The following is a 144,179-nucleotide window of genomic DNA, read 5'->3' as shown; positions in this document are numbered from 1 at the left end:
TCAGGAGACCATCCGCCACCTCATCAGGAGCATGCCCAGGCGTTGTAGGGAGGTCATACAGGCACGTGGAGGCCACACACACTACTGAGCCTCATTTTGACTTGTTTTAAGGACATTACATCAAAGTTGGATCAGCCTGTAGTGTGGTTTTCCACTTTAATTTTGAGTGTGACTCCAAATCCAGACCTCCATGGGTTGATAAATTGGATTTCCATTGATTATTTTTGTGTGATTTTGTTGTCAGCACATTCAACTATGTAAAGAAAAAAGTATTTAATAAGATAATTTCTTTCATTCAGATCTAGGATGTGTTGTTTAAGTGTTCCCTTTATTTTTTTGAGCAGTGTATGTATGTATGTATGTATGTATGTATGTATGTATGTATGTATGTATGTATGTATGTATGTATGTATGTATGTATGTATGTATGTGTGTATATATATATATTACGAACAACATCCTAACGACCAAACAATCGCTTAGTCGACTAATTGAGGTCAGCCCTAGTGCACGTGCTAGGACTCAGAAAGCCTAAGTGAAGATGACAGGCAATGCCTCAGCATTATGCAAATGAAGCAACTCTGTGGCTGTCTCCTTGGCACTGCAGAACATGCTGAGTATGTCACTCCTGCCTTCATCTTATTGTATAATGATGAGAATAGAAAAATCAGCATGAATGGCCTTGTAATTTAGTTTATGTATATGTGCTATGTGGATGGGCTAAATTCACGACAGCAGCTGAAGATACAGAAGTTATCCAAATGGGAGAGTTAGTTGTCTTGCTGAGTGTGTGTGTGTGTGTGTCAGAGGGATGTAGCAGAATTCAACTCAGTGTTACTAAAGTAAACGCACAACCCAAGACTATATGTACACGGTTCACTCTTGCTATATGTTTTCTGATCCATGAAACATTGTGTATGTGTGGACCCTTGTACACTAAAGCCAAATGAGGTGAAATATAAAGACAGTTGTTCATCTGATTTACTGAACCTGGTATGAAAACACCGAACACCTGTTACTGTCACCTGTTTGGCCCTGTCCGGGGGTATCGTTGGAAGGGGCCACAGTGTCTCCCGACCCCTCCTGTCTCAGCCTCCAGTATTTAAGCTGCAATCGTTTGTGTCAGGGGGCTAAGGTCAGTCTGTTATATCTAGAGTATTTCTCCTTATCCGGTGTCCTGTGTGAATTTAAGTATGCTCCCTCTAATTCTCTCTCTTTCTCCTTCTCTCTCTCTTTCTCTCGGAGGACCTAAGCCCTAGGACCATGCCTCAGGACTACCTGGCCTGATGTCCTCAGTCCACCTGGTCGTGCTGCTGCTCCAGTTTCAACTGTTCTGCCTGCGGCTATGGAACCCTGACCTGTTCACCGGACGTGCTACCCTGTCCCGGACCTGCTGTTTTGGACTCTCTCTCTACCGCACCTGCTGTCTCTAACTCTAAATGATCAGCTATGAAAAACCAACTGACATTTACTCCTGAGGTGCTGACCTGTTGCACCCTCTACAACCCTGTGATTATTATTATCTGACCCTGCTGGTCATCTATGAACGTTTGAACATCTTGGCCATGTTCTGTTATAATCTCCACCCGGCACAGCCAGAAGAGGACTGGCCACCCCTCAGAGCCTGGTTCCTCTCTAGGTTTCTTCCTAGGTTCCGGCCTTTCTAGGGAGTTTATCCTTGCCACCGTGCTTCTACATCTGCATTGCTTGCTGTTTGGGGTTTTAGGCTGGGTTTCTGTACAGCACTTTGAGACATCAGCTGATGTAAAAAGGGATTTATAAATACATTTGATTGATTGACTATCACTGTAGCTATAAACAAGTAACAAGTAATATTTGAGACAAGCTTTCTAAATAGTTATTAATGGGAACATTTTACAACCAAAAAAATACAAGTGCCCCGAACAGGCTTTGCTTCTCTCCACGCTGCAGCCCTCTCTGTAATGTGATATGGCCTTACTGGTACTACACAGTCTGTAGCTAGTGAATGGGTGTCTGGCACAGCAAAGCAGATTACAAAATAAAGAGAGCGAGAGAGAAAGAGAGTCCTACAGTGCAATATCCCCTCTCTTCTCCTCCTCTCCTCCTCCTCTTCATTTTTCTATCCCATATATTCTACAGAAATACTTTCCATTCTCTCAGCTTACACCTCTATTCCCTTCCCTTCCCGTCCCTTCCCTTCCCTTCCCTTCCCTATCCTACTCTCTCTTTCGTCACTGTGACATCCTCCTCTTCTCTCATCCTCTGTTCCTTCCCTGTCCACCACCATGGGAACTTCAAGGGGGAGGGGAGGGGGGCTGGTGGACTGGAGGAGCTGTGGGATTGGCTGAGAGGCGGGGACCTCTCTCAGCTCCTTGGCTTAAAGCCTGAGAACTCTTGAGTTAAGTTCCATCCTTGTCCCAGGGAGCATCAGCAGTGTGGGACTGCTCTGGATAACAGATGCACAGAGAGCGGATACTTTTCTGTTTGTTTTGGGTTTTTAGATTGGCAATTTCACAGTGAGGAAAAAAACACTGTGCTGCAGAGTGACTCGCTCTATCGCTCCCTCTCTCTCTTCCTCTCCAAAGGAAAAAAGTAAGTTGCTATTTTGCCTTTTTACTTTCCTATTCCTCCTCCCCACAAAGACGCTGGATGTGTGTAAAGTTACATGTGGCACATGCTGTGAGGGAGAGCTAGTGATTTGGAAACCCTACACAATCATGTGCACTTCCTATCAATATTGATGTTGCATCTGTGATTGTGTTTGAGGTTGTATGTGTATGTGTTTGCACATGCATGTGTAGGCGTGTAGAGAGGACATATAGAATGCATTTATGAGGGAAAGGTGCAATGCGACTTTACAATGACCAAGCTCATCAGCGAACTTGTCACTGCATCAAATCTCATTGACGGAGTAGCTCAAGGTCTCCCTCACAAAATCTCCTGGTGTGACTTTCAGGCTGCAGGGTGGCAGACGCTATTAATAGGGAGGAGAAAGAAAACGCACACCTTTTTAACTGAGGCGATGGCTAGTGAAGTAGAACACTCGAAAAAGAAAAGGAGGGCCTCACACTCTAGGAGCTCAGATACAATAATTGTATTACCAATGTTTCGACAGACAAGCTGTCTTCATCAGGGTATTAATAGGCTACTAATAGGTACAGGGTATTAATAGGCTACTAATAGGTACAGGGTATTAATAGGCTACTAATAGGCCTGCTCCAAGTGTGCTGCAGTCATACTTTTATCCCCAAAACACTGATCTCTTCCAGAGATGGAATTTCTTTAAAGCAAACATTACCACCATTTACAGTACGTTAAAAATAAATATAGCTTTTGGTCTGACTTTGGTTTTCATTCCTGTGTTAACTTCAGGTCACAGACTTATAGGGGTTTTAGGAAAGAGCTGGTGTGTTGTAATGTTGCCTCAGTGTGTGTTTGTGTGTGTGTGTGTCAGAGTTTCCCATATTAAACTCAGCAATGTGGAAAAGAGCAATGCCCAGAACCCACCCTCCCTCCATCGCAGGGACAACAGCTCTGTAGCTCTGTTCTGGAATTACTCCCTGGATTTCCATAGTCATGCTTAAAGAATTGATTATGATTATGTAATCAATCATTGCCTTGCTTGTCTTGCACTGGTTTTATTGTTGGTCAGAGCAGTTTGTTAACATGGAAAAACATTGTATGCTTTAGAAGTCATATTATCCAAAAAGAACAGAAAGAGGCTTTGTATGAATTGGCAGTCAATCTATAGATGTAGAATCCATGGAGGAGTTTTCTACTCTGCAGTCACTTCAGTGATGGAATGATTCCATGTTTCCTTCAGACGTTATCCTGTCCCTTCCTTTCAATTTTTTCTCTATTTTTGTGCTCAGAAAATAAAATATAGATCGACCCTTGTCACACAGACGGGGTTAGGTGACACATCCAGCAGATTTTACAGTTGCGCGGTCTATAAAATAGTATATCAACTGACAAAGACCCACAGCGGTGAAGATATTACTGCACAAGCCATCGGAAAGTCTGAAGAATGTGGACCCGTCTGTGGTTCTCTCCCCTCTCTGTCCCTCTCTACCCCCTCGGTCCCTCTGTCGATTGGGTTGTCTGGGCATATGGGCCACAGAACAGATTATGACTCCAATTGAAGGGTTGAATTCAGTAGGTTAGAGATGAGAGGATTTTCCATACGTGTACCTCTTCAATATGATTGATTGTACTGGAGATTGTGTATCATCGTTCATGTCCTGGATTCTAGCAAGTCCAGGTCTAATGACATCGACCATGGATTGAATCAATCCTGGCCCGGTATCATTTTTAATATCCACCTGTCATACGCTCTCAGATCCCATTGTTGTGTGGAACACAGGCAGCGTTGTGTGGCACTGACCTCTAGCATGCAAATGTCCCCCAGCCTTCTAGAACCCACTCAGATTACACACGCGGCAGGTGAGAACACACAGAGTTTGTCTCACCGGAGAGGACCAACTCACAGGGTCGACAGAGAATCAAGGCTTACCCATTACTCCATATATCACGTTTTGTCCTTTTCCCTTGAATAGGGATGTCCTTTCTCCCCTGTTTTACACTGGTTATCACATCTTATGACGCACGGGTAGTATTTTTAATACACACTGAAACATAATGCTCTGACAGCAAAGCAAGCCAGATAGCATACATAATGAATGTCTGTGTTGACTATTTTCACAAATATGTGGTACATTTTCACAACTCTCCCTACAGAACTCCAAACTGGTCAGACTTGTAATGCAGACAGTTTTTTTTAATTTAAAAACCTGTCAATGTGCAATCAATCAATCAATCAATCAATCAACATGTATTTATAAAGCCCTTTTTACATCAGCCGATGTCACAAAGTGCTATACAAAGTGCTATGCATTCATTTGGATTGTAAACGTCTCTCACCACACAACCATTGATTCAACATATACAGTACTAGTCTAAAGTTTGGACACACCTACTCATTCCAGGATTTCTTTACTATTATTCTACATTGTAGAAAATAGAAAAAATAAAGACATCCCAAATATGAAATAACACATATGGAATCATGTGTTAAACAAATCAAAATATATGTTGCATTTGAAATTCCTCAAAGTAGTCACCCTTTGCCTTGATGACAGCTTTGCACACTCTTGACATTCTCTCAACCAGCTTCATGAGCTGGAATGCATTTCAATTAACAGGTGTGCCTTGTTAAAAGTTAATTTGTGGAATTTCTTTCCTTCTTAATGCGTTTGAGCCAATCAGTTTTGTTGTGACAAGGGGTGGTATATAGAAGATAGCCCTATTTGGTAAAGACCAAGTCCATATTATGGCAAGAACAGCTCAAATAAGCAAAGAGGAACGACAGTCCATAATTACTTTAAGACAGTCAATCTGGAAAACTTCAAGAACTTCTTAGGCATGGAGGTAAAACCCTGTTATTCTCCTAGGTGTAGTGTATTATTTAACTAGTATTAATCTCTCAGTGTAGCCTTTCTCAGCTGATGTTTTATCAGTCTGTTAATTGGACAAATACAGATCCACCGGGAGGATTAATAACACTAGAGCTCAGAGGGAAAGAGCAGAGGGTGACTTAGCTACAGCTATAACAAAAGGAACGAATCATTAAACATTGGTTGTTGACTTACTGATAAGTTACTATCGTTGTAGCAGGTTTAGTCTGAGCAGGTAGGGTTACTAAAAAGCCTTGTCAACCAGCACTGGTTGACGTAAGGGTTGTCATTTCTGAGGGTGTTATGCAATTCACACATAAGGCCCTTTGTAGGAAGTGTCCCACCCTGAAGAACTTAGCTTTCCTGTTGGAGATGATGAGACAGATGTGACTTCTGAAGCTGCATGGGGACCTATTTGTCTTCCGGCATCCATAAAAGGCTGTTGTTGAGGAGCACTTCCCCTAAAGGGTAAACTATCCCATGATGACACATAACAACATCCACAAACACACACATACAGCAGGCCGGATGCAGTGGAAATGCACAGGACTTCAAAGACCTGTTCTGTGCTGAGAAGAACATTCCTTAAATTCTTGTTAATATGACTGCACTGTCCAATTTACAGTAGATATTATAGTGAAAGAATACCATGCTATTGTTTGAGGGGAGTGCAGAGTTTTGAACATGAAATGTTATTAATAAACAAATTAGGCACATTTGGGCAGTCTTGATACAACATTTTGAACAGAAATGCAATGGTTCATTGGATCAGACTAAAAATATCCACATACACTGCTGCCATCTAGTGGCCAATATCTAAATTCCACCTGGGCTGGAATAATACATTATGGCCTTTCTCTTGCATTTCAAAGATGATGGGACAAAAAATACAAAAAAATGGTCGTTTTTTTCTTTGTATTATCTTTTACCAGATCTAATGTGTTGTATTCTCCTACATTCCTTTCACATTTTCACAAACCTCAGTGTTTCCTTTCAAATGGTACCAAGGAAATGCATATCCTTGCTTCAGGGCCTGAGCTACAGGCAGTTAGTTTTGGGTATGTCATTTTAGGCGAAAATTGAAAAAAAGGGGCCGATCCTTAAGAGGTTTTAACACACTGTGACCTTCAGCACAGATTAACACTATCATGGGGACAACAACTTCTTACATATTATTACAATAAAGCAACATGGATGCTATTGACTACACCTTTAATTGTTTAGTATGAAGAAATAAACTGGGATGTTATGCTTTACTGATTCCGGTTGAAATTGATAACATATTGGTTGTTGATAGTCAATTGGTTAAAGGAGCATCTGTGTATAGCCAGAGAAGTCCTTACATGACAAGTCACAGTTCACAGATATTTCAAGTTCATTTTTGATCAGCTCTGTGCTGCATCTGTTTCTTGAGTCGAACTATTTAATGGTCATCAGAGAAAATTTGCTCTACAAAGGCATTTTAGCCTGGCACACTGAGGACAAATGAGACAATCCTGAACATGTTGATCAAGTCGGCTTTACCTAGGTTTTGGAAAACTGCCACCCACTTCTCACTCGTGGATTTTGTGGTGTCCTGTCTGGCTTTGTGTATTTCCTCCCGGCTAGCACAAAACTCTTCATAGTGTTGGTCCATACTGACTGTCTCTGTCATTATGAGGGCAACTACCACCTGCTCCAGGTCAGTGAAGGAGAGCTCCACATAGAAGCCGATCGGTTTCAGTTTCACCATTACATTTTCTGGTGAGAAATCACACCACTTGTCAAGGTATGCAATGACAGTGTCATAGAACTTCACAAAGTCCTGTTGCTGCTTGGACCTTTGTGCTGACAATTGTTTGTCCAGCAGCTGCTTGGTCTGGTATCCAAAAAAGCTGTCCTGTTTCCGCTGAAGCATCTTCCTTTTGAACTTTAGGACTTCCTCCAAAGTTGACATTGGCATTATCTGCTGCATAGGCTGTGATGTGTCTAATGTCCAGTTCATGCTTTTCCAGAGTTCATCAGAGCTTGATGTATGCAATTTGCAGTTTCATCACTGTCTTCATAAAAGTCAAGTCACTTGCACTGCACTCCATCAGACACAGAGATGTCTCACGCACACTGGAAACATTTTTCTATTTCTCTTGTTTGAGGTATCAATGAGAAATACACAGGTTCACCTTCGGTCGGAGACAGATCATCCAAAATATCCCGCACAGTCTTTGATCTAAAACATTCATTGTCATCATCTCAGCTTTTGTTCTTCCCAAGTGCATCTTCTTCACAACATTTGAGTCATGAAACAAAGCACCGTTGAGCTTAACAAGACAGTTGGTGCTGTTGTAGCTGAGTCTGTGTTTAACCGTATGGTACACATACAAGGCTTCACTTGCCACGATTTTTGTCATTTTCCTCAGTAGACGTCACGAAGAATGCAAAGATATTGCTAGCACCTTTAGCTACTGTGGCTGTCTTGTGCATTTCTGTGGATGCATGCTGAGTTAGGTCATTCTCCCCTCCATGGCCAATTGAGAATTCCCGACGACATAAAGTACAGAAAGCTTTCATCGAGTCACCACTGACGGGCTTAACCCACATCTTTTTTGCTTCCCATTGTTTGTTGTAGCTGCACAGTATTTTCTTTTTTGCAGGTTTATCCATATTTCCTTGATATGCCAAACTGACCAAACAACAACAGAAATTACTTTGCAGGAATTGGCCTGTTTACGCTATACTGTGATTGGATGAATATACGGGACAAGGGAGGTCCCGTATGGGACAAAGCAAATTAGCCCAATATAAGGGACCCGGCTAATATGGGACAGTTGGCAACCCTAAATGCTTCTGACACAAAAGATTGAAACTACAACAGCATCCCCCAAGAGACTTCAACCTCAAAGATCTCTACAACAAGCAATGGAAACAAGTCCAGAGCCTTGCGGACACATTCTGGAAAAGCACGAGACAAGAATACCTGGTGACACTCCAGTCATGCAGAAAATGGTAAGTTGACAAACCTAACCTGCAAGTTGGAGATGTCATCTTATTAAAACACACAGAAACGATTGGCCTCTTGGATTCGTCGTGAAAACTGTACCAAGCGGTGACAACAAAGTCAGAAAAGTGGAAGTTTTTTTATTTTATTTATTTCACCTTCATTTAACCAGGTAGGCAAGTTGAGAACAAGTTCTCATTTACAATTGCGACCTGGCCAAGATAAAGCAAAGCAGTTCGACACATACAACAACACAGAGTTACACATGGAGTAAAACAAACATACAGTCAATAATACAGTAGAAAAATAAGTGTATATACAATGTGAGCAAATGAGGTGAGATAAGGGAGGTAAAGGCAAAATAGGCCATGGTGGCAAAGTAAATACAATATAGCAAGTAAAACACTGGAATGGTAGATTTGTAGTGGAAGAAAGTGCAAAGTAGAAATAGAAATAATGGGGTGCAAAGGAGCAAAATAAATAAATAAATAAACAGTAGGGGAAGAGGTAGTTGTTTGGGCTAAATTATAGATGGGCTATGTACAGGTGCAGTGATCTGTGAGCTGCTCTGACAGCTGGTGCTTAAAGCTAGTGAGGGAGATAAGTTTCAGAGATTTTTGTAGTTCGTTCCAGTCATTGGCAGCAGAGAACTGGAAGGAGAGACGGCCAAGGAGGAATTGGCTTTGGGGGTGACCAGAGAGATATACCTGCTGGAGCGTGTGCTACAGGTGGGTGCTGCTATGGTGACCAGTGAGCTGAGTTAAAGGGGGACTTTACCTAGCAGGGTCTTGTAGATGACCTGGAGCCAGTGGGTTTGGCGATGAGTATGAAGCGAGGGCCAACCAACGAGAGCCTACAGGTCGCAGTGGTGGGTAGTACAGTGGGGGAAAAAAGTATTTCATCCCCTGCTGATTTTGTATGTTTGCCCACTGATAAAGAAAGGATCAGTCTATAATTTTAATGGTAGGTTTATTTGAACAGTGAGAGACTGTCTTGGCCATGGTGGAGAGTTTGGAATCTGATTGATTGCTTCTGTGGACAGGTGTCTTTTTTACAGGTAACAACAAGCTGTGGTTAGGAGCACTCCCTTTAAGAGTGTGCTCCTAATCTCAGCTCGTTACCTGTATAAAAGACACCTGGGAGCCAGAAATCTTTCTGATTGAGAGGGGGTCAAATACTTATTTCCCTCATTAAAATGAAAATAATTGTATAACATTTTTGACATGCGTTTTTCTGGATTTTTTTGTTGTTATTCTGTCTCTCACTGTTCAAATAAACCTACCATTAAAATTATAGACTGATCATTTCTTTGTAAGTGGGCAAACGTACAAAATCAGCAGGGGATCAAATACTTTTCCCCCCACTGTATATGGGGCTTTATTGAAAAAACGGATGGCACTGTGATAGACTGCATCCAGTTTATTGAGTAGGGTATTGGAGGCTATTTTGTAAATAACATCGCCGAAGTCGAGGATCGGTAGGATGGTTAGTTTTATGAGGGTATGTTTGGCAGCATGAGTGAAGGATGCTTTGTTGCGAAATAGGAAGCCAATTCTAGATGTAACTTTGGATTGGAGATGTTTGATGAGAGTCTGGAAGGAGAGCTTACAGTCTCACCAGACACCTAGGTATTTGTAGTTGTCCACATATTCTAAGTCAGAACCGTCCAGAGTAGTGATGCTGGATGGGCGGGCAGGTGCGGGCACCGATCGGTTGAAGAGCATGCATTTAGTTTTACTTGTATTTAAGAGCAGTTGGAGGCCATGGAAGGAGAGTTGTATGGCATTGAAGCTAGTCTGGAGGGTTGTTAACACAGTGTACAAAGAAGGGCCAGAAGTATACAGAATGGTGTCGTCTGCGTAGAGGTGGATCAGAGACTCACCAGCAGCAAGAGCGACATCATTGATGTATACAGAGAAAAGAGTTGGCCCAAGAATTGAACCCTGTGGCACCCCATAGAGACTACGAGAGGCCCGGACAACAGGCCATCCAATTTGACACATTGAACTCTATCAGAGAAGTAGTTGGTGAACCAGGCGAGGCAATCATTTGAGAAGCCAAGGCTATTGAGTCTGCCGATGAGGATGTGGTGGTTGACAGAGTCGAAAGCCATGGCCAGGTCAATGAATACGGCAGCGCAGTATTGTTTCTTATCGATGGCAGCTACGATATCGTTTAGGACTTTGAGCGTGGCTGAGGTGCACCCATGACCAGCTCTGAAACCAGATTGCATAGCGGAGAAGGTGCGGTGGGATTCGAAATGGTCGGTAATCTGTTTGTTAACTTGGCTTTCGAAGACCTTAGAAAGGCAGGGTAGGATAGATATGGGTCTGTAGCAGTTTGGGTCAAGAGTGTCCCCTCCTTTGAAGAGGGGGATGACAGCAGCTGCTTTCCAATCTTTTGGGATCTCAGACGACACGAAAGAGAGGCTGAACAGGCTAGTAATAGGGGTTGCAAAAATTTCGGCAGATAATTTTAGAAAGAAAGGGTCCAGATTGTCTAGCCGGCTGATTTGTAGGGGTCCAGATTTTGCAGCTCTTTCAGAACATCTTCAGACTGGATTTGGGAGAAGGAGAATTGGGGAAGGCTTGGGCGAGTAGCTGTGGGGGGTGCAGTGCTGTTGACCGTGGTAGGGGTAGCCAGGTGGAAAGCATGGCCAGCCGTAGAAAAATGCTTATTGAAATTCTCAATTATAGTGGATTTATCGGAGGTGACAGAGTTTCCTATCCTCAGTGCAGTGGGCAGCTGGGAGGAGGTGTTCGTATTCTCCATAGACTTTACAGTGTCCCAGAACTTTTTTGAGTATGTGTTGCAGGAAGCACATTTCTGCTTGAAAAAGCTAGCCTTGGCTTTTCTAACTGCCTGTGTATATTGGTTTCTAACTTCCCTAAAAAGTTGCATATCACGGGGGCTGTTCGATGCTAATGCAGAAATCTACAGGATGTTTTTGTGTTGGTTAAGGGCAGTCAGGTCTGGAGAGAACCAAGGGCTATATCTGTTCCTGGTTCTAAATTTCTTGAATGGGGCATGCTTATTTAAGATGGTGAGGAAGGCATTTAAAAAAAAAATAACCAGGCATCCTCTACTGATGGGATGAGGTCAATATCCTTCCAGGATACCCGGGCCAGGTCGATTAGAAAGGCTTGCTCGCTGAAATGTTTCAGGGAGCGTTTGACAGTGATGAGTGAAGGTTGTTTGACCGCTGACCCGTTACGGATGAAGGCAATGAGGCAGTGATCACTGAGATCTTGGTTGAAAACAGCAGAGGTGTATTTAGAGGGCAAGTTGGTTAGGATGATATCTATGAGGGTGCCCGTGTTTACGGCTTTGGGGTGGTACCTGGTAGGTTCATTGATAATTTGTGTGAGATTGAGGGCATCAAGCTTAGATTGTAGGATGGCTGGGGTGTTAAGCATGTCCTAGTTTAGGTCACCTAGCAGCACGAGCTCTGAAGATAGATGGGGGGCAATCAGTTCACATATGGTGTCCAGAGCACAGCTGGGGGCAGAGGGTGGTCTATAGCAGGCGACAACGGTGAGAGACTTGTTTGTAGAGAGATGGATTTTTAAAAGTAGAAGTTCAAATTGTTTGGGTACAGACCTGGATAGTAGGACAGAACAGATGTGAAGGTCATGAGACAGGGCACGCCTAAGGTGTTCTTCAGACCTGTCTCTGACATCGTCCTACTCCTCCAAAAGTAAACATAGTGACATAAAAGGACATTATGCCAGGCGGGGAGGGTTCTGATAGCTGTACTTCTGTAGAAAGTATTATATTGCCCTATGTTGTCATCTAGTGGCACATTTGGGTACTGTAGTTTTTAATTTGCTAACTTTCGGTTCAGAGCTATTTCCTGTCATAACAATCCAACAGACAAACCCTACTTTTCCGTCTTACTAGGCCCTGGTTAAAGATAAGTCTGTAAGTAGTTTAGAGTTATTAGAACATGCTTTTGCCAATTCAAATTGTGTTCCTCGAATATTTAAATTTTTACATGGTTATTCTAGTTTTGATGATGCTAAGCTAATTGCGCTAACTATTGCCCAGTCACTTAACATTGTATGTTAGCATGCTAGCTATCGTTTCGTGATGGAATTTAGCTTATTTGGTATTTGAATGTATCTAGCTATTTTAAGTGCTCGAGCTAAAGCATAGTTATTAAGCTATATGGACACTTAGATTGTGTAAATATATATAGTGACTTTTTCTCATACATTTCCTCCTTTGTATATCTGTTACAGTTTAACAAACAAAATATATTCTACTAAAGATTCTACTAAAGTTACCAATGCCTCCTGATTCTTTATTGAAAGAGTGTAGGCTGTCTGCCAGGCTTTGTAGCTTACACATTGTGAGGGCTGAACACTAATGCTTCAAGCCAACTCTTGAATAGTCCAACAAGTGGCCACTCTCTGGGAAGACTATCTCTATGCAATTCTCATTTGAATAATTTTACTACAAGTCAAAACTTTGATGACCAATGGGCTAGGGACTAAAATGTGACAACCCTAATAAAATAATTAATTGCATGGCAGTCTTATATTTTTCAATGAAATGATCAGGAAACAGTATTGTATGTATTGTGATTAGTGACATTTACCAATAAACCCAATGCAACCTAATTCGATTACAATTGCAAAACCCTATACAGTGTGTGTTTGGGACTTGTACTATTGAAAACCATTACAGACCATTGAAACCATTAGATCTGCTGTAGCCTAATAGTTCACTTGTTACCAGGAATGGTCTAACGGGGTGGCAGGTAGCCTAGCGGTTAAGAGCATTAGGCCAGTAACCGAAAGGTCGCTGGTTGGATTCGCCAAGCTAACTAGGTGAAAAATCTGTCGATGTGCCCTTGAGCAAGGCACTTAACCCTAATTGTTCCTATAAGTCTCTCTGGATAAGAACGTCTGCTAAATTACAACAACAAAAAAATAGTACTAATCCAAACCTTTTTTGAAGGGAATAAACCATACAGGGGGGCCTTTTCCTGGGCCAAGATTAAGTGTAAAAGAAGGACAAACAGATTTGCTTTTGTGGAGGACTGGCTTGAATTGTGAAGATGACAATTTATCTTCATTATGAACCAAATCTATTGGTTTTCAGTTGTGATCTATTTAATAAACACAAGAAACACAAGAAACCAGCAAAATCGATAAAAGTGTGACGGTATAGCATAAACAGCGGCATTTAGTGGTCACTTTCACACTACTTTATGCTAAATAATGCAAGGGACTTCAATGACTAATTTCTCTGCACAGGGGGGAAAAAACATCACCAGATTCACAGGGAATACATTACATAGTATTGAGAAGCAATACTCCAAGCCACAGCTTCATACTACTTGTCAAACACAGAGAACTGATACTGTATACTGGTTGCTGGGGTGGGATTGACATGGGGTGTTGGGGGTCCGTGGGTGGCTTTTGTAAATCTTTTGGGATTCCTCATGTCTTACTCATTGGTAGGAAGAGGTTTGGTTCAAATCGGATGTTGGGTACTATCACTGGTGTAATGCAATTTCTCTGGGGCCCCGCAAGGTCACCTGAATGTGTTAGCCACTCACAAAGTAGACTACCGATCGCTGTCCATGGTGCTGAAATTGCAACATGTCTATGCGGCTGCATGCCTATCGAATCGATGATGGGCTTTCTATGGTGCCGGCGCATAGCTTTGCATTAGCTAATGGTTACATGTTTATCGGTAGGCCTATTTGGTCGTCATTTTCTCAGGTTAAGCCTAACATTTCAAAAAGATATGCACGGTGTCACAATGCTGTCATTTTGCTGGTTGGTGGCAATAATATAATTACTTTTTCAGTAATTAAAGTAGGAAATTCAAATTAGGGCTCTCCCTGACTAAAGAAATCTTAGTCGACCGAGAGTCGACTGTTAATATTGGTTGAAAGACTAAAATTGTGATTTTTCCCTATATAGACACACCTTATGTGTTTTAACAAAATCAACTAGCCTATATGTAGGCTAATAAGCTTGTCTTATGCTTTAAGTACACTCTGATTAAATAATTAAGACACACAAATGACTCGAGGGAGCCAGAGATCAAAATAGCCTAACCAGAAGAAAAAAATTGATTCCCGATCCTCCTCCTCCCCCTTGCCGCTGGCTTTTGCAGATTCTGCCGTTATGCTCCTGAAGTTGCCGGCAATAAGCTACACCACATTTCGGCAACCTTTTCCATTTGGAGGGCCAATTTATCTTACTTTTTCTGCTGATCTGCGTGGCAGTTATGATTTTCATATGTACATTTAATTTATAATAATCTTCGTATCTCAAAATCAGTATCATGTGGTTAATCAAAATTCTAAAAGTAAGTTATATTGCCATTGCCAACTATGTAGGCAAAAAAATTACCTAAAAATAAAAACATAGCAGCCTGCAATTAGAAAATATCTTGATAAAAATAAATATCCTATAAATCACATTGGCTACACATGGCCTGTCTGCAAGGAACTTGAAACATTGTATCAACTTGGTCTGGTCTGAAGCTCAAGCTGGCAAACTTGCAACATTGTATAAAATATTCTGATCCCTCAGTTTCCCACACCAGTGAGCTCCAGACAGACACAGCTGTAGACTATTTGTGCAATGGATAAGTAGTATCCAGGTAGACCTATTTAAAAAACAATCCACCGGATCAGAGCATTACATTTTTTTCTCCTTTCACGGGGGTGGTTATCGAAAGACAGCTGGAAAGATTTTTCAAGTAGGCTAAGTTGAGAACTATTGCCATTCTCAATGGATGTAAAAACAGACTTTGTTTACTTGCTGTTTGAGGTGAAGAATACATTTATTTGGAAGCTCCACAGTGGCAGTGAGTTAAGACTATCAGAAATACTATCAGATCCCCAAATGGGCACATTTATAGGCCTACATTTGCACTGAGGGCAGGTAGCCTAGGCCTACTTCTATGCATAATCAGGTATGCGTCCTTAATCAACGTTGACAGGAGCGCAACAAACAAAAGACAACTCATAAATTGAATGAAATAAACCAAAACTTGTTCCTCACAAGCGTAGCCTGGGTTGTGCGGTCCGCAACAACGTGTCCACTCTGACAATGAAAATGGTAAAAGACCGTAATAATAATATATTGACTGCATTAACAGAAATTACCTTAGCCAAACAAACATTGTAGATTTAGAACAGTACATGTACTACTGGTGATACTGGTGTACCATTGTAAGGGCTGTCGTCATGGAGAGAAGAAGACCAAGGGGCAGCGGAGTTAGTGTTCATGATTTAATTAAAAAAGAACACTTGAACACTAAAAAACACTGACAGCTCAACAGCACTGACAGCTGAAACACAACTGAACAGAAACAATTGAACAGAAACAATCAACACACCTGCCTTCAATTGGGAGTCCAACAACCAACTCACACGTAACACAAATATCTCTGCCACGTCCTGACCAAAACTAATACAATTGCTCCCTCTGCTGGTCAGGATGTGACAGTACCCCCCCCCCCCCCCCCCCTCAAGGTGCAGACCCCGGAATGCACCTTAAAAAAGAAAACACAAAAAATCCCCAATACCCCAACAAAACCAATAAACAATACCCCCTAAACAATAAGGGAGGGAAGGGAGGGTGGCTGCTGTCAGCGACGGCACTGTGCTACACCCTCCCTCCCCAACCCACCTATCCTGGAGGTGGCTCAGGTGCGGGACGTGAACCTCGCTCCACCTTCGGTGTCGCCCACTTCGGTGGCGCCGATAGCTGCGCCGGACAGACGGGCCACTCAGGCTGACCCTGGCAGCCAGACCCCTCTGGCTGGGCCGGAGGACAGGCTGGCCACTCTGGCTGGGCCGGAGGACAGGCGGGCCACTCGGGCTGGGCCGGAGGACAGGCGGGCCACTCGGGCTGGGACGGAGGACAGGCGGGCCACTCGGGCTGGGCCGGAGGACAGGCGGGCCACTCGGGCTGGGCCGGAGGACAGGCGGGCCACTCCGGCAGATCCGGCACGGCGGGCCACTCCGGCAGATCCGGCACGGCGGGCCAGATCCGGCACGGCGGGCCACTCCGGCAGATCCGGCACGGCGGGCCACTCTGGCAGATCCGGCACGGCGGGCCACTCTGGCAGATCCGGCTCAGGATTCACCAGGCTGGGGAGACATGAAGGAGGCCTGGCTCTGGGCGCAGGCCCTGGACTCACCAGGCTGGGGAGACCCGCTGGAGGCCTGGTTTGAGGAGGTGGCACAGGAGAGACCAGGGTGGAGGGATCCACCGGAGGACTGGTCCTTGGAGGAGGCACAGGCTTGACCAGGATGAGGAGACCCACTGGAGGACTGGTCCGTGGAGGAGGCACGGGCTTGACCAGGATAGGGAGACCCTCTGGAGGACTTGGCCGGGGAGGAGGCACGGGTTTGACCAGGTTGGGAAGACATGCAGGAGGCCTGGTTCTGGGCATAGGCACAGGACGTGCAGGGCTGGGAAGACATGCAGGAGGCCTGTTTCTGGGCGCAGGCACAGTCTTCACCAGACAACCAGCACGCACCTCAGGACGAGTATGGAGAGCTGCCTCAGGTGACATCATTTCATCGACACGCTCCGTAGGGCGAATGCCGTGCCTTATGCACCAAACTAGCAGCTCTCTCATCTCTCTCTCCTTTAATCTTCCCATTAATTCCTTCACAGTCTCTGCCTCATACCCCTCGCTCACCTCCAATGTCAGCCCGACTGGCTCTGGTTCCGCCCTCGGCTCCGCCGACTGTCCCGTGTGCCCTCCCCAAAAAAATTATTGGGGCTGCCTCTTGTGCTCGTTGCGCTCTCTCTCCTCATAGTATCGCCTCTCTGCTCTCGCCGCTTCAATCTCCCACTGCGGGAGGCGATAATCCCCAGCCTGAGTCCATGGTCCCTCTCCGTCCAGGATTTGTTCTCATGTCCACGAGTCCATAACGCTGTACTCCGGTTTGGTGGGTAATTCTGTAAGGGCTGTCGTCATGGAGAGAAGAAGACCAAGGGGCAGCGGAGTTAGTGTTCATGATTTAATTAAAAAAGAACACTTGAACACTAAAAAACACTGACAGCTCAACAGCACTGACAGCTGAAACACAACTGAACAGAAACAATTGAACAGAAACAATCAACACACCTGCCTTCAATTGGGAGTCCAACAACCAACTCACACGTAACACAAATATCTCTGCCACGTCCTGACCAAAACTAATACAATTGCTCCCTCTGCTGGTCAGGATGTGACAGTACCCCCCCCCCCCCCCCCCCTCAAGGTGCAGACCCCGGAATGCACCTTAAAAAAGAAAACACAAAAAATCCCCAATACCCCAACAAAACCAATAAACAATACCCCCTAAACAATAAGGGAGGGAAGGGAGGGTGGCTGCTGTCAGCGACGGCACTGTGCTACACCCTCCCTCCCCAACCCACCTATCCTGGAGGTGGCTCAGGTGCGGGACGTGAACCTCGCTCCACCTTCGGTGTCGCCCACTTCGGTGGCGCCGATAGCTGCGCCGGACAGACGGGCCACTCAGGCTGACCCTGGCAGCCAGACCACTCTGGCTGGGCCGGAGGACAGGCTGGCCACTCTGGCTGGGCCGGAGGACAGGCGGGCCACTCGGGCTGGGCCGGAGGACAGGCGGGCCACTCGGGCTGGGACGGAGGACAGGCGGGCCACTCGGGCTGGGCCGGAGGACAGGCGGGCCACTCGGGCTGGGCCGGAGGACAGGCGGGCCACTCCGGCAGATCCGGCACGGCGGGCCACTCCGGCAGATCCGGCACGGCGGGCCAGATCCGGCACGGCGGGCCACTCCGGCAGATCCGGCACGGCGGGCCACTCTGGCAGATCCGGCACGGCGGGCCACTCTGGCAGATCCGGCTCAGGATTCACCAGGCTGGGGAGACATGAAGGAGGCCTGGCTCTGGGCGCAGGCCCTGGACTCACCAGGCTGGGGAGACCCGCTGGAGGCCTGGTTTGAGGAGGTGGCACAGGAGAGACCAGGGTGGAGGGATCCACCGGAGGACTGGTCCTTGGAGGAGGCACAGGCTTGACCAGGATGAGGAGACCCACTGGAGGACTGGTCCGTGGAGGAGGCACGGGCTTGACCAGGATAGGGAGACCCTCTGGAGGACTTGGCCGGGGAGGAGGCACGGGTTTGACCAGGTTGGGAAGACATGCAGGAGGCCTGGTTCTGGGCATAGGCACAGGACGTGCAGGGCTGGGAAGACATGCAGGAGGCCTGTTTCTGGGCGCAGGCACAGTCTTCACCAGACAACCAGCACGCACCTCAGGACGAGTATGGAGAGCTGCCTCAGGTGACATCATTTCATCGACACGCTCCGTAGGGCGAATGCCGTGCCTTATGCACCAAACTAGCAGCTCTCTCATCTCTCTCTCCTTTAATCTTCCCATTAATTCCTTCACAGTCTCTGCCTCATACCCCTCGCTCACCTCCAATGTCAGCCCGACTGGCTCTGGTTCCGCCCTCGGCTCCGCCGACTGTCCCGTGTGCCCTCCCCCCAAAAATTATTGGGGCTGCCTCTTGTGCTCGTTGCGCTCTCTCTCCTCATAGTATCGCCTCTCTGCTCTCGCCGCTTCAATCTCCCACTGCGGGAGGCGATAATCCCCAGCCTGAGTCCATGGTCCCTCTCCGTCCAGGATTTGTTCTCATGTCCACGAGTCCATAACGCTGTACTCCGGTTTGGTGGGTAATTCTGTAAGGGCTGTCGTCATGGAGAGAAGAAGACCAAGGTACAGCGGAGTTAGTGTTCATGATTTAATTAAAAAAGAACACTGGAACACCGACAGCTCAGGAACACCGACAGCTCAACAACACCGACAGCTCAACAGCACTGACAGCTGAAACACAACTGAACAGAAACAATTACCCACAACCACAAGGACAAACACACACTACTATATAGGACTCCCAATCAAAGGCAACTCAACACACCTGCCTTCAATTGGGAGTCCAACAACCAACTCACACGTAACACAAATATCTCTGCCACGTCCTGACCAAAACTAATACAATTGCTCCCTCTGCTGGTCAGGATGTGACAACCATCCCCACGGCCTCCACAATGACTTAGTCCACTGAGACGGGCGTGAATTAGACGGGTGTCTCGTATGCCATACATTTTTATATATATATTTGCTCGACTAAAAATATCTTGGTCGACCAAACAATCGACCAGTTGACTAAATGGGGTCCGGCCTAATTCAAATATTGCAGATTGTCAAATACATTTTCGATACAGCAGAATACTACCAATTGATTTACAGCTGTCCTGCAGAGGCTGCCTGAAACTGCATGACATGAGCCGTCCTTACACTCTCTCCCAGCTTGGATAGAAAGTTGTTGTGAGTAAAATCAGTCTATTAATGGCAAATAATACAATCAGTCCACCCTCAAAACATTAGCTTACTAGGGATTATTTCATTATGCTGTGTACTATCTATAGCTATATATCGTCTTTAGCTGCGATTTAGGTGCTATTTATAAACTTTTAATAAGAATGTACGCATCAAATAGACTAACAATGAGAAAAAGTAGTCTGCTTGAGGATAAACTCAGACACTTTAATTTAGGCCTAATTTAATTTACCTAGAATATTGCAGCCCATTTGTGTAGGCTATTAGCCAGAAAAACTTGCTGAGTTCAACTGTTCAAACCCTCAAGAACTGTTTTCCTCCAAATATGATAATCTGTTTGCATCTGCCAATTTATTGGCTGTCCAGTATCCAGATGACCTGTTCCCAGAGCTACCTATACTATTCATCTGTTTCCGTAACGGTTGCAGTACTGCTGTATTTGAATCACTCCTCCCTTCTGCCCAGTTTCTCTGATGTTGCTATGGCAATAAAGCTGTTTTTACCATCCCTGTAACTGTCGCTTCTGCGGAAACTAAAACTCATAAAGAACTACATAAGAAGCACTAGGCTCTCGGTCTGATATGAGCTATTGATCACCTGAGTAAGCTCCACTCACTGCACTGGCGCAGTCGTAGCCTTGACCACGGCATTTGTTCGCCGATATCCCCCTTATTCTTTCAATCATTAAAATGTGTTCTTTTTCAGTCACATTCTTGAAGCCCAAGAAACAAACACTTTGCTTCCTAGTACATATGGAAATGAGAACGGTTTATGAATTAATTACTTTTTGGAGCTCTGGCGGCTCTGGACCGCCAGAGCTCATTGGCCCCCCGCCTTGCGGGGCTGTCCGGTACACCAGTGGGTACTATATTTATTGAATATTATCCAATATGGGTGCAATCAGTTAGCTTCATTTCTCAGATATCGAATTAAATGTCAATGAAATATTGTTGCAGCAATGGCAATCTTACCTGTTTCTACCTACAGGAACTTCAGAACAACTTGAGATGGTGGGTGTCATGGCTTGCTGAAATGACATGGAACGAATCCTCTGAGTTATTTCTCTGTTAGGCTACTCTATTGTATATGCAAATCGCCCATTGGACAATGGTATATAATTAGCTGAAAAGACATGAGCAGACACGACTGGCAATCAAACAATAATTGATTATTAGGCCTAGCAATTAAACAGTAGTCCAGTAATTGAGATGGCAGTCATGATCCGTATAACCCGTTGAATATTAGAGAGGGGGATTACGCTAGAAGGGGGTTCATGACCTTGACATTAAGTTGTGATGATGTGGTGGTAGCTCCAGTCATTAGACTCAATGTTTAATGATGTTTGATCTTCACAATGACAGAGAGATGATGCTTGTGCTGCTTGCTGTACAGTGACTGTTCCCAATGACTCTCTGCCTAGCCTGGAGTCAGTTTGTGTGTGTGTGTGTGTGTGTGTGTGTGTGTGTGTGTGTGTGTGTGTGTGTGTGTGTGTGTGTGTGTGTGTGTGTGTGTGTGTGTGTGTGTGTGTGTGTGTGTGTGTGTGTGTGTGTGTGTGTGTGTGTGTGTGTGTGTGTGTGAACGACCAAGACAATTTCAGCAGAGGAGTTGGCAGGCAAATAGACACAGTATGGAGTGCAGAAATGCGTTTTTGATTTGTCTAAAGAAAAGAGGTAACAGTCTCACTGCAGGCCTAGTGTCTTTCCTGGACTCAGTCGTGTGCCATCATGTGTTTGTGAAGGGCAAAGTAGACATTCTGCTGTAATGTCTACATATCAAATGGCACCCTATTTCCTACATAGTGAACTACTTTTGACATAGTGCACTACTTTTGACCAGAGCCCTATGTAGGAAATTGGTTACCATTTGGGATTGGGACACATGTACTGTAAGCCCATGTGTCCTAATTTCACCATCTTCATTTGTCTATGATCTTCCATGTACTTTTCATGCACTGCATGCCTCGGACTTGTGAGGGGATCCTATAGGACTGTAAGTATAAGCTCATAGGGGCTAGGGCTCCATTGTGATTGCGTGGTAGTATGGCGTCAGAGGAGTAGCAGTGAAATCCATTGATGTTTTACTGAAGCTCAGTGATGACATCTACTGTCAGTCTGAAGTAGTGGAGCTCAGACTGGGCCCACACACGTTTCACTGCTTAAAATGACCTAGCCACTCACCCTGAGCTACTGATTATGCTATTGCTAGAGGTTTTAGATGGATGTAAGGGTATGTTGTCCCGCTTATGATCTACTGTACTTTATTCTATGGTAGAAAGGACATGTCAGGTTCTGCTTTGTCTATTCTCCCTGTAGTTTGTTGTTGTGTGGTTGTAGGCATTGGTGGCAGGGCTATTTTCCCCTGACCTGGGCTCAATGTACCTGCAATGTTGTTCAAATCCCCATTGAAGTTGCTGTTACATTTAATATATCAAATTTCCCTGCATGGAAAGCAAACATTGCATTTGAGACTCATGTTTAGGTTAGTAGACCTGCTCAATATGAGAAGAAAGGACTGCAGGTGACGGTGCCAGCTAATTTCCATATCAACTAATATTTTCGTATGCACGTCTCAGTTAGCTGTGGAACAGTTTCTATGGAATTGTCTTCAAATAGCCCATCTCTGTCTGAAGTGTTATAAAAGCACAATTTCTCTCCCCTCTTTCTCCCCCCCCCCCCCCCCCGTATGTGTGCGTGTCCTTAGAGAGGTTCAGATTGATTCATTTAATCCAAAAATGGGTGAGTGTGTCTAGAGACCCCTGTTCTCAGATATCCTGTTACACTGAATGTCACCTCTGGTCTGCTGTGATTTGACCTGATTTAAATAAATGCACAAGGCACAGAAATGGACACCCCACTGATGGTGTGGCAGCAGGGAGAGACACAGTGCAGACTGTTCCATTAGGCAGGACCAGTGCAGAATAGAGAACCTATTCAGGAATACCATCCTTTACTCATGAAGCCTAAGGAGGATACTGTTTGAAATGAACGTTTGCTGGTAATTTATCTCCTTCAATCAAATTAACAATTAGATGTAATAACAACAATTGCACCTGTAGGAGGTGTTTTGGCCTACTTAATTTGTACACTAGAAGGCATTGTATATTTAAGTGATAATGCCCGAGAAGCCGGTGTTTGGAGGTTATTGGCATGGGTGTTGTTAGGACCGAGACGAAGTTGAGGGCCGGCAAACCGTGCCAATATATCCTCCAAACACTGGCTTCGAGGGCCTTTTATACAATGGGTTACCAACATATTCAAATAATAATTGACATATTTTCATTAAAAACGTTATTTTGATTCATTGTATTTTATCCTTCCACAAGATATAGTCCCGACACAAATCTAGGGTTGCTACCCAAGCCGGCTGGTCGTTTGTTTTATTGGTCCGGTTGCCAGAGACGCGACCCAGTCGTTCAGTCTTTTTGTTCTGTGTCTATGGACGTAACCCAGTCGTTTGTTCTATATGTTCCATTGCCATACTGGCTAGCAACATTCTTATCCCTTGCTTGCTAGCTAGCCAACTACGGCTAACTTACTGTCACGTCAAACAGTGCAGCCAGAATAACAACAGTAGCTGCATTTGCATTTGTTTAAATCAAATCAAACTTTATTTGCCACGTGAGCCGAATACAACAGTTGTAGACCTTACAGGGAAATGCTTACTTACATTCTCTAACCAACAGTTCAATAAAAAAAAATATATATTGTTGAACAAAAGGTAAGTAAAGAAATAAAAACAACAGTAAAAAGACAGTGAAAAATAACAGTAGCGAGACTATATACAGTAGCGAGGCCATAACAATAGCGGGGCTATATACAGGCACCGGTTAGTCGGGCTGATTTGAGGTAGTATGTACATGTAGATATAGTTAAAGTGACTATGCATATATGATAAACAGAGAGTAGCAGTAGCGTAAAAGAGGGAATGGCGGGTGGTGGGTGGCGGGACACAATGCAGATAGCTCGGTTAGCCAATGTGCTGGTTGGTCGTGCTAATTGAGGTAGTATGTACATGAATGTATAGTTAACGTGACTATGCATATATGATAAACAGAGAGTAGCAGCAGCATAAAAGAGGGGTTGGGGGGCACACAATGCAAATAGTCCGGGTAGCCATTTGATTACCTGTTCAGGAGTCTTATGGCTTGGGAGTAAAAACTGTTGCGAAGCCTTTTGGTCCTGAACTTGGTGCTCCGGTATTGTTTGCCATGCGGTAGTAGAGAGAACAGTCTATGACTGGGATGGCTGGGGTCTTTGACAATTTTTAGGGCCCTCCTCTGACACCGCCTGGTATAGAGGTCCTGGATGGCAGGCAGCGTAGCCCCAGTGATGTACTGGGCCGTACGCACTACCCTCTGTAGTGCCTGGTCGGAGGCCGACCAGTTGCCGCACCAGGCAGTGATGCAACCAGTCAGGATGCTCTCGACGTTGCAGCTGTAGAACCTTTTGAGGATCTGAGGACCCATGCCAAATCTTTTTAGTTTCCTGAGGGGGAATAGGCTTTGTCGTGCCCTCTTCACGACTGTCTAGGTGTGTTTGGTTCATTCTAGTTTGTTGGTGATGTGGACACCAAGCTGTTTTCTAGTGACATTTATTTGGATACATCCATAACAACAAGCCAATGAAGCGTGATTAGCCTGGCATAGAAAATGTGCTCTCTCGTCAGGACACTGTTGTTCAGAGGAGCTAGCCAACAACACAGCTAACAAAATCACTTCAAACTGAAGCTGGAAAGACTGTAAACTAGCTGCAATTTGTTTCGTTTGACCTTTTTTCAATTGACATTTCATTTGTATATATCCATAAAAATTATGCCAGCTGATTCAGGATTTCGACTGGCTGAGAAACACTGCCTGCCTGTCTGTCTGTCTCTTTCTGACTCCCAACACATTCATTACTATAGGACAGCTGGAGATCAAATTTGAATATTGAAAAAATGTTGCAAATGTCGGAGAGACAGACAGCAAAGTTTATACACATCTTCTGCTGTTGAAAACTAAATGTTAGTCTGAAGGAAATGTGAGATAATGTCAAAATGTTTTTTTATAGTGGAGATCAAGTTTATAAATTGCTTGTCTGTGCTGATGAGACAGGGGATAGCGTAGTCAGATGGAACAGAGTGAATAGGCATTTTAACGCCATAGATTTAGCCAGTGGTAACTTGTGGAATAGACACCGACTGGAATGCGGTTGTAACCAATCAGCATTCAGGATTAGACCCAACCGTTGTATAATGGTTAACACCTTGGAACTAATTTAAAATAGAGTTGAAGTCGGAAGTTTACATACACTTAGGTTGGAGTCATTAAAACTTGTTTTTCAACCACTCCACACATTTCTTGTTAACAAACTATAGTTTTGGCAAGTTGTTAGGACATCTACTTTGTGCATGACACAAGTAATTTTCCAACAATTGTTTACAGACAGATTATTTCACTTATAATTCACTGTATCACAATTCCAGTGGATCAGAAGTTTACATACACTAAGTTGACTGTGCCTTTAAACAGCTTGGGAAATTCCAGAAAATGGTGTAATGGCTTTAGACGCTTCTGATGGGCTAATTGACATCATTTGAGTCAATTGGAGGTGTACTTGTGGATGTATTTCAAGGCCTGCCTTCAAACTCAGTGCCTCTTTGCTTGACTTCATGGTAAAATCAAAAGAAATCAGCCAAAACCTCAGAAAAAAATGGTGGACCTCCACAAGTCTGGTTCATCCTTAGGAGCAATTTCCAAATGCCTGAAGGTACCACGTTCATCTGTACATATAACAGTACACAAGTATAAACACAATGGGACCACGCAGCCGTCATACTGCTCAGGAAGGAGACGCATTCTGTCTCCTAGAGATGAAAGTACTTTGGTGCGAAAAGTGCAAATCAATCCCAGAACAACAGCAAAGGACCTTGTGAAGATGCTGGGGGAATCAGGTACAAAAGTATCTATATCCACAGTAAAACGAGTCCGATGTCGAGATATCCTGAAAGGCCGCTCAGCAAGGAAGAAGCCACTGCTCCAAAACCGCCATAAAAAAGCCAGACTACGGTTTGCAACTGCACATGCTGACAAAGATCATACTTTTTGGAGAAATGTCCTCTGGTCTGAAGAAACAAAAATAGAACTGTTTGGCTATAATGACCACCGATATGTTTGGAGGTGCTTTGCTGCAGGAGGGACTGGTGCACTTCACAATATAGATGACATCATGAGGATGGACAATTATGTGGATATATTGAAGCAACATCTCAAGACATCAGTCAGGAAGTTAAAGCTTGGACGCAAATGGGTCTTCCAAATGGACAATGACCCCAAGCATACTTCCAAAGTTGTGGCAAAATAGACAACACAGTCAAGGTATTGGAGTGGCCATCACAAAGCCCTGACCTCAATCCTATAGAAAATTTGTGAGCAGAACTAAAAAAGCATGTGAGAGCAAGGAGGCCTACAAACCTGACTCAGTTCCACCAGCTCTGTCAGGATGAATTGGCCAAAATTCACCCAACTTTCTGTGGGAAGCTTGTCGAAGGCTATCCGAAACGTTTGACCCAAGTTAAACAATTTAAAGGCAATGCTACCAAATACTAATTGAGTGTATGTAAACTTCTGACCCACTGGGAATGTTATGAAAGAAAGTGAAAGCTACTATAATTCTGACATTTCACATTCTTAAAAATAAAGTGGTGATCCTAACTGACCTAAGACAGGGAATTTTTACTAGGATTAAACGTCAGGAATTGTGAAAAACTGAGTTGAAATATATTTGGCTAAGGTGTATGTATGTGTAAACTTCCGACTTCAACTGTATGTACTTATGGTAATTACATCTGCCTGTATGAAATTCTTACTATGTTTTTATCTTGAAAATAAAGAACATTTGCGTTCCCACATGTGATAGAGGGGCTATCAGGTACTTTTGATTAGGTTAGCCACTACAGCACCTTTCTCTTTTATCTGTCTAACAAACGAAATAAGCAAGCATGAAACCAGCAAGCCTTACTTCTTACCTGCCTTATTGCCTATGCGCTTACTTTATTCTATTTTCAGACTTTGAAACAATTACATTTTTCTCAAGTACCTCAGCCCTTCCACCCTCCCCAATCTCATTGGTTGCCTGACTGTTTACAGGCCAACGGCTGTTTTAACATCCATGAGACACTGACATAATCGGTTGATGTTATCTCACATTACAGTAACATGACAGCATCACAGGCTGAGGACATACGCACCCCACAGCAGTGCTTCTGTTCTGTTTAGTCATGAGATGCTGTAGAATCCGCCTTGTGTTACTGTAAGCTCTGTGAGATAGTTATACAGTACAGAAAATATACAGTATGAAGGCTAGCACACTCCACTCTATTGAAGGGCTTGGGTTCAACTCATTTGGGCTGAAACAATAACTACAATAAGAGGATGAGATGGTCATGAGGAATGATTTAATAAAAGGGGCAGAGTGAGTTCAACAATTTAAGAGGAGTCATAGATGTCTGTCTTCTAGTAGCTGTGTGATGTGATGCATATTACACATCCTCTATAACCTTTAGCAGTGGAGCGCCATATCTCAGCTCATTTATGTCCACACATTTAATGTGATGCTACAGAAACTCCCACCCCTCTCTCTTCCCTCTCCAAAAGATGACAGAATGTTAATTGAAAAACGTAACAGAGAACGTATCAAAAGGACAGCCAGAGAAATGGTGGGATGCGGGCATACGGTAAGTTAAGCTCCCTTCCCTCGTGTCCTTAGTCAAAGGCCTGTAGATCCCAATCTCTTTCCGTTTCAGACACAGTAGGATATGACTGGTGAGTCACTCAGAACTGATGCTAGACCTAAAGAACCAACCCCCCGTTGTTCCCCACGTAAAGTTTCCCCCACCCACACACACACACACACACACACACACACACACACACACACACACACACACACACACACACACACACACACACACACACACACACAAGACCCCTGCCAGTGGTTTTGCATCAGTGGGATAGATATGTGTGTCCACCCTGCTGTGAGTCTCAGCTCTAGTGGAGATGGCTCATTATAGAACGGCAGCTCTTGGCAGCGAGACCAGATATTAGTGGAGTTGACGAGGCAGACGTTGTGACGTCACAAGGACTGAGACGTCAGTGTGCCACATGATCACTGGAGACAGCTCACATGTTTACTGTGTTGTGTGTTTGTGTGTGCACGCATGCTTGTATGTGTTTAGTCTAGATGATGCCCGGGAGTACAGGTAGCCTAGTGGTTAGTGTTGGACTAGTAACCGAATGGTTGCTGGATCGAATCCCTAAGCTGACAAGGTAAAAATCTGTCATTCTGCCCCTGAACAAGGCCGTTAACCCACTGTTCCCCGGTAGGCTGTCATTGTAAATAAGAATTTGTACTTAACTGACTTGCCTAGTTAAAAAAAGGTGAAATATATATATATATTTTTTTTTTTAAGTATCGGCATGCTGTCACACAGTTTGTGATGTGGCAGCATGGTGCCCTTGGTGCAGGAAATCAAGTTGTCATCCCCAGTTGCTGTTAGGGACACTTTCCCTGATCCTTGTTCACAGTACACTGGGTTCCACCCTGGGTGCTAGGATTCTCAAAGCGTTTGGCATGATGACATACTAGTATTATGCCTAAAGAGTGTCCGTTGCCAGACACTTATTGGCATGAATTTGGATTGGCATCATGTCACTTGCTGTGAACAGAACACAACCTCCACCTCAGTATGCATCCTCCACACACAAACACCTGCCAGGTGCATCTTCAGGACATCAACAACCTTCTTACTGGGCACACCATGTCATATCAAAGATTCTAAAGGGTCATCACTGCACTTTCTCCCATCACAACAAAGTTTAAATGGGAAATTGTCCGATTTTATTTATACATCTGAAAGTGTGCTTGAATAAGTAATCATTTTACATTGTTTGCATATTTGTTCTTTCTGCATATAAAGTTTCAAACGCACAATTTTACAAATTTCAGACAACTTTTGTCTATGTTGAAAATTGGTTACCATTGACATTCATATGGTTGAAATGTCACCCTAAAAACAACAGTTAACACCAATGACTTGTGCCAGGTCTATGCAGGTAAATGAGAACTTACTCCAACCCTTGCTATTCAAGGAGACATGGGATGTCCAGTGAAATAAGACACGCCTGAAATGATTAGGTTATGGTACCGATATTCCAGAGGAATTTTCAACCGGGATATAAAACACATAATTAACCCTGGACAAATGAACTCAATTACATATTTAAAGCGAGTTGTCCATGACCTCAGGCTTCCCCCTGCTCCTTGTGTTGTTTATATATACAATATATGCTTGTGAGAGAGTGGGAGAGCGCATAGATGTGAGAGAGAGTGCTTGGGCATGAGGGAGCGCGCATGAGCATGCGTGAGAAAGCTAGAACGTAAACAGCAGAGTAGTAAGCCGCTAGCTAGTTGTAGATAAACATTTGTGATAGCAGGACAACGTTTTTTTAGACATGGTCTACTGAACAAGCATCATCATCATGAGCATTGGATCTGGATCAACTCGACCCGAAAAGAGAAGTGAGAAAAAGAGGTCAGTGTTGGGTTTCGTTACCAATGAAATAACAAAAGAGGTGCATCCTGGGGGTCGCCGACGACTCGCTGATTCCAGCTTTAAGGAGTTAAGACGCAATGTGAACATGATCAAAATGCAAGTTAACCCTTAGCTACCCAAGAAAAATGGCTAAAACAGAAACTCAGAATATAACCAGATCAAAAACACCTATGATCCAGAACCTTGTGTCATTTGTAACCTAACGAGAAATAAAAGATGTGTGTGTAATTCCAGACATAATACACACCCCTAGAGGCAGGTAGAGCCCCAAGAACACAGGGATGGGTGGATTAGAGGAGGGTAAAGAGGCCAACGAACTATTTTAATAGAGCTATGGCTGAAAGGTGGTCCGGGTAATATTTAGCAGCATAGGTGGATCATTGGATCTAGCTGTGTAAAGACCTCAATAGATTTCATCTGAACTAACTGTTTAAAGGCCCACTGTCATCACACGGTCACCCCATTCACCGACCACAATCTAAATCAAAACAAGGTTCAGAAAGGGGTCGGGGAGGGGGATGGTCTGCTCTGTGTTGTTTCAATAGGCTAGAACAGTGGCGATTTTAGCATGTAAAACTTGGTGGGTCAAAAAAATAAATAATGTGGGATGCATACCAGCAAAGCCATTACACAACACAACAATAAACAATACATTAATTGCACTTTACCACTGCTACACCTGGCTGTCAGCGGAGCCTTGTCTGGCAGCGAAACAGTTCATTCAGCCTCATTTACTGCCTTTAAAAAAAAATAATCCTGAAATCCTCCTTTGGCTGTGTGCATGTCAAACATCACCCTAATGCAGAGTTTCCCAACCATCTCCTCTGTGACCAATATTTGTATACATAGTCTACTGGTCCAAAGGACATTACTTCAGAAATGCATACTAGACCATTATCTGTAACCAACTGCTAAATAGGGGGAAGGATTCTTGAGAAAATATATAACCTGGTTGTTCCCCCAGGCAGTCATGTTCATAACGTCCCAGTGTCCATGTGTGTTCATTCACCACATGGTGAATAACACCTCTCCACAGGTCCTGAAACATACAATCGCAATGCATACATTTAAAAAAAAAATACCCAGAAAGGAAAATTGCAATTGGCTCAGAACAGGGCAGCACAGCAGGCCCTTGGACACAGAGTGCTAACATGAATGATATGCATGTCAATCTCTCCTGGCTCAAAGTAGAGGAGAGATTGACTTCATCACTACTTGTATGTGTGAGAGGTGTTGAATGCACCGAGCTGTCTGTTTGAAGTACTGGCACACACCCATGCATACCCCACAAGACACGTCACCAGAGGTCTCTTCACAGTCCCCAAGTCCAGAACAGACTATGGAAGGCGCACTGTACTACATAGAGCTATGACTACATGGTTACTTTATCCTATCCCAGGTATTCCTTAAAGAGGTGGGGTTTCAGGTGTCTCCGGAAGGTGGTGATTGACTCGTCGTGAGGGAGCTTGTTCCACCATTGGGTTGCAGAGCAGCGAACAGTTTTGACTGGCCTGAGCGGGAACTGTGCTTCCGCAGAGGTAGGGGGAGCAGCAGGCCAGAGGTGGATGAACGCAGTGCCCTTGTTTGGGTGTAGGGCCTGATCAGAGCCTGAAGGTATGGAGGTGCCGTTCCCCCTCACAGCTCCGTAGGCAAGCACCATGGTCTTGTAGCAGATGCGATCTTCAACTGGAAGCCAGTGGAGTGTGCGGAGGAGCGGGGTGACGTGAGAGAACTTGGGAAGGTTGAACACCAGATGGGCTGCGGCGTTCTGGATGAGTTGTAGGGGTTTAATGGCACAGGCAGGGAGCCCCACCAACAGCGAGTTGCAGTAATCCAGACGGGAGATGACAAGTGCCTGGATTAGGACCTGCGCCGCTTCCTGTGTAAGACAGGGTCGTACTCTGCGAATGTTGTAGAGCATGAACCTACAGGATCGGGTCACCGCCTTGATGTTAGTGGAGAACGACAGGGTGTTGTCCAGGGTCACGCCAAGGCTCTTAGCACTCTGGGAGGAGGACACAATGGAGTTGTCAACCGTGACGGCGAGATCATGGAACGGGCAGTCCTTCCCCGGGAGGAAGAGCAGCTCCATCTTGCCGAGGTTCAGCTTGAGGTGGTGATCCGTCATCCACACTGATATGTCAGCCAGACATGCAGAGATGCGATTCGCCACCTGGTTATCAGAAGGGGGAAAGGAGAAGATTAATTGTGTGTCGTCTGCGTAGGAATGATAGGAGAGACCATGTGAGGATATGACAGAGCCAAGTGACTTGGTGTATAGCGAGAATAGGAGAGGGCCTAGAACTGAGCCCTGGGGGACACCAGTGGTGAGAGCACGTGGTGCGGAGACGGATTCTCGCCACACCACCTGGTAGGAGCGACCTGTCAGGTAGGACGCAATCCAAGAGTGAGCCGCGCCGGAGATGCCCAACTCGGAGAGGGTGGAGAGGAGGATCTGATGGTTCACAGTATCAAAGGCAGCAGATAGGTCTAGAAGGATGAGAGCAGAGGAGAGAGAGTTAGCTTTAGCAGTGCAGAGAGCCTCCGTGACACAGAGAAGAGCAGTCTCAGTTGAATGACCAGTCTTGCAACCTGACTGATTTGGATCAAGAAGGTCATTCTGAGAGAGATAGCAAGAGAGCTGGCCAAGGACGGCACGCTCAAGAGTTTTGGAGAGAAAAGAAAGAAGGGATACTGGTCTGTAGTTGTTGACATCGGAGGGATCGAGTGTAGGTTTTTTGAAAAGGGGTGCAACTCTCGCTCTCTTGAAGACAGAAGGGACGTAGCCAGCGGTCAAGGATGAGTTGATGAGCGAGGTAAGGGAGAAAGTCTCCGGAAATTGTCTGGAGAAAAGAGGAGGGGATAGGGTCAAGCGGGCAGGTTGTTGGGCGGCCGGCCGTCACAAGTCGCAAGATTTCATCTGGAGAGAGAGGGGAGAAAGAGGTCAAAGCATAGGGTAGGGCAACGTGAGCAGGACCAGCGGTGTCATTTGACTTAACGAGAATTGGATGTCATCAACCTTCTTTTCAAAATGGTTGACGAAGTCATCCGCAGAGAGGGAGGAGGGGGGAGGGGGAGGAGGATTCAGGAGGGAGGAGAAGGTGGCAAAGAGCTTCCTAGGGTTAGAGGCAGATGCTTGGAATTTAAAGTGGTAGAAAGTGGCTTTAGCAGCAGAGACAGAGGAAGAAAATGTAGAGAGGAGGGAGTGAAAAGATGCCAGGTCCGCAGGGAGGCTAGTTTTCCTCCATTTCCGCTCGGCTGCCCGGAGCCCTGTTCTGTGAGCTCGCAATGAGTCGTCAAGCCACGGAGCAGGAGGGGAGGATTGAGCCGGCCGGGAGGATAGGGGACATAGAGAGTCAAAGGATGCAGAAAGGGAGGAGAGGAGGGTTGAGGAGGCAGAATCAGGAGATTGGTTGGAGAAGGAACCTGGAGGGCGATAAATGATAAGGATGTTAAGCTTGAATGGGCTAGTGACTGTGACAGCATGGAATTCAAAGGAGGAGATAGACAGATGGGTCAGGGGAGAAAGAGAGAATGTCCACTTGGGAGAGATGAGGATTCCAGTGCCACCACCTCGCTGACCAGATGCTCTCGGGGTATGCGAGAACACGTGGTCAGATGAGGAGAGAGCAGTAGGAGTAGCAGTGTTTTCTGTGGTAATCCATGTTTCCGTCAGCGCCAAGAAGTCGAGGGACTGGAGGGTAGCATAGGCTGAGATGAACTCTGCCTTGTTGGCTGCAGACCGGCAGTTCCAGAGGCTGCCGGAGACCTGGAACTCCACGTGGGTCGTGCGCACTGGGACCACCAGGGTAGAGTGGCAGCAGCCACGCGGTGTGAAGCGTTTGTATGGCCTGTGCAGAGGGGAGAGAACAGGGATAGACAGACACATAGCTGACAGGCTACAGAAGAGGCTACACTAATGCAAAGGAGATTGGAATGAAATTTAACTAAACAACTGGGGAAGCGAGGGAGCAGGGCCTCCCTCACTAACCTTTCACTGAAACACTCAGATCTGTCTAGATATGATAAGAATTCCAACACTGGAGCAACATCGTCACAGCAGAAAAGTAAAAAAATATATACTGTAATACCTTTCATTACAAACTCACTGCATGGATTTTTTTGGCCAGGTTCTTGGCTCCAAGCCACATATTGAGACTGCTGTATCCCGCTGTCTTTATATTTTCCTTCACTCGGTGTGAAAAAATATGAGAGATATACACTACCGGTCAAAAGTTTTAGAACACCTACTCATTCAAGGGTTTGTCTTTATTTTGACTATTTTCTACATTGTAGAATAATAGTGAAGACATCAAAACTTTGAAATAACACATATGGAATCATGTAGTAACCCAAAAAGTGTTAAACAAATCAAAATATATTTTATATTTGAGATTCTTCAAATAGCTACCCTTTGCCTTGATGACAGCTTTGCACACTCTTGGCATTCTCTCTTTCAATTAACAGGTGTGCCTTCTTAAAAGTACATTTGTGGAATATCTTTCCTTCTTAATGCGTTTGAGCCAATCAGTTGTGTCGTGACAAGTTAGGGGTGATGTACAGAAGATAGCCCTATTTGGTAAAAGACCAAGTCCATATTATGGCAAGGACAGGTCAAATAAGCAAAGCAAAACAACAGTCCATCATTACTTTAAGACATGAAGAGTAAGATCATAGGCGCTAGCACTGAGAAACCAAGATAAACCAAAATAAATTATACATCTAATTTATTTATTGTCCTATCATGGGGAACTACGTTTTAAAAATAAATTATACATTTCGTTTATTTATTTATGGTCCTATATTGATGGAATAGTCCACAACACTATACCCTAGACACCCACCTGAATGACCCAGATACTAAGGAGAAGTCCCTATCTGTTTTATGGGTTTGCTGTAAGCGGTCTGTATGCAGCCAAAATGCGGTCAGAGACCTAGAGCAGCCCTGCCCCCTCAAGATTCTCAGCCTGCCTGGCAGGATTGGTCCTGAAAAGCCCCCTGATGGGAGATCATAATATACAAGGACATTCTCAAAGCTGCTAATGAGAACCTTGAGAACCTTGTACCTTAGACGGTGGGGATTCCGGTGGGGTGCCCCCACCAAGGCAGTGGCAGTGCTGGCAACACTGGCTGCAGTAACCTATGGGGAGGGTGTCAAACTCTGACATTCAGAGAGGGGGCATATTATTGTGGCCATGGTGGCACAAAATCAAAGGTATGACTGCATGGAGATGCTTTGGAGTATGGTCACAATGGGGGATAATGTGTGGATGTTTCAGGGGAATGAGGTAGAGTTGAAGTTGGAAGTTTACATACACCTTAGCCAAATACATTTAAACTCAGTTTTTCACACTTCCTGACATTTAATCCTAATAAAAATTCCCTGTCTTTGGTCACTTAGGATCACCACTTTATTTTAAGAATGTGAAATGTCAGAATGATAGTAGAGAGAATTATTTATTTTAGCTTTCGCTTTCTTTCATCACATTCCCGTTCCCATTCATCACATTCCCAGAAGTTTACATACACTCAATTAATATTTGGTAGCATTGCCTTTAAATTGTTTAACTTGGGTCAAACGTTTCGGGTAGCCTTCCACAAGCTTCCCACAATATGTTGGGTGAATTTTGGCCCATTCTTCTTGACAGAGCTGGTGTAACTGGATCAGATTTGTAGGCCTCCTTGCTCGCACACACTTTTTCAGTTCTGCCCACAAAGTTTCTATAGGATTGAGGTCAGGGCTTTGTGATGGCCACTCCAATACCTTGACTTTGTTGTCCTTAAGCCATTTATCCACAACTTTGGAAGTATGCTTGGGGTCATAGTCCATTTGGAAGACCCATTTGCGACCAAGCTTTAACTTCCTGACTGATGTCTTGAGATGTTGCTTCAATATATCCACCTAATTTTCCGTCCTCATGATGTCATCTATTTTGTGAAGTGCACCAGTCCCTCCTGCAGCAAAGCACCCCCACAACATGATGCTGCCACCCACATGCTTCACGGTTGGGATGGTGTTCTTCGGCTTGCAAGCCTCCCCCTTTTTCATCCAAACATAACGATGGTTATTATGGCCAAACAGTTATATTTTTGTTTCATCAGACCAGAGGACATTTCTCCAAAAAGTATGATCTTTGTACCCATGTGCAGTTGCAAACCGTAGTGTGGCTTTTGATGGCGGTTTTGGAGCAGTGGCTTCTTCCTTGCGGACTTTCAGATTATGTCGATATAGGACTCGTTTTACTGTGGATATAGATACGTTTGTACCTGTTTCCTCCAGCATCTTCACAAGGTCCTTTGCTGTTGTTCTGGGATTGATTTGCACTTTTCGCACCAAAGTACGTTTATCTCTAGGAGACAGAACTTGTCTCCTTCCTGAGCGGTATGCCGGCTGCGTGGTCCCATTGTGTTTATACTTGCATACTATTGTTTGTACAGATGAATGTAGTACCTTCAGGTGTTTGGAAATTGCTCCCAAGGATGAGCCAGACTTGTGGAGGTCTACAATGTTTTTTTCTGAGGTCTTGGCTGATTTATTTTGCTTTTCCATGATGTCAAGCAAAGAGGCACTGAGTTTGAAGGTAGGCCTTGAAATACATCCACAGGTACACCTCCAATTGACTCAAATGATGTCAATTAGCCTATCAGAACCTTTCAAAGCCATGACATCTTTTTCTGGAATTTTCCAAGCTGTTTAAATGCACAGTCAACTTAGTGTATGTAAACTTCTGACCCACTGTAATTGTGAAATAATCTGTCTTTAAACAATTGTTGGAAAATTACATGTGTCATGCACAAAGTAGATGTCCTAACCAACTTGCCAAAACTATAGTTTGTTAACAAGACATTTGTGGAGTGGTTGAAAAATGAGTTTTAAGGACTCCAACCTGAGTGTATGTAAACTTCCGTCTTCAACTGTATATCTGACCTCCATCACCTAGGACGTGACAATGGTTAATCAAATCTCCCCATATCTGCCCATTTTCTTTGCTGTTTTGCAGGCCTTCTCATACAGCTGCAACTGTATATGCATTCGTAAATCAAGACCTTTCTTGAGTTGATTTCCGGGATGGTGCAACTGTTGAGAATCTGAGTCTATGGTTGTTGTGGGGGAAAGGGGTTGTGTGTGTGTGTGTGTGTGTGTGTGTGTGTGTGTGTGTGTGTGTGTGTGTGTGTGTGTGTGTGTGTGTGTGTGTGTGTGTGTGTGTGTGTGTGTGTGTGTGTGTGTGTGTGTGTGTGTGTGTGTGTGTGTGTGTGTGTGTGTGTGTGTGTGTGTATCCGCAAGGAAGTTAAAGATATTAGGGACAATATAGGATGAATCAATATAATTGTTTGCTAAAATAATAATTGCTTGCCATAATGTAGTTTTGGTAATGGCGAGACTGGGGAGAGGTAAAATTCCTTTGCATAAACTGCCGACATTACTACAAATATGAATTACTAATAAACAAGATTTTAAAATGCATTTGGCGGTTGATCTGCTTCTGTTCTGTGGGTGGAACTTAGTGCTCTTTTCGAAGGATGGGTCCCGGTCTCTCCGGGGCCATGGGATCCGGGGGGCGGGGGTGGTCTGCCGGGCATTGGGATGACAACCCAACTCGGGATGAGGAAGGCTTTTAGCGGGTGGAATAGTGGGGACCAATTGGAGGTTTGCTTAGTAGCAATGCAAATATTATGGTACAGATATGTAGACACTCAATCATCATGTTACTTTTTAATGGTACATTAACAAACATATATTATGATAAATATAATTGAAACTTGTGTCTCATTATGGTAAAGAATCTCAAATAAAGAAAGAATTAAAAGAATCTCAAATATAAAATATATATTGATTTGTTTAACACTTTTTTGGTTACTACATGATTCCATATGTGTTATTTCATAGCTTTGATGTCTTCACTATTATTCTACAATGTAGAAAATAATAAAAATAAAGAAAAACCCTTGAATGTGTAAGTGTTCTAAAACTTTTGACTGGTACTGTATATTTGCAGTGCGTTTGGAAAGTTTCCAGACCCCTTTACTTTTTTCACATTTTGTTATGTTACAGCCTTGTTCAAAAATGTATTAAATACATGTTTGTCCTCTACAATCTACACACAATACCCCATAATAATGCAGGAAAAACAGGTTTTTATAAATTTCTGCTAATTTATTACTATTGTAGAGTGGCCAGACGGAAACATCTTCTCAGTAAAAGGCACATGACAGCCCTCTTGGAGTTTGCCAAAAGGCACCTAAAGGACTCTCAGACCATGAGAAACAAGATTCTCTGGTGTGATGAAACCAAGGTTGAACTCTTTAGGCTGAATGCCAAGCGTCACATCTGTAGGAAACCTAGCACCATCCCTACGGTGAAGCATGGCGGTGGCAGCATCATGCTATGGGGATGTTTTTCAGTGGCAGGGACTGGGAGACTAGTCAGGATCGAGGGAAAGCAAAGTACAGAGAGATCAGAGCCATCAGGACCTCGGACTGAGGCGAAGGTTCACCTTCCAACAGGACAACGACCCTAAGCACACAGCCAAGAAAATGCATGAGTGGCTTCGGAAACAAGTCTCTGAATGTCCTTGAGTGGACCAGCCAGAGGTTGGACTTGAACCCGATCTAACATCTTTGGAGAGACCTGAAAATAGTTGTGCAGGGACGCTTCCCATCCAACCTGACAGAGCTTGAAAGGGTCTGCAGAGAAGAATGGAAGAAACTCCTGAAATACAGGTGTGCAAAGCTTATAGCGTCATACCCAAGAAAACTCAAGGCTGTAATCACTGCCAAAGATGCTTCAACAAAGTACTGAGTAAAGGGTCTGAATACTAATGTAAATGTGATATTTCCGGTTTTTATTGTTAATAAAATATCAAACATTTATAAAAACTTGTTTTTGCTTTGTTATTATGGGGTATTGTGGGGTATTGTTTGTAGGTTAGAAGATAGCTGTAACGTTTATTTTTCAGGATTATGCATGTATAGTTTTTTATTTTTTATTATTGCTAGGTATTACTGAACTATTGGAGCTAAAATCATAAGCATTTCACTGCACCTGCCCTAACATCTGCAAATCTGTGTACACGACCAACAAACTTAGATTTTGACTTGACATCTTCTCTATTGTCTTTCCAATTACTATTATTTATTTTTTTCCCCAAAAAATTATAAGCATGTTGAATTTGGCATTGTATAGAGAGCGTTGTTTGTACTTTCCGTAACATTCAACCTCTCTCATGATACATTTATAGCGGTATGTAGCTTCTCAGGATGACTTGAAGTACCCCCAAAAAGTTCCAAGGTTGATCGAATCCTTGCTTTTGCTACAATAGCAGTGTCTTTTCTTTATTGGCTGTAATTATTTAAAATGTCAGTCAATGACAAAAGACGAGTAAACAGTCAATCTGTAATTACTGAAGTTAGTTAGTAGTAGATGCCATGTAGAAACATGTTCACACACACTCTCTGGGGAATCTCATCCCATGGGGTTTGAAGTATCATTACTTGACCATTGTTATCAAGCTAAACTCTAGCAGTTGTTTTTGAGGCTTTATTACAACAGTATGGTTGAGACTGACTGCAACATGGCCACAACCCTGAATGTGCACTCATGGCAAAATACACTGTCTCAAAGTAACACAAATACAGGAGAGAAACCACAGTTCTCATCGAGCCTCAATTCATTCAACACAATCAAGGCAACACACAGCAGAAGATTCCCTTTCCGCTCCTCAGCTGATATCACAGCATCAAACTGAAGAAGAGAAAAAGACGTGTTTATCTCTGCACTCCTTCCCTGATGATAGCAACAGGACTGAACTGTGTGTCTGTGGCTCTTCAGTAATGTCCCACAGGGGCTCGGGCACCATGACCAATTATGCTCCTCTACTCTCCACAACCCAATCGATGAGCAGCCACTGACCAAAGACTGTGATAATTGCATGGGCGCCCTGTTGCTCCTGCTGTATTTAGTGCAGATTGTCCAGATGAGAGGACTGAAATTGAAGATGTGTGCTTTGTGTAGTGGCTGTCTCTGAAGTACATCCTCTCTGCTGACGAGAGCTGAAACATTGGAATGGCCTTGATTCTGTATTGCTATTGACTTTGAAGGTGTAGACAGGGAGTGTCATTTCCCTTGGTTGACATGATCCCAAATCTATTGTTGTAGCCATTGTGGTACAATTAAGCCCAGTTAATTGTATATTGAAATATGTCTTGCAGAGTAAATACTACTTCAGAGGATTTAAATCGGTTTTAAAGGAGCAGAGTAGAACAGAGAGCGGAAGGATCGTCGTTAAACTCCTCTCAGGTAGCTAACAGCAAGAAGCATAAGGCTAAGACGTGTTTGGTTCTTATTAGGAAGATAGTGGTTTCGTTAAACTTCCATTTCCCTCCAAGAGTGACAATATATTTTGTAGATCCGAGTAACAACAAACGGAAGATAAACTTTCCACTGATTATAAAAAGTGGTGTATCTCTTTTGTGTCTTACCTCCTGATACATACAATAGATGTCATTTACATGAAAGCACTGAGTTGGTATATATTTCTACATATACAGTGGCGATTTTAGCATGTAAATCTTGGTGGGGCAAACTCCCTACATTTTTTTGAGATGCATGAAAGCAAAGCCACTACACAACACAATACAACACTAAACAATACATCAATTGTGCTATAACAGTGACAAACGGTGCCCACAAACTGTTAGGGCCTACATAAAGCTGTCCCAACAGCAGAGCTTTCTTTTCAGCACTATGTAGTGAATCCTTACCACTGCTACACCTAGATATCAGCGGAGCCTTGTCTGGCAGTGAAACAGTTCATTCAGCCTCATTTACTGCCTTTTAAAAAAACATAGCTGATATGGTTAACTTGCTTAAACAACTGTGGCTTTTACTGGCAATTGAGATGCACAAACTGTGGCATAAGGGGACGACAAGCAGATAAGAGGTAATCCGTAATTTTGATTAAGACATTAATGAGCAAGCTAGGACGGACGTAGTCAATATAACCATTTGTTCAGCACTTTTGAAATGTACAGCCACAGAACATGGCCAATTCTTACAGTATTCTCCCTGTCTACCAAGTCAGAACGTAGGATAAATGAAGGGGGCAAATAAGCAGAAAATGAAAGCTCTTACAATATTCAATGATTACATTTCTCTAAAACAGGCTGTAGGCTATATGTGCACCCCCATGTCAGAACAGTAGGCTAAATTATGAGGGGAAAGGGACCAAATGATTAGGGTGAGGCACATGGGCTACTAACAGCTTACTACACAACAAACACTTAGTATTACTTTCTTAGCTACAGTATACAGTACCGTTCAAAAGTTTGTTGTCACTTAGAAATGTCCTTGTTTTTGAAAGAAAAAATATAAAAAAATTCCATTAAAATAACATCAAATTGATCCGAAATACAGTGTAGACATTGTTAATGTTGTAAATGACTATTGTAGCTGGAAACGGCTGATTTTTGATGGAATATCTACATAGGCGTACAGAGGCTCATTATCAGCAACCATCACTCCTGTGTTCCAATGGCACGTTGTGTTAGCTAATCCAAGTTGATCATTTTAAAAGGCTAATTTATCATTATTACTTCTTTAGACTAGTTTGTGGGTTCGATTAAATGCTCAAAAGGGCCAGAAACAAAGGACTTTCTTCTGAAACTCGTCAGTCTATTCTTGTTCTGAGAAATGAAGGCTATTCCATGCGAGAAATTGCCAAGAAACGGAAGATCTTGTACAATGCTGTGTATTACTCCTTTCACAGAACAGCGCAAACTGACTCTAACCAGAATAGAAAGAGGAGTGGGAGGCCCCGGTGCACAACTGAGCAAGAGGACAATTACATTAGAGTGAAACAGATTGAGAAACAGATACCTCGCAAGTCCTCAACTGGCAGCTTCATTAAATAGTACCCGCAAAACACCAGTCTCACCATCAACAGTAAAGAGGAGACTCCGGGATGCTGGCCTTCTAGGCAGAGTTCCTCTGTCCAGTGTCTGTGTTCTTTTGCCAATCTAAATTGTTTATTTTTATTGTCCAGTGAGATATGGCTTTTTCTTTGCAACTCTGCCTAGAACCAAAATCTAAAATTTGGACTCATCAGACCACTGGTCTAATGTCCATTGTTTCTTGGCCCAAGCAAGTCTTTTCTTCTTATTGGTGTCCTTTAGTAGTGGTTTCTTTGCAGCAATTAGAACCATGAATGCCTGATTCACGCAGTCTCCTCTGAACAGTTGATATTGAGATGTGTCTGTTACTTGACTCTGTGAAGCATTTATTTGGGCTGCAATTTCTGAGGCTGGTAATTCTAATGAACTTGTTCTCTGCAGCAGAAGTATCTCTGGGTCTTCCTTTCCTGTGGCGGTATTTATGAGACACAAATTAACTTTTAAAAAGGCACACCTGTTAATTGAAACGCATTCTACAATGTAGAAAATAGTAAAAAATAAAGAAAAACCCTGGAATGAGTAGTTGTGTCCAAACTTTTTACTGGTGCTGTACGTAAATGTCATATTTAAGTTTTTATTTTTAATAAATGTGCAAACATTTCTAAAAACCTGTTTTTGCCTTGTCATTATGGGGTATTGTGTGTGGATTGATGAGAAAATACAAGCAATTGAATACATTTTAGAATAAGGCTGTAATGTAACAAAATGTCGAATAAGTCAAGGGGTCTGAATACTGTATGCACTATATTTCCCTGGCATATTACATCATTTTTGCAGTAGCATACAATACATTTTTGGACTCACCTTGTTGTGCAGTGCTCACTTGATCAGGAAGGTGGAGCGGTGGTCCTTTGTGACAAATTTTGTCATCAAACTTTGGCATCAAAATCTAGCATTCTCTGGATTTATGTTGCTTTCAAGACAACTGTTGCTTTCAAGACAATCATGATCTTTAGGTCGGAGTTCTAGAAAGAGGCCAGAGTTCCTGACTTGGAATTCCGAATTGGATGACTTTTCAAAACGTATTTTCCCAGTCAGAGCTCATGTTATTCAGAGTTCCCAGTTGTCTTGAACTCACTGAAGTCTGAGATTTCCCAGTTCCGAGTTTCCAGTGGCAGAAGTCATGCTGGATTTATAGCATGGCCTATGTATTCATCCTTTTATGGCCCATCATGTTGAATGTTTATCCTTTTGTAAAACAGACCCTTGAACCCAGACTTGGACCACACAGCCACTCCATGGAATAGCAGGCTAGTGATCGCTTTGCAATGCTTGCAGTTTGCCACTGATTCCTTCCAAACCACTCATTGTTGAATTTGCGATTTCCAACTTGTTGTGTTTATGTCCAATGGCCGATAAGCACCGATACGTTTTATCTATCATTTCTCTTTATACTTTCTGTTCATATGACAAGGTTTGAAAAGGATTTTCCAGTAGATTGTCGACTTGATTCATGATGATGACTGCTAGCTTGCTAGCTAAGATTTTGAATGTATGATGTTGACATCAGTCCAACCAAAGCTTTGGTAGATATAACCTGATTTGACGTCATTTTATCTGTGGTTGATGACCTTGAGTCTTCTTTGATAGGCACTTCTAATGTAACTCTATGGCAGCACCCAAGGGGCTTGAATCTTTGAGCTCTACCCGTAGATTTTGCGGTGACGTAGTGTCCCCATGAGTGACAGAGCACTGAGCTAATCACGGTGCAACTAGAGAATATTACCAACCCCTATGCTCCGTATTTTCCGCTGGCTGCCCCACCAGCACAGAAAGCACTGAGCTAGGCTGAAACACCTGCATTGTGGAGCTGCCTTACTCAAGAAAACAAAAAATAGACCATGTTTGTATGTGGCTTTTTTTACATTGTTTGAAAACTGATATGTGACACGTATTCATGCCAAACTAACATGCAAAACAGGCATTGTGTAACGGCTGTCTTTGGAAGAAGAGGACCAAGGTGCAGCGTGGAATTTGTTCATCTTTTATTTTGGATGAAAAAAGGCACTTCACAAAGAAAAAACAAACGACAGCCAAACAGTCCTGTCAGGTATCCTAACACACTAAACAGAAATTAACCACCCACAAAACCCAAAGGAAAACAGGCTGCCTAAGTATGACTCCCAATCAGCGACAACGATGTACAGCTGTTCCTGATTGAGAGTCATACCAGGCCAAAACAAAGAAATAGAAAAAGGACATAGAATGCCCACCCAAATCACACCCTGACCAAACCTAAATAGAGACATAAAAAAGGCTCTCAGGTCAGGGCGTGACACATTGGAAGAATAATAAAATCAAATATAAATATATTTTTTGCTAAACAGGTGGGGCTCAAAACAGGTACCCTGAATAATGGGTCGCCACTGCATATGGCTTGTTGTTGCTAGTTCCTCTGTGCTTGTCTTGACCAAAGCAGTTGGCCAGTACTCTACAAATTGTTTTAACCTCCCTGCCACCTGAGGTTAATCCTAATCTTATGTTTATTTGGTTTATCTAAAGTGAACATATTAGTGCCAAGTAAAACAAACTTGGATTATAACTATACTTAGTGTGATAAGCGTAGCAAAACAAACTAGTATTTGCTCACCTTGGTCCGTTGTGAAAGTGCAGTGGGTGTGGCAGGTGGAATTGGGGGTTATGAGGCCATATGAACAGAGTAGGGTTGTATAACACTGGCTGGTAATTCACTGACCTTTATCACCTGGGTTCTAATGTAGGCTAATGGGTCAGTGGAGTACAGCACAGCTCTTTACTCACAGGTAATAAATAGGCTAGTCTACACAACCGTGCAAGCATGGGCGCACACACACACACACACACACACACACACACACACACACACACACACACACACACACACACACACACACACACACACACACACACACACACACACACACACACACACACACACACACACACACAAATCCATGCCATGGAAACAAATGTACTCTGGTCATAAACTAGGGTGCTTTCCTAAATTCACTCTGGGGTGTCAAAGTGCGCTCTGGGTCGTTTGCAAACTCAGAACATGGTCAGATAGTCCCTTCGTAAATTCAGTTTTTGATCTCACAACTGCAGTCAAGCACTCAAGATACATGGAGATAGGAACTAGATAGCTACTTTCCAGACACAAATAAGAGAACAGCTCGCTCTGACCATTTTACTTACCCTAGCAGAGCTGGTTGGACTGTTTTCATGTTATGAAGATGGTTAGTGAATGTAACTGTGTACTGGCTTCAATTGAGTTACATGTTTTGGCTGATGCTTACTGGCACCTGTCATAAAAACTGGCATGACATGTTCGTAAATTCATCAATTATTCTGCACTCTGGCCCTCTCAAACCAGAGTGCTCTGAACTTGCCAGAGTGAATCTACAAACACACCCTTAATAAGCCCCATACAAACTGCATCAACTGATTTGTCTCAGTTGATCACTTGGTCTGCATCTCAAATGACTAGATGACGAACAGTCTATTTTGAGATTTGCCCATTGTTAAAACATTGGTGTAAACTACCTGCATACTATAAAATGAGTGCCAGAACCTAAAAGTTCACAACAAACATTGCTTTTATTGATACATTTCACCAAGGTTGTGTATACCAATGTGCAGAGTAGGCTACAGTCCCCAACGCAGTAGGGGAAAACAGACTACCAGCAGTGCTACAGTCACAGTTGCTGAAAATGATCTGCAACTCAAATTCTACTTTTCAAAGTCTTGTATCAGACAGCAGAAAGGTTAGACTTGATATTATACTTTTTCTGTGACTAACAATGCTGGATTAGGCCTGGCCAAACATTACCCCCCAAAATTGCTCAAGCAGAAGCATTGGCACACAGGCTTATAAGGTGAAATGCATTTAATCATACTATTCTAATATCTCCTTTCCTTTCTTCATCAGGCCCCTGTCTGTATTGCTGAGCGTGATCGAAGACCCCCAAGTCTGAGAGGCGGAACACACGATGCAAAAGAATGCCCTGGCCGGAGACAGCCAGAGGGACAGTGTGAGTGCACACGCACGCACGCACGCACGCGCAAGCACACACCAGTGGAGGCTGCTGATGTGTTTAATACCATTTCATTCACTCCATTCCGGCCATTATTATGATCCGTCCTCCCCTCGGCAGCCTTCACTGGCACGCACACGCATGCAGCACGCATTCACACACACACACACACGCACGCACACACACATTTTCAGTAAATCGGAAGTAGAAAGTCACAGGACAACTTCATTTCCTGTGTGGAACACTCAATGTTAGGTGTAGATTGATTAATGATCATACTTTTTTCTATATATAGTTGGTTGGAAGGTGAATAAGTAGTGAAGGAAGATATATTTTACTGTATAGTTCTGAACAGCAAAGGTATAATTGAAGCCACAGTGCCTCCATTTTGGAACTCCCTCACCATTGTAAAAAATATTTTGGAAGTGATAGAAATGCATTTATTAACATCGACATTCGTTTTTGTCACGTTTATTCTTTTACAGACACCTTAATGCATACTTTTAAATTATACTATGTGAGCTAAACACACAAATAAAACATTACAAAATATGATTGTTTTTTCCTTAAAGTATATATATTTTTTGATTAGCAATGTTACTGTCCCCACTACAACAAAATATAATTAAATATATGGAATTCTGTCCTTGAAACATTAATTGAAATACTGTAGAATTCCATTCATTCCTATGGAGGACTGCTCCCACTGGGGAGTGCCAATATGGCCGATCGATTACGTTAAAGCTTCTTAATGGCCAATACATAGCATCAGCAATCCAGGGTTTATGTAAAGTACATCATTGTTAATAACACCCAGTATACAGTACACACTGCCATTTAAATGTTGTTTTTTTACCTTTATTTAACTAGGCAAATCAGTTAAAAACAAATTCTTATTTTCAATGACAGCCTAGGAACAGTGGGTTAACTGCCTTGTTAAAGGGGCAGAACAACAGATTTTCACCTTGGGGGTTTGATCTTGCAACCTTTCGGTTACTAGTCCAACGCTCTAACCACTAGGCTACCTAAAAACTAACATTTACAAACTTAAAAAAACAACTATACACAGTATACATCTATGAAGAAATCAAATCCCAAGTGCTACATTTTTCTCAAAATGATACAGTTCATTGTTGTCACATTTAGTTTATTTGATGGAGCAGGTTGTGGGCAGTTCAAGTGTTTGTAGTACCATGAGATGACAATGTATGACTGTCCAAAGCAGTCTCCATATTGACTGAAGTAGATCTGAAATCCTATCACGCAGTAGGTTTGTGTGTACGCACTTGTTACGACTGTGACACGTGGTTGTCTCACCCAGCTAAGACGAATGCACTAATTGTGAGTCGCTCTGGATAAGACCTGCTAAATGACTCAAATATAAAAATGTAAAATGTACACTACAGTACTGTATCTATTTCAGTCTCTGCTTTGATGCCCATCCTCCACAGTAATAAATTGAACACTACTATCTGTCCCGTGTCGTAATACAGACGCCTGAAATGAGATGCCTTGTCAAGTGTTACGGTCTTCACATCTGAAACATAGCCTCTTGTTGTTGTTGTACATTTCCCCCCTGAAGTGTTTTCAAGGTCACAAGTTGTTCATGTTGTCCTTCACTAGCAACGGTCATCAAAATGGCTGACAGGTTTTAAAAACAATTCTAATAAATGCAACAGTTGGACAATAGATGAAGCTACTCCAAACAAGATACTCGATTTTGCCTCATTTGCATAAATACACTGGGTGTATTTTCATATATAAATAAATTAACCACTAAAAATGTGCTCAGTCTAGGCCTACCTGCACAGTCTAGACTGCCTCATTAATTACTGTTGTTGTCACGTTCTGTTGCATAATTCAACGAGGTTGTCAACTGCAGGATACCCTCAGATTAAAAATCAACATGCTTGACTTTAGATTACATCTATACATATCTATACATACTTTACATTGTTTGTGAGATCAGACATATCGCGATAATCGTTTTTTTCGGAAGTTGCCTTCATTTCAGCGCATCTAATTTGTAAACATTTCAAATGTATTAAATTATTTAAAAAAAATTTACACCCTTCAAAAAAAATTATCTTTCTTCTCTTTCTTGTGATTTAAGTTTTGAGACGGTGGGTTAAATCCCAGACCAAGCTTTAGCATTCTTATACAGGAGATGCAATGGAAAGACAATATATTCCATTGAACCCAATTCAGCCATTACCAGGGTGTGTTTGACAGGTCATTACAAAAATGTCCACGGTCGTAACATTAACGGGAAAAAACGACAAGCACAAGCAAGAGTATGAAAGTCGCAGGAGTTAAATGAAAGAAATCAATTCAGAAAGATTTAAGTGGATTTTGCACTCCTCAAACACTGGAAATAGCGTAGATGTCTGAAAAAGACAGGTCCACAGGTGGGTGGGACATGCGAGTTGCTACCTTCATTTCCCAGGACATAGACATATCTGATATTGGCAGAAATCTAACTGCACTGTCCAATTTTCAGTAGCTATTACAGTGAAATAATACCATGCTATTGTTTGAGAAGAGTGCACAATTATGAACTTGAAAATGTATTAATAAACCAATTAGGCACATTTGGGCAGTCTTGACACAATTCTTTTTACAGAAATACAATGGTTCATTGGATCAGTCTAAAATTTAGCACATACACTGCTGCCATCTAGTGGCCAAAGAATCTGCGTCTGGGCTGGAATAATACATTATGGCCTTTCTCTTGCATTTCAAAGATGATGGTACAAAAAAATACAAATAAATGCATGTTTTTTTCTTTGTATTATCTTTTATGTAATGTGTTATATTCTCCTAGATTCATTTCACATTTTCACAAATTTCAAAGTGTTTCCTTTCAAATGGTATCAAGAATATGCATATCCTTGCTTCAGGTCCTGAGCTACAGGCAGTTAGATTTGGGTATGTCATTTTAGGAAACAATTTAAAAAAAGGGGCAGATCCTTAAGCAGTTATTAATAGGCTGCATATACATGTAAAAATAAACATCGACACAGAGATTCAAAGCTATACCTATATCTTATTAAAAGAGGAAACTGTGATGAAATTGAAAAATTGGAATTGCTCTTTCTCTCACTGTACGAATAGGATATTGTTTTTTCCTCTGACTTTGGGTTCAAGTGTATATGGTATCCACATCCAAGCCTCCAAGGAGGATTTATGCAGGGGTTTTCACAATGTCTATTTCCTCAGGTAGAGTGTAAATTAACACAAGAGAGGTGGTCACAGGGACAGGAAGGTGTAGAAAGCAAGCTTCTGAATGAGTGTGAAAATGAAAATGTGGAATGCACATAATATTCATGTGAACCAGCTCTATACATTTTCATACTCATTGGTGTCATTATGCAAACTGGTATGTGTTTGTGGCTTTGCAAGGGAAATGGACTCATTCCCCCCCCCCCCCCCCCCGACAGAAGTTGCATACTGCACCTCAGAGCTATGTTTACTTGGAGTATGTAAAGTTTTGGAATGCAAATGTTACTATATTAAGCACAGCTACCAGCCTGGGCAAATTTCACCTCTGGGAAAGTCTTGATTATCATTTTAACCATGAGGAAATCATGCAGAGTACACATCTGAATAAGCATGCACTGTGATGGTGCTTATGACCTGGGTGTGTGACATTAAATAACTATATGAATAGCAAATGAAGAGTTTCATTCCAAAACGCTATATCCACCAATTTCTCAGATGTATGTTTTTTCATCAGAAGTGATTTCTTATGGGTTTCTCATGTGTGTGTGTGTGTGTGTGTGTGTGTGTGTGTGTGAGATATGACTATTCTCACATTTTTAAATCATATATTTTAGATGTGTATTAAAATGGGTTTTGTTGCAAAATGCTATATAACCATTGTTTAGCTGGAATGGAATGTTCATATCATGTATATTTGACTGTGATATGTGGTTGTCTCACATGGCAATCTTAAGATGAATGGACTCTGGATCACTCTGGATAAGAGCATCTGCTAAATGACTAAAATGTCAAATGTAAATATTTTACATACAGATCTCAAATTACTGTATTGATTCATTATTAAAATGTTTTAATATTGACGTCACAAATGGATCATTTGTACAGCTCTTTATTAAAGATGTCGTTTTTGTCACATTTGACTGTGCAAAATCTAGCAGAACGTCTTATTTCTCTGAGTGAGGTGGATATATAGTGTTTTGCAACAAAACATGATTATTTGTCTCTGAAATGAAACCATCAAGTGATAGATTTCAAACAAATACATTTCTGTAATTAAACAACCCCATGCCATGATCATGTGGTGAAACACACCAATCTTTTTCACAATCTTTAAACAATAACAGCTAATTTACCAACATTTCTGAAAATGTACTGTATATATAGCATTTTGGAATGAAACTCTTTAAATGTATAATATAGGCAGACGTTTTTTAAATTGAATCGGGTGCAAATATTATGATGCACTGTGATATTTTCAGCTGTTGAAAGTGAGCTAATGGAAGCTGTACTGTACTTTCTACATCTGTCAGGTGTGTGACAACAATTATGCTTCAGCTTTGTATCTCCTGCACCTGTGAGCTATTTTAGAGGGAGGAAGACAGAGAAGATTGGCTGTGAATGGGAGTGGGAGGTGGATATATAGTGTTTTGCAACACAGAGAAGATTGGCTGTGAATAGAGAGTGGAGAGGGACTAGAAGAGGCGAGCTAAGGGTTTCAATGTTCTGCCCCAGGAGGCATTGTAGAGGGAGATAAGTAGTGAGAGGGAGGTAGCAGTGGGGTAGAGTGGTGACATAGTTCAGACTAATGAATACTTAACATAAAAATGAACAGGCTGACCAATCAGGGCCTTGCATTGATTAATAGTCTTGAGTTACCTTCTGTACATCGCCATGGCTATGCATATGTAACAGTGGCCAGGCTGAATGTAATGAAAGACCCGAGACGGTCCAGACATAGCTCCAACTCCCCCTGGATGCACCTGATCGACATGTATTAGGGCCACAGCAGGGGACTAAGCACACTGTTTGTTTGGAACTCCGTGGTCTAGAAAGGGAGAGAAGAGGTACAGGGTGAAGAGCTGAACAGGGGCTGAGGGCTCTACTTCCTGGACAATTATTTTTTATTTATTTCCGTTGAACCTTTATTCATACAGGGAATCCCAACTGAAACCAGGGTCTCTTTTTCAGTGAGCTTTCTCATGTCTTTTTCACATCTTTTCCAATGTGTTTTCTTTACGTATCCCTATAGACCTGAAAGAACTGGATGGAAATAAACAATATGACGGAGAGTGTCTAGATTACTGGAGGGCTAAGTGGAGGCCGTACATCTTAAAATGGTTCTGAACCTCAAAGATCTTATTCTTCTTCATCCACTTCTGTCTGTCTACAACTCAATCTCAATGACAAACAACGGTGGGGCTCGGTTATGGCAGATGTGATCATCTCCGTTTGTGTCACTGACACACCAGCAGTGTGTTAATTGTTCATGTTTTTTTTTAAATTCTGCTTATTTACCTCCTTATGTATTTATGAACAAGCGGTGCGATCTACTGAATTTTTCACACAGGTGATTAATTAAAGTAGCATGTTGCGCTATAAAAGGCCCGGCACCCGGGGAACTTAATTTGTTTTTTAACCAGAGCTCGGTGCAGCATGACTGGGGATTGTTGCTGTTGTGTCTGTCTGTCTGTCTGGGCAAATAGGTGTCTCCCTGATCGATTGTACACCTTGTGTAAAGAAACATTATCTTCTGATCGCAGCTCTCATTTTACAGTGTTGACTATGATTAGAGTGCCATTAATCTGGCATAAGATGATGGCAGAGTTAGCAGAGCTGTGTAGTAGATGTGACAGTTAGGCCACCAGAGTCCATTGGGTTATGTGTTTTTTTAATTAGTTCTATTTAAACTGGGAATGTATTGTGGATAGTGTTGCTATGTCAGATATGTCTTTCAGAAGATGGAGAAGTTGAGGCAAAAAAAAATGTCTTTGCATGAGGTGAAAAATAAGAAGCCCAGAGGCCTCTCTTTCAGCACAGCTTGGGACACAGTAAGCCCACTCTCTCTCTCTCTCTCTCTCTCTCTCTCTCTCTCTCTCTCTCTCTCTCTCTCTCTCTCTCTGTGTGTGTGCTACTCTTGGATCAGTTGTTGTTTGGTAGAAGGAGCATTTTCTTGTCTATGTTTTGTCGGAGTCATTGAGGATGCCGGAGGCTGACTGAAAGGTTTGGGGGTTTAAACAGCTGGTTAAATGAGGGCCACATACCCTGATCCTGTGAGGCTGCAGCTCTGATGCCGCTGGCTACAACAGCAGTGTATTCTGGACACATTAAGTTTCCTCTGTCCTCTCTCCGCTCCTGTTGTGGGGCATCGTGACATTAGTTTTCCTGTTTCTATTGCTCACTGTTATACTCTCCACTGTCTGTCTCTAACTTGACCAGCTGTCTTTCGAAACATAACACAATCAAATGAAACCCAAATTAATATTCAAAAGCTATGAAGCATCAGGCTTTTTCAATGCCCTGGGAAAATTGTACTGGTATAGAATGATCATGCATGTATTCTATGTAAGGTAGAGCATATGGACATTAAGAAAAACTTTCGTACTCAGGTGTATTCAATTTGTTTTAGGAGTATTGTAAATGTGACTAGATATCTATGACACATTTCATCTTACCTGGGAAAAAATCCCCCTTGCTGAATGTCTATGAATATCAAGTAGCAATTTGCATATTAACTGGCAAAACGGATAATACTGGATTACTGGAAGCAAAGCTGAGTATTTCCAGGCCAGCCATAGTGTGGGATCACTCAGAGGGTTCCAAGATGGGGTTTTGCAAATGAAAAACAATGACTATTCTTTCAGAATGAGTCTGAAGGCCTTTTCACAGGGTAATACCTCCATGTGGTTCACCATTCAGGGCCTTGATGGGCTCAACAACAGAGACAAGGGGTGATGTGTAATTCTGGGGGAAAACATTTATTTAGGACCATCCTAATGACTGATACACAGGAATGTTCTTGCAACATTCCAATGAAATGTGTCTAGAACATTCATATCTTATATTCTGAGAACATTTTGTGTATGTTTGGTGTGACATTTATGGAATACTCTCCTAACCATCAAACTGGACACAGGAATGCTCTTGCAACGTTCCGATGAAACACGTCCTGGGGAAGTTTTGTTTGACATTAAGGGAATGGTCTCTTGGAAAGCGTCCTTGCACAACACTGGAACTTTCTATGAAAATATTAAGTAATGACCAAATGACTCAAGAGAACGGTCTATAAAGGTGTGGGAACGTTTGTCGTTAGCTGGGATGGGCTACATCAAATTGATAAGCATTGGCTGAATTATGCATGGGATATAATGCGTACTGTGGAGGGATTCAGAAAGGCATAAAAGGGGAAGGCATCCACCATCCACCCATTTGCAGATATTCTCGCTATTGCGTACAATATGCACTTCATGAGATATGCTCAAAGTTTATTTGATGTACTTAAAGGACAGTGTTTTAGGGTTTTGAGAGATGAGCGTGAATAACAAGTGAAAGGCAGGAGCGGGCAATAAAAACCACACTGCAGCTGTAAATACCTATATCGCTCGCCAAGGTAGGGCATATAAATGTGTTTTATGACACTGTAGCCCATTTCAGTTCAACTGCCACTGTTGGGCAATTCTATGGTACAGCTAGGAGAGATTCTAGAGAAGCAGGATCCTTGGATATCAGTACCTCCTTCATTTTGATCTTATTAATAATAGTTAATTCTGTTGGTGTAAATCCAGAAGTTGGAGGAGGCTGATACTGAGAAGCTGTAGATAAAGTGTCCTATCCCTCTGGCTCAGATATATCATCAGGGGGCTGGAGATGCCAACTGACACTCTGACAGAACACATACAGTATATTGCCTTATAGGTGGGAGGTCTAAACTGTTGCTGAACCTATCGGGGAATTTAGTTCTCTCTCTCTCCCTTTCTCTACCATCCTTATCTTCACTTTGCTCTTTCTCTGTTCCTCTCCCCCTCTCTCTCAATTTCTTTCCCTCTACCCCCTCTCTCTTCATCCCTCTCTCTCTCTCTCTCTCTCTCTCTCTCTCTCTCTCTCTCTCTCAATTGATCTCTCTCGCTCTCTCTCTCTCTCTCGCTTTCTCAAATTGCTTTATTGGCATGACGTAACAATGTACATATTGCCAAAGCATACATTGGAAGTGAAATGATACTTTTAACAGTATTAACATCATTAAAAAAAATATCAAGATTGTCAACGCAACAGGACAATCAGTAACAACAATAATAAACGGTGGGGGGATGGGGTTGTATCAGAAATGAAAAAATAAACATACAATGGCCAATAGCGTTAACAAGACCAATGGCATAGAAGACATGTGCAGGTTGGTTGGTCTGTCAGACAGACAATGTCCCTCATCTTATGGCAGGCAGCAATGTAGTGCGCTGCCAACCCTCAACTCTCTGCGTCCTCCCCCAACAGGACGGATAGCTTCTTCTCATGAGAGAGGTCTTGGAAAACTTTAAAGATGATTTCAAATTTGGAGAAAAAGGGCTGCCGAGTGGCGCAGCGGTCTAAGTCACTGCATTGCAATGCTAGAGGTGTCACTACAGACCCTGGTTCAATTCCAAGCTGTTTCACAACTGGCTGTGATTGGGTGGGGCACAATTTGCCCAGTGCCGTTAGGGTTCGGCTGGGGTAGGCTCTCATTGTAAATCAGAATTTGTTCTTAACTGACTTGCCTACTTAAATGTTTCCTACTGGAAACACTTGTCTCCCTCACTAGCTTTAAGCACCAGCTGTCAGAGCAGCTCACAGATCACTGCACCTGTACATAGCCCATCTATAATTTAGCCCAAACAACTACCTCTTCCCCTACTGTATTTATTTATTTTATTTATTTTATTTTGCTCCTTTGCACCCCATTATCTCTATTTCTACTTTGCACTTTCTTCTACTACAAATCTACCATTCCAGTGTTTTACTTGCTATATTGTATTTACTTTGCCACCATGGACTTTTTTGCCTTTACCTCCCTTATCTCACCTCATTTGCTCACATTGTATATAGACTTATTTTTCTACTGTATTATTGACTGTATGTTTGTTTTACTCCATGTGTAACTCTGTGTTGTTGTATGTTGTCGAACTGCTTTGCTTTATCTTGGCCAGGTCGCAATTGTAAACGAGAACTTGTTCTCAACTTGCCTACCTGGTTAAATAAAGGTGAAATAAATAAATAAAATAAATTAAAAAATAGAGGTTGAATTTAACTCTAATTGCTTCATTTAAAAATTGTTAAAAAATGTCAGGAAATGCAGCTCTATCTCAGTTTCTGCTGTGGTGCAGCTACTGTCTCTCTCTTGCTCTCTCTCTAACTCTCTCTAACTCTCTCTCTAACTCTTTATCTCCCTCTTTCTCTAAACACAATCTGTTCAGATTAGGTCTCTGATGAAAACTACGGCTAAATTCAGAATTCAGGTGATGAAACGCAAACCCAGATAGAAGATGGGTGATTATTATAATTATTAACAATATGTTTACACATATTTAAAGTAATTGGTATGGAATATGTTGATTTAATTATGAAAAACAGAACAGGGAAGCCTTGAGGCACCTGCCACGGGTCCTCTCTGCCCTGCCCTACAATATAGACCATTACCTACTGTATATTCCAGAAGTAAGATTAACCATATGACCCTCCTCTCATAATGTCATGTAAGACAGTTATTTCTATTACAGGAACACTTCATTTTCATTTCCAGGTTTAAGTAAAATATGTGGATCACTCATAAATGGATGCCATACTATTTGGTCTGACTTCCGCTCCATAGCGATTGAATTAGCCTACATGTCTTTTCTTAATGTTATCAACCGTTACTAATGATCCTCAGCAACAACCGCATGGCCGTGACGGCCTTTACAGAGGAAGCAAATGAAGGTAAACAAAACAATGTTATTAAATTAAATGATCATGTAGGCTATACCACCTGAAGGGAACTAACAGTTGAATATGTTCGGTTATTAGGCCTACTGATGGTCGATACTGATAGTGGCTAATATTTAACATGATAGAAATAGGAAAGAGAGAAAGTCATGTTAGCTTATAATTAAGACATTTGGGAATGCCCATCTCAGCAAAGTAAAAGGCTGTACAATTTAAATTGTACATAATGACACAGAATTTCATCAACTTTACTGTGGGAATGTTGATATGTTGATATGATTCAGTTTACTGCCACATGACTGGTTTCACATTTGTCTCCAGCGATTATACGGTCAAATACATTGCCTTCATAAAAGTATTCACACACCTTTACATTTTCCACAAATTGTTGTGTTACAACGTGGGATTAAAATGAATTGAATTGTCATTCTTCAATTTAGTTTGAAGTGCACATTAGAGGCAGCATTCTGATAAAGGCCACAAATGTTTGTATTATAAGTCAATAAATGTATATATATATTTTTTAAATAGAAAAGTTGCACCTCCCTTTTCAATGAACATTTCTTACAGAAGCTTCCCCCGAAGGGAGCATAATGAACACAAGGCTATGTGTCTTTGAAGAGAGGACTATGATCTGGCTAAAGGTCAAGGAGAAGATTTTTTTTTATTATTAAATATTCTGTTTGTTAAAGGGGCATCCTGTTTTCCCCTTCCTCTCTCTCTTGTCCATATTTCTGTCAGTTTCTCTCACACTCTTGCCCCCTCCTTTTCTGTTCCTTCCTCTTGGTCTGAGAGGAGAGGGATGCTTCAAGGGCTGTAATCCAGGCAGCAGGTAAGGAAATGACAATCCTGAGCAAAATAAAATGACAGTAGTTGCCTTAGTAATCAAACAAATAGACTTGCTAGCTTAGCTAACCTAACCATCAGTCCGACGAGAAGGATATACTGCTTTCCCGGGAACAGGCCCAAATCCCCGTCATTTGCGTGAAGAAAAGACGGAGGGAAAGGGGGCGAAGGTCGGGCTGCCTTCTGAGAATCCGTCGGTGAGCGAGTAAACTCCCACTGCCATCCGTTCTCCTGGCTAAACGTGCAATCATTGGAAAATAAAATTGATGACCTACGATTAAGATTATCCAACGGGACATTAAAAACTGTAATATCTTATGTTTCACCGAGTCGTGGCTTAACGACGACATGGATAATATAGAGCTGTCAAGATTTTCCATGCACCAGCAGTACAGAGAAGAAGCTACGTCTGGTAAGACGAGCAGTGGGGGTGTGTTTCTATTTGTACTAACAGCTGGTGCGTGATGTCTAATATTAAAGAAGTCTTGAGGTATTGCTCGCCTGAGGTAGTGTACCTTATGATAAGCTGTAGACCACACTATCTACTAAGAGATTTCTCATCTATATTATTCGTAGCCGTCTATTTACCACCACAAACCGATGCTGGCACTAAGACCGCACTCAACCAACTCTATAAGGCCATAAGCAAACAAGAAAATGCTCATCCAGAAGCGGCGCTCCTAGCGGCCGGGGACTTTAATGCAGGCAAACTTAAATCAGTTTTACCAAATTTTTACCAGCATGTCACATGTGCAACCAGAGGGAAAAAATCTCTAGACCACCTTTACTCCACACACAGAGATCCATACAAAGCTCTCCCTTGCTCTCCATTTGGCAAATCTGACCATAATTCTATCCTCCTGATTCCTGCTTACAAGCAAAAACTAAAGCAGGAAGTACCAGTGACTCGCTCAATACAGAAGCGGTCAGATGACGCTATGCTACTCCACAGGACTGTTTTGCTAGCACAGACTGGAATAAGTTCCTGGATTCATCCAATGGTATTGAGGAGTATACCACCTCAGTCATCGGCTTCATCAATAAGTGCATCGACGACGTCATCCCCACAGTGACCATACGTACATATACTAACCAGAAGCCATGGCTAACAGGCAACATCCGCATTAAGCTAAAGGCTAGAGTTTGGTGGTTCCAAACTTCTTCCATTTAAGAATGATGGAAGCCAGTGTGTTCTTGGGGACCTTCGATGCTGCAGAATTTTTTTGGGACCCTTTGCCAGATCCGTGCCTCGACACAATCCTGTCTCAGAGCTCTACTGACATTTTTCCTTCGACCTCATGGCTTGGTTTTTACTCTGAAATGTCACGCCTGCTCCTGTTCTCCCTGACCGTCTTTCATTATGCACACCATCATTACGCGCAGCAGCACTCATTGGACTCACCTGGACTTTGTTGATTGCCCCGTTTATAACTGTCTGCTCCCCCATTTGTTACCTGTGTCAGCATTGATGTCGTTATTTTCTCCCTTGTCCAGACGCTGTCCTCTCCTGTTTTTGGAGTTTTGGTTTTTGTTTTGGTTGGTGATGTCAGGTCCGGGTGCCTTCGCAGAGGGAACGTGGGGTGCCTCTGCTAGCTCGTCGGGCTTCCAAGCCTTAGCTGGCTCGAGAGGTCTTCTTGCCTTGGTGGGCTCGGCAGGCGCCCACCCCACGTCATGCTTCAGCCGGCCCATCAGGCTCTCACGCCTTAGCTGATTCGTCGGGCTCCCATGCCTCAGCGGGATTGTCGGGCACCCATGCTTGAGCATGCTCGCCAGGCTCTCACGCCGGTTGTGTGATTGTCTATAGGTTGAAGACACTCCTGACCGGTAGAGCTTTACATGACGGCACTACAGTGCAACTGTAAATAGTTTGAATTGAGGGCCTCAATTCATTTCAATGGATCGATAAGAACTAATGGATACACAAGTACATACACAGTGGGCACAGATGTCAGATCAACATCTAGTTTTGATTTGTGAAATCAACATGAATTCAACAAAACATTTCACCATGTCAATGGATTTAGGTTAAAAGTTGGGTGAAAAAAAATACAAAATTCCCTTACGTTGATGACTTTTTGCAAATCCAATCAGTTGTCCACGTTGATTCAACGTCATCACATTGAATGTTTGTTGTTGAAATTAAGTGGAAACAACGTTGATTCAACCAGTTTTTGACCAGTGGGTAGGTTCTTTCACTCTGCTCTCTTTACGTCTCTCCATGAACACCTGTCTCTCCTCTCCTCTGTCCCAGGTGTCAGATGATTTATCAGACTCTCCAGAGCTGGGGCCAGTCTCCTGTATGGAACCCTTTCTGGTCCGGAGGCTGTCCTGTCGCACCATCCAGCTGCCCCCTCTGGCCTTCAGGCAGGCTGAGCAGTACTACTGCAACTACAAACCTGAACCAGACACAGTCATGTTCCCACCACGACCGACCACACTGCCCCTACGCACCCTGCCACTCATTGCCATCACCTCAGCTGACACCAGCAGGTGAGAAGTGTGTGTGTGTATGTTTGTTTGTTCCCTTGTTAGTTTTGTTCAAATGCAATGGATGTTTAAACTGTCGGGCTGAATGGGAAGAGTGCTTTGTCGTTTTGGATGAGCAACAGTTATACAAATGTAGCCCTTCATTGTCTGTGTGTTTTTGGTAGTTATTGAAGTGAACCCTGACTCACTTGTCTACTGAAGTCTGAATCATCAGTGTATTTCTAATAAAGATATCTTTGCCAGTAATTGACTGATTTCATTATCGGGGACACAATATACCGATCTGGAAAATATTTTGATCAGGGCATCAGAGAACACATCAAGTTTGGCAGGTGCTTTGTGGCCTTGGCAGGTGCTTTGTGGCCAGGCAATGTCTTTGTAATATGGGACTGAGAGAAGAATGTAGGACCATGTAATTACAATTCATAGAATGGACAGAGTCCCTGGGCTATATGACACCTTGCTCCACTGATCATGAAATCTGTCTTCTTCATCAACAACCAGTTACATACATTACAACGTCCAATGGCTTGACACAATGGCTCTCATCCAACTGCTGAGGATGATGATGTCGTTTGTACCAATGTTCCAGCATGTCAAAATGCTTTCATCCAGATAGATGTTGAAGACAGCATGAGGGCAAATCCACGGTAGCGGAACTAAGCTGAGTTTAAACAAACCGTACAACTCTATGCACAATGACTAATTGTATTAGAATTCATGTGATGGAGATTGAGAGCACTATGTACATTTCTGTTGCATTGGATAGTATTGGATTACGCTATTGACTGCAAGAATGCTTCGCGACAGGAAGTGGAAGTGAGAACGAGATCGCTCCACTTATGCACAAGTGACAAGTGATTAGCCTGGCTTTCGCTAGCAACTTTCTTTATAGTTTTGTAGAATCTGGGGTGGTAAAATGTAACGTGAACAAGCTTTATTACTAAAAGAAGCGTTCATCTTAAAACCGATGTCCTGAGTCATTACCTTATAAATAGTAAAGTTTTAATTTCACGTGCACAAGTTCAGTGAAATGCCTTTCTTGCAAGCTCCATACCCAACAATGCAGTAATCAATATCAATGTAGCACTAAAAATAACATAAGGTAGAACAAAAACACACAAGAAATAAGAACCCGTGAAAGTAAGAAGCTATAACCAGAGTTAGTTCCAATACTATATTTACAATGTCCAGGGATACTGGAGTGATAGAAGTAGATAGGTGTAGGGTGACTAAACATCAGGGTATATGATAAACAGAGTAGCAGCAGCATAAATAATGATTGTATGTGTTTGTGCGTGCGTGAGTGTAGAGTCAGTATAAATGTGTGCATGTTATGTGTGTGTAGGAGTGTCAGTGAGTGTGTAGAGTCCTGTGAGTTGACATCATGGCTACACAGACTCAAATAGTCTGTGTAGCCATTCTGTTAGCTATTTAGCAGTCTTATGGCTTGGGGATAGAATATGTTCAGGAGCCTGTTGGTGTCAGACTTGATGCACCGGTACCGCTTGCCATGGGGAAGCAGAAAGAACAGTCTATGGCTTGGGTGGCTGGAGTCTTGAACAATTTTCCAGGCCTTCCAGTGATGTTCCTTGGCTGTCCGCACCAGCCTCTGTAGCTCCGTGCGATCGAGGGCGGAGCTGTTGCCATGCCAAGCGGTGACGCAGCCAGTCCAGATGCTCTCAATGGGGCAGCTATAAATCACTTTTTGAGGATTTGAGGGCCCATGCCAAACCTTTTAAACATCCTGAGGGAGAATAGGTGCTGTCACGTGCAAAAACCCGGTAGGATGAGCCGCAACGAAGATCAAAGGGATGAACAGCTGAAATGGCTGAGGAAGAACGTCGGCATGAAGCAGAAAGAATGAGACAAAAGCAGACTAGAGAGAATTAATTTTTTCTGCTTTTATTTCTTTCATCACATTCCCAGTGGGTCAGAAGTTTACATACTCTCAATTAGTATTTAGTAGCATTGCCTTTAGATTGTTTAACCTGGGTCAAATGTTTCGGGTAGCCTTCCACAAGCTTCCCACAATAAGTTGGGTGAATTTTGGCCCATTCCTCTTAACAGAGCTTGTCTAACTGAGTCATGTTGTAGGCCTCCTTGTTCGCACACACTTTTTCAGTTCTGCCCAAAAATCTTCGATAGGATTGAGGTCAGAGGCTTTGTGATGGCCACTGCAATACCTTGATTTTGTTGTCCTTAAGCCATTTTGCCACAACTTTGGAAGTATGCTTGGGGTCATTGTCCATTTGGAAGACCCATTTGCGACCAAGCTTTAACTTCCTGATTGATGTCTTGATATATATCCAAATATCCACATAATTTTCCTTCCTCATGAAGCCATCTTTTTTGTGAAGTGCACCAGTCCCTCCTGCAGCAAAGCACCCCCACAACATGATGCTGCCACCCCCATGCTTCACGTTTGGGATGGTGTTCTTCGCCTTGCAAGCGTCCCCCTTTTTCCTCCAAACATAAGGATGGTCACTATTTTTGTTTCATCAGACCAGAGGACATTTCTCCAAAAAGTACTATCTTTGTCCCCATGCGGTTGCAAACCATAGTCTGGCTTTTTTATGGCGGTTTTGGAGCAGTGGCTTCTTCCTTGCTGAGCAGCCTATCAGGTTATGTCGATATAGGACTCGTTTTTCTGTGGATATAGATACTTTTGTACCTGTCTCCTCCAGCATCTTCACAAGGTTCTTTGCTGTTGTTCTGGGATTGATTTTCACTTTTCGCACCAAAGTACGTTCATCTCTAGGAGACAGAATGCGTCTCCTTCCTGAACGGTATGAAGGCTGCATGGTCCCATGGGGTATATACTTGCGTACTATTGTTTGTACAGATGAGTGTGGTACCTTCAGGCATTTGGAAATTGCTCCCAAGGATGAACCAGACTTGTGGAGGTCTACAAATGTTTTTCTGAGGTATTGGCTGATTTCTTTTGATTTCCCATGATGTCAAGCAAAGAGGCACTGAGTTTGAAGGCAGGCCTTGAAATACATTCACAGGTGCACCTCCAATTGACTCAAATTATGTCAATTAGCCTATCAAGCTTCTAAAGCCATGACATCATTTTCTGGAATTTTCCAAGCTGTTTAAAGGCACAGTCAACTTAGTGTATGTAAACTTCTGACCCACTGGAATTGTGATACAGTGAATTATAAGTGAAATAATCTCTGTAAATAGTCTGTAAACAATTGTCTGTAAACAATTGTTGGAAAAATTACTTGTGTCATGCACAAAGTAGATGTCCTAACCGACTTGCCAAAACTATAGTTTGTTAACAAGAAATGTGTGGAGTGATTGAAAAACAAGTTTTAATGACTCCAACCTAAGTGCATGTAAACTTCCGACTTCAACTGTGTATACAGTACCAGTCAAAAGTTTAGACACACCTACTCATTCCAGGGTTTTTCTTTATTTTTACTATTTTGTACATTGTAGAATAATAGTGAATACATCAAAACTATGAAATAACACATATGGAATCATGTAGTAACCAGAAAAGTGTAAAACAATTCAACCTATATTTTATATTATTCAAAGTAGCCACCCTTTGCCTTGATAACAGCATTGCACACTATTGGCATTCTCTCAACCAGCTTTCCTTCACTCTGCCGTCCAACTCATCCCAAACCATCTCAATTGGGTTGAGGTCGGTTGATTGTGCAGGCCAGGTCATCTGATGCAGCACTCCATCACTCTCCTTCTTGGTCAAATAGCCCTTATACATTCTGGAGATGTATTGGGTCATTGTCCTGTTGAAAAACAAATCATAGTCCCACTAAGTGCAAACCAGATGGGATGGCGTATCGCTGCAGAATACTGTGGTAGCAATTCTGGTTAAGTGTGCCTTGAATTCTAAATAAATTCCTGACAGTGTCACCAGCAAAGCACCCCCACACCAACACAGCTTCTCCTCCATGCTTCACTGTGGGAACCACACATGCGAAGATGATCCGTTCACCTATTCTGTGTCTCACAAAGACACAGCGTTGGAACCAAAAATCTCAAATTTGGACTCATCAGACCAAAGGACAGATTTCCACCGGTCTAATGTCCATTGCTCATGTTTCTTGGCCCAAGCAAGTCTCTTATTATTATTTGTGTCCTTTAGTAGTGGTTTCTTTGCAGCAATTTGACCATGAAGGCCTGATTCACACAGTTTCCTCTGAACAGTTGATGTTGAGATGTGTCTGTTACTTGAACGCTATGAAGCATTTATTTGGGCTGCAATCTGAGGTGCCGTTAACTCTAATGAACTTATTCTCTGCAGCAGAGGTAACTCTGGGTCTTCCTTTTCTGTGGCGGTCCTCATGAGAGCTAGTTTCATCAGAGCTTGATGGTTTTTGCACTTGAAGAAACTTTCAAAGTTCTTGAAATGTTCCGTATTGACTGACCTTCATGTCTTAAAGTAATAATGGACTGTCGTTTCTCTTTGCTTATTTCAGTGGTTCTTGCCGTAATATTGACTTGGTCTTTTACTAAATATGGCTATCTTCTGTATACCACCCCTACCTTGTCACAACACAACTGACTGTCTCAAACGCATTCATTTATTTTTTATTTTTACATTTAACCTTTATTTAACTAGGCAAGTCAGTTAAGAACAAATTATTATTTACAATGACGGCCTACCCTGGCCAAACCCGGACTACGCTGGGCCAATTGTGCGCCGCCCTATGTGACTCCCAATCATGGCCGGATGTGATACAGCCATGGAAAGAAATTCCACAAATTAACTTTTAACAAGGAGCCCCACCTGTTTTGAGCCCCACATTTTGGCATTAATACGTGTCACATCTCAGTATGCAAACAATGTAAAAAATGTATATGTCATTGAATTACTAAAGCCGCATAAAAACATTGTCATGACGTTGGCCTCTTTTGGTACAGGGAGGACAGTTGACCCCCTCCGTTTTGCACCACCACCCAACCTACCTTCCCCCCAATCCACCCTGTGTGTAAAGGGTTGTAAAAACTCTAAAATTCCATGAGAGTCTCTGGCCACATGGCCCATAGAGAGACACAGGAAATTCTTCCAACTCATAGAATTGGAGAGCCAAGCGACATTTTGTCTTCTGGAGAAGGTATGGAAGATTAGTGAAGAATCCAGCTACGAACTGATCCGCTTGGTACAATTTTGTGATACTCAGAAGAGACAATATAGCCATATTACCATAAAACTGTTTATATAATAGACTCAGCTTGAGACTTGCATCATAATGGGTGTATGGAATGTATTAATAAGGATAAAGCTTTTATAATACATTGAGATGCGATGTACTGATGTAATGTGATAGAATTGTATTTCTGTAACCAAATCTAACTCAGTCATAGGCACGCCCCCAGGGACCCATACAGGACCAGGCGTCATTTGACATACTGTTCTATGGGCACTATAAAACACCCCCTGATTTACATTTCTTCAGACCAGGCCTCCACTCGATGGCCAATAGGTTTTACCATCCAATTCCTCTACTGAAAGTGAACCATACCACGTGGTTAACTTTTAGACTATTGATACCGACAGAATAAGAACAAGTCTTTGATATTAATTATTAGTCTGCAGCTAAGTAAATTATATCATCGAACGCGAAGACCAACGAAACAACCATTCTATAACGACATTAATGAATGTCGCTTTGAAAGATCCATTCTAACCGAGAGAGAGACTCTCCATCAGAACGACGCTCGAACAAGGATCTCGACGACACATGAGCGTAAATATATATTGATTGCAATTGTTCCCGAATGAGCGAGCCTTCAATTGTCAATTGTTAATATTAATGAACTCTGTGTGCCACAGCTGACCTTTTATGATCCATTGTTCAACAGGCCGACCTGCCTGTTTAGCCCACAAGGGCACATTCCTCTACCAATCCTTTGTGACGATAATTACCGTTTGTATGTTTTCTGTTAATTACTTAGTGTAGTAAATAAATGATTTTAAGACAATTGATGTATGGATGATTTTAGTAAAGACTGGGTTCGTGCAGATACAACAATTTACGACGTTTGGAATGAGACTGGACTCGAGGTAAAATACACCATTTAAACCAGAAGATAATCGGCCTATACTATAATAGGATATAATATTATAGTACAGGAAAGTTATATTAGGAAAATTATAGCTTTGTAATCTGAATATTCTCCTTGGTGCCCCGATCTCCTAGTTAATTACAATTAATTGATTAATCAGTTTAATCGCGCGATAATAATTACATGGAGCTAATTGATAAACATATCTTCAGTTTAATGGTACCCCCAAAGACACGACAACATGGTTTCTTTTTTGTTTTCTTGAGTAAGGCAGCTCCAAAATGCAGGTGTTTCAGCCTAGCTCAGTGCTTTCTATGGTGGTGTGGCAAGCCAGCAGAAAATATGGAGCGTTGTGCCGTGATTGGCTCAGTGTTCTGTCACTCATGGGGACACTACGTCACTGCCAAGTCTAAGGGTAAAGCTAGAAAATTCTAGCCCCTTGGGTGCTGCCATAGAGTTACATTAGAAGTGCCCATCCAAGAAGGCTCAAGGTCATTGGCCACAGATAAAATGATGTCAAATCACGTTATATGTACAGTAGCTTTGATTGGACTGATTATGTCAACATCATACTTTCAAAATCTTAGCTAGCAGTCATCATCATGAGTCAAGTTGACAATCTACTGACAAATCCTTTTAAATCCTTGTCATATGAAGATAAATAATGGAGAGAAATTATAGATAAAATGTATCGGTGGTCATCGGCCATTGGACATAAACATTACACAACAAGTTGGAAATCGCAAATTCAACAATGAGTGGTTTGGAAGGAATCATTGACAGTGGTTAACTGCAAGAATTGCAAAGCGATCACTAGCGTGCTATTCAGTGGAGTGGCTGTGTGGTCCCAAATGTGGGATTAAGTGGCTATTTTCTATGTTTAAAATGATAAACATTCAACATTGGCCATGATGTCAATGAAGCGTGATTTGTGCCGCGGTCAAAACAACTGTTAACTCGGAACTGCAAAAACTTGACTTCAGTGAGTTCAAGACAACTGGGAAGTTGGGAATAAATGAGCTCTGACTGGGAAAATACGTTTTTGAACGGTCATCCAACTCGGAATTGTAAGTCTGGCCGCTTTCTAGAGCTACCACCTGAAGATCAATGACATCACCATGATTTGACTTTGTTTTTTTCCGAGTTCCTAGTTGTTTTGAAAGTGCCATAAATCCAGAGAATGTCTGACTTTGATGACAAAATTTGCCCACGAAGGACCAGGGCGCCACCTTCCTGTTCAAGCATGCACAGCACAACAAGGTGAGTCCAAAAATGTATTGTATGCTGCTGCATAAATGATGTAATATGCCAGGAAGAAAGTATACTGTAGCTAAGAAAGTAATACTAAGTGTATGTTGTGTAGTAAGATGTTAGTAGCCCATGTGCCTCACCCTAATAATTTAGCGTCACACCAGCCTTCGCTTTGGCTCCCCCTCCTGTCCAGCTCAGGCGTTCGGCATCGCCGGCCTTCTAGCTACTGCGGAACCTGCTGCTGGCAATCGCCCTTCACTCATAAACCCCGGACTTGTCTCGTCATCATTACACACACCTGGTTCCAATCCCCACTCTATCACTGTATATATACTGTACTCCCTCTGTCATTTGCCTTTGTCGGTCATTGTAAATGTTACTGGTTTTCCTGAGAGGAATCTCTCCTACTATTTCCTGAGGACTTTATTATTTTGCACTTTGGGTTTCGTCCCGCTTTTATATATATATATATATATATATATATATATATATATATACAGTCGTGGCCAAAAGTTTTTAGAATTACACAAATATTAATTTTCACAGTCTGCTGCCTCAGTTTGTATGATGGCAATTTGCATATACTCCAGAATGTTATGAAGGGTGATCAGATGAATTCCAATTAATTGCAAAGTCCCTCTTTGCCATGCAAATGAACTGAATCCCCCCCAAAAATTCCACTGCATTTCAGCCCTGCCACAAAAGGACCAGCTGACATCATGTCAGTGATTCTCTCGTTAACACAGGTGTGAGTGTTGATGAGGACAAGGCTGGAGATCACTGTCATGCTGAATGAGTTTGAATAACAGACCGGAAGCTTCAAAAGGAGGGTGGTGCTTGGAATCATTGTTCATCCTTTGTCAAATATGGTTACCTGCAAGGGAACATGTGCCGTCATCATTGCTTTGCACAAAAAGGGCTTCACAGGCAAGGATATTGCTGCCAGTAAGATTGCACCTAAATCAACCATTTATCGGATCATCAAGAACTTCAAGGAGAGCGGTTCAATTTTGATGAAGAAGGCTTCAGGGCACCCAAGAAAGTCCAGCAAGCGCCAGGACTGTCTCCTAAAGTTGATTCAGCTGCGGGATCGGGGCACCACCAGTACAGAGCTTGCTCAGGAATGGCAGCAGGCAGGTGTGAGTGCATCTGCACGCACAGTGAGGCGAAGACTTTTGGAGGATGGCCTGGTGTTAAGAAGGGCAGCAAAGAAGCCACTTCTCTCCAGGAAAAACATCAGGGACAGGATATTCTGCAAAAGGTACAGGGATTGGACTGCTGAGAACTGGGGTAAAGTCATTTTCTCTGATGAATCCCCTTTCCAATTGTTTGGGGCATCTTTCTGATTGAGAGGGCGTCCAATACTTATTTCCCTCATTAAAATGCAAATAATTTTATAAAATTTTTGACATGCGTTTTTCTGGATTTTTTTGTTGTTATTCTGTCTCTCACTGTTCAAATAAACCTACCATTAAAATTATAGACTGATCATTTCTTTGTCAGCAGGGCATCAAATACGTTTTTTCCCTCACTGTAGGCTACACAACACATTAAGAATTGTATTTTATCGTTAGCCTGCAAATATATATATATATCCCCCCCCACTCAGCACCCCCTACTCAAAACATCTTCCTGTTTTCAGCTCAAAATGCAGGTGTATAACGCAGTTTATTTCTGTATCTAGGCATTTTGAAAATGTATCACCATTTATGGCTGTAATGACTGACAACCTACATCGTGTGTGTGTGTTCGCCCTGTGTGTGCATGGGGCATCGAAAACTTTGAACCACTACTTTTTTGGGGTGGTGGGTCAAAAAGTTTGAGAACCACTGAGCTAACAGATTGCTGATTTGCTATACGGTTATAGGATCGGGTCCAGCGCAAACGTCAAATTGTAGGGAGAGAGGATTTCCATAAATAAATATGCAGCTCTAAATATGGTTTGGTGATCAAGAATATTAACTGTTTACTTTGCAAGCTCACCAGCAATGAATGGGGCATCAAGCAACAATTACTAGCATAGGCCACTGGTCTTTTGGTATGACAAAATTGCTTGAAATTGATCATCTACTTATGAAACTTGCTTTTGAAATTTCAATTAATTACATATTCAAAATTTTTGGCTAAATAATGAAAAGGGCTTTCTGGCAGCCTAAGTAAATAGACAAAGATTTGTAGTTGAACAAGTCATTGCATGTATAGATTATTTGTTTATTTGAGACTTGACTTTAAAAAACTCGTGACTCGACTTGACTTGGCCTTAGAATGGCCTCGACTTGACTTGGCCTTAGAATTGAGTTGAATCTCTACCTGTTCTACTTGAGACTCTGATCTTGTGACTTGAGACTTGCTTGTGACTCGTATAATAGTGACATGGTCCCACCTCTGTAACCGGCATCCCGAGCCATTACTTTGAAGATAGTTATTCTATAAGGACTAATGCCAGACTGAGCATTCTACTGCTGATGAAGATTTCATCAAAAGTGCATTACAGTGGCTTGTTAATACAATTACATTCTAAAGGAGGTAAATGATATTGGAGCAAAACCTTTTGTAATAATTAAGATGTGTCCAGATTGACTTTAGATGCAGTATAACGTTAGCTAGCTAGCTAAGATTGAGGAGAGAAAACTGCTGTATTTGCTAGCTAACATTAGCATTGCTAGCTACTTGCTATGCACAATGACTATTTTGAACTATTGACACAGTAAAAAAAACATTTACTGGAAAAACTGTGCAGATGCAAAGTTTGGTAACAGAAGTACAGTAAAATCTTCCTCAGTTTTAAACTTTGTATCTGCACAGTTCTTCCTATAAATGTGTTTTTGTAAAAATGTTAAGTGGAAATTATTAAAAGTAGTCCTTGTGCATAGAGTTATATGGTTTATTAAACTTTAAGAATCAATAGTTATTTTGGGGGTATACATTTTAAAGTAAAAAATAAGAGTCTCAGCGTAATTCCGTTACCATGGAATTGCCCATGGGCAGATATCATATAGGCCTAGGGAAGGTGGTAATCGTTTCTGTTTTAAAGTCTTTCCATGTACACGAATCACTGTTCCATCAAATAGACATGACATGGTTGTCAAAGTTTAGGCATCAGGCATCCAGCATTGGGTGGCAGCCATCTCTTTAGGTTAGCTGTCAAAAAAGCACTTTATATTCAACTATAATTTTCCTCCAAAGAGTGGCTGAATTTCTCTTGCATATCCAGTTTGTTGTTGATTGCATGCACCTTGATTCGACTGCAAGGTAGCAGCAGTATTTTCTTTCTCAAAGCAACTATTCTGTAACTTTTAAGAAAGTAGGCTATATAAAGTTTGCTGGTTCTGAAGCCTTCTTTGGTAACCAAGTGATATGAAATGGAGACCAAGTCACCACCTGTATGAACACAAAGACAGGACAGAGCATCATCCTATTCACAATATTTTTTAGAACATTTGTTTTAGGACTAATGCCTGGCTGAGCAGTCTACTCAATGCGGTATCAATGAGTGCTAATGAATATTTCATCAAAAGTCCATTACAGTGGCTTGGAAATAGAATGACATTTCAAAAGTAGGCAAATACTCCAATTAGAAGTGAAACCATATGGATCATTTTGACTTTAGATGCAGTATAACGTTAGTTAGCTAGCTAAGATTGAGGGGAGACAACCGAATTTCAGCGAGCTATCGTTCGCTTTCTTAGCTAGTTCTGACAAACTTTTCTAGCTAATGACAACATTATCATCTGTCTAAAGGAAATTTGATGACATGATAATGATGGCAAAGTTGTTTCCTACTAAATATTTTCCTACTTTAGCAATGTCATTGTATTTACAGGTCAATATAGTGTAATTTAGATGACAAAAGTCATTAGCCTCCGTTTAGAATGGCTGGGTGAATCACAACTTTTGGGAACCACTATGGCTAAGGGTGGCTTGAGAATGTTCATAACAATGGCATGACGTGAAATAGTGACGGAGGTGCAACCTATGAATACTCTAGTGATCATTTACAGTGTTGTGTAGATTATATTCCTGCCTATGTCAGTGCTGTTTCCTTCCTTGGTATTCAAAGACAAACATATTTGAAACTCCACGTGGTTGCCTCCCCTCACCATCTAGATTCATTAGGGCATGTTCGTAAATTCACTCTGGCTATCTACTCCGATTTCAGAGCAATCTCGTTTGAGTGTGCCAGAGCGCAGAATATCTGATGAATTTACGAATCCCAACACCCAGTGAATATGGCTGGTGTCAGTAAATGTTGGCAAAAAAAGCGTAATTAAAATGTTGCCAGCAGCAGTTAGTCACCAATGCTCTGGATAACATAAAAACAGCCTAACCAGCTCTGCTAGGGTGAGTAAAATGATCAGGGTGAGGTGTTCTCGCATTTGTTTTTGGAAGTAGCTAGCAAGCTAGCCAACGTTAGCCAGTTAGCTTGGGTGCTTGACTGCCGTTGTGAGTCCAGAACGCTCGGATCAAGTGTCACAATAAGGTGTAGAGCACACGTGTCAAACTCATTCCGCGGAGGGCTGAGTGTCTGAAGGTTTTTGTTTTTTCCTATCAATTAAGACCTAGACGACCAGGTGAGGGGAGTTCCTTACTAATTAGTGACCTTAATTCATAAATCAAGTACAAGTGTGGATTGAAAACCTGCTGACACTCGGCCCTCCTTGGAATGAGTTTGACACGTGGTGTAGAGCGTAGAACTGTGTGCTGTTTTCAAGGGATTGTTAAATAAATGTTAACTATTTGGTTGTAATATCATCACTGCTTGAAAAGCATAGTCAGACCTACAAATTTCTGATTATTACATACAAAACAAATGCACACATTTATCTCTATCATCAGAGTTATACAGCAAGTAACTGCATGCTTTTCATGATCAGTAAACATCAATCATGCAATTTCAGATACGTAGGGTAGCCTCAAGATATCTCTCGATATTGGCCACCATGAATTGGATATTTGAGTGATATAAAATAAAAGTGAACTATACCTGACAAGTATGAGTGGTTGAAGTTAATTTCCCATATTTTGTGGGCTCTGCCTTTCAAGCAGCAGAAGGACACATTTGCCAATGTAGGCTAGTGTTAGTTGATAATGTTTACTTTGCAAGGAACCGGTAGAAACTTTGTATAGTTGCCTAAACATATAGAGGTAAGTAGAACTAATGTACTTGTTTCTCCAACCAATGTTGGTCGCTAACCTAGCGAAGTTAGCCAACATGATCCACTTTTCAACATTGTTTTTAGGAGTGTTTAATTATGATTGCTTCTGACAGAAATATGATATAGGCTACATTGATTGATGGACCACGACAAATTGGCTAGCTAGCTAATAACAGATCACGTCAATATGACTAGTTATCAAGCAAACTTTCAGGGGATAAACTATATGATGAAATCCAAATATTGTTTGATTTGTTTGCCATCTATAGTGTTGATGACAGTAGTCTGACTGACTACTTTACCAGGACGAGGACTTGCAGATGTCGAGCTCTTTCCAAAAGCCTAATCTCTGATGAAGCAAGCTAAATTATGTTGTCTGCTTAGCTAGCTATATGCCAAATGGATAGGTACCTTCACATATCTGAAATTACATGATCAATTGATGTTTACTGATGATGATGATGAGCATTCAGTTACTTGCTGTACAACTCTGATGATAGAGCTAAATGTGTGCAGTTGTTTTGCATGGAAAAATCTCACATGTGTAGTTATGACTACGCATAATAGTTGATAATATGTAAACCAAATAGTTAGGAAATGTATCAATGCCTTGAAAACTGTGCATAGATGTCAATGGTTTTAGCAGGCAAATCGAACGTATTGTGACATTTTATTGAAAACAACCTATAAGACTGATATTAAAATAATAAGATACAAGAGTTTAGGGGGATTTAAGCACAGGTGTGCTAAAAAAAAATGTGGAGGGGAAGCTTTGTTAATGGTGTGATATGACATCAATGCATTTTCAGGATTGATTTATACAGTATAGTAACAAGCCTTTTATCATATCCTAATTCATTTCTATGCCTTGTATTACCTTCCCTATGGACAACAGGGAAGAACATTTTTGAGAATTCTAACAAAGACCAGATTGTGGGACGTCTTAGCTCAGCTTCAAGCTTGGTTCATTTAAAATTATATTGGAATATTGGAAGACTTTACCGCTTCCAAGTTCAAGTTAAAGTGTCATTTGAACAATGCAATATTGAAGTGTCTGAACTGGGATAGGTTACAGCTAAACCATACTAGGACGGAGAAAGAAAGATCAAGCACTTCTTAAATGGGAGAGTCTGTCATACCCCTGTCCTCGCCAACAGCATGTGCATAGCAACCACTGCTCTGTCACGAGCCTATTTCTGAGGAGATAGCGTTCGTGCTATTGCCGTTGAAAAAATGTCAGCCCCTGGCCAGTTAGTTTGCAGTGTAATGGGCTCGAACCAAGCAGGGGGAGAGGAAGAAAGAACACACTGCGATTTGACTGAAAGTCCTCTCTCGGGTTTGAAGGAAAAAAATAACAAAGAAATGGAAAATGTGCCAAAAGCAATGACATGGTGGCGGTGTTAGAAGGAGCTCTCTCCTCTCTGGAGTCTGAGTCACAACCTAGGTCCCATCCACCCCCCTATCAGTCTGTGTGGAGAAATGACACTGGACACAACACAAATATGAACTACAATGAAACAAATGTAATTTGTCTGCCCATGGTCGCTAGGTAGCCTAGCGGTTAAGAGCGCTGGGCCAGTAACCGAAAGGCCACTGTTTCGAATCCCCTATGCAAAATATCTGTCGGTGCCCATGAGCAAGGCACTTAACCCTAATTGCTTCTGTAAGTTGCTCTGGATACGAGTGTCTGTCTGTTAAATGTCAAAAAGATACAGTCATAAACAGTAAGTATTTTATCTTAATACTTTAGGAATGTTTCATCCTTTCTGTTGCATTTAGGGATCCAAAAAGCAAACAAAAACTGTGCAATGCAAACAATAGCAATATATTATTTTAAACAATAAATAAAGGAGACATATTTTAACATCCCTCTCCTGTTTTCCACCTTCAAAGTTGATGGTTTTGATTCCATGAACAATGATCAAAGAGATTGAACACTTGATTCACATTCTAATCATATTCTATGACATTTTGATTCCCCCTATATTGATTCCATTAACAAGGATCAGAGAAAAGCAACATTTAGATTGATTACCATTTTAGTTACGACATTAACATACCCATCCCTCTGTACTGTATTTGTGTTGTGGTCAAAAGGAGGTGGCCAAGGTCTCATGTTTTATGTATGCTCTAATAGCGTTCCTATTCCATTGTTACAGTACTTGCCCAAGGACTGCAGATGGGGGATTACCGGTGAGATGTGTTTCTTTAGGCCTACTCCATGGATTCTTAAAGTTACAACCGCAAGATGTTCCGTTTTTTTTTACACCAAAAGTAACTGTAATAGTTGTTTAGGGTCTGGTCTAGTTCCACAGCCTGGTCTGATAGACCAGACGTAACATAGTAAATGTAAATCCGGGACACTCAAATTAGTATATACAGTACCAGTCAAAAGTTGGGACAGCTACTCTTTCAAGGGTTTTTCTTTATTCTTACTATTTTCTACATTGTAGAATAATAGTAAAGACATCAACATTATGAACATTATGAGAGAATGCCAAGAGTGTGCAAAGCTGTCATCAAGGCAAAGGGTGGCTACTTTGAAGAATCTCAAATATAAAATATATTTTGATTTGTTTAACACTTTTTGGTTACGACATGATTCCATATGTGTTATTTCATAGTTTTGATGTCTTCACTATTATTCTACAATGTAGAAAATAGTGAACATCAAGAAAAACCCTGCAATGTGTGGGTTTGTCCAAACTTTTGACTGATACTGTGTTACCCAAAGGTTGAGAGTTCAAATCTCATCACGGACAAATTTAGCATTTTAGCCAATTAGCAACTTTTCAACTACTTACTACTTTTTAGCTACTTTGTAACTACTTAGCATGTTAGATAACCCTAACCTTATACCTTTTAGCTAAACCTTCCCCTAACTCCTAAATGTAACCCTAACCTTAACCCCTAACCCTTAGCCTAGCTAAAGTTAGCCACCTAGCTAGAATTCATAACATACACGTTTTCGCAAATTCATAACATATTGTACGTTTTGCAAATTTGTAACATATGATACGAATTGGATTTCATAACATATCATACAAATTGGGTGATGGACATATGTAACCAACTTCATATAACCACCCAGAAGAAAGGCACATGGACACCCACACTTCAGGTTGACTTGGTTTTTTATCTGCAGTAAAAGATATCAAACAGTGATGACAGGCATTTACATGACGGTCACAGCCACACGTTCACTGCTCTCAGACTAAATGCACAAAGGGATCCTATAGTATAAATGCATTGTGTTTAGGAAAAAAAAAATACAGTAAAATATACCTGCAGTAAAAGATATCAAACAGTGATGACAGGCATTGACAGGACGATCACAGCCACACTTTAACTGGTTAGATAGGACACAAGATGCATTTTAGATAGGAGCAATTGTAATGATACATTCCCTCAATGTGAAGTGACATCAATCCATAAATACAGAGCACAAGTACAACCCTTTTTATATAAACCTTTTAAAGGTAGTAAGAAAATAAACATTCACTTAATATTTCATTAAAGAAGCCTTGAATTACCAATAAATCACCTGCTAGCAATAGCTAGTGTGACATTACAGTGCACTGACTGAAGGTGCTTGTTAGCTCCTCATTAACATGGCTAGCTAAACCAGCATACATTTGATTAACTTGCCGAAATAGGCATTAAATACATTAACAGCAACATAAATATATACATAGTCACATTCTCTAATGACTTTGGGGATATATGAACCAGTTTTCAAAAGACACTATTGTGTTGTACAGTTTTAAACCGTTTTTATGTACAGAGGAAGGGGACACGAACCTGCTCTCAGAACATCTCTGTCTTACTGAAGAGCAGGCAGACCAACTTTCCAAATAGGGGAGAAGCACTCAAAATCCACTATTTGTTATTTCAAGGAAAATAATATAAAAAAGGTAAGTCTGAAGACCTCTCGTGTTGCCAACCTTACTACAATGGTAGTAAATATTTTTATGAATTCGACAACACATACTGTTAGGAAACATTAATAATAGCTAACCTTTTCTGAAGTGAATGGTTTCACCCACTACTCTACCTGTGAATGGTGGTGTTCTTTGATATTACATTGCGCAGCGCAAGTGAGGTTGATGGAAACTCTACATTTTCACACATCCACAAATTAATACCTAGCATACGAAATGTAACAAATCATACTAAATGGAGTGTCTCGAATTTACATACAGAATAATACGAAATGCTCTGAGGTCAGGTTGTGTCCCATCTAGATTACTGTCTGGTAAGTGCAGCAAAGAAAGATATAGCAAAGCTGCATCTGGCTCAAAACAGAGCAGCACGCCTTGCCCATATAGAACTAACATCAACAACATGCATGCCAGTCTTTCCTGGATGAGGGTTGACGAGAGGTGAATTGCATCAATTCTTGTTTTTGTGAGAAAATAAATTGTTGAAATGTTCAAAATTGTCTGTATAATCAACTTACATACAGTGGTGTAAAGTACTTAAGTAAAAATACTTAAAAGTACCACTTAAGTCATTTTTTGGGGGTATCTGTACTTTACTACTTATATTTTTGGCAACTTTTACTTTTACTTCACTACATTCCTAAAGAAAATAAAGTACTTTTTACCCCATACATTTTCCCTGACATCCAAAAGTACTCGTCACATTTTGACAGGAAAATGGTCCAATTCACACACTTATCAAGAAAACATCCCTGGTCATCCCTACTGCCTCTGATCTGGCAGACTCACTAAACACAAATGCTTACTTTGTATAGTAGATGATGTCTGACTGTTGGAGTGAGCCCCTGGCTATCCGTCAATAAAAAAAGAAAGAAAATTGTGGTTTGCTTAAGATAGGTAAAGAAAATTGTGGTTTGCTTAAGATAGGGAATTTAAAATAATGTATAAGTTTACATTTGATACTTAAGTACATTTTAGCAATTCCATTTACCTTTGATACTTAAGTATATTTAAAACCAAATAGTTTTAGACTTTTACTCAAGTATTATTTTACTGGGTGACTTTCACTTTTATTTGAGTCATTTTATATCAAGGTATCTTTACTTTTACTCAAGTATGACAATTGAGTATTTTTTCCACCACTGCTTAAGTCTGACAGACATACTTAACCCCCCGGACATGCCACCAGTGGTCTCTTCAAGTTCACAGACTCAAATCCAGAATGAATTCAAGGCTACACACATATGGAGCCATGATCTCATAGAGCAAACAGCAACATTTGCTTTAAAAAAACACCTCACAACACAACGCTTCTCCCCCATCTGACGTACGTGTAATTTAACGTTATATGTTCATGTTTTTAAATGTATGTACATTCTAAAGTATTTTTGTCTGTAATGTATTTTTCGTGTCAGACCTCAGGAAGACTAGCTGTCGGCACTGGCACCGGCTAATGGTGATCCCAATAACATCGACAAATCTAATCTAAATAAAGAAAATTGGAACATCTTATTTCTGAAACATATAATGGCAGTAATGGATTTTACGTTAGGCTCAAGGTAGTCTATCCACATACCCACGTACAGTACTGCGGGGAACACGGATCAGGAATCGTCACACCAGCACTTTGCTGAAATGGGCGAGCATGCAGAGGGTGGAGCGTTTGGAATTCAACTTCACACAGGTTCTTGTCGAAGGGACAGGGAGAGAGTAACATTGGACGGGACGTTGCTGATATTGCATTAACGACATGAAATGTTAATAAAACAAATATTCATTTTTTCTTAGCACAGTAGATGGCAATAGTGTTTTTAGCAATTTGGGAACTTGTTTCTGTGTGGTGGCACATATTAATAATGAAATTCTTTGCGCAAATTAGTCGCCAAATGGATGTATTGTTGGATTGATTCATGGAGGTCACTGTCAGGAGTGCTGTATAAGTATTTTTAGCAATACGAGGCAATGAACATTATTGAACTGCTTGCCTCTCTGTCCTCTTATAAGTAATCCAGAGAAGTGCCTGGATCTTCAAGTGACCTTTCAAACTAATAAAAAAAAAATATTTGTTCAAACAAACTTGAATTAATGTAGGTCTCCAGCAGAACTAAGTTTTAGAAGACACCTTGGCAACAACAGCCCTGAGACACGGCGCCGGAAAAGTCCAGAGGCTTCACTTTGCATGTTTATATCTGTTCTTTTATCCGGACTGCGAGTCTATTAAAAACCTTGGCAAGCTGCGATGGATACTGGCGGCGGTAAAGTAACATCCCTCGTCGCAGGTAGCTTCGACAGCAGCAGCAGTGGATGCACTGGTGACAACGCGAAAGCGCCTAAACATTTGTGGAGGCAACAGAACCAAGCAGTGCTCTCTCCGCTCCACCACGCGCTCGAGGTACGGAAGAACAACCGGGTGAGACAAAGAGGATTTTCGGACACCGAGAAATATCTCAGCCCTAAGACCATGGACCGGACTTATGCAGTGGACACCGGCCACCGACCCTGTTTGAAGAAATCGCGGATGTCATGGCCATCCTCGTTCCAAGGACTTCGACGGTAAGGACACCTATTTTCCTCTCAGTCTCAAAGGAGAATCTGAAGGGCGTGTGTGAATGATGGGAAGCCAAAAAGTAAGTCGGCTTCCAAAGGTGAAAAAGAGGCTATTTGCATACTCCTCTATATAACATAGATGTCGAAACTTTGGACATGCTTTAGTTTCGATCCCGTAAAGCTTTTTAGGTAGCAGTGAAACATATCCTATAGTGGTAGTCTAATCGTTATTAATCTGGCCGGCGAGAAGTGACAAAGACAGATTTGTAAATGATGTATGTGTGGGTAATGAATAAAAAAGAATGCGAGCACATGGTTTGTTCATTCCTTTATAGACTATACGTTTAGTCTCAATACCTGTGTCTGTTGTTGATGATATTGATGTCTTGCTTGATGACTGTAGTTTGAAAAAAAAGACAGCCCTGTGCTGAGACTGGGAGTAAAATAAGGCGACACATTAATAACCGTCGGTAAACGTGGACCAGAGTATGCACAGGGAGGACGCAGAAGTCAAATACCCCACAGGAAAATAAAGGGTCACAATTATGATAGTCGGTGAATAACAGCGATTGTACCCTACTTATGTTGGATCGTGTTTAAATACGATAACTGTGTGCGCTTTCTATAGAATATGGTGAATCATATTTAGGCTATGTGTATAATAATATTCCTTATTGCACCTTCTCACTGTCAGACAGCATGTCATACTTTACACAGCCAAAGTATTAAAATAAACCAATACACAGCAGAGGACAACCCAATTGCTTGTGTGGCTGGACATGCATTTCTCACATTAGCTTCAATTTGTGAGCACATGAGCAAGCATAAGTGGCACTCAGACTCCCTCGTTTACTCAACACATCCCCTCTAGTAAAAAGCTATTTATATCAGCTATAATAAGACAAATGGAAGCATCTTACCATATACTGTAAGTGAACAGACTCAGTGCAGAGCAGTTCCCCAGTCCCAATGCAAATGTACCATATTCACACTATCATACCCAGGGCTGGCTCTAGCCTTTTGGGGGCCCTAAACGAGATTTGGTTGGGGGGCCCCACACTTTGCTGCAATACATTTTAGAAGCTTCCTCTTGACCGTGCAGAGAAAATATTTTGTTTTTAAGTTCACTTCCTGTAATTCTACACATTCTGCCTATGGGCGGGAGAAAATGTTCTAATTTTATAAAACATTAAATGCAGTTCTACGCATTTTGCCATGGGGCTGAGATATTTTGTTGTTGTTGCAGTTTTACAGCTAATTCCCTGTAATTCTATCCATTTTGCCATGGTGTGGAGAGACACTTTTGCATTTTTAAAGCTAATTTCCTGCAATTTTACAAATGTTTTAATGCCTTATGCCCTGTTAATACACTACATGGCCAAAAGTATGTAGATACCGTCGAACATCTTATTCCAAAATCACAGGCATTAATATGGAGTTGGTACCCCCTTTACTGCTATAACAGCCTCCAGTCTTCTGGGAAGGCTTTCCACTAGATGTTGGAACATTGCTGCGGGGACATGCTTTCATTCAGCCACAAGAGCATTAGTGAGGTCGGGCATTGATGTTGGGCGATTAATCCTGGTTCGCAGTCAGCGTTCCAATTCACCCCAAAGGTGTTCCATGGGGTTGAGGTCAGGGCTCTGTGCAGCCCAGTCAAGTTCCTCCACAACAATCTCACCAAACCATTTCTGTATGGGCCTCACTTTGTGCATGGGGGCATTGTCATGCTGAAACAGGAAGCACAGAATAATCTAGAATGTCATTGTATGCTGTAGCGTTAACCTGTTGGGGATAGGGGGCAGTATTTGCACGGCCGGATAAAAAACGTACCCGATTTAATCTGGTTACTACTCCTGCCCAGTAACTAGAATATGCATATAATTATTTGCTTTGGATAGAAAACACCCTAAAGTTTCTAAAACTGTTTGAATGGTGTCTGTGAGTATAACAGAACTCATATGGCAGGCAAAAACCTGAGAAGATTCCTTACAGGAAGTGCCCTGTCTGACCATTCCTTGAGCTTCTTGCCTCTGTTTATTGAAGACTGAAGATCTTTGCTGTAACGTGACACTTCCTACGGCTCCCATAGGCTCTCAGAAGGCGGGAAAAAGCTGAATGATGTAATTCCAGCCCCAGGCTGAAACACATTAGCGCTTTTGGCAAGTGGCCGATCAGAGGACAATGGGCTTAGGCGTGTGCACGAGTCGACCCCATGCTTTATTTTCTTTCGTCTTTTTACCTAAACGCAGATTCCCGGTCGGAATATTATCGCTTTTTTACGAGAAAAATGGCATAAAAATTGATTTTAAACAGCGGTTGACATGCTTCGAAGTACGGTAATGGAATATTTAGAATTCTTTTGTCACGAAATGCGTCATGCTCGTCACCCTTCTTTACCATTCGGATAGTGTCTTGAACGCACGAACAAAACGGCGCTATTTGGATATAACTATGGATTATTTGGGACCAAACCAACATTTGTTATTGAAGTAGAAGTCCTGGGAGTGCATTCTGACGAAGAACACCAAAGGTAATAACATTTTTCTTATAGTAAATCTGACTTTGGTGAGTGCTAAACTTGCTGGGTGTCTAAATAGCTAGCCCTGTGATGCCGGGCTATCTACTCAGAATATTGCAAAATGTGCTTTCACCGAAAAGCTATTTTAAAATCGGACATATTGAGTGCATAGAGGAGTTCTGTATCTATAATTCTTAACCTCTATGGGCTAGGTGGGACGCTTGCATCCCACCTACTCAACAGCCAGTTGAATCCTGTGGCGCGTTATTCAAATACCTTAGATATGATATTACTTCAATTTTTCAAAAATATGACTATTTTACACCATTTTAAAGATAAGACTCTCGTTAATCTAACCACACTGTCCGATTTCAAAAAGGCTTTACAACGAAAGCAAAACATTAGACTATGTCAGCAGAGTACCGAGCCAGAAATAATCAGACACCCATTTTTCAAGCTAGCATATAATGTCACATAAACCCAAACCACAGCTAAATGTAGCACTAACCTTTGATGATCTTCATCAGATGACAACCCTAGGACATTATGTTATACAATACATGCATGTTTTGTTCAATCAAGTTCATATTTATATCAAAAACCAGCTTTTTACATTAGCATGTGACTAGCATTCCCACCGAACACTGCCGGTGAATTTACTAAATTACTCACGATAAACGTTCACAAAAAGCATAACAATTATTTTAAGAATTATAGATACAGAACTCCTCTATGCACTCGATATGTCCGATTTTAAAATAGCTTTTCGGTGGAAGCACATTTTGCAATATTCTCAGTAGATAGCCCGGCATCATAGGGCTAGCTATTTAGACACCCAGCAGGTTTAGCACTCATCAAAGTCAGATTTACTATAAGAAAAATGTTATTACCTTTGTTGTCTTCGTCAGAATGCACTCCCAGGACTTCTACTTCAATAACAAATGTTGGTTTGGTCCAAAATAATCCATCGTTATATCCAAACAGCGGTGTTTTGTTCGTGCGTTCTAGACACTATCCTAAAGGGTAAATAAGGGTGACGAGCATGGCGCAATTCATGACAAAAGAATTCTAAATATTCCATTACCGTACTTCGAAGCATGTCAACCGCTGTTTAAAATCAATTTTTATGCCATTTTTCTCATAAAAAAGCGATAATATTCCGACCGGGAATCTGCGTTTAGATAAACAGACAAAGGAAAAGAAAGCATTCGGTCGAAGCGGGCACGCGCCTAAGCCCATAGTACTCTGAGTGGCCACTTGCCAAAAGCGATAAAGTGTTTCAGCCAGAGCCTGCCTCGATATCGTTCAACTTTTTCCCGGGCTCTGAGACCCTATGGAAGACGTAGGAAGTGTCACGTTATTGCACAGATCCTGAGTCTTCAATAAAAAGAGCCAAGATGAAACACTACTTCTCAGACAGGCCACTTCCTGCTTGAAATCTTCTCAGGTTTTGGCCTGCCATAGGAGTTCTGTTATACTCACAGACACCATTCAAACAGTTTTCGAAACTTTAGGGTGTTTTCTATCCAAAGCCAATAATTATATGCATATTCTAGTTACTGGGCAGGAGTAGTAACCAGATTAAATCGGGTACGTTTTTTATCCAGCCGTGTCAATACTGCCCCCTAGCCCTAACAGGTTAAAATAATTGTTATGCTTTTTGTGAACGTTTATCGTGAGTAATTTAGTAAATGTTTAGTAAATTCACCGGAAGTTTGCGGGGGGGGGGGTATGCTAGTTCTGAACGTCACATGCTAATGTAAAAAGCTGTTTTTTGATATAAATATGAACTTGATTGAACAAAACATGCATGTATTGTATAACATAATGTCCTAGGTGTGTCATCTGATGAAGATCATCAAAGGTTAGTGCTGCATTTAGCTGTGGTTTGGGTTTATGTGACATTATATGCTAGCTTGAAAAATGGGTGTCTGATTATTTCTGGCTGGGTACTCTGCTGACATAATCTAATGTTTTGCTTTCGCTGTAAAGCCTTTTTGAAATCGGACAGTGTGGTTAGATTAACGAGAGTCTTGTCTTTAAAATGGTGTAAAATAGTCATATTGTAACGGCTGTCTTCTGTAAAAATGGACCAAGGCGCAGCAGGTATGTGAATACTCATCTTTAATTAAAATAAAGGAGTAGAGCATCCACTTAATAATTCAAACAATATATAAGACAGGAACAGTTTTGCAGGCACACAACACGCAGTGCAAAAACAACTACCCACAAAACCAAGTGACAAACATACTCCTACATATATGACTCCCAATCAGGAACAACGATCCCCAGCTGTTCCTGATCAGGAGTCACAAGACCAACACAGAACAATCACACACACAAGACTGCCACGTCCTGACCCCAAAACTACAACAACAGCTCCATCTGCTGGTCAGGACGTGACAGTACCCCCCCCTCAAGGTGCAGACCCCGGAATGCACCTAACAACGAAAAAACACCAACAAACAAAATCCCCAACAAAACCCATAACCAATAACCCCTAAACAATAAGGGAGGGAAGGGAGGGTGGCTGCCGTCAACGACGGCACTGTGCTACACCCTCCCTCCCCAACCCACCTATCCTGGAGGTGGCTCCGGTGCAGGACGTGGACCCTGCTCCACCCTCGGCGTCGCCCACTTCGGTGGAGCCGATAGCTGCGCCAGGCAGACGGACCTCTCGAGCCGGGCCGGAGGACAGGAGGGCCCCTCGGGCTGGGCCGGGGGGCAGGAGGGCCCCTCGGGCTGGGCCGGGGAGCAGGAGGGCCCCTCGGGCTGGGCCGGGGAGCAGGAGGGCCCCTCGGGCTGGGCCGGGGAGCAGGAGGGCCCCTCGGGCTGGGCCGGAGAGCAGGAGGGCCCCTCGGGCTGGGCCGGAGAGCAGGAGGGCCACTCGGGCTGGGCCGGAGGGCATGCGGGCCACTCGGGCTGGGCCGGAAGGCATGCGGGCCACTCGGGCTGGGCCGGAAGGCATGCGGGCCACTCGGGCTGGGCCGGAAGGCATGCGGGCCACTCGGGCTGGGCCGGAAGGCATGCGGGCCACTCGGGCTGGGCCGGAAGGCATGCGGGCCACTCGGGCTGGGCCGGAAGGCATGCGGGCCACTCGGGCTGGGCCGGAAGGCATGCGGGCCACTCGGGCTGGACCGGAGGGCAGGAGGACCACTCGGGCTGGACCGGAGGGCAGGAGGACCACTCGGGCTGATCCTGACAGGCCGGGCACCCTGGCAGATCAGGGCAGGCGGGCACCTCTGGCAGAACCGGGCAGTCTGGCCACTCTGGCAGAACAGGGCAGTCCGGCCACTCCGGCAGAACAGGGCAGTCCGGCCACTCCGGCAGAACAGGGCAGTCCGGCCACTCCGGCAGTTCAGGGCAGTCCGGCCACTCCGGCAGTTCAGGGCAGTCCGGCCACTCCGGCAGTTCAGGGCAGTCCGGCCACTCCGGCAGTTCAGGGCAGTCCGGCCACTCCGGCAGTTCAGCGCAGTCCGGCCACTCCGGCAGTTCAGCGCAGTCCGGCCACTCCGGCAGTTCAGCGCAGTCCGGCCACTCCGGCAGTTCAGCGCAGTCCGGCCACTCCGGCAGTTCAGCGCAGTCCGGCCACTCCGGCGACTGTTGACTGGCGGGCAGCTCCGACGACTGTTGACTGGCGGGCAGCTCCGACGACTGTTGACTGGCGGGCAGCTCCGACGACTGTTGACTGGCGGGCAGCTCCGACGACTGTTGACTGGCGGGCAGCTCCGACGACTGTTGACTGGCGGGCAGCTCCGACGACTGTTGACTGGCGGGCAGCTCCGACGACTGTTGACTGGCGGGCAGCTCCGACGACTGTTGACTGGCGGGCAGCTCCGACGACTGTTGACTGGCGGGCAACTCTGGTGACTGTTGACTGGCGGGCAGCTCTGGTGACTGTTGACTGGCGGGCAGCTCTGGTGACTGTTGACTGGCGGGCAGCTCTGATGACGACTGTTGACTCCTGATGCGTGGGGCAGGTATTGGACGTACCAGCCTGGAGACACGCACCTCCATGCTAGTGCGTCTGGCGGGAAACACCGGACCGAAAGGGCGCACTGGCGGTCTTGAGCGCAGGGTTGGCATCACCCGTTCCGGCTCGATGCCTACTTCGCCCTGGCACATGCGGGGCGCTGGTACCTTGCCTACCGGCCTGAAAATCCCAGGCCTCACCACAGCCCCAACCCCAAAGCACGGGACCTGTCCAGTCTGCCCTACAAGGGTACGGGGAGCTGGCCTGGGGCTGTAATCTCGCCCCGCCAAATAGCCCTTGTGCCCCCCCCTAAAAAATTATTGGGGCTGCCTCCAACATTCCTCCCTCACTTGCCTCTGTCCTCTTCTCCGCTGCTTGGTCCTTTGGTGGTGGGTAGTTCTGTAACGGCTGTCTTCTGTAAAAATGGACCAAGGCGCAGCAGGTATGTGAATACTCATCTTTAATTAAAATAAAGGAGTAGAGCATCCACTTAATAATTCAAACAATATATAAGACAGGAACAGTTTTGCAGGCACACAACACGCAGTGCAAAAACAACTACCCACAAAACCAAGTGACAAACATACTCCTACATATATGACTCCCAATCAGGAACAACGATCCCCAGCTGTTCCTGATCAGGAGTCACAAGACCAACACAGAACAATCACACACACAAGACTGCCACGTCCTGACCCCAAAACTACAACAACAGCTCCATCTGCTGGTCAGGACGTGACACATATGTTTGAGAAATTGAAGTAATAGCATTTCTAAGGTATTTGAATAACGCGCCACAGGATTCCACTGGCTGTTACGTAGGTGGGACGATTTCGTCCCGCCGACCCTAGAGAGGTTAAGATTTCCCTTCACTGGAACTAAGGGGCCTAGCCCGAATCATAAAAAACAGCCCCAAACCATTATTCCTCCTCCACCAAACTTTACAGTTGGCACAATGCATTGGGGCAGGTAGCGTTCTCCTGGCCTCTGCCAAACCCAGATTCGTCCATCAGACTGCTAGATGGTGAAGCGTGATTCATCACTCCAGAGAACGCATTTCCACTGCTCCAGAGTTCAATGGCGGCGAGCTTAAAAGCACTCCAGCTGACGGTTGGCATTGCGCATGGTGATCTTAGGCTTGTGTCCAGCTGCTCGGCCATAGAAACCCATTTCATGAAGCTCCCGACAAACAGGTATTGTGCTGATGTTGCTTCCAGAGGCAGTTTGGAACTCGGTAGGGAGTGTTGCATCTGAGGACAGACAATTTTTACTCGCAACGTGCTTCAGCACTCGGCAATCCCATTCTGGGAGCTTATGTGGCCTACCACTTTGTGGCTGAGCCGTTGTTGCTCCTAGATGTTTCCACTAAGCAATAACAGCACTTACAGTTGACCGGTGCAGCCTCAGCAGGGCAGAAATTTTATGAACTGACTTGTTGGAAAGGTGGCATCCAATGACGGTGCCACGTTGAAAGTCATTGAGCTCTTCAGTACGGCCATTCTATTGTCAATGTTTGTCAATGAAGATTGCATGGTCGTGTGCTTGATTTATACAACTGTCAGCAACGGGTGTGGCTGAAGTAGTCAAATCCACTAATTTGAAGGGGTGTCCACATACTTTTGTATATATAGTGTATGGTATCTGAGTGAGAATGACTAACAAAATCAATGGGGGCCTACTGGACGTCAGGGCCCCTGGGCACGTGCCATGAATGCCCGGTCGGTATTCGGCCATGATTACTACAGGTTTAGATAGCTGGCAAGACTAACTACCAATCTAAAAATTGTTAGCTGACATGGCTAATTGACTGACTGTCAGTGACTGACGTAACATGAGAAAAACTGCTGATGGACAACGAAATTTCAAAATTGCATCCGGTGTATTCTACTATTCTTACTCTCAATAGTAGACCTCGACCGATTTATTGGTTGACTGATATTATCGGATGATATTAGCCTTTTATGGATATATTTGTATCAGCGTTTAATCCACCGAAAAGGACTGATTAGAAGATGCAGAGAAAATGCTCAGAAAAAAGCCATTGTTCATAGATACAGTCGAAGTCTGAAGTTTACATTCACCTTAGCCAAATACAGTTGAAGTGTCACGTCCTGACCAGTATAAGGGTTATTTGTTATTGTAGTTTGGTCAGGACGTGGCAGAGGGTATTTGTTTTATGTGGTTCGGGGTGGTGTTTTTTGTAGAAGGGTATTTGATTTAGGTATTCCGGGGTTTTTGGGCACTGTTCCTTGTTAATGTATTTCTATGTTTAGTCTCGTTAGTTGTATTTCTATGTTTAGGTTAATGGGGGGTTGGACTCTCAAGGCAGTTGCTTTCTCGTTGCCTCTGATTGAGAGTCCTATATATGGGTATGTGTTTGGTTTAGTGTTTGTGGGAGATTCTCTTGTTTTGCGTGTGTGAGCCTTACAAGACTGTTTGGTTGTTTGTGCGTTTTTCCGTGTTTATTATTTTGGTGTTCACTTTATTTTATAAATAAATATCAAGATGAGCATCCACATCCCTGCTGCGTTTTGGTCCTCCTTTCCCGACGACAACCGTGACATGAAGTCGGAAGTTTACATACACTTAGGTTGGAGTCATTAAAACTCGTTTTTCAACCACTCCACAAATTTCTTGTTAACAAAGCTGAATTTAAATGTATTTGACTAAGGTGTATGTAAACTTCCGACTTCAACTGTTCATTTAAACTGAGTTGTTCACAATTCCTGACATTTAATCCTAGTAGAAATTCCCTGTCTTAGGTCAGTTAGGATCACCACTTTATCTTAAGAATGTGAAATGTCAGAATAATAGTAGAGAGAATTATTTATTTCAGCTTTTATTTCTTTCATTACATTCCCAGTGGGTCAGAAATGTACATACACTCAATTAGTATTTGGTAGCATTGCCTTTAAATTGTTTAACTTGGGTCAAAAGTTTCAGGTAGCCTTCCACAAGCTTCCCACAATAAGTCGGGTGAGTTTTGGCCCATTCCTCCGGACCGAGCTCGTGTAGCTGAGTCAGGTTTGTAGGCCTCCTTGCTCGCACATGCCTTTTCAGTTCTGCCCACACATTATCTATAGGATTGAGGTCAGGGCTTTGTGATGGCCACTCCAATACCTCGACTTTGTTGTCCTTAAGCCATTTTGCCACAACTTTGGAAGTATGCTTGGGGTCATTGTCCATTTGGAAGACCCATTTGCAACCAAGCTTTAACTTCCTGATTGATGTCTTGAGATGTTGCTTCAATATATCCACATAATTTTCCGTCCTCATGATGCCATCTATTTTGTGAAGTGCACCAGTCCCTCCTGCAGCAAAGCACCCGCACAACATGATGCTGCCACCCACATGCTTTACGGTTGGAATGGTGTTCTTTGTCTTGCAAACATCCCCCTTTTTCCTCCAAACATAAGGATGGTCATTATGGCCAAACAGTTATATTTTTGTTTAATCAGACCAGAGGATATTTCTCCAAAAAGTAAAATTTTTGTCCCCATGTGCAGTTGCAAACCATAGTCTGGCTTTTTTCTGGCGGTTTTGGAGCAGTGGCTTCTTCCTCGCTGAGCGGCCTTTCAGGTTATGTCGATATAGGACTCGTTTTACTGTGGATATAGATACTTTTGTACCGGTTTCCTCCAGCATCTTCACAAGGTCCGTTGCTGTTTTTCTGGGATTGATTTGCACCTTTCGCACCAAAGTACGTTCATCTCTAGGTGACAGAATGCATCTCCTTCCTGAGCGGTATGACAGCTGCGTGGTCCCATGGTGTTTATACTTGCGTACTATTGTTTGTACAGATGAGCACGGTACCTTCAGGTATTTGGAAATTGCCCAAGGATGAACCAGACTTGTGGAGGTCTACAATTTTTTTTGTGAGGTATTGGCTGATTTCTTTAGATTTTTCCCATGATGTCAAGCAAAGAGGCACTGAGTTTGAAGGTAGGCTTTGAAATACATCCACATGTACACCTCCAATTGACTCACGTGGTGTCAATTAGCCTATCAGAAGCTTCTAAAGCCATAACATCATTTTCTGAAATGTTCCAAGCTGTTTAAAGGCACAGTCAACTTAGTGTATGTAAACTTCTGACCCACTGGAATTGTGATACAGTGAATTATAAGTGAAATAATCTGTCTGTAAACAATTGTTGGAAAAATGACTTGTGTCATGCACAAAGTAGATGTCCTAACTGACTTGCCAAAACTGTAGTTTGTTAACAAGAAAATTGTGGAGTGGTTGAAAAACTAGTTGTAATGACTCCAACCTAATTGTATGTAAACTTCCGACTTCAACTATATGTTTTTTTTTTTTTTGCATTTCATTATTTGTCCTGAGGACGGCAATCTTTACATGGTTGTAAGCCTATCTTGCCTTGGTGGGCTACAGCACCCAATTCAACTGGAAGAGTGTGAACTACTGTGAACTAACTGTTACTGCTTATACGATGAGTTCTGAGTAGATGTGTAGATAAAGTGCCAAAAATGCGCACTGGACGTATGCTGTCACGTGAACTATTATGGTAGGATGTCGTGACAAACAATGGATGCTTTACCAAAATGTAAAGCAACTGCTGTGCTATGAATGTTCAACTACTCGGTGGTAACGTTACCGCTACAAAATCTGGTGTTATATTTGCTCGTTGCGAAGGGTATTCCTCAAGCCCTGTCATTCAAATGTTTTCAGAAACACACAAAAAAAACATATCAGGCTACAAAGTAACATTTTGTAGCTCTGATTTGATATATGGGTTGTCACTTGTCAGCGAATGGTCCACATTCACGTTTCGCCACCCCCATTTCCCTAGCTAGCCAGCTAACTAGCTGCGTGCGAGTACTTGACACTTTTCACTGAGGGTTAGTGCTATTTAGAATTCTTGGGACGTCCCTAGGCTAAACTCTAACCTAACCTCTTCCCTAACCATAACCCTTATCTTACCCAAACCTTAATCCTTACCGTAACCATTTTACATTTCAACTTCAAGGATCCCAGATAGCACGGACCGTTCACTGAGGCAACGCTTGGGGTGAGTGGCAACGTTGTGCCAAAGGCACATTTTGTGATGTTTTTCCTTTCAAGTCACAACTACCACAATTCAGTGGCTACAGGGGTGGCAGGCAGCCTAGTGGTTAGATTGTTGGGCCAGTAACCACAACATTGCTGGATCTAATCCCTGTGCTGACAAGGTAAAAATATGTAGTTCTGCCCCTAAGCAAGGCAGTTAACCCACTGTTCTCTGGGCACCAAAGATCTGGATGTTGATTAAGGTAGCTAGCTCCCTGTTAAATGCAGAAGACACATTTCAGTTGTACAATCCCCTACAATTAATGGAAACATAGCTAAATACCAATATAATGAAAATGTTTTCCAGCTGGCTAGCATGAGGCGTCTTAGTCTTCAGAGCCTAAGCATATTTTTTTGCTGGAATCAGTGCAGTTTAATCTGCCTTTCACTAGAGCAACACAGTTTTCCCATAAATTCTAGTCTTTCTGGTGTTCCTACATTTAATATAGTGGTTTCATTCATGTTCGTTCCTCAAATTTAAGAAATCACCTTTTTGAGTATCTTGGTAGGGCTGTTTGAAGAACAATTCATACAGATTTGTTTATTTAATTCCAGCTATAATAATAAAAATCGTATTCCAAAAATCCCATATCGGTCAGACTCTACTCAATAGTAAGTTGAGTAGAGGCCCGTAGCGGCCGGGGGCCCTAAGTGACCGCTTATGCCTGGAACCGGCCCTGATCACGGCGTCCCAAAACAAACTGTGCTGGCTCTGATATTTTCTTTTCATATTGTCCTTTCCAGCATAGTTCTAGCAACTATGAAGGATACGTAAGGTCAGCACAATGCGCCAGCTCAGAATGGCACATTTCTGCAGTGTGAGAAGGGTAATAGGCCTACCCTACATTATTTTCACCCGTCCCTGATACCTGCATGCGCTTCATACATTCACAACAGTCTTAAGCCATTCTTTAAACCAGGGGCTGGCTGTAGATGTTTTTAGGCAGTAGTGAAGAGCAAAGGGCTGCTCCACATTCAGACAGAGTCCTGGGGATTCTTCTGCTCTAATTATCAATTTTAGCTGCAAAGTAAAGAGAGAAAGACATTTCATATTAAAGGTCACCTCTGTTTCCTGTCTGAAGTGCTGTAGCTAATGTAGTATCTGTCTCTGGACTAATATTCTCTTCAGTTATGAGTGACACCTCACCTCAGGGCCATGGACAATATTGACCTAGCAGTGCTGGGAAGGGACTGTAACATGCCTCCAGATCCGATATGCAGGGTCTAGACAGAAAGCAAAGCATGAGATCTGTTTATGAGATTGTAAAAAATCTTTCGAAATCGTATTTGGGAGAGAGGAAGACTTGCACTGTGTACAAAACATTAGGAACACCTGCTCTTTACATGACAGACTGACCAGGTGAATCAAGATGAAAGCTATGATCCCTTATTGATGTCACCTGTTAAGTAGATGAAGGGGAGGAGACAGGTTGAAGGATTTTTAAGCCTTGAGACAATTGTCATGGATTGTGTATGTGTGCCATTCAGATGGTGAAATGGCAAGAGAAAATAATAAAGTGCCTTTGAACAGGGTATGGTAGTAGGTGCCAAGCGCACCGGTTTGAGTGTGTCAAGAACTGCAACGCTGCTGGGTTTTTCATGCTCAACAGTTTCCCATGTGTATCAAGAGTGGTCCACCACCCAAAGGACATCCAGTGAACTGTGGGAAGCATTGGATTCAACATGGGCCAGCATCTCTGTGGAACGCTTTTGACACCTTGCAGAGTCCAAACCCCAACGAATTGAGACTGTTCTGATTGCAAAAGGGGGTGCAACTCAATATTAGGAAGATGTTCCTAATGTTTTGTACATTTAGTGCAAGTGATCTTTATAGGAGTTATAGTCATATTTTGAATATTTCATAGGGAGAGGGAGAGAGAGAAAAGGTGGTGAAAGATGTGTAGTGTTGCTCATCACATTGCATTGTTTTAGTTGAGAGAAGTCCAGGGCCTTGTTCCTAGGAAGATGATTAGCCAGGGGACAGTGTGTATAATGGTGTCCCCTGGTCGATACCAGTTCACCCAGGACATTATTGCAGATAATGTATGGGACATAACCTGTCCAGCTCACGTTTCTCTCTCAGTGTTAAAGGTCATTAGAGAAAATAATTTAAAGTCTTTCAAGCGATACTAAGGCCCCTTATTCAACCTAAACCACTATCCAGAAATGTGTGGGGTGAGCAAAACCACCTCCAAAGCTGTGAATAGCATGTTTGAACTGATGCCACACACACACTGTTTACATAGCTGGGGAAAGTAGTGTGGGGATGGGGGTGGGGGTGCAGAGAGATTTATATAGGTCCGCTAATACAGGACTAGTGAAGGCCCAGTGCACTACCTATGTGAAAATGTTTTAACTAAATGTATTTGTGTTTGTCCGATAGTTATCTGTACAAAAACGTTAATCTGATAAAACGTGCATATAAAATATGTGCTTGATATATGTTTTCCAGTTTCTTGAAATACTTTGCAAAGGCAACTTATTTCTATGTGAAAACTGAAATGTAACGAAAACTGAAATGGTCTATTAATTCCTTTTCCATTTTAGTAGACACTCTTATCCAGAGCAACTTAGAGTAGTGAGTGGGATACGTTTTTGTACTGGTCCCGTGGGAATCAAACCCACAACCATAGCATAGCAAACACCATGCTCTACCAACTGAGCCACATCACATCATCACAAACCACTTGAAGTCTCAATGTACTCAATTACTGTATTGTGATTTGTTTTTCTTCATGGTGATGGAAAGTCTACAGGTACAAATCTAAATGACCAGCCTATGTACAATACAGTAATGTACATTTACATTAAGTAGTTTGTAAGGATGGAAAAATTAATACTGCACAGAAAGTGGTTGTTTTCCATGTTATTTGATGAAGAAGAGAAAAAAAAATGAATTTGATGTGGATGTTTTGTGTTTTTTCTCCATAACTTTGCACCTTTTGATGTAAAGGTTTGAGGACAGGGTTTTGTTCTTTCTGGAGGCCATTAGAATGAGAATCGCAGAGAAAGAGAAAAGGCAACAACTCTTACAAGTTCAGCTATTGAATCCTGCAAGAGACTGTTCTTAATTATACAACTACATTTGTTGCCTAAGCAAAATCTTGAAAAATGTGTTTTGCTGGCGCTACAAACGTCTATATCCGTCCGCTAATACTAGTAAAGGCACAACTTTTTTTAAATTCAGATTTTTCAGTGGGTGCTGCAGTACCCTCAACACCCCTACTTCCCTCGTCTATGACTGTTTATACAATTTATTTGAGCCCTTCTTCATAAGGCTACATCGTGAGGCTATCATAAGTATGTTATAACGCATGTCATAGAAAGCGACACCAGTTGATGTCAGCTTTTTTCTTACTTTGAGACCTATTTTTTTGGGCTATCTGTACATTAGTTTACTATTTATATTTTTGGCAACTTTTACTTTTACTTCACTACATTCCGAAAGAAAAGAACACTCAATGGTACTCGTTACATTTTGACAGGAAAATTATCCAATTCACACACTTATCAAGAGAACATCCCTGGTCATTCCTACTGCATTTGATCTGGCAGACTCACTAATGCTTCGTTTGTAAGTGATGTCTGAGTGTTGAAGTGTGCCCCTGGCTATCCGTCAAAATTAAATTGTGCTGTCTGGTTTAATATAAGGAATTTGAAATGATTTATACTTTAACTCAAGTATGACAATTTAGTACTTTTTCCACCAGGATGTGGCTGGGGGCTATAGCATTTCTTTCACATGACCCATAAATTTAGACATGTGTGTCTGGGTAAGCGTCATGTAATATTTATCAAATATTTGTTATCTGGAAACTTTCTATTAACTTGGAATTTTTCCTTATTGTGCTCTACTACCACTTTTAGTTTTAGTCTTTACTACACTACTCACTGTTTAGCACATGACCTCACATGTGAATCCTTAAAGAGATGGGTGGGGCTGGTTTAGGAGGGTGTGAACAATGCTGAATGGGTGTAGACAAAGGAGAGCTCTCCAGTAGGTACCAAAACATTCATAGGCCCTTTTCTCAAAAGTGAGTTTACAAGTTTATCAACTTTCATCCCAGAATTACTTTCCCATTGTTCCTCAAATGTAGTGTATGATATACCATTTTGTAGCTCTGAGTATCTACTTTTTACAAATGTAAAAAAAAAAAAACATTTCAAATTTTGCTACATAAGACTGAATCCAGGTGGTGAGTCACATATATGAGAGAAGCTTTGTCACACACAGCTCTAGAAATCCACGAAAAGGACCGTATTCTCAAGTACCAACACTCTTGAGAGGAAAGATTCAAGTTTAAAGTTGTATTAGTTGTATGTACGAGATACACATGGTATACACTGTACAACGAAATTCTTTCTTGCAGATTCCTTCTCGACAGTGCAACAGCAATAAGAAATAATTGTAATTTCTAATAGCAATTACAAATTATTCCTCTTCTCTATCTGAGGGGCTCTTTGGGTTAGCCTAGTGTCTCAACCTGGTCTCAGAGCATTTTGTATTATTCTGCACGTGAATACGAGACACTCCATTTAGTATGGTATGTTACATTTCGTCTGGTATTTATTAATTTGTTGATGTCCATCCCCATTTCGTATGATATGTTACGAATTACAATTCATGTTATATATGTTACCAATTTGCAAAACATATGATATGTCACGAATTCTAGCTAGGTGGCTAATGTTAGCTAGCTGGCTAACATTAGCTAGGCTAGGGGTTCGGGTTAAGTTTAGGTGTTAGATGAAAGGGTTAGGGGAAGGGTTAGCTAAAAGGGTTAAAGTTAGGGGAAGGGTTAGCTGAAAGGGTCAAGGTTAGGCTTAGGTAACTTGCTAAGTAGTTGCAAAGTAGCTAAAAAGTAGTAAGTAGTTGAAAAATTGCTAACTAGCAAAAAAGCAAAAATTGTCCATAATGAGGTTTGAACTCACAACCTTTGGGTTGCTAGATGTTCGTGTTATACGCCGACCCATCCACCCCGACCAATCATCCTACTTTTGTTTTTGCTTTGCGTAACCATCTGTCATATGTAACCATACCAAACTTAACATATTTAAGTCTCTCAGATTTACTTTTAGAGTACTACGTTACGTCTAGTCTATGAGACCAGGCTGGGTGGCTGCCTGTCTCAATGTGTTACTCAGTGATTGGTTCGGTGGAATGACATACAACCTCAAGGTAAAACACCACCACAATGTGTCAACACGCCACCAAGCCTGGACACTAATCAGCACTTCTGGGTGATGGGAAGGAAGAATACATAAAATTCTGTCACAATAGCATCTCTGCCATTCCACTCTTGGAGCCAACCGGTCACCAAGATGCCACATTCGTTTGGGTCCGATGGGATACAGAAAAGGTCGAAATACTTTGTCTTCTTTCTTTACAAAACCTTTGATTTTTAATTCAATATGAAATGTGACTTGACTGCTTTCACACAGTGGTCTCATTAGGGCCCCTAATGGCACAGCCTGTGGTATAGCCCTCATCGCCAGCTTTAAGGCATGGGGTTTAACCCCCTGGCTGTATCATTAAATCTATGGAGTGTTGGTGAACAGGCTGGCCATCACCACTGGGCATGAGGCTATATACAGTATATCCACACAGTCACAGTCACAGCATTAATGCTCACATTATTACATGGGCACAGCACTGTGGGATTACTCCACAGGAGAAGAATTAGATACAGGGAAGACCTAAGCAACATGTATTGTTGCAATATATCTAAATCAAATCAAACTTTGGCAATTCATTCAATGTTATGCCTGTGTCTTACAATGTCTGCATATTTGATGAGTGCATAGGGCAATGGACTTGGAGGGCATATCAATGAATGCATTGTTTTGTCTTAGTTCAGGATCACTGCAAATCTCTTTGCATAACCTCAGAGCTTCCTCCTATTGCAATTGCTTTATTCTGCAATCATAAGGGTTTTGACATCTCGTGTCTTTGAGCCAATTATGATAACTGGATGGCTGACTGGCCTAATATAATGCAATTTTCCATTTGGAAGAGTAACTGCTGGCAATTTGTGTCATTTTGATAAATTGCATGAAAGTTACTCAAAGTAAATGGCAATTCACCATCAGATTTAAATAACTTTTAGTGCTTTTAAAGTGATATACCTCTCCTTGTACTGTTAACACTGATGTCTTTAAAAACTGTGATAATGGGTAGGTGTGATGAGAGAGAAGATGCCTGGTTGTGTTGATGGGACACTTATAATTATTTTTGATGGTTAATTTATTTTCATGACGGTCTTCATCCATAACCATTGGTTACACGGTAATTGTTGCCAGCCCTACTACTCTATTCTATAGTAACTTCTCACTGAAGACTGATACATTACACTTCAGAGTAAGAAGAACTCAATAAATGCTCTAGTGCTCCTGATATGTAAAGGAAGTGTATTTTACCACTGTAAGTCATTTGGCTATTGAAGTGGATGGAATAGAACCACAAATCCGTCAGGAGGCGAGAAATCCATATATACTTGACAGCCAGTCATAATCCATTACCAGGTCGATACAATGTTAAAGCCAGTATCACTTTCTATTGGTGACATCCGCATTTTCTTTTCTTGATGGATCTGTACTGAACAAAAATATAAATGCAACATGTAAAGTGTTGGTCCCATGTTTCATGAGCTGAAATAAAAGATTCTAGAAATGATCCAAATGCACAAAAAGCTTTTCTCTTTAAGATTTCTGCACTGTATGGTGTTAGTATTCAGGAACTGGCTCTGGAAAGCTGGCCCCGCTTGTTATACCGGTGCAATTAAAACAGCTAATCGTTTCAGAGCAGTTAAAATTCCTCTGCTATTATAAAGAGCACATGTTCAACTTCATAAAAAAACATCTCAAGATGTAAAAACAATTGCTATAGTAAGTGCCTATTAACTGCCAAAGAAAGTAACAGGTTTGACTGTAACAGGGTCTTAACTCAGCAATAAATCCCCTTGTGACAGGGGGATTGGAAGCTTGTTGTGTGCAACAAGGAGTGGCAATACAATACAAGCTTGTCTAGCCTGTCTATGAGTAACAGGGTTGATATGTTATGCTCGACCTGCTCAGTTTCCCGCCACAAAACACCAGAAAATGGCCAAGAAGAGTAGAACCAGCTCACCTGCTTTTTACACCATGATTTGATTAGTAGATGTCCAATGTCTCTTTAGAAATAAATAATAAAAAAGGAATAGTTTCACCGTATTAAATCGAGAGTTCAGTATACGCAACAGGGTTGACTTTAACATGAGGGACAAACGTAAATGAGTCACTAATCACATGAAATAAATGCTAATCTTTGGAAATTACTTTGTCAAAGCAGCAAAATAACATGGGATTTTCAATGACGGTAAAAACTTGGAGAAATGTTGATGTCAAGTGGGATAAATTCTTTCTAGAAGCCAGAGGGTGCACTGAAGGTCATGTCAAAATCTGAATCATCACTTTAGCAAGTCTTTATTCATATGAAAAATCTGATTTATTGAATTCTCCATGTGATCTATATTAAATGGAAATTCATTTAACAGGATTTTAAAATGCAATATTTGTGCACGATTTCTACTTAAAATATCAAAGGGATGCAAAAAGTATTATTTTCATGGAACGACCCCACCATACACTTCAGCGTTTCCCCAACTCCAGTCCTTGACATTTTTGTTGTAGCCCCAGACAAACTCACCTGATTAGTTGACAAGTTGAATCAGGTGTGCTTGTCTGGGGCTACAACAAAAATGTGTGCTGATGGAGGTACTTGAGGAGCTTTCTGAATAGCTCATTGGAGCTACTGTATACTTGAGGATCTTATTCTAATTCAAAACGCCGTGGTTTTCGCTAGGGTGTGTTGGGCCCTTCCTCTATGATAGATGCAGTGAGCCCTAAAAGTATTGGGACAGTGACACGTTTGTTTTGCCTCTGTACTCCAGCACTTTTTAGATTTGAAATGATACAATGACTGAGGTTAAAGTGCAGACTGTTAGCGTTAATTTGAGGGTATTTTCATCCATAGCAGGTGAACCGTTTAGAAATTACAACACTTTTTGTCCGTAATCCCCCGATTTTAGGGGAGCAAAAGTAGTAGGACAAATTCACTTGTGTATTAAAGTAGTCAAAGTTTAGTGTTTCGTCCCATATTCCTATCATGCAATGATTACTTGTGATGCTACAAATGTGTTGGATGCATTTGCTGTTTGTTTAGGTTGTGTTTCAGATTTTGTGCCCAATAAAAATGAATGCTTAATAATGTTTCATTGGAGTCACTTATTGTAAAGGATAGAATGTTTGTAAACACTTCTACATAAATGTGGAAGCTGTTGGTCAATTTCTTCAATAAATGATCAGGTCTATATAATTATAAAACATACATTAGTAATGGAAAGGAAACACAGACAAAAATACTCCTTTAGTAATACAATTTGTAGGCAGAAGTTGGTACAGAGTACAGTATAACAGTATATGATAGTTTCTCCCCAAGTTCTGCAAAATGTCTAAGACATCCTGTAACTCATATAGCCTCCCCAATCCCCCTTACCTAACTTTCCCTGGCAACAACATTTGAATAAATCTAACCTCCCCCTGACAGCAGGAACCATCTTATCAGAAAGTAAACTCAGAAGTGGGTTTGACCGAAACTTGACCTTTCATCACAAGTATGACAAGGTCATGACAAGGTGAACGAGTGTAAGCATCTTCTGACAGGGGGCTGGTTTCATCAGGTCTGTCTCAGAAAACCAGATAACCACGGTGGGATCCAGACAGGAGTCTGAATGTAGACGCCTTCACATAGTGTCTGAAGGTCACAACACTCAAAACAGGTTTTAACACACACACAGAGGTCTCCTGAAGAAGAGACCTTACAGTTTATCATAACATAATTTATTAATCCTTTAAAAGGTATAAGGCCTTAGTTTAACCCTCTTTAAGATGGCGTAGCAGTCAGACGTCTTTGTCCTGTCGTGTCCCTTGTATATATCTTTTTACATCTTTTTCTTTGCATATCTTTTAAAAATATTTTCCTAAACCTCAACTTCTAAATACTCTCCTGCAACCCACCTCACCCAATGTAACGTGGATCTGTTTTCTTGTCTAAAGTATTTCTATTTACTTCGGATCTGGAATCCCTCAACTGAAGCTAGCCAGCTAACTAGCGGTCATCAGCTAACCTTTAGCTCGGAAAGCTCTCGCCAGTTCGAACAACGTGACTCAAACCAGAGCATTACGGACCTATTATTATATATTTTTTTCCCCCATATCCCCAGATTCCTACCGCAAACTCTGAACATTTTCATCTGGATCTTCGCAACTAGCTAACCGCAATCCCGGGTGACTACTCCTGGCTAGCGTTTCCATCCCGGAGCAAGCACCAATTAGCCTGAAGCTAGCCCGGCCAGGGCTCCTGTGCTACCACCGAAGCCCACTCCTGGGCTACAATATCCGGACCACTTCTACTGTCGGTACGGGGCACGGAACCCCGCCGATCCTCTACAACTGGAATACCGACATAATCTGCCCGAGGATTCCAACAGGCCCCTCAGGCGTGACGTCCGCTGAAGGCCCATTCTGCTAACCGTGGCCTACTAGCTACCTAGAGCTACTTGGAACCCTACTAATTCCACGACTGGTCTATCGACGTCACCGCACGAAGAGGCAAAAACAGACTTACCCCCATTGCGACATCCCCCAAAGGCTAACTTGCTAGCATGGGTCTGTTAACTGCAAGCTTGCCTGCCCCGGTCTGCTAACTGCTAGCTTGCCTGCCCCGGTCTGCTAACTGCTAGCCCCGGTCTGCCAACTGCTTGCTTGCTAACCCGGTCTGCTAACTGCTAGCTTGCCAGCCCCGGTCTGCTAACTGCTAGCTTGTTTAGCCCCGGCCTACTAACTGTTAGCTTGTTAGCATCGGCCTGCTAACTGTCTGAATTGCTGTGTCCCCAGTCAGCCCAACCACTCACTGGACCCATATGTTCACTTGGCTATGCATGCCTCTCTTTAATATCAATATGCCTCGTCCATTACTGTCCTGGTTAGTGATTACTGTCTTATTTCACTGTAGATCCTCTAGCCTTGTTCAATATGCCTTAACCAACCATGTTGTTACACCTCCTACATATGCGATGACATCACCTTGTTTAAACGTCTCTAGAGACTATATCTCTCTCATCATTACTCAATGCCTAGGTTTACCTCCAATGTACTCACATCCTACCTTACCTTTGTCTGTACACTATGCCTTGAATCTATGCTATCGTGCCCAGAAACCTGCTCCTTTTACTCTCTGTTCTGAACGTGCTAGACGGCCAATTCGTATAGCCTTTAGCCGTACCCTTATCCCACTTCTCCTCTGTTCCTCTGGTGATGTGGAGGTTAATCCAGGTCCTGCAGTGCCTAGCTCCACTCCCACTCCCCAGGTGCTCTCATTTGTTGACTTCTGTAACATTAAAAGCCTTGGTTTCATGCATGTTAACATTAGAAGCCTACTCCCTAAGTTTGTTTTACTAACTGCTTTAGCACACTCTGCCAACCCGGATGTCTTAGCCGTGTCTGAATCCTGGCTTAGGAAAACCACCAAAAACCCTGAAATCTCCATCGCTAACTATAACATTTTCCGCCAAGATAGAACTGCCAAAGGGGGCGGTGTTGTAATCTACTGCAAAGATAGCCTGCAGAGTTCTGTATTACTATCCAAGTCTGTACCCAAACAATTCGAGCTTCGACTTCTAAAAATTCACCTTTCCAGAAACAAGTCTCTCACTGTTGCCGCTTGCTATAGACCTCCCACTGCCCCCAGCTGTGCCCTCAATACCATATGTGAATTGATTGCCCCCCATCTATCTTCTGAGCTCGTGCTACTAGGTGACCTAAACTGGGACATGCTTAACACACCGGCCATCCTACAATCTAAACTTGATGCCCTCAATCTCACACAAATTATCAATGAACCTACCAGGTACAACCCCAAATCGTAAACATGGGCACCCTCATAAATGTCATCCTAACTAACTCGCCCTCCAAATACACCTCTGCTGTTTTCAATCAAGATCTCAGCGATCACTGCCTCATTGCCTGCATCCGTAATGTGTCTGCAACCAAACGACCACCCCTCATCACTGTCAAACGCTCCCTGAAACACTTCTGCGAGCAGGCCTTTCTAATTGACCTGGCTGGGGTATCCTGGAATGACATTGACCTCATCCCGTCAGTAGATGATGCCTGGCTATTCTTTAAAAGTGCCTTCCTCACCATCTTAAATAAGCATGCCCCACTCAAAAAATGTAGTACTAGGAATAGATATAGTCCTTGGTTCACTCCAGACCTGTCTGCCCTTGACCAGCACAAAAACATCCTGTGGTGTTCTGCATTAGCATCGAATAGCCCCCGTGATATGCAACTTTTCAGGGAAGTTTGGAACAAATATACACAGGCAGTTAGAAAAGCAAAGGGTAGCTTTTTCAAACAGAAATTTGCATCCTGTAGTACTAACTCAAAAAAGTTCTGGGACACTGTAAAGTCCATGGAGAATAAGAGCACCTCCTCCCAGCTGCTCACTGCTCTGAGGCTAGGAAACACGGTTACCACCGATAAATCCACTATAATTGAGAATTTCAATAAGCATTTCTCTACGGCTGGACATGCTTTCCACCTGGCTACCCCTACCCCAGTCAACTGCCCGGCACCCTCCACAGCAATCCGCCAATGCCCCCACCATTTCTCCGACACCCAAATCCAGATAGCTGATGTTCTGAAAGAGCTGCAAAATCTGGACCCATACAAATCAGCCGGGCTAGACAATCTGGACCCTCTCTTTCTAAAATGATCTGCCGAAATTGTTGCAACCCCTATTACTAGCCTGTTCAACCTCTCTTTCGTATCGTCTGAGATTCCCAAAGATTGGAAAGCTGCCGCGGTCATCCCCCTCTTCAAAGTGAGTGACACTCTAGACCCAAAATGCTACAGACCTATATCTATCCTACCCTGTCTTTCGAAGGTCTTCGAAAGCCAAGTTAACAAACAGATTACCGACCATTTCGAATCCTACCGTACCTTCTCCGCTATGCAATCTGGTTTCAGAGCTGGTCATGGGTGCACCTCAGCCACGCTCAAGGTCCTAAACGACATCATAACCGCCATCGATAAGAGACATTACTGTGCAGCCATATTCATCGACCTGGCCAAGGCTTTCGACTCTGTCAATCTGTCAATTGGTAGACTCGACAGCCTTGGTTTCTCAAATGATTGCCTCGCCTGGTTTACCACCAACTTCTCAGATAGAGTTCAATGTGTCAAATCGGAGGGCCTGTTGTCCGGACCTCTGGCAGTCTCTATGGGTGTGCCACAGGGTTCAATTCTCGGGCCAACTCTCTTCTCTGTATACATCAATGATATTGCTCTTGCTGCTGGTGATTCTCTGATCCACCTCTACGCAGACGACACCATTCTGTATACTTCTGGCCCCTCTTTGAACACTGTGTTAACTAACCTCCAGTCGAGCTTCAATGCCATACAACTCTCCTTCCATGGCCTCCAACTGCTCTTAAACGCAAGTAAAACTAAATGCATCCTATTCAATCGATCACTGCCCGCACCTGCTCGCCCGTCCAGCATCCCTACTCTGGACGGCTCTGACTTAGAATACATGGACAACAACAAATACCTGGGTGTCTAGTTAGACTGTAAACTCTCCTTCCAGACTCACATTAAGCATCTCCAATCCAGAATTAAATCTAGAATCGGCTTCCTATATCGCAACAAAGCATCCTTCACTCATGCTGCCAAACATACCCTCGTAAAACTGACCATCCTACCGATACTCGACTTCGGTGATGTCATCTATAAAATAGCCTCCAACACTCCACTCAACAAACTGGATGCAGTCTATCACAGTGCCATCTTTTTTGTCACCAAAGCCCCATACACTACCCACCATTGCGACCAGTACGCTCTCGTTGGTTGGCCCTCGCTTCATACTCATTGCCAAACCCACTGGCTACAGGTTATCTACAAGTCTCTGCTAGGTAAAGCCCCGCCTTATCTCAGCTCACTGGTCACCATAGAAGCACCCACTCGTAGCACGTGCTAGAGCAGGTATATAAATAAAAAAGCTACCATGATTACAGAGAGTCCTGCATGAATCATGAATAACGAGTGAAAGTTAGACACACATATCATACTCCCAAGAGATGCTAACCTCTCACCATTACAATGGGAGGTGGGGGGTATAGTTATGCATCTGAAATACCCTCAAATTAAAACTGACATTCTGCACTTTAACCTCATTGTATCATTTAAAATCCAAAGTGCTGGAGTACAGAGCCAAAACAACAAAATAAGTGTCACTGTCACAATACTTTTGGAGCTCACAGTATATCACATACCCTGTGTAAAAGCTAATCAGAGTTGTGGTGGTAAAATGACTATCGTGCTGTAGCTGTTGGAGTTAGGGGTATCGTGGCGGTGTGTACATTAAAACACTGAGATGGTGCTTTGCAGTTCAAAGGGATGTTGCCCGGCTTATTATTTCCGCTGAATTGAAGATAATGATGACAGATGACAAGGTTGAGGGTGTAAGAGTGAAATGGTCATCAAGGAATGGTTAACTACACAAAGGAAAGGGTTACAAGCGAAAAGGTGACTTGTAACAAACACTTGCTAACTCAAATGCTAAGATCTGACACACTGATTAGTGACAGGTGTGGGCATTTAAAAGTGGTGAAGGAGCTGGAGTCTCGCCTCTGCTGGAGGGGGATTGGACAGGGGATGGTGGTTGGTGATAGGGTGAGGTGACTGTCGGTCAGGGTTGGGACAATTTGACCACACCCGGGCTATCACTCACTCTCTGCTCTGCCTGTCAGTTTGCGATATGTTTCACTCCACTCTGTCTGAAAGACCCAACCTTCAAATTAGTCATTTGTACAGTGTTCCACCATGTGATTGTATGGTTTCATTGCAAAGTAGGCCTAATGGGATGTGCCACTAGCACTACCAATAAATACAATATCCCTCTAATGCGTCTAGAGATATGAATCACTGAAACTAGGTCACTATGGACAGCTTCATAGCAGACTAGGAACCAGAGAACATCAACTCATCCAAGCCTCTCATCTCCACCAAACAATTGTCTTTCATTTCCCTCCATACCCCCCCTTCTTTCGTCCCTCCCTCCCTTTTCACACTGTTCTTTAACAGCCTAATGAGATGCTTGAAAGACGTTTTGAACGATAGCCACCATTTGAAGAGCTGACAGCCAAAGCCCTGGTGGCGGCTGTGCTGGTTATTGTGTGTGTGTGTGTGTGTGTGTGTGTGTGTGTGTGTGTGTGTGTGTGTGTGTGTGTGTGTGTGTGTGTGTGTGTGTGTGTGTGTGTGTGTGTGTGTGTGTGTGTGTGTGTGTGTGTGTGGGGGGGGGGGGGGGGGGGCTCTCTAGCTGGGCCTCCCATTACTGGTCCTGGGTCTGTTCTTTCAGCTATAGAGTAGGGAAACCTTGGAGACAGAGACCATAAATAATACATGGTTCCGGCTGTTAAATGGGCATCTGTATGAAGGCATTGGGGAAGGTAATTAAACAGAAAGTCTAACTGGATCCTGTTGTGTTTAGTGACAGGCAGCGTAGAGCTATAGAGTCATTAGCCACTTCCTGCTGTAGACTACCATAAAAAACCTGACAGCGTGCAGCGCCATGCTCTGGGGAGCCAGCCAGAGAAGGAGAGCCAGGGGTGAAGATGAGTGTGGCTATAGGGGTATCTGTCAATCATAATATGTTTTGAAACACTCACATGAAGGATTCTGTAGTATCTCTGGCTCTGTTTTCTTCCCTGTCTGACTAATAGTTGTTATGGCCTCTCTTCTCTACTTTACTTTCCCACTGGAAAATAAACCAGGTCTATTTTCTACTCAGGCTGGGGTCCTGAGTGATATGCCTCTCATGCCCTCAGATGTCTCCTGCCTCCTCTATCAGCTGTGATCTAATGACCTGTCACACACTGCCAACAGCACACGGTGCTTATGACAGGATGTTTTTTCAGGGCAACTACACCACTTGAACTGCACTTCCAACTCTCCACATCTCTGCCCATGTGGCGTATAGAGGCTTCCTAGAGGAAGAAAACTGGACTCAGATGGCAAGGAGTTACTGTATTATACAGCATGCCAATCGCAAACAGCATGGTTTAATGGTAATATATGTATTCTTTTTTTTTTTTTGTGGATACTGTATCTGCCTGGCCCGCAGACATGTTTTTCTCTACATTGGTCCTAGAGACATATAAAGCCTGAGCTTTAATATAGCTCAAGCTGCATTATATACAGTTGAAGTCAGAAGTTTACATACACCTTAGCCAAATACATTTAAACTCCGTTTTTCACAATACCTGACATTTAATCCTAGTAAAAATTCCCTGTCTTAGGTCATTTAGGATCACCACAGAGAATTATTTATTTCAGCTTTTATTTCTTTCATCACATTCCCAGTGGGTCAGAAGTTTACATACACAATTAGTATTTGGAGCATTGCCATAACGATGGTCATTATGGCCAAACAGTTCTATTTTCGTTTCATCAGACCAGAGGACATTTCTCCAAAAAGTACGATCTTTGTCCCCATGTGCAGTTGCAAACCGTAGTCTGGCTTTTTTTATGGCGGTTTTGCTGAGCAGCCTTTCTGGTTATGTCGATATAGGACTCGCTTTTCTGTGGATATAGATACTTTTGTACCTGTTTGCTCCAGCATCTTCACAAGGTCCTTTGCTGTTGTTCTGGGATTGATTTGCACTTTTTGCACCAAAGTACATTCATTTCTAGGAGACAGAATGCGTCTCCTTCCTGAGCGGTATGACGGCTGCATGGTCCCATGGTGTTTATACTTGTGTACTATTGTTTGTGCAGATGAACGTGGTACCTTCAGGCGTTTTGAAATTGCTCCCAAGGATGAACCAGACTTGTGGAGGTCTACAATTTGTTTTGAGGTCTTGGCTGATTTCTTTTGATTTTCCCATGATGTCAAGCAAAGAGGCACCGAGTTTGAAGGTAGGCCTTGAAATACATCCACAGGTACACCTCCAATTGACTCAAATGATATTAATTAGCCTATCAGAAGCTTCTAAAGCCATAACATCACTTTCTGGAATTTTCCAAACTGTTTAAAGGCACAGTCAACTTAGTGTATGTGAACTTCTGACCCAATGGAATTGTGATACAGTGAATTATAAGTGAAATAATCTGTCTGTAAACAATTGTTGGAAAAATTACTTGTGTCATGCACAAAGTATATGTCCTAACCGATTTGCCAAAACTATAGTTTGTTCACAAGAAATTTGTGGAGTGGTTGAAAAACGAGTTTTAATTACATTTGTTGTAAGTGCTGAGAATAGACATTTTACTCCTTCTCTTATGGGTAAAAATAAAAGCTATGCATGTAGCCTCTTTAGACATAAGACTTTTTTTGTCACATACACATAATAGGTGCACTGAAATGTGTTGTTCTACAGGGTCAGCCGTAGTAGTACAGCACCCCTGAGGCAAATTAGGGTTAAGGACACACTGACCATGTTTACATGCACACCAATGTCCTGTTATTATTCGGGATACTGAAGTATTCTGTTTTGAGTTGACTCATATAAACATCATGTGCCGTTTACAATAACCCGAAAAAGCTTGGACCCCGGTCATGAGAAACCCTGATAAGATGCTTGGGATATTCTGATTTTAGACTGGATGCTGTGGCATGTAAACATATTATCCAGTTAACTGTTGTTTTTTGCGGCCTGCACAGGCTCAGTTACGCATATCATGGGTGTTGTGTGATGAGGTTTTCATCTGATTGTCAAACAAATCACTTCAAAAAGTAGGTTACCTGCACAGTTTGATCCACCATAATTCCATAATAATTTATTTTGCTGATACTCCATACTGGACCGTATAGCCTATTGGCTACGTTCACCCCTAATTTAGACAGGTTTCTGCTTATAAATGCCGCCATTTGGCCATTTGTTTGTCAACTATACAGTGCATTCAGAAAGTATTCAGACCCCTTCACTTTTTGTTACGTTACAGCCTTATTCTAAAGTGATTAAATATTTTTTTTCTCCTAATGAATCTACACACAATACCCCAGAATGACAAAGTGAAAACAGGTTTTTAGAAACGTTTGCAAATGTATTAAAAATAAAAAACAAATACTTTATTTACATAAGTATTCAGACCTTTTGCTATGAGACTCGAAATTGAGCTCAGGTGCATCCTGTTTCCATTGATCATCCTTGAGATGTTTCTACAACTTGATTGGAGTCTACCTGTGGTACATTCAATTTATTAGACATGATTTGGAAAGGCACACACCTGTTTATATAAGGTCCCACAGTTGAAAGTGCATGTCAGAGCAAAAACCAAGCCATGAGGTGGAAGGAAATGTCCGTAGAGCTCCGAGACAGGATTGTGTCGGCACAGATCTGGGGAAGGGTACCAAAAAATGTCTGCAGCATTGAAGGTCCCCAAGAACACAGTGACCTCCATCATTCTTAAATGGAAAAAGTTTGGAACCACCAAGACTCTTACTAGAGCTGGCCACCTGGCCAAACTGCGCAATCAGGGGAGAAGGGCCTTGGTCAGGGAGGTGACCAAGAACCTGATAGTCACTCTGACAGTGCTCCAGAGTTCCTCTGTGGAGATGGTTGTCCTTCTGGAAGGTTCTCCTATCTCTGCATAACTCCACCAATCAGGTCTTTATGGTAGAGTGGCCAGACGGAAGCCACTACTCAGTAAAAAGGCACATGACAGTCCACTTGGATTTTGCCAAAAGGCACCTAAAGGATTCACAGACCATGAGAAACAAGATTCTCAGGTCTAATGAAACCAAGATTGAACACTTTGGCCTGAATGCCAAGCGTCACGTCTGGAGGAAACCAGGCACTGCTCATCACCTAGCCAATACCATCCCTATGGTGAAGCATGGTGGCGGCAGCATCATGCTGTGGGGATGATTTCAGCGGCAGGGACTGGGAAGGATCGAGGGAAAGATGAATGGAGCAAAGAACAGTTCGATCCTTGATGAAAACCTGCTCCAGATTGCTCAGGATCTCAGATTGGGGCAAAGGTTCACCTTCCAACAGGAAACAACCCTAAGCACACAGCTAAGACAGCGCAGGAGTGGCTTCGGGACAAGTCTCTGAATGTCCAGCCAGAGCCCGGACTTGAACCCAATCGAACATCTCTGGAATGACCTGAAAATAGCTCCCCATCCAACCTGACGGAGCTTGAGAGGATCTGCAGAAAATAATGGGAGAAACTCCCCAAATACTGGTGTGCAAAGCTTGTAGCATCATACCCAAGAAGATTTGAGGCTGTAATATCTTCCAAAGGTGCTTCAACAAAGTACTGAGTAAAGGATCTGAATACTTACAGTAAATGTGATATTTGTTTTATACATTTGCAAAAACATCTAAAGACCTGTTTTTGCTTTGTCATTATGGGGTATTGTGTGTAGATTGATCAGGGGAGAAAAAACTATTTCATCAATTTTACAATAAGGCTGTAACATAACAAAATGTGGAAAAAGTGAAGGGGTGTGAATACTTTCCGAATGCACTGTAGTTACACATGCGGCTTCTCTTCTTTCATAGCTTGTTGCCCCAGTAGACTATAAAGTAGTGCTCACCAGAATAATGTCTTACATCGATAGAAGAAATGCATTAGTAATCCAGTTAACACCAGTAAAGTTGCCTGTTTAGTTTAGGGACTAGAGAGAGAAACACAATATCTCCAAAATAGTGGAGTTGTGGTCTGGTGGAAAATGTCCAAATGTCATCAGTTTGACCAGCTTTAAGGAAATCAAAAACTGAGAAAACGATGAAATATGTTTCTGATAACAGTGTCAAAGATAACACATTACATGCATATTCACATTTTCTCAAGGGATGCTGAAAGAAATACATATTTCTCCACTCCTGTTCCTGAGACAAAGTTAACGTTTGATGTATAAGAGTTCATATTATGTCACACTACACGTGAAGGTTATAAGCCAACAGTCAGTGTCCATATTTCAATTATTATTCCATTTAGCCCATATGAATTTAAATTAGGAATGTTCTGTTTATTCATGGATACTTGTGAGCAGGATATCTACTATCTGGAATAATGTGTGCATGAAAATGTGGTCACTGACAGATTTTTCACCTTGACGGCTCATGTATTCAAATCCAGCAACCTTACAGTTTCTGGCCCAATGCTCTAACCGCTATACTACCTGACTTCCACCTAGGTGACAGATATTTAGGAGACCTCATGACCTCATGACCAGTTAAGAGTGTAACTTTACAGAATTTGATGTACAGTCTTATTCACCGTGTTTTTCTGTTCATAGCTGGCAATGCCTCATCACGATTGGTAATTCATTTGCAACTTGGTCAATGAGCGACATCACTATCTTTGCAGGTACCTCCAACTGTCATGAATACCAGCTGATATAAACTTTTGTGAGTTGATTATACTCCTGCAGTTTGTCTGCAGTGTCTTAACATCATCCTAAAACCTACTCTGAGCTGGGAGTCTTTTCGTCTTTACACAGGTTTTAACAGAATCCCTAGGAGCTTTTCTGAGACGTTTTGTGGACACGGGCCCAGACCTACATTAGCTACTATGCTTACTAAAGAAAAACAATTGTTTCTCTTGTAGCAAGTACCCTTGTGGTGCAGGGTAGTCAGCCGCTATAGTAACTTTATAGCAGCTCAGTTACGTTAATGGTTTTACTATACTGAACAAAAATATAAACGCAACATGTAAAGTGTTCGTTCCATGTTTCATGAGCTGAAATAAAAGATCCCAGAAATGTTCCATACGCACTAAAAGCTTATTTCTCTAAAATGTTCCCTGTTAGTGAGAATTTCTCCTTTGCCAAGATAATCCATCCAACTGAAAGGTATGGCATATCAAGAAGCTGATTAAACAGCATGATCATTACACAGGGGCAACCTTGTGCTGGGGACAAAAAGAGGTCACTCTAAAATGTGCAGTTTTGTCACACAAGACATTGCCACAGATGTCTCAAGTTTTAAGGGAGTGTGCAATTGGAATGCTGACTGCAGGAATGTCCACCAGAGCTGTTGCCAGAGAATTTAATGTAAATGTTTCTACCATAAACCGCCTCCAATGTAATTTTAGAGAATTTGGCAGTACGTCCAACTGGCCTCACAACCACAGTCCACGTGTAATCACACCAGCCGAGGACATCCAACTTCTTCACCTGCAGGAACATCTGAGGAGGTGGGGTACTAAGGAGTATTTCTGTCTGTAATAAAGCTGTTTTTGTGGGGAAAACTAATTCTGATTGTCTGGGCCTGGTTCCCCAGTGGGTGGGCCTATGCCCACCCAACGCTGCGCCCCTGCCCAGTCATGTGAAATCCATAAATTAGGGCCTAATTAATTAATTTCAATTGACTGATTTCCTTCTATGAACTGTAACTCAGTAAAATCTTAGAAATTGTTGCATGTTGCGTTTATATATATTTTATAGTATAGATTGTTGTTTACATCATCAGTTTGATCTTGCATAGCACATAGTGCAATTTTTTTATTTGTTTTTTTAAAAATTCACCTTTATTTAACCAGGTAGGCAAGCTGAGAACAAGTTCTCATTTACAATTGTGACCTGGCCAAGATAAAGCAAAGCAGTTTGACACATACAACAACACATAGCTACACATGGAGTAAAACAAACATACAGTCAATAAAACAGTAGAAAAATAAGTCCATATACAATGTGAGCAAATGAGGTGAGATAAGGGAAGTAAAGGCGAAAAAAGGCCATGGTGGCGAAGTAAATACAATATAGCAAGTAAAACACTGGAATGGTAGATTTGCAAAGTAGAAATAGAAATAATGGGGTGCAAAGGAGCAAAATAAATAAATAAATACAGTAGGGGAAGAGGTAGTTGTTTGGGCTAAATTATAGATGGGCTATGTACAGGTGCAGTGATCTGTGAGCTGCTCTGACAGCTGGTGCTTAAAGCTAGTGAGGGAGATAAGTGTTTCCAGTTAATGAATGGTTGTATCATCACAAGTCTGGCTGTACGTTAATACTGATTGATATTGATACCGTCTGTGTGTGTATAATACATCAACTCTGTGGGCATGAATCATAAGTTAATTTGGTGTCATCAGGACTGTGATTGCCTAATAAATCCAGCACATTAGCTTATTAGGAGAAGATGGGTTTCATATGAGAGTCTGGGGAGAGACAGGTCTTGATGGCTCACATTTCTGACCCATTAAGAAAACACTCCAGATAGTGTGGCACTCATCTAAGTTAAATCAACAGTTAGGGACCCCGCTGTACAACAGTCCTATCTGGTGTGTTCAGTTAGGTTTACCTCAGGGACATGGTGGAAATTGAGATGGCTGGCCAGAAAGTCCACCATGACAGCCTCAGTAGTTTTATTGGTCTCTCTAGTGACCAAATGCAATGCTATTTCTCTGTAAACAAATTAACAACAGACCTTTAGCATGCTTATTTTACTAGGCAAGTCAGTTAAGAACAAATTCTTATTTACAATGACAGCCTAGGAACAGTGGGTTAACTGCCTTGTTCAGGGGCAGAACGACAGATTTTTACCTTGTCAGCTAAGGGGATTTGCTCAATGCTCTAACCACTAGGCTACCTGCCGCCTCTTATAGAGAAGGGCACTCAACATGTACTGCACTGACACAAATTAATCATGATTGGTTGAAAGAAATTGATAAGAAGATTGTCGGACCTGTACTGTTAGATTTCATTACAGCCTTTGATATTATTGACCATTAACTGTTGTTGAGAAAACGTATGAGTTATTGCTTTTCAACCTCTGCCATATCGTGGATACAGAGCTATCTATCTAATAGAACTCAGAGGGTTTTCTTTAATGGAAGCTTCAGGGCAGCTCTCTAAGCCCTCTACTTGTTTCTATTTTTACCAATGACCTGCCACTGGCATTAAACAAAGAATGTGTGTACATGTATGCTGTTGATTCAACAATATACGTATCAGCAACCACAGCTAATGAAGTCACTGAAACCCTTAACAAAGAGTTTCAGTCAATTTTGGAATGGGTGGCCAGTAATTAACTGGTCCTGAAAATCTCTAAAACTAAGAGCGTTGTATTTGGTACAAATCTTTCCCTAGGTTTTAGACCTCAGCTGAATCTGGTAATGAATGGTGTGGCTGTTGAACAAGTTGAGGAGACTAAATTACTTGGTGTTACCTTAGATTGGTCCCGTGTGGCTCAGTTGGTAGAGCATGGTGTTTGCAACGCCATGGTTGTGGGTTCGACTCCCACGGGGGACCAGTACGGGAAAAAATTTATGAAATGTATGCACTCACTACTGTAAGTTGCTCTGGATAAGAGCGTAAAATTGTAACATGTCATGGTCAAAACATATACAGTGCATTCGGAAACTATTCAGACCCCTTGACTTTTTCCACATTTTGTTACGTTACAGCCTTATTCTAAAAATAATTTCCTCATCAATCTACACTTTTTGATATCATGTCTTACTTTCATCACATATGCCTACTGCCATTCATTCCAATTAGACTGCTTTGGATTTCTCTGGCCAAAATGGCTGCCATTATTATGGGCAATTCCATTGTAACGGAATTGCGCTTAGACTCAGATTCTTCACTTTAAAATGTATGCCAAACTAAAACCATTGATCACAAAGTTTAACAAACCATACAACTCTATGCACAAGAACAAATTTTAACAATTTACACTGCACATTTTACAAAAACACATTTACTGGAACAACTGTGCAGATGCAAAGTTTGGTAACAGAATATCAGCAAAATCTCCCTCAGTTTTTATGTGACCACGTTTTCTTAAAACTCGGTTAAATATTTGCTTCGATTTAAGATTTAAAGATGTCTGCAGAAAGAATGGGTTGTCAGCTATGACATGACACCTTGTCACGGGCTGGCTCGAAAAAACAACAGGAGAGGTAGAGTCAGGCGCAGGAGACAGAGAGTTCTTGACCACACTTCTTTATTCAAAGCAACTGGATGTGGTCGCCAAAAGTATAGGGGCGCAGCCCTTAAATTATTCTGCGTTGGTGTACACAATGAAAACAAACCACAGGCAGAGGGAAAAACCCAGTACACGTTCCTATAGCACAAAAAACCCGGACCAGAAACACAATCACGCACAAACACATACATCCTACGCTAAACTAAATAACCCCCCCCCCCCCCTACTAATGACTAACCCAAAACAGGTGCGTGCCTACCTAGACCTAACCAATAGAAAGTGAAACAAAAAGGGATCGATGGTAGCTAGTAGGCCGGCGACGACGACCGCTGAGCTCCGCCCGGCCGAGGAGGGGCGCCACCATCCGTCACTGTCGTGACACACCTTGACTTTGAAAAAATCTCTTTAGTTTATTGAACTACAGTAAGTGAAGTGGATTTTCAACTGTTAACAGAATTTTGTTAACATAATTTCATCATGGGTCCCTGATCTGTACTATACAGAAATGTATAATCTGTTCATGGTGATGTATCCTAAATAGGTACACAAAGGTAGAAATATGCAATATCCTCTTATATTTGGGTATTATTCTTCACACTGGGTATTATTTTTATGAGCTCTGCCCCCAAACAAGATCAGATTTGGTTGGTTCGGACCAGACCAAATCTGAACCAATCATAGAACCAATTAAAGGTCTTGCTCACATCGTCTATGGAGAGCGTGATCACACAGTCATCCGGAACAGCTGGTGCTCTCATGCGTTAAGCTCATCTGGTAGGCTCGCATCACTGGGCAGCTCGGCTGGGTTTCCCTTTGGAGTCCGTAATCTTTTCAAGCCCTGCAACATCCGACGAGCGTCAGAGCCGGTGTAGTAGGATTCAATCTTAGTCCTATATTGATGCTTTGCCTGTTTGACGGTTTGGCTGAGGGCATAGCAGAATTTCTTATAAGCGTCCGGATTAGTGTCCCACTCCTTGAAAACGGCAGCTCTAGCCTTTAGCTCGGTGCGGATGTGGCCTGTAACCCATGGCTTCTGGTTGGGAAATGTACGTACGGTCACTGTGGGGACTGTTGGTCAATTTCTTCAACAGATGATCAGGCCTATATAATTATCATACTTATATATTGGTAGTAGAAAGGAAACACAGACTCTTTGTTTAAGTATTAAAATGTTCCTTTAGTAACACAATTGTAGGCATAAGTTGGTACAGAGTACAGTATATGATAGCTCTCCCCAGGTTCAGCAAAGTGTCTAAGACATCCTGTAACTCATATAAGCCTCCCCAGTCCTCCTTGTGTGACTTTCCCTGGCAACAACATTTTAATAAATCTAACCTCTCCCTGACAGCAGCAACCATCTTGTCAGCAATTAAAACTCAGAAATGGGTTTGACCAAACTTGACCTTTCATCACAAGTATAGGGTCATAACAAGGTGAACAAGTCTAAGCATCTTCTGACAGGTGGCTGTTTTCATCAGGCCTGCGGCAGCCTTGTGTTCTCAGAAAACCAGTCGTATTCTCAGAACCTCAGATAGCCACGGTGGGGCCCAGACAGGAGGAGTATGAGCGTAGGCGGTTTCCGCCTTCTGATAGTGTCTGAATGGCACAACATTCAAAACAGGTGTTAACACACACACACAGAGGTCTCCTAAAGAGGATACCTTACAGTCTATCATAACACAATTCATTAACCCTTTAATAGGTATGAGGCCTTGGTTTAACCCCTTCAGAATGACATCGTTGATGCACTTATTGACGAAGCCGTTTACTCCTCTATGCCATTGGATGAATCCCGGAACATAACCCAGTCTGTGCTAGCAAAACAGTCCTGTAGTGTAGCATCCGCATCATATGACCACTTCCGTATTGAGCGAGTCACTGGTATTTCCTACTTTAGTTTGTGCTTGTAAGCAGGAATCAGGAGGATAGAATTATGGTCAGGTTTGCCAAATGGAGGGCGAGGGAGAGCTTTGTATGTGTCTCTGTGTGTGGAGTAAAGGTGGTCTAGAGTTTTTTCCCTCTGGTTGCACATGTGACATGCTGGTAGAAATTAGGTCGAACGGATTTAAGTTTGCCTGCATTAAAGTCCCCGGCCACTAGGAGCACCACTTCTTGATGAGCATTTTCTTGTTTGCTTATGGCCTTGAAAAATAGACATACACCCCCACCCCTCGTCTTACCAGACGTGGAGAAGTCAGCCAGCTGTATATTATCCGTGTTGTCGTTCAGCCACGTCTCGTTGAAACACGTCCGACTCATTAAAGAAAAAATCTTTGTCAGTTGGTTAGGACAGTTGGTTAGGAGCCCATAACACGACAGCCATCCCCTCCGGCGACATTATACTATCACACAACAAAGTACTGAGTAAAGCGTCTGAATACTTATGTAGTAAATGTAACATTTTTTAGTTTTTGCTTTGTAATTATGGGGTATTGTGTGTAGATTGATTAAATATTGAATTCATTTTAGAATAAGTCTGTAACATAACAAAATGTGGAAAAAGTCAATTGGTCTGAATTCTTTCCGAATGCACTTAGCTTGCTAGTAATAATCTTAGCTTGCTAGTTCATATGAGCATGTCAAATATGGTGTCAAATGAAAGGGAAGAGTCTATATTTTTGAGAAATTAAGGCATATACACATGCCTTAATTTCTCAAAAATATAGACTCTTCCCTTTCATTTGACACCATATTTGACATGCTCATATGAACTTCACATGTTGGTGCTCATGGGTCCTTTTACATGGAAATGCCCATATATATTAACCCACTAGTAATTTAATAGGATCTCTATGGCTGGGATTTTATATCATTCAGGAAGAATTTGTCAGTTGTGTGAATGCTTGAATGAATCCCTGTATCTAGGGGCTCCATTGATTGAATTAGGAATGTGATCTCTCTCTGGGATGTTCTGGGGATAGGAGGGGAGGACAGGGAGGTCTTGTTTTAAAAAGGGATAATTGGATCGGTGAGACATGCTGTGGGAAGGAAATACTGACTGGTATGATAGACAACTCTGTAGAAGGTAAGGCAAGAACATCCATGTTAAAGATATGCTGTGCTTTCACTGTTTTGCCTTGTAGAGGAGCATCAACTGAGTTCAGATTTCCTACCACCTCCGTCCCTTAGCAGAGCCTTTACTAATTGTACCAAAGCCTGGTTTAGGACACTGTATACCTATCCATCAATCTGACCTGCTCTAAAGCCTTCCAGAATCTAGACAGTATTATATTATTACTATAGTACCTACCAAGTTGGTGTAAATCTTAGCTTGCTCTATGGAGTCAGAAACAGAACACCCTACGACTTCTCACAACGTTCCTTGTGACAGTGAACAGGCACTAGCTGGACTGCAGTTTAAGAGAGAGTGAGAATGGAATGAACAGAGTGTCAGGAAGGCAGAGACAATCAGAACAGACTGAGAGCTAATTGATGTTGATCACTGTTCAGTTAGATGGTCTATCTTGACCATATAGCTTTCTGTATTGGCTATCAGTGTGTTGTTGTTATCTGATTACTTTCAGTTACTTTTGGATTACTTTCAATACACATTAGAAGAAGACAAAAAAGATCCAAATGCATTTGGTGTGTCATAGTGGTTTCTGACTTGTGGTCAGACTTGCTCAAGTGGCACAAACTTAAACTTGCACTTTTTGTCAATGCTGAATTGAATGATATTGAGAAAACAGAAAGGTGTCACAATGTATTTTGCAAACATCCTTTCTGAATTTAAAAGTAATCCCAAAAAGTAATCATCTTGTAATCAATTTCAAAAGTATCTGTAATCCAATTACAATATTTTTGCTGGTTACAGTAAAAAAATATATAAATCAGATTACATGTAATTAGTTACTCCCCAACCCTGGTTACGGGGCAGACCCTTGAATATCATTGTGTTGTGTCATGAGTGACTTGCCTTGGTTGGTAGAATAAGTCTGCGGATCAGGGGCAGTGAATCATTATGTAAACGTGACTTCCCTCTGGCCTGAATCCAGCTCTCTTACGTACAGTATATAGCTGAACTGGGTAATTTTTAGGGGAATGAAGGCTCCATGTCATTCCCTGCCCTGAGACCATATCTAGAATAAATCAAATGTATAGTGTTGGACCTGAAGGTATTCATGTTTCAGGTAAGACCCAAATGCAGACTGTGTTGAAGTAACAATGTTTAGCAACGGGGCAGGCAAACGACAGGTCAAGGCAGGCAGAGGTCGGTAATCCAGAGTAGGGGCAAAAGTAAAGGACGGCAGACAAACAGAGAACACAGGTATAAGTACCCAGGGGATAATGGGGAAGATGGGTGACACAGAGAGGGGTGGAGACAAGCACAAAGACAGGTGAAACAGATCAGGGCATGACAGAAGGCTTGATATAGGAACTGTCATCTCTCTATCTCTTCAGTCCCTCCATTCGTCTTGACACCAGCACGCTCTCCCAGCCTCTCCCTTTCTTATGATCTCATCTCTCTTTTCAACTCGTAGACATGCACACAAGAAAATACACTCAAACATATGTATAAACGTGTGTGTATGTGTGTGGATTTTGCTCTATGGCTCTGAGATCCTGAAATCCTATGGAGATTAGATAAGGGGTGTTTCTCAATATGCATACTACCGTGTTCCATGCTTCGAGTGCGTTCTTCAAGGGCATTCTCGAGTACATTCTTATTAGGACGAGAATTTGTGGAGAACACATACATTTTACATTTGATAAGCACTGCCTACTCCTGTGGTACTTCATTACCTTTGACCTTTTAAAGTAAAGCACATCAACAGTATGTCGCCTCCTCATCTATCCTGGACTTTCCTGGATCTCGACTACCCTCTGTAACATTATATACACTACCAGTCAAAAGTTTTAGAACACCTACTTATTCAAAGGTTTTTCTTTATTTTTACTATTTTCTACATTGTAGAATAATAGTGAAGACATCAAAACTATGAAATAACACATATGGAATCATGTAGTAACAAAAAAGTGTTAAACAAATCAAAATATATTTTATATTTGAGATTCTTCAAATAGCCACCCTTTACTTTGATGACAGCTTTGTACACTCTTGGCATTAGTTTAGGACTTGAGACTTGACCTGAGACTTGTCGGTCTTGACTTGAGACTTGACTCGGACTTGCCTGTCTTGACTTGGGACTTGACTTGGGACTTGAGTGCTAAGACTTGAGACTTACTTGTGACTTATAAAACAATGACTTGGTCCCACCTCTGGTGTGTGATGAGGCACAACTAGACTAAATAGCTAGCCAGCTGGCTAAAAATGGCCAGAGTAAGCTCTGGTCTCTAAAGTACTTCAAGGAACAAGGTGCGGCTACGAGATCATTCAATGAATCGTCCACTATGTCAACAACTTTTCGATGTCCACGCAATGCCGCTCCCAGGACAGATCCCTGGATTTAAGAGGGCAGACATTCAGGTGCCACCAACATTTGAGACCCACTCTTCTGTGTGGCGCAAGTACAAAAACGTTGATGCGCGATCATGTTTAGTCTTCTCCTAAATCTTGTTACAGTTGAAGTTGGAAGTTTACATACACCTTAGCCAAATACATTTAAACTCAGTTTTTCACAATTCCTGACGTTTAATCCTAGTAAAAATGCCCTGTCTTAGGTCAATTAGGATCACCACTTTATTTTAAGAATGTGAAATGTCAGAATGATAGTAGAGAGAATGATTTATTTCAGCTTTTATTTCTTTCATCACATTCCCAGTGGGTCAGAAATGTACATACACTCAATTAGTATTTGGTAGCATTGCATTTAAATTGTTTAACTTGGGTCAAACATTTCAGGTAGCCTTCCACAAGCTTCCCACAATAAGTTGGGTGAATTTCGGCCCATTCCTCATGACAGAGCTGGTGTAACTGAGTCAGGTTTGTAGGCCTCCTTGCTTGCACATGCTTTTTCAGTTCTGCCCACAAATTTTCAATAGGATTGAGGTCAGGACTTTGTCATGGCCACTCCAATACCTTGACTTTGTCACAGATCCTTAAGGGCAGGAGGAAGGGGCAGAGTCAAACGCAGGAGACTTATGTCCAGTAGTGCCGAAGTTTATTTACACTGAACACTCGGTGGTCAAAAAGGCACAGGGTGAGCACAATACCCAAAAGGGAAAAACAGGAAATCCACGAATGAAAAATACGCACGGGGCGCAGCCCGGCAATAATAATAATTCAACGTGTTCCGCTACTGGGAACACACAACAACAGCGTACACAAACACTGCCCGCTGACATACAATTAATCCCGCACAAAAAACGAACCCAAAGGACCAAACTAAATACCCCCCCCCCAGTAATGACAGACAAGAAACAGGTGCGGACCTAGACAGACAAAAACCAAAGAATACAGAAACATAGATCGGTGGCAGCTAGTAGACCGGCGACGACAACCGCCGAGCGCCGCCCGACCGAGGAGGGGCGCCATCTTCTGTGGATACTGTGACAGACTTTGCTGTCCTTAAGCCATTTTTGCCGCAACTTTGGAAGTATGCTTGGGGTCATTGTCCATTTGTCCACTGCAAACTTTGACTGCGTTTTTCTCAAATACATGGTTCGGTGACACACAGCATTTAATGGCACGTAACTTGCTTGATATTTGGAGTAGAGAGATCATGTTGGTCTCGTAAGGAAGCTAACATTCTCCTCTTTCCAGCACTGTATACAACTACAAATCTGTTTTGAGGTCAATGTGACTGACTATGATAGAGCAAGTCACATATTTCTGTGCATACTTTCCACTTGTATTGATGCCTGCTTCGAAATGTGTACAAGCTGAGTACACATCCGAGAAGTGCCCTACGTGCTCCATTTTGCATACTTTGGTTTGGATTCATACACCGAATGACGTGTGCTCCAATTTGCATACTCGGAGCAAAGTATTATGCATATTGAGAAACATTCTTGGTCTATGGAGCAGAACTGGTTCATGTTTTTAAGGTCAAATGCAGCCATTTTTATCTCAATATCAAATCAGTCTGAGAAAAATGAAGTGCCTTACTGTGATTATTTTCATTTTAAGTGGTAAAAAAACAAAAAAGCTTCTTAGCAAAGAGCCATTTCTCAAGCAAGAATTTTGTAAGGACTGTGTGGGAGTGGTCTGAGTGGGGAGGGCGAAAACTGAAAACTAGCTGTTGTTGGCAGAGAGGTTTGGAACTCTTTATTTTTGGTCTAGTAACTAATTTACCACCTGGTGATGTCACCAGGCAGGCCAAAACTCCATCCCACCAAAACTGGCAGAAATTTCAGGCGGTCATTTTAATCAGCGCTAACATCAAAAGGGCAATCATTTCTAAGTATTATTCCATCCTCGTATGAAAATATATATAAAACACAGGAAAATGCACGTTTTTGACTCTCCCCAAACACCATGGATGTGTGTGCCACTGCCCCAACCAGCGGCAGCCCACCAATTAGGGCTTTAGGTGCGGCGCCTTACATGTGATATATATATATATAATTAATGAATCATGTTTTAAATGCTCATAAAAGTGAGGTAAATGTGTACATTTTCCTGTTAAAAAAAAATATTGTTCAAAACAAGCTGTTCAGTTACTTACAACTCTGACTCTCAGGGACCTCCAGCAGCCACAGCTCCGGCTCCACGGGCGCATTTAGCCCGTGCAAACTTTGCTTGGATTGTTTTGCCAGCTATTTGCTATGAGGTGGAACTGCTAGCATACATCATAACAGCACAAAGTAAATGTACCGTCCTGGGGTGCTCAAATGTGCCTTCAGTCAGAACTTCTGGGAATGCTCTAGTCTCCTTCCCAGTATGTCTCTCGCGCCAGACTGCTTACTTCCGCACGTGAGAATAGATGGCAGCATGTGCAGTAGTGGTCATTCGGTTTTTGACATGCAGCAGTGAAATAGGTGTATTTCTGCTGTTGTAAAGACCAATTTATATATCTTCTCAAAGAAACTACCGGTAGTTTAGAAAACTTGGCATCATATTTCTGTCATGCTGCTTTGTTGACAACTCCAACCACCTTGCGCCCCGGGTATTCAGCCAATCAACGGTCGCCATTGGCCCTAACCCCACCACCACAGACCATGCTATACAGATGTAGGATCTTAATTTGAACCACTTTGCTACAGCTGGAAAATAATCCTGCAGCGACAGGAAATGTGGATTATAATTAATGACATTTTTTGTAGGGTTTGATACGTTTTTTTTGTAAGGGAAAATCAAGTCTGAAATTTCAAGTGGGAAATTACAAACTTCAGAAGCCTTTTTAATCCTCAAATACACTAAAAGTTTACATTTCCTGCATTGCAGGAAAGTTCCCCTGCAACAGGGTGATCAAATAAGATCTGTATATGTAGCTAAACCTAGGAGTTTTCTCCAAATGCCAAAACAGAGGAACACAAGAGGATCAAACAGTCCAATTAACTCTGTGAATAAAAAAATAAAAACATCACTAAACTATTTTCAGAACCGAAAACAGCAATTTCAGATCAGATCAATAAAGCCCAATTTGTGTTTTATTTTCCAATTATTCTCTCCAGTGAACTGAGGACATTAAACATAATCCATGTTTGTTATTTATAGATTGAATTTATCCAATGGGTACTGTACACTATCAGCTGTGGTGCTCAGAATCTAACTCTACCACAGCAAGCTACCACTTCATGCCGTGTGGGAAGGCACTGTCTCTCTACATTGTGGCATTTAACACAATCTAGCTTTCTCCATTGTAATTGGACCCTGGGCACCAACCATCAATGCGCTGTAAACTTACTGATGCTCTGTGTTGAAAAGAAACCGGCAGAGCAGAGACGGCCACGGAAATCCAGAGGTGAAACGATGCCTGGATACAAGTCTTTGTTTGTCTTGTTTGTCTTTTTCAAACTCTGTTCATGAAACATGGATTTGGAATTGAATTCAAACTGCTCAAGAGATGATACTGTCTGACATCTCAGGGTGTTACTGAAAGATGTTTCTCACATGGGTCTGCCTGTCTGTGTATGGCCAGATAGCAAACCTCACGATTTTCATTAACTCAAATTTCTGGCCAAATGTAACATCAGTGACTTTAAAAGTGGAAACCTATCTCAAAATAAGTGTCTGAGTTCCTGTCCAATTGTGAAGATGGTGTTGGGTCGTTCTTGTCTTAACTAGTCGCAGTGAGCGTCATCTTCTCTGAGCCATCTGGTTTAAGTGGCTGACTTGGGGCAGGATCCTCTTCTCTACAGATGGATGTGTGCCACTTGAATTCCAGTGGTCTAATTCGTGGGGAAGCCAGTTCACCTTACCCCGAGTCTAGAGTAGGAGGGCCATCTCTGTCCCAGCTCTCCCCTGCCATATTGAATCATACAACATTCAATGAAACACTGGTACTCTGGGACATGCACATTACCTTGGTCCCAGATAGCCAATCTATTGACTTTGGGATTATGTCTTGTACTGTAGGTAGGTAAGAGTCTTTAAAGCACAGACTCTTGGGATTTGATTCTAGAACATGCTGGTGCATGGAATCCACTTGGTCTACAGCATCTTTGGTTTTTAAGTTTAAGAGGATCTCTTTCGTTAAACTCACATTCAGTATTTATACCGTTTGCTCTGCTCTCGTCAGCTATATCTGCATACTATCAACCTGGCAACACTGTTTATGTTTTACACTGGGAACACTGAAGCAAGGTGACAACCTGATTCTGTATGTTAAGTCCTATTGATTCTCAAAGATTTCTACAGCTTGCTCTGTTGTATATCTGTACTTTTACTCCTGGTATCCATTTTCTGTCACTTGTTGTTGTATGAGATTGGGCCTGGGAGTGGAAACTCTTATGTGGATTTTAACCCACCGCCAACCCCTCAGGATGATTGCTAAATCTTGTCAGCAGAAGCAGCTGTGGTGTCGCTGATTGTGTGAGACCCGAGGATTTGTGCCGCATTCAAAACAACTCCGAACGAGCTCCGACTGGGGAAAATTGTTTTAAACGGTCATCCAACTCCAAGGCGGAAAATCGGGCATCATCCTAGAGCTACAACTTTCCGAACTGAAATCACTGACATCATGATTTGTCCGCGTTTTTTGTTGTTGTTGTTGTCTTGAAGAGACCAATACTCTTTCTTTATCCCAAGCACGCACGCACGCACGCAAGCACACACACACAGGGTCAAAGGGCCACACTACCTTCCTCAGGCTGCTCCTCCATGGAGGGAGATAGAAGGATAAAGAGCCAGCTCTCTCTTTTCTTCCACCCTTCTTCCCCATTCTTCTTTCATTTTCTTTCTCCTGATGTCTCTGGGGATCATTGTCTTGTTCATGAGAAGTTCAGGTCTGGAAAGGGTGCCTCTGTCTAAGATAACCTATGGATTTATTCAGTTTCTTTTTTACCATTTTGATTGTTGTTTTCGTAGCCTCGAAGAGATCAATAGAACGGAAGTGTTGTGTTATAGCTAGCTGATTGATTGTGCTTTGATGGCTGAACACAGATATAGGAGACAACAATAAAAATCACATTGTGAGGAACGTTATGAGGCCCTGCAGCTAAGAAGACATTTCCTCAGTCTATGTGAACATGCTAACTGTGTGAGGTGTAAACCTTCACAGTTAACTGGGCTCTTGGAGAGTAATCTATTATCGACCCCTGGAGGACTGAGCTCAGCAACAGCATGCTACAAACCAAGTAGGGAGAAGATTGTGTGTGTTTATCTGTGTGTGCGCATGCCTGCCTGTTGGTGTGTGTGCTCCCAGGATAGATGTGTGTGCGTTACCCCCAAACGTTGATTATGGCATCGTAGCAACAAAAGGTGACATCTATAGCTACCGTCTGCTGTGAAGACCCCTCATTGTTCTCCCAGCAAGACTGTCAGTCCTGCTTCAAGTACACACTATCATTGTTGTGTTCAGTCTGGTGAAGGGTTAGACACAAAGACAGGCCCAAGAACTGACTGACTGAGTCATTATGAACACAGAGCCTCAAATGTTTGGTATCAATTGTAGACCTAATTGATTGTTTTAGGCTATTTATCCCATCTATTAAGAGAACAGAGAGAGACAGTAGGAAGAGGAATTAGAAGAGAGGCAGTAGGAAGAGGAATGAGAGGAGAGACAGTAGGAAGAGGAATGAGAGGAGAGACAGTAGGAAGAGGAATGAGAGGAGAGACAGTAGGAAGAGGAATGAGAAGAGAGACAGTAGGAAGAGGAATGAGAGAGAGGCAGTAGGAAGAGGAATGAGAGGAGAGACAGTAGGAAGAGGAATGAGAGGAGAGACAGTAGGAAGAGGAACGAGAGGAGAGGCAGTAGGAAGAGGAATGAGAAGAGAGGCAGTAGGAAGAGGAACGAGAGGAGAGGCAGTAGGAAGAGGAATGAGAGGAGAGACAGTAGAAAGAGGAATGAGAGGAGAGACAGTAGGAAGAGGAATGAGAAGAGAGGCAGTAGGAAGAGGAACGAGAGGAGAGACAGTAGGAAGATGAGGGAAACCAAACACTCCAGTGTTTGTGTAGGAGGCACCACCATAACTGCTGCAGTAAAATAACATTGACAACATGAAGGAAATGTTTAGTCATTTGAATTAGTGATGAGATAAAACAGTAAAGTACACCATCACACAATGATAATGTATGCAGAGGGGAGGGCAGAGTGAAACGTAGCTGTTATTTGAAGTAAGAAAATGTCTAAATGCATGATACCCGTTCACCCAAACAGATGAAAGCAGAGCTCAGAGAGGCCAAAGTGACTCTTAAATAACACACAGGCAGAAAGAGAGAAATTCTAAAATGTGAAATTGGACCAGGTAGGCAGGGCCTGAGTACCGAAGGGCTTCCCAAGAAATCCCCACATTCAACTCACTGTCAACCAACCGTCTGTCACGTGTGCTCCCTCTCCGTCCTCTAGGTCACCAGGCTGCTCATTATGGCGCACACCTGTCACCATCGTTACGCACACCTGTGCGTCATCAGACTCACCTGGACTCCATCACTTCCCTGATTACCTTCCCTATATATGTCACTCCCTTTGGTTCCTTCCCCAGGCGTTATTGTTTCCGTTTAAGTTTATTGTCTGTGTGTTGTTTGTGTTTCTTGGTTTGTATTATGTTGCGTATATTTATTAAAACATTCAGTTGCTGAACTTGCTTCCTGACTCTCAGTGCACGTCGTTACACCGTCAAAGGAATATGACAGACTTTCAGATTTGTAAGTCTAATCTTTAGTTTGATAGTTATTCACTGCACTTCTGGGTTTTCTCTGGTGGTGTTGTGCCTGAGAATTAATTACCTTTAATTTGGTAAAGACACTCAGTCTTCTCTGGCAGGGGTAGAAGCAAAGGTTTTCACATCGCCTTGTTCAGCACTACCCCTTAGAGAACCAGGGAGACAGTGATGTGTGTGTGTGTGTGTGTGTATAAGAGTCCTTGAGAATGACCTTGTTTGTGCCCTTGTGTGTGTGTGTGCGCACATTTGTGCACGTGTGTGTGTGTGTGCCAACTTGCATGTGTATGAGAGCCCTTGAGAAGTCTGGACAGGAGAGATCCCTCAGCAGGAGGGGGATGGTGGATGACAGGGTCAGCCTGACCATGTCCACTGTGAGATGTACTACAATCAGGGGTGAAAATCTGATATCAACTTTGGAGGGGACAATTACATGAAATGTTCTCAAGAGCAATTCCTGAGGGGGACACCAAAAGTAGTGCTGTAACACATAGCCTACATTGTAATATGGTAAATGTATATTGAGGAACCAAAGAAATAAGGTGTTTGCCGTACTCCTAACTACCGGTACCCAAAACTACACAACTAATCACAACAGCAATACCATTGCCTTAAACTGGTGACTGAACTAAGATTTGTTAAAGTTGAGAGTGGGGGCATCCATGGCATTTTCAAATTATGTTCCTATTTTACAAGTAAAAAAAATGGAGAACCTTTCATAATGTTGCCAAACAAAGACTCAACAAACTTACCTGAGACTCCCTGTCTCTGCCAGTCTGTCCCTGCATATCTGTCCCCAACTCTGCTGTCTGTGTGCCATCTGTTGCCTGCTCTGCCTAATAACATCATTGTGAAACATTTCCATTAGAATTTCATTTCTTTCTTATGAACATTTTATCAACTAGTCTTTGAGATATTAGGCTACTAGGGTTCTTACTTTGCGTTTTGGTGTACTGAAAAATACTCTGATGTCCGTCTTTTTTATTTTTCTGCCATTTTTCTATCTGGCTGGCTGGCTGGCTACACACACACACAGCGTGTAGGTTATTTACAGTAGGAGATGGGCTTCTATCATCTTATCTTCTATCATTCTATTTGGGCTTCGATCTAAAAGGTAGCTAGCAAATGTGAAACGGATTGCAGTGACAAGAGTTGACAGCTGTATGAGTTCACCATTTACACAACATATGCTGCAACCTTTTGTAATTTTAATAGTTTGTTTCATATTGGCTGGCTTCCAACAATAGCTGAATTTGCAAAGCTAGGGAGCACCAATTCCGTTTCAGTGGTGTTTGCTATAATCTTTGCTACCCAGGTTAAATAAAGGTGAAATTAAATAAATAAATAAAAGTTCCCTTTGCGACAATTTAGCTTTTGCAACGAGACCATTAAATATATTTAAGACAATGGTAGAAGAGAGTGTAGTTCTGTTCAGTTTGGACTTCATCGCTAACCTTATCACAGGGACTTTGAAGCACCAACTTACATCATCTGCATGCTGATCTTGGAATAAATTGATGATAGCAAAGATTCCATCTTTGACGACGCCACAAATGGAATAGGTACTAGCTAGCTTAATAGTTAATATTTGCGCGCTAGCTCTGCAAATTCAGCTAGTGTGTGTGTGAACCCTGCCAACATAAAACAAAACATTGCTATGGCATGATTGACTGGATGAACCTCCCGTCAGTTACGTGCATTGAGTGCTTTTCAGACAGTGGACACGAACCCTCTGTTACCCTGCCAACTAAGGAACTGGCAGTGGATCAAACCATTGTGAGGCAAAGGGTGGGGGGTCGCAATCTTTTGAAACTTAACGCGCTATTAAGTGTCTATAATCAGCACAATTGCTTTCATTGCATATTATTGAAATTACATAGTTATGTTTACAGTGATATATTGGGGGGGACAAATCATATTTTTCCCAGGATGGGGGGGGGTCGTGTCCCCCCCGTCCCCCCGGGATTTCCGCCCCTGACTACAATTACAGTATAATGATGTGCTTTTTGTTTCGGAGCTGTTTGAACAACAAAAAATATCCTGGAATTTCATCCTGTTAAGTTGAGATGGAACTTTTGGCCCACATGAGGTCATAATTTTACCTGATTATAATAGACCAATGACTGTTCATCTGGGTAAGGGGGTGTACTCTAGACCATCCTATCAGCCAGAGCTGTGTATGTAAATATCTTCGGGACTAAGGCTCAGGCTCTGGCCTTAGTCCCCAACCAAACCTGTCCACCCCCGCTGAAGGCTCAGCGCTAAAGCGCGTCGCTGGAGACCTCGGGCTGAGGCGCCTCGCTGGAGACCTCGGGTTGATGCGCGTCGCTGGAGACCACGGGCTGATGCGCGTCGCTGGAGACCTCGGGCTGATGCGCGTCGCTGGAGACCTCCGACTGGAGGGCGACTCTGGGAGCTCTGGACTGGAGGGCGACTCTGGCTGCGCCGGTTCCGGACTGGAGGGCGACTCTGGCTGCGCCGGTTCCGGACTGGAGGGCGACTCTGGCTGCGCCGGTTCTGGAATGGAGGGCGACTCTGGCTGCGCCGGTTCAGGACTGGAGGGCGACTCTGGCTGCGCCGGTTCCGGACTGTGGGCCGTCTCTGCAGGCTCCGGACTGTGGGCCGTCTCTGCAGGCTCCGGACTGTGGGCCGTCTCTGCCGGTTCCGGACTGTGGGCCGTCTCTGACGGTTCTGGACTGTGGGCCGTCGCCGGAAGCACTGGACGGGGAACTGTCGCCGGAAGCTCTAGACGGGGAACTGTCGCCGGAAGCTCTAGACGGGGAACTGTCGCCGGAAGCTCTAGACGGGGAACTGTCGCCGGAAGCTCTAGACGGGGAACTGTCGCCGGAAGCTCTGGACGGGGAACTGTCTCCGGAAGCTCTGGACGGGGAACTGTCTCCGGAAGCTCTGGACTGGACAGGCGCACTACAGGCCTGGTGCGTGGGGCTGGCTTTGGAGGCGCCAGACTGGTAACACGCACATCAAGGCCAGTGCGAGGAGCAGGACGAACTGGACTGGGCTGACGCACTGGAGCCCTAGTGCGTGGGGCTGGTACTGGAGGTACCAGACTGGAGACATGCACCTCAAGGCTAGTGCGAGGAGCAGGAACAGGACGTACTGGACTGGGCTGACGCACTAGAGGCCTGGTGTGTGGTGCTGGCTTTGGAGGTGCCAGACTCGAGACACGCACCTCAGGGCTAGTGCGAGGAGCAGGAACTGGATACACCGGGCCATGAACAAGCACTGGAGGTCTGGAGCGCACAGCCTGCACCAACCGTCCTGGCTGGGTAGTCACAGTAGCCCTGCACGGGCGGAGTGCTGGCACAGGGCGAACTGGGCTGTGCAGAGGCCTGATGGCTGCCGTGCGTAGAGCAGGCGCAGGGTAGCCTGGGCCTAGGAGATGTACTGGTGGCCAGATGTACTGCGCAGGCATACTCCTACCTGGCTGGATGCCCACTCTAGTACGGCACTTGCGAGGGGCTGGAATCGCTCGCACCGGACTGTGCGTGCGCATGGGCGAGATCGTGCGCACTTCCGCATAGACCGGCGCTCTTCTGATCCGCTGCTCCCCATAATAAGCACGGGGAGTTGGCTTAGGGCTCACCCTTGGCCCAGCCAAACTACCCGTGTGCCCCCCCCAAAAAATGTATTGGGGGTGCCTCTCGTGCTTCCGTCGTTGTGCACGTTCTTCGTATTGTCGCCGTTCCTCCCTTGCTGTCTCCACCTGTTTCCATGGCAGGGTCTTGTCCCCTGCCATTACCTCCTCCCATGTCCATGATGTCCTCCACTCCCTTCTCTCCCTGGCCCAGGATCCTTGCTCCTCCTGAGCCCGCTGCTTGGTCCGTTGGTGCTGGGTAGTTCTGTCACGTTCGTCGTAAAGACGGGACGAAGGCGCAGCGGGAATGTGAATACTCATCTTCTTTATTGAGAAGAAAACCAAAATAAACACTTAAACAAAAAACAACGACGAGAAACAGTCCTGTAAGGCACACAGCTTACATACGGAACACTTACCCACAAAACCCCATGAAAAAACACCCCTACTAAATAGGACCTTCAATTAGAGGCAACGAGAAACAGCTGCCTCCAATTGAAGGTCAAACCAATAAACTAAGCATAGAAATAGATAAACTAGACACAGACATAGAAATAGACTAACATAGAACATTGCCCAACAAACCCCAAAACACATTAAACAAACACCCCCTGCCACGTACTGACCAAATTACAATAACAAATAACCTCTTTACCGGTCAGGACGTGACAGCAATATATGAATTTCCACAATCATTTTTTTTCTTAAAATTATATGTTTTATTAAAAATTAAGTAAATAGCCCACATTATCTTAAGAAATGAGTAGGTTTTTTTCAGGTTTTCGTTTTTCACTTTCAAAATCACACTTTTTAAAAGCTGCAAGTTTTAACTTTTTGTCGACCCAACCAAATTCACATCGAAATTAGTTTTAGATTTGTCATTCTCATTGAAAGCAAGTCTAAGAAGCAGTAGATCTGTTCTGTGTGCTATTTCTATTCTTAAGTTTAGGTTTTACGTCTTTTACTTTCAGTTTTGTACATCAGCTTCAAACAGCTGAAAATATTTGAATTTTGTTTAAGGAAAATATATTTCAAAGCGGTTTAGATGGTACAATAAATCTCTACACAATGACTACTTGTTTTGTCACAAACTGAAATTAGACAAACTGTGGGGTGGCAGGTAGCCTAGTGGTTATTGTTGGGCCAGTAACCAAAGGTTGCAAGATCGAATCCCCAAGCTGACAAGGTAAAAATGTGTCATTCTGCCCCTGAACAAGGCATTTAACCCACTGTTCCTAGGCCATCATTGAAAATAAGAATTTGTTCTTAACTGACTTGCCTAGTTAAATAAAGGTAAAGATACAAATCTTAGCAAGCAGGAAATGGTGGATGTTCAATGTCCAGAACAATACTTAAACCACACCAGGAAACCACTTTTGGGACAAATCGTATAAACTTCAATTTTGGGGTTTAGTTATTGTTTAATTCAAGTGCACACCTAGCAAGAAGCTGTTTAGGCAAGTTTTTGTAGCACACGTGTGATGGTAAAGTTTGCAAAACAATTACCCCCAGGTTTGATGAAAATAATCATGATATCATTCTGCCAGGTAAGCATAGGCTATGTTGTAGTGAACATTTAATTGAGAATGTTTTTTGGAAAGCCTTTCCATCTATCAGAAGACTATTTCATTAACAGCTGCACAGTGGTTCATTCTCGTTGCCTCTTCAGAAAGTTGCAGGAAATACGAATCAGTGATACATTCAGTTCATATCTTATGATAAACTTGGGCTAATGTATACATTTTCAATGCAAAAATCTGTTTGAATGCCTGGATTCCATAAGGGCCCTAATGATTATATTTGCACCTGGTTCTCTACTGCTTATTGTTCCTGCAGTGATGATTCACCATCTTCATCAAATGTTTTCATAATTTGTTTGCAGATAATCGCCAAAAAACCAAGACCGACCGGTAGCCTATGCAAATTAGGGAGCCAAATGAACGGCTCTCTCACCGATGCGATTCGGTAGGCTATGCTGAGCACGGTTACATACACAGTTAGATTAATATAATAGTTAGTTTCAACTGTTTACATGCTTTGCAAGAAGAACGATTTCTTACATGGACACATCTGAAATGCAGAAAATCGGCAATCAAAATAAATGTTCTACCACAGTGACCATATTATTTTTGCGAAAACTTTTTGATTCTGAGTTCGGACATAGAAAGTTTTCACATAAAAACTTTAAGATGCATACTTTCAGTTTATCCAAACTCACTTCACTCGCACATAAGAGGGAGGAGTGACTCTCTGACTCTTACTCGACACACTTGTCTAAATTGATGGGTCATGTGAAGGAAATTATATAACCACCCCACAGCCACATCTAGCTAATTGGATGGGTAAATACTGTCTAGACATGTACTCATGTTCATGAAATAGAATAGATGTCCGTAATCACCCCCAGACACACCTGGCTAACTTGATGGGTCATGTAATATTCCTGCCGAAGTGGAGTCTTTTGTTTAGACATGTAGCTAGCTAGGTAGCTAGCTAGCTAAACAATGAACCGGCATAATCCAACTCATACTACTACCAAAACAAACATTGTCATAGCTGTAGTATGAATCTGCAGGTAGCTAAAGCTAACAAACTAGGTTCAATGTTAACTATCTAACATTAGGTTATAACTAGCAATGCAAATGGATTTCTGATTCAAATAATATTACTACACAGATCATACACGTAATGTTATCTAGCGAGCCAGCCAGCTAACGTTCGCTAGCTAAATAACAGTACGCTTTAACTTGCAATAAAAACAACTTTCTGACAAAATGTGAAACTTATATCTGAAATGTAGCTAGACTCTTACCCGTATACATGGATGAACGCTTCACGGCAGACTGGAACCATTTAACTCTGTTTTGTTTGGAGCTTGTTTGGCCAGCGCTGTGTCAAGTCACAACGGTTCACACTGACCATGGCATGTGCAGAAAGTAGCCCATCACTTTATATCCCTTATTCAATTGACTTGATAGATCAGCTTTTCACATAAGCTTTTATTGTCAGGTTAGTGGTTAGTAATATATATTTTTATGATTCTGGGGGTCAATTACCTTGTTACAAGCCATGGAAATGTGAGAAACATGATGAGTTTGTTGTTTGTGAAGAGAAGAGAATAAAACATTTTATTCTATCATGACACCAGGAGCATGCATGACAAGGACAGCTGGAGTGCACCTGATTGGTAGAGCTAAGCATGAATAGTAAATGAAAATGGTGAAAAACATCTCCTACTACATTCCCGTTTTAGTCTGATTAATATTGTAAGGCAAAATATTGTGGTTGCGCAACATTTGTGATTTTGAAGCATGGTTCATTTTCCTGAATTTCTAACCTATAATATGAATTATTAAAATCACCACCAAGATGAAATTATGGCTGATGGTACATTTGTTGAAAGGAACAAGCATTACAAACCTGAAACAGGGAGATAAGACCGATATTGTGCACCTCTCTCCAGCTGTTACTTCCGTTCCAAGGCTGTGTTTTGCCCAGTTCATATAGTGACATATTTTATTATGCCGTACGTCATCTTCACAGAGTCTTGCCCCGCTACTGAATGGACAAGTGTAGTGTTTGTAACACAAGATGAAAGAGAGCCTGTCTCTCATCAGAGATCGCATTTATTTCGGGAGATTGCAAAATATGATTTCTTTTCATTTGAGACAGGATAAATACACTGAGTGTACAAAACAGTAGGAACACCTTCCTAATATTGAGTTTCACCCCCCTTTGCCCTCAGAACAGCCTCAGTTCGTCAGGGCATGGACTCTACAAGGTGTCGAAAGCATTCCACAGAGATGCTGGCCCATGTTGACTCCAATGCTTCCCACTGTTGTTAAGTTGGCTGGATGTCCTTTGGGTGGTGGACCATTCTTGATACACACAGGAAACTGTTGAGTGTGAAAAACCCAGCAGCATTGCAGTTCTTGACACACACCGGTGCGCATAGCATCTACTACCGTACCCCGTTCAAAGCCACTTCAATATTTTATCTTGCCCATTCACCCACTGAATGGCACACATACACAATCCAGGTCTCAATTGTCTCAATATGGTTTGAATTGAAGAGGGCAGTCAATAAGCGCAGATGAAGGATATCAAGCATCTGGAAGGATTCTGTTGGAGGGATGGTCTAAGATCCATCCCAATGTGTTCTCCAACTCATAAAACATTTTAGAAAAAGGCTCCGCGCCGTTATCCTCGCAAAGTGAAGTATTGAAAGGTATTGAAAACAGGGGTGTCACTAATTTTGACCCCTACCTTTTTTGAGAAAAAACAAATATTGTTAAACAAAATCTCTGTAATGCTTTTCGTAGGAGAAGTATGGGAGTCAGGCGCAGGACACAGGGATGAGTGCAAACAAAACATTTTACTCAAAACCAATAATCCAACTTCTCCCATGGTAATAAAACATGGCTGGGAGAAACACCTCCAACAACTACAAAACAGGAAACAATCACGGACAAGACAAACATGAAAGCCAGAGGGTTAAATAATGAACATAATCAGGGAATAGGAAACAGGTGTGTATAATTAAGACAAAACCAAACGAACAGGGAAACATAGATCGGTGGTAACATGTAAGCCGGTGACGCCGAACGCCGCCCGAACAAGGAGAGGGGCCGACTTCGGCGGAAGTCATGACAATCTCTTTCTCTAAGCAATTGTATAAGTAGAAAATTACACTTTTTTGAGCATAAAATACAGCACATTTTTATCAAGGGTGTCAATCATTTCGGACCCCACTGTATGTGGATTGCAGGATAACCTGTATGGGTTTTGAAGGTATGTTTCTCTTTGGGTACCATTTAACGTTAGGCTTAGGTTCTTTGGATCTGCTTGATATAGTGCTACCTTCATCAACACCTGTGAACGGGTTGAACCCATGTCATACTAGTATAGCAATGAGCTCATAGAGAGAGACAGTGAGAGGGTAGCACTTTTAATAACACCTACATTATTCAGTGTGGCTGAAGGTGTGAAAATAAACTCCATTCCGTCAGTTCTTTCCTTTTTTTCTTCTTTTCTGATGAAGCGTCCAATGAATGTGCCCACAGTTCTGTCAGTATTGCTTGGATGCTTTTGGCAAAGCAAAGGCAAGCTGAAAACTGCACCTGCACCGTGCCACCATTTTAATTGTGAAAGTAATAACTGGACATGAGATCCAATATTTGCTTTCACTGCCGAAGGGGGAAGTGATGGCGGCTGTGAAATGTGTGCTATTGAGTTATTTAGTTATTCATCAGGTCCACTTTAGCTCTTTGAACAATGTGTTCTCATCTAGACTGCTTCCTTGCCATTGGTGGTTCTTTGCACCCTCTTGATTGATTGTGTAACACCACCACAGAAACACACTGGGAACATTACACTGCCTCTGGCTACCGAGACTGACTCTTCCTCAATCAGAAAACGTCATTTCTCCATTTTCATATACAGTTATCATTATTAAACAGGGACAATCTTTTTTATGAGGACTTAGTTTCAATGTTGACCTGTAGAGAGAGGAAACAGTCCTTTTTGCTGAGTGTTAGTTAATGTACAACTCTGACAATGTCGCCAACATTTCTAAGTGTTTGTGTGTACTCTGTGCTATCTGAATGACTAGTTGTTGGCCTGGTGCATGTGGGTAGTATTTGGATCGTTGGGAGAACTGGTGAAAGGGTCCAGATGGGCTGTGAAGGAAGAAAGGTGAATTGTGCTATTCCCACTGTGGCAGTTTTATTGTGCCAGGCTAACTGGGCCAAGTCTCTGTGGGCCACACTTGTTTGTGCCAACCCCCTCCTGGAGATGGGAAACCCCTCCACCTTCCACCTGTTCAGACCAAGCTAAGAGACACAGAGAGCTGAAGATACAGAGGAATGAGGAGAGAGAGAATGAGGAGGACAGAGAAGAGAAAAGTGATACATTTTTATAAAATGCTTATTAACCATTCTCGGCGTTCAACTAACAAGCTTTAAAAAGGATAACGCTGCAGGTTACTCCAATGCACCGTTACCTCACCAAGTAAAGGGGGGAGTGGAGGATTGAGAAAGAAAGAAGATAGCGTTCAGAAAGGGGGAAAGAGAGATGACACAAACATATACATTAGCTATATATTGTCTATAACAGGAGGTGTCACACATAATACGGACAGACTTCTGCCAACACTGTCCTCCCAGTTCCCTCCCCGATGTAAAGGTTGGCTCAAGGAAGCAGGAGAGGTAGAGTCAAGCGCAGGAGACAGAAAATCCGTGAACACACTTTTAATGGGCATCCACTCAGTACGAAACAAGGCAGGGCAGGGCGCATAAAACAAATGCTCCAAAAACCCAGCTCAACACAAAGCAGGGACGCAGACCACAATAACCTCTGCGGAAAAAAAACACAGGCAGAGGGGAACACTCGTTCCTCAAACGATATACGTCCTGACACAGAACAATCACGCACAAAACACAAACCTACCTAGCTAGACTAAATAACCCCCCCACTAACAACTAATACAAAACAGGTGCGTGCCTAACCTAGACCTAACCAACAGAAAGTGAAACAGAGGATCGGTGGCAGCTAGTAGGCCGGCGACGACGACCGCCGAGCGCCGCCCGGGCGAGGAGGGGCGCCACCTTCCGTCGGTGTCGTGACACCCGGCCCCTGCATCCAGCAACTTGATGGAGGTCTGTCAAATGCTCAGTCTGCTCTGCGCTCACGTGGTTGGCCAGGGACCTAGCCAAAGTCTCAGTTCACTCAACAAATAGCTACAGATCAAATCAAATCAAATGTTATTTGTCACATGCGCCGAATGCAACAGGTGCAGACCTTACCGTGAAGTGGTTAGTTAAACACCCTTAACCAACAATGCAGTTGAAGAAATAGAGTTAAGAAAATATGTACTAAATAAACTGAAGTAAAGCAATTAAAAAAAATATGACTCTATGCCTGGTAGCTCTTATGGGAATGAGCTGAATGACCTTTCTGACTTGCACCTACAGTAAATGTCTTAAGTCTTTTTTTTTTTATTGACACAATTGACATTTGGGTACAGGACTCGTGTCCTGACATTCTTGTTCTCTCGGAAACATGGTTAAATGGTTCTGTATCTGATAAAGACATTGAAGTGAATTATTCTAATGTATTTAGATATGACAGATTACAGAAAGGGGGAGGAGTGGCCATATACAGTGCCTTTGGACCCCTCAGCAATCTACACACAAAACCCCATAACATAGCGAAAACAGGTTTTTAGACATTTTAGCTAATGTATCAAAAATTCAAAAACAAAAATACCTTATTTACATAAGTATTCAGACCCTTTGCTATGAGACTCTAAATTGAGCTCAGGTGCATCCTGTTTCCATTGATCAACCTTGAGATGTTTCTACAACTTGATTGGCACACACGTCTATATAAGGTCCCACAGTTGACAGTGCATGTCAGAGCACTTGTCCGTAGAGCTCCGAGACAGGATTGTGTCGAAGCACAGATCTGGGGAAGGGTACAAACAAATTTCTGCAGCATTGAAGGTCACCAAGAACACAGTGGCCTCCATCATTCTTAAATGGAAGAAGTTTGGAACCACCAAGACCCTTCCAATAGCTGGCTGCCTGGCCAAACTGAGCAATCGGGGGAGAAGGGCCTTGGTCAGGGAGGTGACCAAGAGCCCGATGGTCAGCTCCAGAGTGGCAAAATCATTCTGTGGGGATGTTTTTCAGTGGCAGGGACTGGGAGACTAGTCAGGATCGAGGCAAAGCTGAACGGAGCAAAGTACAGAGAGATATTTGATGAAAACCTGCTCCATTGCGCTCAGGACCTCAGACTGGGGTGAAGGTTCACCTTCCAACAAGACAACGACACTAAGCACACAGCCAAGGCAATGCAGGAGTGGCTTCGGGACAAGTCTCTGAATGTCCTTGATAGGCCCAGCCAGAGCCCAAACTTTAACCTGATCGAAAATCTCGAGAGAGACCTGAAAATAGCTGTGCAGCAACACTACCCATCCAACCTGACAAATCTTGAGAGGATCTACAGAGAAGAATCTGCGAAACTCCCCAAATACAGGTGTGCCAGGCTTGTAGCTTCATACCCAAGAAGACTCGAGGCTGTAATCACTGCCAAAGGTGCTTCAACAGAGTACTGAGTAAAGGGTCTAAATACTTATGTAAATGTAATATTTCAGTTTTCAAATTTTAATAGATTAGTGAAAATGTCTAAAAACCTGTTTTTGCTTTGTCATTATGGGGTATTGTGTGTAGATTGATGAGTAAAAAAAAACAATTGAATACATTTTAGAATAAGGCTGTAACGTAACAAAATGTGGAAAAAGTCAAGGTGCCTGAATACTTTCCGAAGGCACTATATGTAAAATCTGATTTCATGGCGTCCAAATCTTGAAATATTTCTGTTCACAAGAAATTTGAGTTCCTGGTTGTAGATCTGTCCATACACCAGAATACACATTTATTTGTTGTTGAGATTTACCACTCCCCTGCTGCCATGGCAGATGCTATTGGCTCTATATCCAAGTGTTTAACACCTTTTTTGTCCTCAGAGTTGGTCATTTTAGGGGATCTGACTCAATTGATCTCAAAACCCACACGGCTAAATGTAAAAAACTCCGTTCACTCCTTATTGATTGATTTAATTCTCACTAATAACCCCCGTAAGTATTTGTCTAGTATTTGCATATGATCTCAGTGATCATTGTCCAATAGTATGTATTAGAGATACGAAACAGCAAAATACTAATCCTCGTTTAATTATGAAGAGACATTTAAAAAAAAACTACATGACATGTTCTACTCTGATTAAGCAGCTATCTCCTGTATTCCTGACCCTGAGTTGGCTCTCGAACATTTCTCCTCCATATTTATACCTCTGGCAGATAAACACACCCCTTTTGAAGTCAAAGATAGCTCAGAAGAAAACCAAGGGTTAGATCTATCTCATGCAGATGAGAAATCAGGTCTGGGCAAAGAAAGGAAAACTGACTGTAGTGGATTGGAAATCTTTCAGACAATTGAGAAACATATGTACTATCTCGATTAAGAAAGCTAAATGAAGTCATTTTTTAAGCTCTATCTCTGACTCTGCGGGTGATCCTTCTAAATTTAGGAAAACAGTAAATACACTGAAAAGTCCAAATTCCTCTTCTTCCCTGCCTAAGCAAGTTCTTTCTGACTCTGGCATCATAACTGAGAAGAATAGAATAAGGGATGCTTTTAGTCATCATTTCATCTCAGCATGCTTTTTATTTGAGAGTGGTTTAATTGACCCTGGTCAGTCAATCAATTGACTGCTCTTCCCTCTTCCGGTCTCTAGCTGATTCGACGGTTAACCCGTCAACTTCTAGTGAATCTTTTTCATTTCAACAATTTACTCTCTGTGACGTGTTAGATGCCTTACTTAAGGTTGATGTAAAAAAAAAAAAAATAGCTGGGGCTGATATGCTTGATCCATTTTTTGATTGCTGAAACATTAACCCGTATTTTTAACCTGAATAATTATCGGCCTATTTCTAAACTTTCTGCATCCCTAGTTATAAATGATGTGGTTAACTGTATGGATAAAAGGCAACATTGTGACGCCCTCTTCATTGACCAAAGGCTTTCGATACTGTTGATCACTCACTGCTAACTCAGTGGCTTTACTCAGTTGGCCTAGACCAGGCTGCACGGAATTGGTTTAAAAACGACTTGACAGATATAACTCAATGTGTATCTACTGATGGTGTTAAATCAGGTTTCCTGGATATTCCGAAAGGTTTTGCATAAGGGTCAATTCTGGGTCCTATACTTTTTACCGTTTATATTAACAATATCGACTTGTCTGTAAAAAACAACTGTAACCTGCACTTGTTTGCCGATGATACTCTTGTGTATGCTATTGCTCCCACTGTTGACCAGGCTCTACCTGAACTACAGTCTGCCTTCATTGTATTAGAGAAAAACTTTATTGACCTGAAATTTGTATTGAATGTAGGTTAAACTAAGTATAAATTTCTCTGATTTAAGCATAATGTACTTTGAATGTTGTCCATATTAGGGCTCCCGAGTGGCGCAGTGGTCTAAGGCACTGCATCTCAGTGCTAGAGGCGTCACTACAGACCCTGCTTTGATTCCAGGCTGTGTCACAACCAGCTGTGATTGGGAGTCCCATAGGGTGGTGCACAATTGGCCCAGCATGGTTGGGGTTTGTCCGGGGTAGGCTGTCATTTTAAATAAGAATTTGTTCTTAACTCACTTGCCTAGTTAAATAAAGGATATATATTATTTTTTTAGAATAATAATATTGATCGTGTCCCTGCCTTCAAATATCTGGGAATCTGGGTAGATGAAAAGCTGTCTTTTAAATAGCGTATTGATGGGTTAATAAAGACGCTGAGAATAAAAATGGGCTTCTTCTATAGAAATAGGTCCTGCCTTTGGCTAAATAGTTCAAAGCAGATTATTCAGTCAACATTCCTATCGGTCCTAGACTATGGCGACTTAATCTATATGAACGCAGCTGCCACTTCATTAAAGACGTTGGATGCAGTTTATCATAGCGCACACTGCACTTTATAACGGTCGACAATTTTAGTACTCACCACTGCATTCTCTACCAGAAGTTGGTTGGCCCTTTTTCGATGTCACATGTTGGTACATTGCTATGTTTTCATTTATAAAGACCTTTTACAAAAAGGCCAACTGTACCTAACGTCATTAATAACCATTAGACATTTGAGTTACCACACCAGTCTCAGGGATGATTAACTCTGGAAACTCCTTTGAACTCTTCTGAGTTAGGTAAATCAGCTTTTAGTTTTCTTGCTCCTTATTTGTGGAGCAATCTTCAGAATGTTCTTTAATTGGATGTTCTGGTGCCTCTAGGGCAATTCAGAAAGCTGATTGAGGACCTTATTAATGAGAATGTGTTTGTTTTTTATGACCATATTTTTCTTTTTACTTGCATTTTGTATTTATGTTGAGGTGTGTATTTTCTGTAACTTATGTAATTCAGGGCTCATCTGTAAAAGACATCTTGGTCTCAGTACGACTCCCTGATAAAATAAAGTTGAAATAAATACTACAAGCCTATTCAATCCAGCTCGCCGATGGTTTGAGTTTTTAGGGAAAAACAATCTTAATGGACATTGAAATTATCAAAACAGTGTAGAAATTATAATGGATTTACATTTATATTCTCTTCACTCTTTCCAGCTTGCTAACAGTCATCAAAACGAAAACTAGACCGTCAGGGAGCATTGATAATTCCAAAAGCGATTGATTAAGGACTATTTTTTGCACATTTTTACAATGAGGAAATATACACTGAACAAAAATATAAACGCAACATGTAAAGTGTTGGTCCCATGTTTCATGAGCTTAAATAAAAGATCCCAGACATTTTCCATATACACAGAAAGCTTATTGTTTACATCCCTGTTAGTAAGCATTTCTCCTTTGCCAAAATAATCCATCCACCTGACAGGTGTGGCATATCAAGAAGCTGATTAAACAGCATCATCATTACACAGGTGCACCTTGTGCTGGGGACAATAAAAGGCATGCTAAAATGAGCAGTTTTGTTACACAACACAATGCCACAGATGTCTCAAGTTTTGAGGGAGCGTGCGATTGGCATGCTGACTGCAGGAATGTCCACCAGAGCTGTTGCCAGAGAATTGAATGTTAATTTCTCTACCATAAGCCGCCTCCACTGATGTTTTAGAGAATTTGGCAGTATGTCCAGCTTGCCTCACAACCACAGACCGCGTGTAACCAAGCCAGCCCAGGACCTCCACATCCGGCTTCTTCATCAGTGGGTCATCTTAGACTAACCACCAGAACAGCTGATGAAACTGAGGAGTATTTCTGTCTGTAATAAAGCCCTTTTGTGGGAAAAACTCCTTCTGACAGCCATGGGTGGGCCTGGGAGAGCATAGGCCCACCAAATGTGGAGCCAGGCCCACCCATGGCTGTGCCCCTGCCCAGTCGTGAAATATAGATTTGGGCCTAATATATTTATTTAAATTGACAGATTTTCTTATATGAACGTAACTCAGTAAAGTGATTGAAATTGTTGCATGTTTACATTCATATTTCTATTCAGTATATAATACATTTCATTATATGCGGTGAAGAACGAATGCAGCCCGCGGAACAAAATGTGTTTGACACCCTGGTCTATAGGATATGGGGAAACAGGGTCTGGATGTTCTGTAAGGTAATACTTTATTATGGACGGACTTCTCCCCATCTTAGCTACTGTTGTATCAATATGTTTTGAACATTACAGTTTACAGTCCAGGGTAACTCTTAGTCACCTCAACTTGCTCAATTCCCACATTATTCATTATAAGATTTAGTTGAGGTTTAGTGTTTAGTGAATGATTTGTCCCAAATACAATGCTTTTAGTTTTTGATATATTTAATACTAACTTATTCCTTGCAACCCATTCTGAAACTAACTGTAGCTCTTTGTTAAGTGTTGCAGTCATTTCAGTCGCTGTAGTAGCTGACGTATATAGTGTTGAGTCATAGACACACTGGCTTTCCTCAAAGCCAGTGGCATGTCATTAGTAAAGATTGAAAAAAGTAGTATATTTGGATTTGAAAGGGGAAATCTGAAGCGGGACATTCGTAGAAATCCGTGTCTTTTCCTATTCCTTTCAGTCTACGTTTCTTTTCAGGGCTGGGTTTTATTGGTTACCACCACCCACCAGCATGGCATTGTTTATTAATCAGAAACACCTGCAAAGTTCTTCTTCGTGAGTCGCGACTGAGCTGAGTCAAACATCGATGTCCACTTGGGCGACTGAGCCATGGAGAAAATTAAAATAGGTGTTGCAAACATGTTTTTGAAAGCTCCACTTTTTTTTTACTAGAAAATGATCATAATCTGTTGGATAATTCATTTATTTTTCAGCTAGTCTTTATAAAAAATATCTGACCATTTTATAAATGGTATAATAATTGCGTGATATGAGTGCATCTCCCTCCGTCGCCTCGAGATGAGAGGTTTTGACCACTAAAGTTTTGCTTCACTACACGCTCCACTGCTTGATTGGTGCAGCTAGAAACCACAAGTGTCTATCCTATAATGAAAAGGCACCTGCAGAAGAAAATTCAAGGAATTTGTTCATCTATTTTGTTGTGCTGTTACATTTGTATTGGTGTTTCGTGTCCGATGCTCAGTGTTGTTACATATAATTTCCTGCGTGCATCATGAGCAAAGTCATTGTAACCAATCGTTTCACTTCCGCTGTGCACAGGATTTTGCTCTACTGCAGCCGAATAGCCTACCAGCCTACTGAAAGGTTGCACCGTGTCCATTACAGTGTAGAAAAATGCATCTCTAGTGCGAACCATTCAATAGTTATCCATATTACCGTCGCTTCATCTTATTCTTTCTATTTCTATGGCAGATTCGCGGCCGCAATTTATGGAAGATGCCCAAGCTTTGGCGATAACAATAGATGGCGATGTCAAAGATACTGGTTTCCCCTACCCATCTGTGGCTAAGTTTTCCCTAAATGCTTATGACAAATCCAGCTCCAGAACCAGCCATAGCCTAGCCAGCTGGCTAATGTTTTGAAAACGGTGTAGTAAAAAAAACCCAGCAACAACATAACGTTAGCTAGCTAGATAAGGTTAGCAAGATAAAGTTAGCTGTCAGCGCTCTATTTGTTGTTGTTTCTCCACTCAATCAGAAAATCACCACTACCTAATTCTTTGGAGGTGGAACCTAAATGAGCATTTCTGCTCTAGGACAGGAATCACGTCTAAGTAGTTGCAGCGTTGCCCTCTGGAGGGACCCTTTAGCCCCTGCAGCATCTTGACCTTCCACATAAACACATAACAGCTGACTGGGGCTGGAGTAACTGTGATGTTCACTGTTTACCACTAGGGTCTATGGGCTATTTTTATACCACCCCCTACCTTTTCTCTCGCCCTCCCCTCCCCTTCCCCTTCTCCTTCCTCCACGGGTCATTTCTATTCATCCGCTTTCATTTACTGCCACTTCACATCAGTTAAAGCCAGCTCTCCTTTCTGTCTTGGCAAGCTCCCTCTCCCATCCTCCCTGCCTTTCCCACCTCCCTCCTTCCCTCTCTTCACCCCCCTCCTTCCCTCCCTCTGTATTTCTTGTAATCATGGCTGTTTTTGTGCCAAAGAGAGGGGTGATAAATAACAGCTAATATACTCTGTCCAGATCAGACCACCACAGCACAGCACAGTGTTTCTCTAAAATAAACACCTTTGAAATAGAGAAGCACAGAAAATGTCTATCATTCAGCCTGATGGGACTCGGTGGCAGAGAGGAATATAATGACTACTGGAGAACCTGGTGTAGAATAGAACAACCCTGGCTTTGAAACACTCATTCACTGTTTTATGAGACTTTTAATGGCTGTTATATTACACACTGCAGTGTTGCCAAAGCAGCTTTAAACACCTTGCTGTATTCAGGAAGTGTTGTAAAGTCAGTTGGTACTGAAACGGAATGTTATCGTTTCCTTGAATGGGGTGGTTTGCAATGCTTTTTGAATGGAATGAGGCCTGCGGCAACAAAGTTACATAGATAGAACTGAAAAAATAATCAGAATCAAAATCTGAATCAGAATCACCTTTATTCGCCAATAACATTTACAGTGCATTTGGAAAGTATTCAGACCCATTCACTTTTTACACATTTTGTTACGTTACAGCGTTATTCTGAAATGGATTCAAATATATATATTATTGTCAATCTATAGACAATACCCATTGACAAAGCGAAAACAGGTTTTTTGAAATGTTAGCAAAAAAACTGAAATACATTATTTACATAAGCTATGAGACTCAAAATTTAGCTCAGGTGCATCCTGTTTCCATTAATCATCTTTGAGATGTTTCTGCAACTTGATTGGAGTCCACCTGTGGTAAATTCAATTGATTGGACATGATTTGGAAAGGCACACACCTGTCTATATAAGGTCCCACAGTTGACAGTGCACGTCAGAGCAAAAACCAAGCCATGAGGTCGAATGAATTTTCCATAGAGCTCTGAGACAGGATTGTGTCAAGGCACAGATCTGGGAAAGGGTAGCAACATATTTCTGCTGCATTGAAGGTCCCCAAGAACACATTGGCCTCCATCATTCTTAAATGGAAAAAGTTTGGAACCACCAAGACTCTTCCTAGAGCTGGCCGCCTGGCCAAACTGAGCAATTGGGGGAGAAGGGCCTTGGCCAGGGAGGTGACCAAGAACCCGATGGTCACTCTGACAGAGCTCCAGAGATCCTCTGAGGAGATGGGAGTACGTTCCAGAAGGACAACCATCTCTGCAGCACTCCACCAATCAGGCCTTTATGGTAGAGTGGCCAGACGGAAGCCACTCCTCAGTAAAAGGCAGACGATAGCCTGCTTGGAGTTTGCCAAAATACACCTAAAGGACTCTCAGACCATGAGAAACAAGATTCTCTGGATTGATGAAATCAAGATTGAACTCTTTGGCCTGAATGCCAAGAGTCACATCTGAAGGAAACCTGGCACCATTCCTACGGTGAAGCATGGTGGTGGCAGCATCATGCTATGGGGATGTTTTTCAGCGGCAGGGACTGGGAGACTAGTCAGGATTGGCCCAATACATCACTGGGGCCAAGCTTCCTGCAACCCAGGACCTATATAATAGGCAGTGGCAGAGGAAAGCCCATAAAATTGTCAGAGACTCCAGTCACCCAAGTCATCGACTGTTTTCTCTGCTACCGCACGGCAAGCGGTACCGGAGCGCCAAGTCTAGGACCAAAAGGCTCCTTAACATTTTCAACCCCCAAGCCATAAGACTGCAGAACAATTAATCAAATGGCCACCGGACTGTTACATTGACTCCCCTCCATTTGATTTGTATACTGCTGCTACTCGCTGTTTATTATCTATGCATAGTCACTTCACCCTTACATGTACAAATAACCTCTAACCTGTACCCCCGCACACTGACTCAGTACTGGTAGCCCCTGTATATAGCCTCGTTATTGTTATGTTATTGTGTTACTTTTTATAATTTTTTACTTTTGTTTATTTGGTAAATATTTTCTTAACTCTTCTTGAACCATACTGTTGGTTAAGGGCTTGTAAGTAAGCATTTCACAGTAAGGTCGACACTTGTATTCGGCGCATGTGACAAATAAGGTTTTATGTTTGATCGAGGGAAAGATGAACGGAGCAAAGTACAGAGAGATCCTTGATGAAAACCTGCTCCAGAGTGCTCAGGACCTCAGATTGGGGCGAAGGTTCACTTTCAAACAGGACAAAGACCTTAAGCACACAGGCAAGACAACGCAGGAGTGGCTTCGGGACAAGTCTCTGAATGTCCTTGAGTGGCCCAGCCAGAGCCTGGACTTTAAC

The sequence above is a fragment of the Salmo salar genome, chromosome 20, assembly GCF_965601325.2.
Source record: "Salmo salar chromosome 20, fSalSal1, whole genome shotgun sequence".
NCBI lineage: Eukaryota > Metazoa > Chordata > Actinopteri > Salmoniformes > Salmonidae > Salmo > Salmo salar.
Note: the sequence above shows the minus strand (reverse complement) of the source record.